This window comes from Lithobates pipiens, unplaced genomic scaffold (genome assembly GCF_037356315.1).
Source record: "Lithobates pipiens isolate NorthernLeopardFrog02 unplaced genomic scaffold, aLitPip1_a1.2 Scaffold_10, whole genome shotgun sequence".
Lineage (NCBI taxonomy): Eukaryota > Metazoa > Chordata > Amphibia > Anura > Ranidae > Lithobates > Lithobates pipiens.
Genome location: NW_027507686.1, coordinates 35,405,382 through 35,526,433, shown reverse-complemented (window position 1 = coordinate 35,526,433; position 121,052 = coordinate 35,405,382). Strand labels below are relative to the sequence as shown.

The window sequence follows — 121,052 nt, the reverse complement described above, 5'->3', positions numbered from 1 at the left end:
AGGAGCCGGAACATTCCATCATGTGCCTTCTACTAGAACCTTAATTATACACACATACATTTGGTATTTATCTCATCTAGAGCGTTGTGATGTGGATACCACTAGAGTAAAGGAGAATACATCACCTACTATGTGATACATCTCTGAATAATCCATTCCTCTTCATGTGTATCTACCACACCCTACAGACTTTCTTTTTCTTCTTCTTCTCTCCAAGGCTGATGCGCCTGTCTATTTGTCCAGACGCATTGGCTAAGGGAGTTCAGTAACACTGATCCTGTAGGCCGCATCCTGAGACAAATTTTCTAAAGTCCTGATAAAGAGGGAAAACCTTGAAACGTGTTACCCCCCCGTACACACGGTCGGACATTCTGCCAACCAAATCCGTCGGATTTTGTCCGTCGGATTGTGTCCAAAACTGTTGCATACACACGGTCGGACAAAGTTGTCGAAAAGTCAGATCTTTCAGAACGTGATGACGTAATTTCATTACGATGGGACTACGTTCAGGCTAGTAGCCAATAGCTTTGATGTAGGAATTTGATCTGAGCATGCGTGGCACTTTGTCCGATCGGAATTCTCTACACATGATCGGAGTATGTCCTATCGGCCCAGTTTGTCGGAAAATATTTCCAACAAGTTGGAAAATTTGGTCCGACGGATATTCCGACGGAAACAGTTCGATGCATACCACACACAGTCGGATTATCCGACAACGCGGTCCGATAGGCACACATTCCGACGGATTCTCCGACCGTGTGTACGGGGGCTTAGCCTACCTTGAGCATTTGCCCTTGCATGAGCATTATGAATTATTCATTTTTAATGAATATCTTGTAACCCATTTTAATGAATTCATAGTAATTTTGTATTTATCTACTTTGTCTATGAATAAATCATATCACTTTGATTCATGCGTTATATCACACGCCTTCCACCACCCTTTTATTTTTCACTTAGCTGAAAAACACTTCTATGCTCTCCTCTATGAATGGGTCCTTGACATATTTGCATACAATGCTGGTCCTGCATTGTGATTGATGACATCAGAGAGGCTGCAACCTGACAAATGGAGAGGAGGAGCAACTTCTGGGACCAGTCACATGGTGGGTAGGAAGCTTGCAGGAGCAAGGAATAAGTTAGGTATTTCTCCATATTCCTTATCATCTAAAGAAAATTAGCTATTAAAACCTTCCTCTGCAAGGGGAAAGCAACTAAATGTTGCCTGGAGTTAAACTTTAGCTGTGAGTTCAGGGTGTCATGGGCCCCACCTCCTCAGGGAGCATCATTACAGAACCCTGCTTTCTCTATGAAATGGTGCAGAGAGGGACACTGACACCATAGCTTCAGCCCCACTCTTTGCATTGAGGACTACCCAGCGCAAAGAAGAGAATCTTGTAACACTACATGACCCAAACTGAAGTCTTTTAAATACATAAGTAAAACAAAAAATGGGCCCTCTGCCTTCAAAGGAGTCTGTACAGAAGGAATATACAGGCTGTGCTTGCAGTGGTTTCTTTTGGAAAATGTTTGTAGGTGCAAACAATGGAATTCATAAAAAGTGTCGTATGTAGGCAGATAGCTGTAGGACAGGGGTGTCCAAACTTTTTTTCAAAGAGGGCCAGATTTGATGAAGTGAACATGCACGAGGGCCGACCATTTTGCCTGACATTCTTTGAACCATTAAAATTCGGTCTAAGTGTGTTCATTCGAACACTAATACAGGGCCCAACAAGAATTCTCTTGCCTTTGTGGCTGTGTGTGTTGAAGAGATGAGCCTGGGCGTGTTATTTGGATATACCGTCTTTATTGGCGAATAAGAGGGAAGTTTCAGGAAAAAAAACTTACAATTTTAAATAAAAACTGTGAAGCAAAATAAGGGTCAGTGCCCATCTGTGTGCCCACCATTGCGCGGAATGCAGCCCCCACCATTGCCAGGAATGCACCCACCATTGCCAGGAATGCAGCCAACATTAGCCAGGAATGCAGCCACCATTGCCAGGATTTCACTCACTATTGCCAGGAATGCAGCCACCATTAGCCAGGAATGTACCTACCATTGCCATCAGTGCAGCCTTGGAGGGGGCAGGACGAGCGGCAAAGAACAGCATAATCTCCTGTTTACACAGCGGCCTCTTTAAGAGAAAGTCCCACCTCCTTTGATGGACAGAACAGTCGTCCAATGGCGGAGACGGGACTTCCTATTACAGAGGCTGCCGTGTAAACAGGAAATACTCCTGTGTGCACGGCGCTCGTACAGCCTCCTATCTCCGATGCAGCCAAACTATATATCTTTTGTGGCCCCAGCGCTGGGAGATCGTTGGGGGCCACAAAAGATATATATGTTTAGATTACCAGGCAGGCCTTTCAAAACCGGACCGCGGGCCGGACTTTGGACATGCCTGCTGTAGGATATTCTGAACATATAGTATCGACATTAAATATTACATATACTATATATACATATTAACATTGCAGACACTCTTTATATTTCCATCGCGCTTCTGCATCCACCAAAATTTTCAGTGCTTACAACACCTGTCAGGAACAATTACATGAATTTGTCTCAGGATGCGGCCTACAGCATAATGCCACGTACATGCAATCGAATTTCTCATCGGAAAAAGATATGACGGCTTTTCCGACGGGATCCCTCTCAGGTTTGCCTTGCGTACACAGTCACGCAAAAGTTTTCTGATATTACGACCGTCAAGGACGCGGTGATGTACAACACTACGACAAACCGAGAAAATTAAGTTCAATGCTTTCGAGCATGCGTCAAATTGTTTCCGAGCACGCGTAGGAATTTTGCACGTCGGAATTGCCACAGACGATCACATTTTCGGATAGGAACGTTTCCCGACTGAAAAATTGAGAGCAGGCTCTCAATCTTTTGCTGGCTGGAATTCCGCCAGCAAAAGACCGATGGAACATACACACGGTCGCATTTTCCAACGAAAAACTTTCATCAGTCTTTTGCGGGCCAAAATTTTCGATTATGTGTACGCGGCATAAGTGTTACTGAGCTCCCTTAGCCAATGCACCTGAACAAACAGACAGGCGCATCAGCTGAGGAGTTTTGTTGTGGGGAGGGTGGAGCATGATGAGACTAGTTCCCAACTGGGTCCACCTCCATTGTGACTAACAGTCAACAACATTGGGCAAATTCCAATAGAGGCTGTGGAATTTTCCTGTAGATAGGATTTTTTTTTTAAACTACAGTTAAACTTATCAATAACAGCATTTCCAGGAGTCCTCCAGGACATCTCCCGAAGAGATAATTGACTTCACATTTGATAGGAAACACAAGCCAAAAAAATATGGTTAAAAGCCCCTCCCAGCTCCCTTGTCCTCAATGTTATAAAAGTAAGAAGTGGTACAAATATGCCCGAGGGGAAACAATGAAAAAATCCCACTTCAATCAATAAGAAACAAAACAAACACGGGTGAAAATGTAGCCAGCCTGCCGTAAGCCCTTGTACACACGGTCGGACATTCCAATGGACAATGTCCGATAGGACCGTGTTGTCGGATAATCCGACAGTTTGTGGGCTCCATCGGAACTGTTTCCGTCGGAGTATCCGACGGACCAAGTTTTCCAGCTGGGCTGTAAAATTTTCCGACAACATGATCCGATCGGACTTTGTCCGATCATGTGTAGAGAATTCCGATCGGACAAAGTGCTACGCATGCTCAGATCAAATTCCTAGACCAAAGCTATTGGCTACTAGCCTGAAAGTAGTCCCGTCCTAACGAAATAACGTCATCACGTTAAGTACGATCGGATTTTCAGACAACTTTGTCCGACTGTGTGTATGCAACAGTTTCGGACAAAATCTGATGGATTTGGTTGTCGGAATGTCCGACCGTGTGTACAAGGGCTTAGACTCCAGGACATATTGTTATTGGTTAGTCTAGCTGTAGTTATACCTGGTTGTCTTTCAGGACAGCTATCCGAGAGGCTAAGGAAGGGACAACAGTGTGTAGAACCTTTCTGGTCAGAGTCAAATCTTGGCTGGACAAGAATTGCACCCAGTAATGCTTCATGAAAGCATGGTTTGTGGATCACACCATTGCTCTGCAGATCTCTTCCCAAGTGGCTCCTGCCCTTTCTGCCCAAGAAGTAGCCACTGACCTTGTAGACCTTATGCGGTGGTCTTAAAAGGTGTTTTCTCCTGTGTTTATGTAAGTCAAAAGTATTGCCCCTCTAATCCACCTGGGAATGGAACTTTTAGGAGCTTTATTCCACTATTCGGGCCACTGAACAGAACAAGTAAATGACCAGATTTTCTAAAGTCCTTCGTTAATTCTAAATAGCTCAAATACACCTTCTGAAAGCTAGACAATTGAACTAATATCTTATTTTTTTTCCTGGAGAATTGCAGAAGGTTGGATGTATCACCCTCTTAGGACTATGAAAACTTGAAGTAATTTTAGATATATAGTATCAACAAAAAAAGGGTCCTTATAAAATAAAGCTGTAGATCCCCAACCCTCTGAGCTGAAGTGATAGCCAGCAGGAAAGTATGTTGAAAATACATAAGTAAGCAGTCCACACGGGGTTAAAAAAGCTCTTAGTGAGAGCATTCAAAACCAGCATGAAGTCCCATAGTGCAATCATTTTAGTGATTCTTGGGATACAGAGTTCTCTACCCATCGGGAATCTTTTGATAAGAGGATCCTCTGCCAACTTGAATGCAACATACATTGACAAGGCTGCCACCTGCACTTTAAGGGTGCTAAGAGATAACCGTTTATCAACTGGTTCCTGGAGGAAATCTAACACATCAGAAATAGAACATAGAAAATTTGAATGTACATTGGAATCTAGGCCAGCTAAGTATTAGCTGGCAGTATAAATTTAGCAGGCTTATGTTTTTTTAAAATTAATGTTTTTTTTATACGAACAAGCAAGTAATTTTTAATTGAATGTTTACACTCCTAACCTTTGTTAGTGGCCATTTGGTATGGCCACTCATTTAGTTTTGAGCTGGGAGGGTAATGTCTATATTATTAGTAAGTATTTTGGTTATGGGCATTTGCTCTACTCCAAAATGGCGGACCGGTGGAGGCAAACCAGGAGTTGTGAGCTGGGTGTCTCTAGTCGTGCCGAATATGTACTCGAGTATGTGGCTGTGAGATATGGCCATCCATTCAATTTGGAGTCTGGAGGTTAATTTCTACTCTTAGCTTCTATTTTGGGTTATGGGCATTAGCTCTATTCCAAAATGGCAGACCAGCGGAGGTGAACCAGGAGCTCAGAGGTGGGCGGTTCTAGTTGTGTCTAAAATGTACATAAGGCGGGGAGTCAGCACGCCGCCCGTGCCCCAGGAAGAAGTCATCTTTTGACGAAACGACGTAGGGTTGAGCAGCCTGCTGATGTCACCACTGTTCCTCGTCGGTCCCGGAAGTGACGGGCAGCTCGAATATATGATACACACTTTTGTATGTACGGCAATAATGTAAGAGCATGATTGACGCATATGTTTGATTAAAATAGTTTTTATGGAATTACGCTATGGGATCCCTTTTGTTTTTATCTGGTTAATGAGTACCTATCAATATGGCTGTGAGGAGGAGTTAGAACGGGAGTGTTTATGCTGCTTCAAGTGGAACATCGGGACATATTGTGCATAACTCTGTACAGAAACCCAGGTTGGGGGATAATCCACGTGCATGTTGGATCTCTGGAAAAAGAGATCTAGCTAGCTAGTAAGCGGCAGTGATTTTATTGGTGGAGGATCTTCCCTTGGTGTACCCTGCCACTTCTTTGATGGTGTTGTGTGTGGTGTCACTATTGAGGACTGAAGACTTACCTCTCTATTTTTGTTGTGGACTATTTATTTATTTATTCCATTTTAATTTATTTATCACACATTTTTTCTCTCACAGTGTGTTAATTCACAACTACAGCTATGTGATTGAGACTGTCATATATTTTTTTATTGCACGTTAAGATTAATATTTTGTAGTTGACCGTGTAGCATTTATATATTTGCATACGGGTATGTCGTTTTTCACATATTTTTTGTAAGATTCAGTGCAGCTTTGCTTTATTTATCTAGACTGTATTGTGTGTATCTCACAATAAAGCGGAGGTCCACCCTAAAGTGGACCTCCGCTCATCGGAACCCACCCCCCCTCCGGCGCCACAATTGGCACCTTTCAGGGGGGAGGGGGGTGCAGATACCTGTACAGTACAGGTATTCTGCACCCACTTCCGGGATAGCTCTCTGCGGAAAGGGGCGTAGATTACGCCCCTTTCCGCAAGTGCCCCGCTGCCTGCTGGGAAACACACAGATCCCAGAGGCAGCGGGGACCGTCCTTATTGCACAGCGCGACTCGCGCATGCGCAGTAGGGAACCGGGAAATGAAGCTGAAAGGCTCCATTTCCTGATTCCCATACCCAAGATGGCGGCGGCAGCACTCGAGACGATCTAGAGATCGGCTTTGGGTGCCGACATCGCGGGCGCGCTGGACAGGTAAGTGTCACTATTTTAAAAGTCATCAGCTGCAGTATTTGTAGCTGCTGGCTTTTAAAAAAAAAAAACGCGGAGTCCCGGTGGACTCCCGCTTTAAGTTGCAGCAGGATTTTTTTCTTTTTATTTATTTTTTTCAATTTAGTTCTTATCACTATCACAGTATATTATAAGGACTATTAGACAGCTCCGTTTTTACATGATTTTACAAGTAAAAAAAAATCATCCAAACTTTAGAATACATTTTCCTTGTGGTGAATTTATGGCTACCGAGGATAGTTTCATTTGCTTTATTAGAACACCCTACATTTCTAAGAATACACTTTTGAGCCTATAAATCACATGTGTCAAACCGAATCGGGCCTGCCAGGCCTTGTCATGTGACCCTCGCAACAGCTGCCGGCTGCTTCACCCTGCTTTCACACTCTGCTTCCCGCTGTCGCAGAACAGGTTGTCTTGGCGCTGCTTTTCTGTGCAGCTGAGCACATGTAGCGGTACATGCCAGCTCCGGTTGTTTTGGTGTGATCCTTTCCATCCAGCGCACTCTTGAACTCTGTACATTGCGCACCCCCCTGATCCCGCATTCTGTAGATAATGCACTTCTGAACCCTGCACACAACCAGACCTTTGAGGGCAACCATACTGCTGATTTGGCCTCTGCTGAATGAGTTTGACACCCCTGCTCTAAACTGTCTAATAGAGCCAGATGTTCTGGCAGAATCTAAGGACAGAGAGACATGAGAGTTGAAAATGAACTCCTCCACCAATGGGATAATTTGAGAATGGGGGAAAAGCATAACCTAGTTTGAAGTCCCACCTCCCAAAGTCTGCTAAAACATTGAGAGATCCTGTGATCTGTACCGCCAATAGAGAATTCACGTGCAATTTCCCCCTTGAGAGAAGCTCCTTATCTAAGGAGTGGGACCTTGTTACCCCCTTTACTTGTCGATATAAGAGTTTGTCTGATAGCACTTGCACATATTTTCCTTTGAAGGCAATCAATGCCTTTTCTACTGCTAATTGCTCTTTGAAATTGGAGGATTGGTCTACAAATGCTGGACCTCAAGTTCCCTGAGACTGTAAACTATCTCTATGGGCCCCCCATCCCCAGGTTCTGTCATCTAAGGTTATCCCGAATAAAGAAGTCTGAGCCCAGACAAGCCCCCTCATCAGGTTTAAAGGATTCTCCCACTAGATGGGATCCCAAGAAACCCCTGTCTAGTGGGGAGTCCTGACTCCAGTTCCTCCATTCTAACTAAAAATATTATACTGTACGATGATGCGGCTGGGCCCATAGCATACCTGGGGTGGAAGCTGCCATCAGGCCCAATGTTCTCATGAGTTGCCTGAGAAAGACTCGTAAGAGCTGCCTCATCTCTTTCACGGAGGAAATAACCCTTAACACTTTTGTAATCATTCTAAACTTGCCTGAGGGTTTCCTGACTAGAGAGGCATGAGAGTAAAACCTCAATGTCCTGGTCCCTTGGAACTTTCTTTTAGCTGAACAGTAATGTCTTTCAAAATGATCGGATGGAGGACCTACAAATTCTAGCCTTCTCTTGTATTCTGCAGTACAAATGGGCTGCTGGAGATCTTTTCTCACTGACTGTGGAAAAGGAGAGCCTTCCTCCCACCCCTGCCATCACTTAATTTTCATAAGAGGTTCAGGAGTATGGAACAAAATGCCTTCCTATCCTTTATTTATTTCAAAGGACCCTCTCATCTTTGTTCTTTGGCCATTATTGGCACCGGCCTCAGATGTTCTGTTGCGCACGAAAAGGCTTCTTTCCACAAAACCTCCTAAGTCTAGGTGGAAACTTCTTACCCTTTTCAGAAGAATGGGTTAGAACAGGCTCCAGGCCTGTAACAAAAAGTGAGTTTCCTATGAAAGGGATTCCAAAAAGCTAAATTTTGGAGATTATATCGCCATCTAATGTCTTAATCCAGAACAACCTTCTGGCCAAATTAAAAAGAGATGAAGCTACAGCAGTAAATCTACAGTGTAACTAAAGACATTTTTTTTAAATTTTAGTTTTGGATAGAATGGGGAAGGATAAGAACTGTCAGATTTTATTACTGTCTGTGTTGTTCCCTTTAGGGAGATTCACCCTTTTACCATTTTCATCTAAAGTAAAAGGAAATCCCAATCCCATTTTGGGTTGTCCCTAAGGATATGTATACAGTATTTTTTTCTAAAAAATAAAGAGAGAACATGGTTTCCACATCCTTGACATTAAAAGCTTTCATCCCATGCTTTAAGAATCTTTAAGGTGGTTGGAAACCTCTGACGTGAAATATGAACAAAGCATATCCCTCTATATAGTGTTCACTTGTCTCAATCCAGAGCACTAAGTGTGATTATTGTCTGCGGTCTCTTTTTCCTGTTATCTTTAGGAGTCACTTCTGAAATGTTTTCCTGACACCAAGAGGTAAGAAGGTGACAGAGGAGGGAACTCTAGCACACAGCCTGTGATTGACAGTTTTAGCTCTGTTCCAGTGTGCTGTTCGAAGGGAGCATGTCCATTCCTTTTAATCAGCTCTCACTGAGCTCTGCAGAGTAACTTAGGCTCCCTACCCGCTGCTTTCTGAAAGCTCAGATAAACGGTATAAACTCTAGACTATAAATGGCTGTAGAGAAGAGAAGATTTAAGATAAACAGGTACAACTTATATAGGATGATTTGTTTAATCTCTGGATATCACCTGATACCAGTACCTTCACTGGGTATATGTAAGGGTTTACCACCACTTTAAGTGATCGATGGACAGAAAAAGATGGCTGATGAGCCTCAATCTGTTCTGAGGTGTAAATAGCTTTAGGAAGCTTAGTCTCATCTACAGGAATCAAATACCTAGTTTCAAGGCGTCCGGATCTTCCTCCTCTACACCTGAACAATTTTCACTCTCTAAGGAAAGAGGTGAAGCCTTAAAGGTAGAGACCATATTTTATACACATAGAGCTCATTAATTATCTCATTATGGAGACTGATTCTGTACTTGCTAAATACATTTCTCTATACTAAGGCCGGCCGATATACGAACCGTTAATGGGCAGGCTTGGGTACAACCAGCCTGTCAGATCCTCTTGTGATTATAATCACGGTCTTCTGGTGGGAACAGCCTGACCCGCTCACCCCCGTCGGGAGAAGACAATGGCCCAGCCGGAGGGATTTCCCCATCAGCATTGTCTGTGTTGATGGGGAAAATCATGCAAATTTCTTTCCTGCAACCCACGCCCAACTTTGTACCAAAGCGTCTATCCCTTTGGCCCCTGCTTCCCTCTCTAGTGAGAAGTATACTAGAACTTGGGTGTTTGTTCTGCTGGCGAACAAATCCACCTCTGGGAGACCCCACTTCTGCACTATCAGCTGAAAGATTTCCCTGTTCAGGGACCATTCTGATTCGCACACTTGGTGTCGACTCAGAAAATCCGCCAGATGGTTGTCCACCCCTTTCAGATGGACTGCCGAGATCGAACCTACGTTTTTCTTGGCCCAATACAAGATCGTACTTGTTAGCCTGATTAAGGATGGGCATCTCGTTCCTCCTTGTTTGTTTAGATACGAGACTGCTACCACGCTGTCCGAGAGGACCTGTACGTGGTGGTCCTTCAAATCTCTGGCAAATGATTCCCAGATCGCCTGAAACTCTCTCCAATTAGCCGACCTTTGGGATTGTGCTTTCCCCCCAACATCCTGGGGCTATTCTTGACCCCAAATGGGCCCCCCAGCCCTAAGCACTGGCATCTGTAGTGATGCAGACAGACACTGGAGGAGAGCACCAAAGGCCTTGTACTAGGTTCTCCTCTTCTCCACCACCATAGAGACTTTCTGGTCTTTGAAGATAGGTGGATAGTCGAGTCTAGGGACTCTTGTCTTCCATCCCAACTGCTCAGGATGTTGGCCTGCAGGCACCTGAAGTGGGCCCTTGCTGAAGGAACCGTAGGAATGGTTGCCACTAACAGACCCAGTCCCCACATGGCTGAGCGGAGGGAAATTTCCTGATTGTTTTGAGAAAGATTGCAGTCTCCCTCACCCTTTCTGCTTTCTCTCTGTGAGGAAGATTTTTTGTGTCACTGAGTCTACCAGGAAGCCCAGATACTGTATGGCTTGTGTCGGTATCAGGTGCGATTTTTCTTTGTTTATTAACCACCCTTGTCTTTTTAGACAGGACATAGCTACCCTCAGGTCTCCCTGAAGTTGGAGTTTTGAGGGGGTGAAGAATAAAAGGACGTCCAAGTATGGTATGACCGCAATTCCTTTCAGCCTCAGGGGAGCCAATGCTTCCACCTGGACTTTTCTAAATACCCTGGGGGAGGATGATAGGCTGAATGGCAGGGCCCTGAACTGGAAGTGTGGGGTCTGCCTTCCCCACTGAATCACTATTCTCAAATATTTTTGAGAGTCCTCGTGAATGGGGACGTGCAGGTAGGCATCCCTCAGATCGAGGGAGGCCATGAAACAACCTGGTGGAAGGATTGACCTTACTGTAAAAATTGTCTCAATCCGGAATTTTTTGTATGTTACTCATTCGTTTAGTAACCTTGAATTCAAAATTAACCGGAATTTGCCTGACGGTTTTCTCACTACAAACACATGCGAGTAGAAACCGTGGTTTACTTCCTGTGTTGGCACTGGAACTAGAACCATCTGGTCTACCAAATCGCCAATTTGCGACAGCAAGGCTGTCACCTTCTGAGGATCTTTGGGAGGTTTGGTCACACACATCCTCGTACGCGGAGTGTGCTTGAATTGTATTTGATACCCCTCCCTGTTTATCCCTCAGGATAAAAGCATTCGGGGTAATTCTTTCCCACTGTGGGAGGCACTGCCCCAGTCTTCCCCCCACAGGAACCAAGTCACTGGGACTTAGTGGTTTTCTTAGAAGAGGAAAACAGATTGCCTTTCTGTTTTCCCCCCGTCCACTCTTTCTTAGGAGCTGACCCCTTAATGGTCTGTCCTTGCAACTGTCCCTATCTTTGGGGACGAAATCCAAGATTTCCTTCCTAGAGGTCCCGCTTTCTAAATGCCCTTGCAATTGTTCCAGCCAGACCTCTAGGTTGCGAGCCACTATTGTTGTAGCCATAGCAGGCTTTAAATTGGTCATGGTGACATGCCATGACCTTTTTAACAGCACCTCCATCCTTTTGTCCATGGGTTCCTTGAGGGCCCCCATGTCCTCAAAGGCGAGGTCTGTTTTTTTGCACTGGGAGAAAGCTGCGTCTACCTTGGCTACTTTCTTCTAGACGCAGGTGGGATCTTCACTGAAGGGAAATCTCTTCTTCATACTTTTAGGAAAAAATTGTTTTTTCTCTGGTTCCACCCAATCTTTTTTAATAGAGTCCACCAGTGTGCTGTGAACCGGAAAAACCCTGGCTGAATCCTCTTTCAGGGTTTGATACATCCAGTCATGTAGGGACAGAGAGACCTGCTCTTCCTTAATTTCGAGCGACTCATAACTAACCCCCAATAAGGCATCCACCTCCTCGAGAGAGAGCCTGTATCTGGGAGAGCTTGTCCCTTTAAACAGAATATCTCTGGATGATGCCGTCTCACTTAGGCTATCCAGAGAATCAAATTCCTCTTCCCCTGATTCGTCACCCTCCTCTGGGGTAGAAGCAGGGGGGACTGCGGCTGGTTTTGGGGTCTCAAGGTTCGGTAGCATTGTCTTGATGGACTGCATTTCTTTCTGTACCCCAGAAATCAGTTCCTTACAGGCCCCTGTAGCCTCTTTGTAGACCAATTTATCTATGCAGGGTTTACAGAGGGGCTTAACCCATCCTTCTTTAAATTTGTTCATACACGATGGACATTTCTTCTTCCCCCCTGACCTCTCTGGTTCCTTGGGCAGAGCCTAAGACAAGAGAAGGAGAGAAGAAAAAGGAAGGGAGACATAGACAAGCTAATATCAGCGTAACCTTAGCAAAATAGGATGCCTTCACCAAACACCTATGTGCACCCCACCAGCCACTAACAGGAATCGCAAGACACGCTAGTCTGGATCCTGTTAAATAGGGAGGGGGAGGGGACATAAAAAATGGACAATTTATAAATGCCTCTGCATCGATTAGTCCATCATCCCCCCAGCCCCGTAGCTACAAGACACCCCTGTGTTTGCCTACTTGAGCTTGTTCGGCACCATTGCCACAATCCGTGGCATCCATCCGTTTGGAATTTGCCTGACCGCCTGGAGGTCTTCCTGAGGTGCAGCACTGTCCCGTGGCTGGAGCTTTTTAAAAAAGCCACCCTGGTTCCGCCGTCCACACTCGCCGCGCGTCCGGAACTGGAAGTGGTTCGCTGGAAGTCCCCGTCCTCTTCCTGCGTTCCACAGGCCGTAACTCACTGCCTGTGCCCGCCCCCTGCGCCAAATCTGAAACAGGCTACCAAGGAGGAGGATGCCGGTTGACAGCTGCTCTCAGCCTGAACGGGGGACCCAGATGTCTGCCATCATGACCCCAGGTATGCAGACCTCCTTCCCCTTCTGTAGTGGAGGAAACACAAAGACTGAGGGAGAAGGGACTGGTGCCGCCCTATAAAGGTCTGATGATGTGTTTCCTGCCTCCGGAGGTGGAGCCTTATCTCTCTAGTGCTGTCCTGGACAGACGACTAGAGAAAAAGGACTTACCGCGTGTACCCAGCATTAGACAACGGTTATGCAGAAATAAAACTGTACACAGAAGGTCAATTCTTGAAAGTTGCTAAAAGTAGTCGTGTCTGCCTTTATGGAATTTCTGTGGCGCCAATTGCCTTACTCTATGCTGCCTCTGCAAACACAGCTGGAGATCGTTCTGATCATTGTTTTACAGACAAACCCGTTTGGGGCCCTTCCCAATTTACTAGCATGCAGCAACAGCCCTGAAGGGGGAGTCTACTGGCCACTGGGCGATCCCCCCGACCCTGGTACTTTTACACTCTATATCCTACAAGGTTGCATTACAAGTTGGGACTCTTCTTTTTATGTTGGGAGTCTTGGAGATGTCGTCCCTGCGCTCTCTGTTAGGTCTATACTTGCCCAAATTAGAACTTGTTGTTATGTATGTTCTCTGATGTGTTACCAGCATTCCTATGTAATTGTATCTTGCATTACTATTGTCTTGGTCTGTATAATGCAACTTATGGTTAAAGAAATAAAAAAAAAAAAAAAAAAAGTCTGTCCCCCCACCAAATGCATTGGCTTAATTTCAAACTCACCTTTCAACTTGCATTTATTGGATACCGAGCCCCCTTTCTACCTACCTTTCTAAGTTCACATGCAGAAACAACCTTAAAGTGACACTAAAGGATCGGTTTTTTTTCTAAATAACAAACATGTGTGGCTCTTCTGGGTTCCCTCCGCGGCTCCTCCCCACATCAGATAACCCACCTGGGAGAAGCGTTCTCCCAGGGGGTTACCTTGCGGGCGCACTCCCGAGTCCAGCATTCGGCATCCAGGGAGGCCGAATGCAGGACTTGGCTCTGCCCCCCAGCGCTCACGTTATTGCATTTGATTGATAGTAGCGGGAGTCAATGGCTGGGCTGCTGTCAATATATCCAATCAACAGTCGAGAACCCTGGGCAGAGAGACAGCCCATCCCCAGGGTTAAGTTTGAGGCATAGGATGCATTAAGGTGAAAAAATACAAACCTTTACAACCCCTTTAATGCTGTTCGTTTCTATATGCAGCAGCCCAGGCCCCCAATAAAGCCACAGCCACTTCATTTAATGGGAAGGGAATTCTTCTGACCTGCTCACGATAACACCCATCAACAACCAATGACCGATCGAGTCAGTCCAGCATGATTTCCAATCCCCAACTTTATGGAATACAGGAAAAGGTGTGAATGACAACTGAATGTAATAAGGTTCTTTATATAAATAAAAATTTACATTTTACAGACATAGAGAGAGGAAAAACAAAAAAATTTTAAGATACAAAAAAAAAAAAAAAAATAGAGAAATTGTTAAGTCCAAACGGGTGGCTTGCTGAACTTTTCAAACTCTTGCCAAGTGTCCTCCAAACTGGGCTTGATGATGAAATGCTCCAGACCAATGTTTCTCAACTCCAGTCCTCAAGTCCAAAACAGGTCATGTTTTAAGGATTTCCCTCAGATGAAACGGCTGTAGTAATTACTAAGGAAGTGAAACTGATCAAATCACCTGTGCACAATAATGGAAAGCCTGAAAACATGACCTGTTAGTAGGGTTGCCACCTCGTCCCTTTAAACCCAAACACATATGAATTACACAGGTTCTGAGGCTAATTTAATGCAGATAAGGCACCAAGCGAGTTTAATTACCACCTTAATTATCCTCGGAACCTGTCTAATTCATATGTGTTCGGGTTTAAAGGGATGAGGTGGCAACCCAACCTGTTGGGGGTACTTGAGGACTGGATTTGAAAAACATTACTCCAGACAATGCTGTCCCAAACTATTGATGGCCTAACTTCCCTGGGTGTAGTCTGCCAAAAGTGCACATCCAACACTGGATGATCAGAAAGTCCCCAGATATTCTTCCATAAAGTTACCTATAGGAACATAGGCTAAAGGATTCATTGGAACACAATGGGACTCTGGAGATAAGATGCAGATTCTGGATAGGTGACATCAGGCTGGGTGATCTGATAAGGTTTGGCTGCTTCTGTAGACCATTTTCTCACACCTTCTTAGGAACATTGGTGATGATAGGCTTTGGCCTTGTCTTAAAAATTATCTTTCTCTTAATAAGTGCGGTCACGGTGTATTTGGTCTCCCCAGCAGCGTGTTCAGTTTCCTCCTCGGAGATGTTGTTACTCTTCACTAGAACAGCAAATGGCTTCTCTAAACGTGCGACCTTCCCATAGAGAATGTGATGTCCAATAATGAGAAGGGGGACACCCTGGTGACAAAGTACACAAAGCCACAATTATTCCCCAAGATATGCAATCCAATCAGTGATTTAAATCAACCAATAATAACAAACTAGAGATGCACCGAATGGAAATTTTGGTGTCGAAACCAAAACTGAAGTTTTATGTATGTGTACAGTGCGGCACAGTGGTGTAGTGGGTAGCACTCTCACCTAGCAGTAAGAAGGGTTGCTGGTTCAAATCCCAACCACGACACTACCTGCCTGGAGTTTGCATGTTCTCCCTGTGCCTGCGTGGGTTTCCTCCGGGTACTCCGGTTTCCTCCCACAATCCAAAGACACGCAGGTAGGTTAATTGGCTTCTGTCCAAAATTGGCCCTAGTATATGAATGGGGACCTTGGATTGTGGGCGCATTGAGGGTAGGGACCAATGTGAGTGTGCAATGTACAGGGATAGGAACAATTGTAGACACTCACTCAGGTTGAACTGGATGGACTGGTGTCTTTATTCAACCTTACTAACTATATATATATATATATATATATATATAGTATTAGATTCAACTTTTTAATTAATAATATGAATTTATTGTCGGCCATTGTTGGCACCTTTAGCATAAGAAAAGCTCAAGAAAAATGCATCCCTTTAAATTCTATGTACGTCTTCATACTGGTCCGTTGCACTTCCGTTGTGGTGTTAAAAATCTTGCCTGCTGCTTTTTTTTTTTTGTTCCAAAATCTTTTATTGAAGTATACACGAGGTACAAAGAGTGCTAGTACCGACAAACAACTGAATAAAATACATTGGGTCAAGAACAGTGCTAACAAATGAAATTAGCAAATTAACACAACATGTACAACAACATGAAACGGATATCTGGCTGTAAATAAGCCATTTTGACTTGCCAAATATTATTTTAGCTGAAAAGCCTAGATTATTCAATACTTAATCGAATTCTAAAGCATTCATGGAGGACTTGGTATCATCCTCGGAAGGATTGGTTAGAATAACGGCTTTAGAAGGGGCCTACAGAAGGGTCAAGAAGGCATGGAAGTCAGTGACCACTTTGTCACGAGACGTAAGTGTAAGAGGCCCATAAGTGTTTCAGTTAGCAAGCTTTAGGGAACTAAAGGGATCAGGAAAAACCATGAAGGGGGATATGTTGATGAGATAATTGGGTATCGAAATCTCACGGTGGTGAGACTCCGGTTAACAATTGGTGACAGTCCGCTGAAGTGCGGAAGTGGTGCCAGCACGCCCAAGTTGCCCAGTATTTAGAGGGGGCATCCTTGGCTTGACAGATTAAATTTTCCATTTCAGCTACATTTGAGACTCTGTTAATCCAATTAGTGATGGAGGGCGGTGTAGTGGATTTCCATAATGCAGGAATACACATTTTAGCAGCGTTTAGCAAATGTAATGTGAGAGAGCGATGATATGTTTTCAATGGAAGTGTCGAGTGATGAAGGAGCATTTGGACAGGGGAGAAATCGATAGGGCGTGTAGTAATTTGGCAGATTAGGCGGTGTACCTCCCTCCAGAAAGGTTGCAGCCATGTACAGGACCACCAAATGTGTAGGAAGGATCCATCGCTATCTGCACATCTCCAGCAGACAGGGGATAAGTTGGGATTACGTTTGTGTAATTTGATAGGTGTGAGATACCACTTGGTAAGAATTTTAAAGCTATTTTCTTGAACCGAGACATTGGATGAACCCTTATGGATGTGATTATGCTTGCTGCTTTTTTGGTCATATTAAAATAAAAAAAATAAAAAAAATAAAAAAAATAAAAATGCACCTCCCTGTTGAAATGCTTTGAAAATGCAGCAAAAAACACGCATCAATAACACACCCGTCACCTTTTTAATGCAGTTTTTGAGTCACATGACCTGTGAAAATCATACCATAAGCACAGTAAAATTGCAACAAAATCACGTGCATTTTCAGACACCGAAATTTTGCATCTCTATAACAGATCTATAACATTAAAGTGTAACTCCACATTTGTTGAGGAAACCCCCCCCCCCCGGGTGATCTAAGTACATTGCAGTAATTTTAACAAACTTTGTTGTAGATTCCTACCTTTTGTTATTCTGAATAAATAGCTCTTTGTTTCTCTGTGCCCAGGTGAGGAGGTTTTGGAGTTATGAATCAGCTGCTGCACTTGCAGGGTTCTAGTGAGGAATGTTGCAGGGTCTGCATCCCTTTAGACATGTTTTACCTTTGGGAGTATCTCATCAAAAATGAAATTTTTGTTGCAGGGGGTGCCCAAAATCTGATTTGTATCTTAGTGCAGACTTCTGAGAAAATCAGTGAGCCAAATCACACAAGCAAGAAATTACATGGGGGGGGGGGGGGGGGGTGTGTTACGTACCCCAACTGTGTACAGAAGGTTTTCAGGTTGCCATATTGGATTCAATTTTACATGACAAAGATGACAGATCATATTCCATTGAGGCAGCTTTAGAGTTCACATATTGGTAAGGCAGTGGAGCTGTGATAGGTAGTTTCAGGGCGACACCTAGTGGCTTTACTGAGTATTACAATTGAACCATCATTTGAAGCCTCTTTTTTTCTTATGTGTAAATCAACTTCTCTCTGTAATGTGAAATTATTCTATGAAAGAACAACGACCAACACTTCATAAGTCAACACATATTCATGTTGTTTTTTTTTTTCACTTTAGTCTAGAACGGATAAAGGAATTTGTATTTTCCACTGATAACTGCAGTTTTTCTTTCTTCTATGCAAGCTGCCTCTAGAAACAAATGCAAACTATCCCTTGATAGTGCTAATGGCTGATCCCCTCTGTTCTCTGCTGGTTGCTGCTCTGTCTTAAGCCCCATACACGCTATCAGATTTTCTGCTAATTTTTTCCTTCATATTGACCAAAACCATATAATATGAGGTCAAACCTTAGGAGTTTCAATATGTATGCAATCAGGCAGGCCCTTGCAATATATGGTTTTGGTAAATCCGAAGACAAGAATCAGCAGAAAATCTGATAGTGTCTATGGGGCTTAAGACTGACCATATATTATACAATTTTCTTATTCAATTTCCTTTAGATTTACCGTCAACTATGTAGTGCAAGGGCCTGCCTGATTGCATACAAATTGAAAGTCTTTAGGTGTGACCTCCTATTATATGGTTTTGGTAAATCTAAAGGAAAATTGTATAATGTATGGCCAGTTACTCATTTGTCTCAGCTGTTCATCTGCAGAGCATAAAAGAAAATCGAGGAACTGCCCCTAGCAGCCAATCAAATTACAGCTGCTATTTTGGGCAAGTTTTCTTGCTAATAAAGAATATCAGACACCCTGCTGTAGAGCTTGTATGTTTAAAAGAGATGTTTTTTTTATTGTTTTGAGGAATCACACGTACCTAGGTGGATCCTACTACTGTCCCCCGGCGCCTCTAACACTGAGAACCGCCGATCACTCGGTTCTCACAGCTCCATGAGCAGAGGCCACAGGGCTGCGCCATTCCTTCACACAGCTCTGTGTGGGAATGAGCTAAAAGCACCGACATCCTTTGCGGCCGTCAGCTTGTAAGTTCTCAATGAACTACCACAGCGCTGTGGAGCTCTCTACGTAGTTCATTGATTCTTCCTGTCAGTAGATCTGCTTTCCTGTATGGGCACACAGATACACTGACATATCTGCAGGAGACCTGCATGGCACCAGAGATTTGCGGATCGCTGGTGCAATGCTTTACAGGCCACCCCCCCCCCCCCCCCAAAAAAAATATATAAATGCACATTTTTCTACCTGCAAAAAAATGTGCATTTTGTTTTTTATCTAAAAAAGTGATCTTATCCTAAACTTCATTGAGCAGCAAATTATATTACAAATGGGATCTTGCCCTTTAGGCCCCTTTCACACTGGGGCAGTGAGGGCGTAGGCGGTAAAGTGCCGCTATTTTTAGCAGCGATTTACCTTCGTTTTAGCGGCGGTATGCAGCCGCTAGCGGGACGGTTTTAACCCCCGCTAGCGGCCGAAAAGGGGTTAAAACTGCCCGCAAAGTGCCTCTTTGCCGGCGGTATAGCTGCGTTGCCCCATTGATTTCAATGGGTAGGAGCGGTTTAGGATTGGTAAATACACCACTCCGAACATGCGGCTAGCAGGACTTTTTTCACCTTCCTGCCAGCGCACCGCTCCAGTGTGAAAGCACTTTGGCTTTCACACTGGAGTGAAAGGGGCCGGTTTTTTCAGGTGCTACACAGGCGTTATCTTTAGCGCTTGAAAACCGCGTCAGTGTGAAAAGGGCCTTAAAGATAAAAATCCACGCAAAACTTTAATTCAGAGCTGGGTAGATACAGCACAACGTTCAGACCAGGGCTTGATATAGCTGCGGGGGGTCCAGGTGGAAGATGTGGAGTTTCTATGGTGGACAGAATTCCAGAGATTAAAGTAAAACTATAGGCAAAATGTTTTTCTTCATATTAGTATAACCCGTGACAATTTATTTTTTTGCCATCTGTGTCCTATTGAGGAGGGATTAGAACACCTGCCAGTTTTTATTGCTGTCTGACCCCCCCATTAGGGAGATTCTCCCTCTCCATTTGTCCCATTTACCATTATCATTGAAAGTAAAAGAAATTCCCAAATTTTGGGTTGTCACCAGAACACTGATAGAGGGGAATTCTTCCAGCGGGGACACTAGTTCTAGTGACACACTCTGGGATTCCCCCCGTTTAGGAGGGATTTATCTCACTTCTTGTTTGGTTATGGAACAGGAAAAAATCTCCCCAATTGGCCACAGATGGCAAAACAAAAATGGTAGGGACTATAACCCTCCCATACGCTAACCAAAATGAAAACAAGTTTTGTCTTTTGTTACACTTTAAAGGATAAGTTCACCTTTCATAACATGTTACACCCATATTCGATATGTAACAGGTTATGAATGCACTGACTTCTGTGACCGCTAGCAGGGGATCTCTCTCCCCCCGCTAGCTTTCAAAATTTTAAAAGATGCAGCTGTGTCACTCTTCCATTCACAGAGTGCTGTGAATGGAAAACTACAAGGTCCAGCAGCCTTTGCAGATGGCAGCTTGTAGTTTTCAATGCACTACCACAGCACTATGAGCGTTGTGGTAGTCCACTGAGTCTTCCTATCAGAATGTAATCGGCTTCCACATACGAAGTACAAGCCTATACACCAGTGATGGTGAAACTTGGCACCCCGGATGTTTTGGAACTACATTTCCCATGATGCTCAACTTCACAGCAGAGTGCATGAGAATCATGGGAAATGTGGTTCCAAAACATCTGGAGTGCCAAGGTTCGCCATCACTGCTATACACTGACAGATGTGCAGGAGACCTGCATGGCATCAGTGATCTGCTGATTGCTGGTGCAATTCTTTTACAGGCTCCTGCAAGAAAAAATAATAAATGCACATTTTACCTGCAAAGAAATGTGCATTTATTATTTTTTGTCAAAAGCTGAACTTATCCTTTAAAGTGTAACTAAAAAGGCAAAACTTTTTTTTACGGTTTGGAAAGAATGAAAAGGGATTAGAATTTCTCTTGTTTACCATTATTACTGAAAATAAATCCCAAATTTTAGGTTGTCCCCAGAATAGTATTAGAGGGGAAATCTTCCAATGGGGACACTAATTTGGGTGACCCGAAGGGCCCCCAAGGGATTCCCTCACTTTCAGTTTGGGACAGGAAGGGAAATCTCAATAGGACAAAAGATGGCAAAATAAAAGAATAAAATCTGTCAGGGTTATAACCCTCCACTCTATCCAAAATAATAAAAAAAAAATGTTGTCTTTAATATATTCCAAAACTGTTTTACGAGTTCAAAACTTCCTCCCAAGTGCCATCAGATGGAGTGGAGGTCAGGATGCGGTGGTCGGGGGTCAGGGTGTGGGGATTTGAGTTCAGGGTGTGGAGATCAGGGTGTGGTGGTCAGGGGACAGAGGTCGAGGTGCGGTGGTCGGGGGCAGAGTGTGGTGGTTGGGGGGTAGAGCTCAGGGTGCAGTGATCGGGGGGCAGAGCTCAGGGTGTGGTGGTCGGGGGGCAGAGCTCAGGGTGCAGTGGTCGGGAGGCAGAGCTCAGAGTACAGCGGTCGGGGTGTGGTGATTGGGGTTCAGAGGTCAGGGTGTGGTGGTCGGAGGCAGAAGTCAGGGTGCGGTGGTTGGGGGGCAGAGGTCAGGGTGCGGTGGCCAGGGGGTAGAGGTCAGGGTGCGGTGGCCAGGGGGTAGAGGTCAGGGTGCGGTGGCCAGGGGGTAGAGGTTGGAGGGCAGAGCTCAGAGTGCGGTGGTCGGGGTCACAGGTCAGAGATCGAGGGTCAAAGGTCGGGGTGTGGTTATCGGGGTTCAGAGGTCAGGGTGTGGTGGTTGGGGGGTGGAGGTCGGGGTCAGAGGTCAGGGTGTGGTGGTCTGGGGGCGGAGGCCGGGGTTCAGAGGTCAGGGTGTGGTGGTTGGGGGCAGAGGTCGGGGTTCAGAGGTCAGGGTGTGGTGGTTGGGGGGCGGAGGTCGGGGTTCAGAGGTCAGGGTGTGGTGGTTGGGGGCGGAGGTCGGGGTTGAGGTCAGGGTGTGGTGGTCAGGGGTCAGAGTGTGGTGGTTAGGGGAGAAGGTCGGGGGTCAGAGGTCAGGGTGTGGTGGTTGGGGCAGAGGTCAGGGTGTGGTGGTTGGGGGCCTGAGGTTGGGGGTCAGGGTGTGGTGGTTGGGGGGCGGAGGTCGAGGTTCAGGGTGTGGTGGTTGGGGGGTGAAGGTCAGGGTGTGGTGGTTGGGGGTGGAGGTTGGGGTTCAGAGGTCAGGGTGTGGTGGTCAGGGGTCAGAGGTTAGGGTGTGGTGGTTGGGGTCAGAGTGTGGTGGTTGGGGTCAGAGTGTGGTGGTTGGTGGGCGGAGGTCAGGGTGTGATGGTTGGGGGGCGGAGGTCGGGGTTCAGAGGTCAGGGTGTGGTGGTTGGGGGTCAGGGTGTGGTGGTTGGGGGCGGAGGTCAAGGTTCAGGGTGTGGCGGTTGGGGGGCGAAGGTCAGAGTGTGGTGGTTGGGGGTGGAGGTTGGGGTTCAGAGGTCAGGGTGTGGTGGTCAGAGGTTAGGGTGTGGTGGTTGGGGTCAGAGTGTGGTGGTTAGAGTGTGATGGTTGGGGGGCGGAAGTCGGGGTTCAGAGGTCAGGGTGTGGTGGTTGGGGGAGAAGGTCGGGGGTCAGAGGTCAGGGTGTGGTGGTTGGGGAGAAATTCGGGGGTCAGAGGTTAGGGTGTGGTGGTTGGGGGGCGGAGGTCAGGGTGTGGTGGTTGGGGGGCGGAGGTCGTGGTTCAGAGGTCAGGGTGTGGTGGTTGGGGAGAAGCTCGGGGGTCAGAGGTCAGGGTGTGGTGTTTGGGGAGAAGGTTGGGGGGCGGAGGTCAGGTCGCTCACCTCCTTGGTGAAGTGAAGGTCCCCCATCAGTTTCCCGGTCAGTCCATCTTGTCTCCGGGACTCGATCTCTCCCTGGAGCTCCATCAGCATCCACTCCCCCGGATCTCCGCCGTCTCTGGAGGAGAAGGACACAGATCACACACCGTCCCATCTACAATGACCTTCCCTGGACTCTCCTCCACTCCCCGCACCTCATTGGGACAACACAAACCCCACTATGAGTGGGACTTTAATGGCACTACCAATACACATATAAGCAAAAGAACCCCTAAGGGTTCTGGTGTTCTGATATATATCTCCTGGCCATCTAGAAGTGTCTGCCCCGTACTGCGCAGCGCAGTACGGAGCAGGAGATTTGGAAAATCCCCGAAGATGAACGGCGCCTGCCCTGTGAGTGGAGGTACAAGCCCCACCATCCAAGTGGACATAGGGCTGCACATATTAGAGAGTCGCTTGCCACGCTTCGGGCTCGGCCTCGCTGCACTCGGCTCTTTTTATTCTAACTATATGTCCACTTGGATGGTGGGGCTCGAACCTGGACAGACAGTGCAGGCGCCGTTCATCTTCGGCATGTGGTTGTCCTGTGCATGCGCAGTACACCGCGGACACTATCCAATGGGAGACATTATGTGATAGGACACTGGCAACTGTACTTTGTCCGGTTCACTTCCTTTGTCTGTATTTTGATGCATCCGTCTTTTTGTATATAACTATTTTTCTATGATGTAATAAAAATGTAATGTTATATATAGACTTTCTTTTGGTGATATGTATTGGTAGTGCCCCCACTCTCATAGGGGGGTTTCTATAGTGATTTTGGGATGGGGCACACCCAGTTTTCAACAATCCATATCGGATCTCTGTGTCATCAGCACCACATTGGGGTCCATTCTGTCTCTGTTCTGCCCTCACACACAGCGCCCCCTCCGGTCAGACTGCAATTCCTCTATCAGTGCGCTCTTATGTTGTGTTATAGGAGGAGATGTCACCCTCCCCCTCCCCTCATAGGACAGGCAGTGCCCGCTCCTCTCAGGCGGAGTGCTGTGACCGGAGAAAATCCCGGGCTCTGTCCATGTCCAGCTCTTCTCACCTGGACACCACAATCTGCACCATCCCGCCACCTCCGGATCCGAATCCACCGCCTCTCCACTCCGGGGGCGGGGCTTCTCATGACGTGTTTCCGCTTCCGGGTTCAGGGAGCCTCCACGTGAAAGAAGAGGAGCAACGTGAGAGCCGGTCAGTGTACAAGAGAGAGGGACGGGGGCTGGGTTGTGTATTACCGATCACCGAGAGCAACCGGACATGTCCAGAACTGAGATCAGCCTGCACATTGGTGTCATACATGTCCAGCCCTGAGATCAGGCTGCCTTGGTGTCACCTGTGTCCAGCACTGAGATCAGGCTGTCTTGGTGTCATACATGTCCAGCACTGAGATCAGGCTGCCTTGGTGTCATACGTGTCCAGCCCTGAGATCAGGCTGCCTTGGTGTCATCTGTGGCCAGCACTGAGATCAGGCTGCCTTGGTGTCATCTGTGGCCAGCACTGAGATCAGGCTGCCTTGGTGTCATACGTGTCCAGCCCTGAGATCAGGCTGCCTTGGTGTCATACGTGTCCAGCCCTGAGATCAGGCTGCCTTGGTGTCCTACGTGTCCAGCCCTGAGATCAGGCTGCCTTGGTGTCCTACGTGTCCAGCCCTGAGATCAGGCTGCCTTGGTGTCCTACGTGTCCAGCCCTGAGATCAGGCTGCCTTGGTGTCATACGTGTCCAGCCCTGAGATCAGGCTGCCTTGGTGTCGTACGTGTCCAGCCCTGAGATCAGGCTGCCTTGGTGTCATACGTGTCCAGCCCTGAGATCAGGCTGCCTTGGTGTCATACGTGTCCAGCCCTGAGATCAGGCTGCCTTGGTGTCATACGTGTCCAGCCCTGAGATCAGGCTGCCTTGGTGTCATACGTGTCCAGCCCTGAGATCAGGCTGCCTTGGTGTCATACGTGTCCAGCCCTGAGATCAGGCTGCCTTGGTGTCATACGTGTCCAGCCCTGAGATCAGGCTGCCTTGGTGTCATACGTGTCCATTCCTGAGATCAGGCTGCCTTGGTGTCATACGTGTCCATTCCTGAGATCAGGCTGCCTTGGTGTCATACGTGTCCAGCCCTGAGATCAGGCTGCCTTGGTGTCATACGTGTCCAGCCCTGAGATCAGGCTGCCTTGGTGTCATACGTGTCCAGCCCTGAGATCAGGCTGCCTTGGTGTCATACGTGTCCAGCCCTGAGATCAGGCTGCCTTGGTGTCATACGTGTCCAGCCCTGAGATCAGGCTGCCTTGGTGTCATACGTGTCCAGCCCTGAGATCAGGCTGCCTTGGTGTCATACGTGTCCAGCCCTGAGATCAGGCTGCCTTGGTGTCATACGTGTCCAGCCCTGAGATCAGGCTGCCTTGGTGTCATACGTGTCCAGCACTGAGATCAGCCTGCACATTGGTGTCATCTGTGGCCAGCACTGAGATCATGCTGCCTTGGTGTCACCTGTGTCCAGCACTGAGATCGGGCTGCCTTGGTGTCACCTGTGTCCAGCACTGAGATCAGGCTGCCTTGGTGTCACCTGTGTCCAGCACTGAGATCAGGCTGCCTTGGTGTCATACATGTCCAGCACTGAGATCAGGCTGCCTTGGTGTCATACGTGTCCAGCCCTGAGATCAGGCTGCCTTGGTGTCATACGTGTCCAGCACTGAGATCAGGCTGCCTTGGTGTCATACGTGTCCAGCCCTGAGATCAGGCTGCCTTGGTGTCATCTGTGGCCAGCACTGAGATCAGGCTGCCTTGGTGTCATCTGTGGCCAGCACTGAGATCAGGCTGCCTTGGTGTCATACGTGTCCAGCCCTGAGATCAGGCTGCCTTGGTGTCATACGTGTCCAGCCCTGAGATCAGGCTGCCTTGGTGTCCTACGTGTCCAGCCCTGAGATCAGGCTGCCTTGGTGTCATACGTGTCCAGCCCTGAGATCAGGCTGCCTTGGTGTCCTACGTGTCCAGCCCTGAGATCAGGCTGCCTTGGTGTCATACGTGTCCAGCCCTGAGATCAGGCTGCCTTGGTGTCATACGTGTCCAGCCCTGAGATCAGGCTGCCTTGGTGTCATACGTGTCCAGCCCTGAGATCAGGCTGCCTTGGTGTCATACGTGTCCAGCCTTGAGATCAGGCTGCCTTGGTGTCATACGTGTCCAGCCCTGAGATCAGGCTGCCTTGGTGTCATACGTGTCCAGCCCTGAGATCAGGCTGCCTTGGTGTCATACGTGTCCATTCCTGAGATCAGGCTGCCTTGGTGTCATACGTGTCCATTCCTGAGATCAGGCTGCCTTGGTGTCATACGTGTCCAGCCCTGAGATCAGGCTGCCTTGGTGTCATACGTGTCCAGCCCTGAGATCAGGCTGCCTTGGTGTCATACGTGTCCAGCCCTGAGATCAGGCTGCCTTGGTGTCATACGTGTCCAGCCCTGAGATCAGGCTGCCTTGGTGTCATACGTGTCCAGCCCTGAGATCAGGCTGCCTTGGTGTCATACGTGTCCAGCCCTGAGATCAGGCTGCCTTGGTGTCATACGTGTCCAGCCCTGAGATCAGGCTGCCTTGGTGTCATACGTGTCCAGCCCTGAGATCAGGCTGCCTTGGTGTCATACGTGTCCAGCACTGAGATCAGCCTGCACATTGGTGTCATCTGTGGCCAGCACTGAGATCATGCTGCCTTGGTGTCACCTGTGTCCAGCACTGAGATCGGGCTGCCTTGGTGTCACCTGTGTCCAGCACTGAGATCGGGCTGCCTTGGTGTCACCTGTGTCCAGCACTGAGATCGGGCTGCCTTGGTGTCACCTGTGTCCAGCACTGAGATCGGGCTGCACATTGGTGTCACCTGTGTCCAGCACTGAGATCGGGCTGCACATTGGTGTCATCTGTGTCCAGCACTGAGATCGGGCTGCACATTGGTGTCACCTGTGTCCAGCACTGAGATCGGGCTGCACATTGGTGTCATCTGTGTCCAGCACTGAGATCGGGCTGCACATTGGTGTCACCTGTGTCCAGCACTGAGATCGGGCTGCACATTGGTGTCACCTGTGTCCAGCACTGAGATCGGGCTGCACATTGGTGTCACCTGTGTCCAGCACTGAGATCGGGCTGCACATTGGTGTCACCTGTGTCCAGCACTGAGATCGGGCTGCACATTGGTGTCACCTGTGTCCAGCACTGAGATCGGGCTGCACATTGGTGTCACCTGTGTCCAGCACTGAGATCGGGCTGCACATTGGTGTCACCTGTGTCCAGCACTGAGATCGGGCTGCACATTGGTGTCACCTGTGTCCAGCACTGAGATCGGGCTGCACATTGGTGTCACCTGTGTCCAGCACTGAGATCGGGCTGCACATTGGTGTCACCTGTGTCCAGCACTGAGATCGGGCTGCACATTGGTGTCATACGTGTCCAGCACGGAGATCGGGCTGCACATTGGTGTCATACGTGTCCAGCACGGAGATCGGGCTGCACATTGGTGTCATACGTGTCCAGCACGGAGATCGGGCTGCACATTGGTGTCATACGTGTCCAGCACGGAGATCGGGCTGCACATTGGTGTCATACGTGTCCAGCACGGAGATCGGGCTGCACATTGGTGTCATACGTGTCCAGCACGGAGATCGGGCTGCACATTGGTGTCATACGTGTCCAGCACGGAGATCGGGCTGCACATTGGTGTCATACGTGTCCAGCACGGAGATCGGGCTGCACATTGGTGTCATACGTGTCCAGCACGGAGATCGGGCTGCACATTGGTGTCATACGTGTCCAGCACGGAGATCGGGCTGCACATTGGTGTCATACGTGTCCAGCACGGAGATCGGGCTGCACATTGGTGTCATACATGTCCAGCACGGAGATCGGGCTGCACATTGGTGTCATACATGTCCAGCACGGAGATCGGGCTGCACATTGGTGTCATACATGTCCAGCACGGAGATCGGGCTGCACATTGGTGTCATACATGTCCAGCATGGAGATCAGGCTGCCTTGGTGTAATACATGTCCAGCATGGAGATCAGGCTGCCTTGGTGTAATACATGTCCAGCACTGAGATCAGGCTGCAGGCAGAGGTACTTGGTGTGGGTTTAGATAATTAAAAAAAAGTTGATTTCTGGACCTGATTTGTGAAGCATTATGGCCACAAGTGCCTGACCATGTTACTGTTTGCAGCCAATCACCGTCCTCTCTCTCTGTGCTGAAACATGATGCTGATTGGATGCTGTGGACATCACTTTCAGCCATGACATCTTTGATATAGAGAAATATGGAAATGATGCTTCTATCAGGCAGATGATGTCACTCATTATGGTTGTAGAGAAGGGCGACGGAGGGCAGAGGAGGTGAAGGGGTACAGAGGAGTGGAGGTGTAGAGGAGGTGAAGGGGTGCCCTATCAAGAGAATATTTGAAAGTGAACCTTCTGACTGGTTGCTCTATACAACAACCCACATGCTGCATTCCCACTACGCCTTATACAGAGAGCCGACTGATTACAGATCACTAATCGTAATATTTGTTTGTTATTTAGGAATGGGGGAGTTCACGGTTCATCGCGTGCGGTTCTTCGACTATGTTCCATCCGGTGTGCGATGCATTTCATACTCCGAACAGACAGGTCGGCTGGCTGTGGCTCGCAATGACGGGTCTGTGGAAGTGTACAACTTTCCTGCCAACTACTACCAGGAAAAGGTATGGATTTACTAATTATATTTAACTCCTTCGTGCCGCCTCTTCCCAAATCTTTAAGAGGTTTTAAATGCCAGGATTGCTCTGATTGGCAGTCACAGCTGTCTTATGATCGGAAAGCTCCCCATTGTGAGCTATTTGGTACCCACTGGTTACTGTACTGGCAGTGCACTCTCAACACAGTAATGGGTAGTGTAGTTACATAGGTTGAAAAAAGTCCATCTAGTTCAACCAATAAAAGGGAGAAAAAAATCCTACAATCTTATATACCCACAATTGATCCAGAGGAAGGCCAAAAATACCCCAACAAAGCATGATTCAATTTTCTGCAGCAGGAGCATGGGGGGGGGGCATGCCCTCGATGATGTCGCATTTTTCGAAACATGTAGGGCAGCGGGTGTCTGAAGTGACCACACTATTGGAGATTGTATAAAAGTGGACTTCATCCCGGGAGCCATAGTTATAAATGATGACTTTTAACTGGATTGATGTAAGTGTTTAGCAGCTTGTTTTCAAAATAAAGCGTCTTATGGTTTTACACTATGTGGATCCTTTTCTCTCCCTTATTGGTCACGTTTGAGGATTACTAGAGATTTGCTTGGTCAGCCAGGACACCACCTTTTCTGGTCCAACCACTGATGGATGTGATCTGAGTTCTGGGTCATAACCAAATGCCTGTCTAGACTCTTATAATGTGGAGTCTAAGGATCTGGTAAGCATCCACCTTACTTATTATCACGGCGGAGGTGTACTTGGAGGAATTTCATCCAATCATCCACTTTCTTTGGACACTGTTTCAAGGACTCTTCTTATTGGCTCGTCATTATTCACATACTTTTTGAGCACCATATGGACTATTATATTATTTATTTAGCACATCGATTGTTTGTTTTATTTTTTGCTAGTTTTTTTTTTTTCCTTCCTCTGGATCAACTGTGGTTATAGGATTGTGTATATGGGATTTGTATTATATATATATATATATATATATATATATATATATATATATATATATATATATATATATATATATATATATATATATATATATATATATATATATATATATATATATATATATATATATATATATATATATACCGTATATACTCGAGTATAAGCCGAGATTTTCAGCCTCTTTTTTGTGGCTGAAAGTGCCCCCCTCGGCTTATACTCGAGTCATCGCCGTCTGCCTGCCCGATCAGCGTGTCGAGCAGACAGACGGCGGCCATTCTACAATTCAAAAGCCGCGCCTCCCTGTCTGTGATAGGCGGAACACTCAATTTCCCAGCAGTCAGTGGTCCGCCTATCACGGACATCCGCTCATCCTCATACTACGGACGAGGATGAGAGGATGTCCGTGATAGGCGGAACACAGACTGCTGGGAAATTGAGTGTTCCGCCTATCACAGACGGAGGAGCGGCTTTTGAACAGTGGAATGGCCGCCGAGGCGCCGACGCCGTCTGTCAGACGAGAAGAGCGGCGATCCTGGCATGGCAGAAGCACGCAGGCTCGGGACGCAGGCTCTGGACACACAAGGCTGCACACACAGGGATGGACGGACACGCACACAGGGATGGACGGACACGCACACAGGGATGGACGGACACGCACACAGGGATGGACGGACACGCACACAGGGATGGACGGACCCGCACACAGGGATGGACGGACCCGCACACAGGGATGGACGGACCCGCACACAGGGATGGACGGACCCGCACACAGGGATGGACGGACCCGCACACAGGGATGGACAGGGATGGACGGACACACAGGGATGGACGGACACACAGGGATGGACGGACACACAGGGATGGACGGTTTGTTTTCCATTTTATTGGTTGAACTAGATGGACTTGTGTCGTGTTGTTTTTTTTTTTTTTTTTTTTTTTATGGCATATGGCCAATAGACGCAGTTAAAGTGTATCTAAATCCAAAACCAAAAATTTAATATATTAGCTTCCCTTCATACCTGAGCTTTTTTGCACGTGACAATGCTCGGCAAGGGGAATCCCATTCTTTTCAATACAGACTGGTCACAGTGCTGGGGTCAGTCGTGTGAATCTCAGTAAAGTACATTAAAGCGACTGTAAAGGGAAATAAAACAAACATATCATACTTAGCTGCTCTGTGTAGTGGGTTTGCACAGAGCAACCCGATCCTCCTCTTCTTGGGTTCCCTTGCTGGCACTCCTGGTTCCCCCCTACTCCTGAGTGCCCCCACAGCAAGCCGCTTCCTATGGGGGCACTCATGCAGGCTCACTCCCAAGCCACGCTGTGTGTGTGTGTGTGTGTCCATGGACACACATAGTGTCGGAAAGTCCGACGTGTGTACAGGGCTTAAAGAGGAAGTAAACCCTGATGAGTTTACTTCCTCTTTCATTCCCTGCAAAGGCAAAGCATAATGGACTACTATGCATCGCATAGTAGTCCATTATGTGTCACTTACCTGACACAGGAGCCAGCGAAGTCATCGCTGTCCCCTGTAGTCCGTCACATCCATCTTCTTGGTGGGGTCTCGCAGCTCCGCCGCTGTCATTCGGCGAAGCCGCGATGACGTCACTCCCGCGCACGGGAGCCGACACTCGCGGCAGCTCCGTAGTTGAAAATGCCGCGCTCAGTGCGCCTGCGCGCCGCTGTCTACAGCGCATGCGCCGTAGACAGCGGTGCCTGTCTTCGGGCAAATATCTCCTAAACCGTATAGGTTTAGGAGAGATTTCTTGGACCTACAGGTAAGCCTTAATCTAGGCTTACCTGTAGGTCAAAGTGTGTTATAAGGGTTTACAACCATTTTAAGACTTCAATGGAAGCACCGGTAAAAATGCAACACAAGTTTTTTTTTTTTTGCATATGTTTTTGTGTCTGAACAGCAGTTCTCCTTTGCAATTTCCTGGGTGGGAGGAGAGCTTACATGGTACACAATTGTTTGAAAAACACAAAGGGAAAAAAAAAGCGTATATATGCAGGTAAAAATGGCAAAGTCTGTAGAAGTGTAAATGTAAAAGCAGGATTGCAGCTAACTAGTTGTTCGATGTGGTGGCTATTTTTCCACTTTAACTTCTCTTTGTGATACTTTGAAGAATACACTTCCTCTGCTAGGGCGGCTACACTTATTTTTCCACTGTATCTGTGGAGGTAATCGTGTTTTTTGCACAGGCTGAACTTTAAACATGCATGTTATTGTTCATCTCAATTACATGGTGGATTGATGTGATAGAAACATAGGGAGCAAAAGTGTGGTACTGGAGCTCGCCAATTACACTAGTGAATAGAGGAGCGGAAAACCTTCCACTTGGCCCACAACGTGTGACAGCGCTGTCCTCCTACCAAGTGTTCTCTGTGATTTCGAAATAAAATATAAATCACCAGTTCAGAGTGAAGTATTTATAGTGATGTCTTGGAGTTGGTAAAGAGGAGCTAGCACTCTAGTTTAAATTCATAGTGCTGGTATAACTGTAGGCATCTTATTTAAAGCGGTGTTTAAAAAAAAAAAAAAAAAAAAAAAAGTCAGCAGCTACAAATAAAAATCGGACACTTACCTGTCCCAGTGTCCACCGATGCAGGGGGTCCAAGCCCCGCTTGTCTCCCCCTCCGCTTGGTGGTGCCGGCATTTACAGGCATTGTAAAAAGAAAAATGTCATTTATGTGCATATAAAAAAAAAAAAAAAAAAACATTTTTTTTTTTTTTACTCACCTCTAAATGCCTGTTGCTCTTGACATCACTTCCCTCGGCGCAGGAAGAGAGATCAGCTCTGCCCCCTCCCTCTTGTCAATCATCTGCCACACGTCACAGGTCCCAGATGATTGCGCGGCCAATCACAGCGCTGCTCGCACATGCGCAGTGGGTGTTCGGATGTGCGAGAGGCGCCGCGCACACGCCGTGATTGGCCGCGCAATCATCTGGGACCTGTGACGTGTGCCAGATGATTGACAAGAGGGAGGGGGCAGAGCTGATCTCTCTTCCTGCACCGAGGGAAGTGACGTCAAGAGCTCAGGTGCTCGAAGATGGCAGACTACAAGGGGACCCCCTAGCAACAGGCATTTAGAGGTGTGTGTAAAAAAAAAAAAAAAACTTTTCTCCAAATGTTTTTTTTTTTATGCACATAAATTAAAAAAAATAATTATTAAAACATTTTTGGGTGGACCTCCACTTTAATGAAAGACCCCAGACACATCTTTAAAAACCATAATAAACCTTCATCGATACACTATGGAGCCAGGTCATTATTCTTTTATCGAGTGCTATTATGATCTTGGTGTTTGTCACATTTTTTATTCCTTGCTCTGCAGATCATTCCTGGTGATGAGAAGAGATCCACAGAGTCTATATGTTGGGCGTCCGGCGACCGACTCTTCTCTGCAGGTCTGAATGGAGAGATCATCGAATACGACCTGGAGAGACTGTGCGTGAAATATTCTGTGAATGGATTTGGAGGCCCCTTATGGAACATCGTACCGAGTCCTTGTGGATCTCAGCTTGCCGTAAGTCCTGGGACTTGACTTTCTTAGTACATACCCATAATCCTTTGCAGGGGTCGTATATTCCAGTAGAAGCCGCGATGCGCTGCTCCTTGAGTAGTGAAGATATTTTAAACAGGAGATTTTAACAAAATATTTGTATTTTGTCACCTTGCTCGTTCAGGGAATAGTGATCAGAGCCAGGATAAGGGGTGGGTAGGAGGGGCTGCTGCCCTGGATGTAATGGTTTATTGCCGCAATGGGGCCGAGTTTGGCATCTTTGCCATCTTCGGACACAGCTGATCACAGTTGCCCTTTACTGTGTCATGAGCTGTGTCCAATCACAGCTGATCACATGTAAACAAACTGTCGCAGCCTGAGGAGAGACAAAAACTGGGAAGCGTGACGGGACGTTTTTTTTTTTTTTTTTTTTCCTTTGTTTAGCACGACCGCGCAATTGTCATTCAAAGTGCCACAGCACTGGAAACTGGCCTTGGGGTGAAAATGCCTGGTATTAAAGTAGCTAAAGTATTTTTATTGGTATATAAGAGTACTGCTACTTTACGGTAGAAAATGAATGGGCTCAAATTGCACTGTAAAGAACTACATGAGATTTGAACAGGTAGGTGGTGCGATTCCTGTGTGAATCGCATGCGGTTTCAACCGCCCAAAAAAAAAAACAATCTTGCAAGCTACACTGTGACCATCTAGACGATAATTGGATTTAATTAACTACTTAAGGACCGCCTCCTGTACATATACGTCGGTACTTTGAAGAGGGATATCTCGGTAACGGCAGCAGCTGCTGCCACAACCGAGATATCCATCTTTACAGGAGGTGGTCCTGTTGACGATAATGGTGGTCTCCGCGGCGGGTTCGCTGCAAGATTATTATCGGTGACGGGTGAGGTGCCACCCCCCCCCCTCCCGCGCCATCCGCCGCTTACCGGAGCCGTCAGTAGCGGCGGAGGCGTTCGGGTCCTTCACACGGCTGGGTATAGAGATGAGTGAGGCTAAGATGGCCCCTACTCATCTCTATACCATAGGAGGGTGGAAGAGACGTCAAAACGTCACTTCAGCACATACCTCTTAAAGGTACATTTTTTTTTCAATGTAATTTTTTTCAAATTACCGTATTTGCCGGCGTATAAGGCGGCTGGGCAGATAAGACGACCCCCTAATCTTCCATTTTAAATGTTGGATTGTGGTATACTTGCCGTATAAGACGACCCCCTTCCGACCAGTCTGTCAGCCTGCTGGATGTGCGGTAATGCTGTATGTTCAGTAGCGCTTTGTGTAACAGTTAACACTGTCTCACACTATACCGCGCTAAGCCAATCACAGCGAGCGATGTATTCTATTAATGAATACAAAGCCTGCTCGGATTGGCAGGGGCTGTAACATCATCAGCCCGCGCCTCTGACTCTCAAAGCCAATCAGAGCAAGCTACCGTATGTAGCCTGCTCGGATTGGCAGAGGTGGTTACTCCAATCCGAGCAGGCTTTGTATTCTCTAATAGAATACATCGCTTGCCAGGATTGGCTCAGCGGTGTATACAGTATTACCGCACATTCAGTAAGCATCCAGAGGGATGCTATGCAGCGGGCGGCTTGCATACAAGACGGCTTTGCTTTAAAGCCGGCGTATAAGACGACCCCCACTTTTTGGCTGTTTGCTTTTAGTGTAAAAAGTCGTCTTATACGCCGGAAAATACGGTACTTTTTTAAAATATATATATATATATATTACAAGGGATGTTTACATTCCTTGTAATAGGAATAAAAGTGTTTCTTCCCCCCAGCGTGTGCTCTGACTGATGTCTCCCGCGCGCATGCACGGGAGTGATGTCACGCGACTCCAGCCAGTCACAGAGCCGGAGTCCGCGGCCCCAGAAGGAAGAGGAGCAAAGATGGACGCAGAGTAAATATATGATATTATTATAATATAATAAGTCCACAGGTGAAGACTAGGTGTTTAAATTAGTCCCGGCAATTGAATAGCATCCTTAGGACAAGTGAGGAGAATAAGTATGGGAGATGGCCACCACCAGCAATGAGAAGGCTTACCAAAATGATTGGACTCAAAGGGGCATATACCCGATGAGTGGTCAAGGCTTGTGGTGAAAACACACCAATGGATTAGAACATCCACGTCTACAACCTCTGGCTCGAGTGGGATATAATCGCACCTTCCTTCAAATGGTTCACAGCAACAATGACCCTATAGATGGGCATCTCTAAGTTTAAAGCCCAGACAAGATAGTTTCATGGTTTTGGATCAGTATTCTTCTGAGAGCCATCAGTGATCTGTTCTTCTTCTTGTTTCAGGTGGGATGCGAGGACGGCTCCGTGAAGCTGTTCACCATTACACCAGAGCACATTGTGTTTGAGAAGAGCTTGGATCGACAGAAAGGTGATCGACAGATGGATGTTCTTGTCATGATGGAGCTGGATTTAGACTGACTTGTGATCTAACATCTTTTATTTCTTCCCACAGAGCGTATTCTGTGCCTCGCTTGGCATCCTTCAGGTTCCCATATTGTTGCTGGTTCCATCAACGTAATTAAAGTGTTCAGCGTCTCATCAGGTGGGGAACCCAGGAGCCAATTCTCTTTTTGTTTGGTTTTTGGTTTTCTAATCTGGTCTATTAACATTCTATGGAATTGGTTGCTGTGGTCAGTGCTTCTTTCAGAGCTTCCTGGGGTCCATAATGGCTCCTTCACTCGTGTCAGCGGATAATGGATTTTCAAAACTTTCAACATACCTGTTCTGTCTGCTGCCTTGCATGTCCTAGCAGTTGACTCTTTTTTTTTTTTTTTTTTTTTTTTTTTTTAACCACTTGACCTACCCCCTTCATGACCAGGCCTTTTTTCACTGCGTTATTTTAACTGCAAGTTGCGCGGTCGTGCCACACTGTACACAAAATGTATGTCCTTTATTTCCCACAAATAGAGCTTTCTTTTGGTGGTATTTGATCACCCCTGCGGTTTTTATTGTTTGTGCTATAAACAAAAATAGACCCACAATTTAAAAAAAAAAAAAAAACAATATTTTTAATTTTTTGCTATAATGTGTATCCAATAATAAAAACACATTTTCATCACTTTAGGCCAATATGTATTCTTCTACATATTTTTGGTAAAAAAAAATTGCAAAAGTTATAGCTTCTACAAAATAGGGGATATTTTTATGGCATTTCTATTATTTTTATCTTTTTACTACTAATGACAGCGATCTGTTATTTTTAGGAACTGCGACATTGCGACGGACAAATCTGACACTTTTTTTTGGGACCAGTCATATTTATACAGTGATCAGAGCTAAAAAAAATAGCCACTGATTACTGTATAAATGTCACTGGCAGGGAAGGGGTTAACACTAGGGAGCGATCAGGGGGTTAAGCGTGTCCTAGGGAGGTGTTTCTAACTGTGGGGGGATGGGACTGGCAGGAAGCAGGGAGACATCCACTGTTCCTGATCACTAGGATCAGCAGATCTGTTTACTTTCCCTGACAGAACGAGGATCTGTCTGTATACGTTGACAGATCCTCCGTTCTGTCTCTCTCAGGGGCGATCGCGGGTGCCCAGCGGACATCGAGGCCGCCATCTGCTTGCATCAGCTCCTTCGTCACGTGGCATGTGCTTGCCTGCTAAGCCTATTTAAAGGGCCGCTGTACAGCTACAGCAATTTGCCCAGGAGAGCCAACCTGCCGCCGTATAATGACGGCAGCTGGACGGCTAGAGGTTAACTGACAATTGCACGGTCATGCAACGCTGTCCAAAAATTTATGTCATTTTTTTTCCCCCACAAATGGAGATTTCTTTTGGTGGTATTTGATCACCACTGAGTTTATTTTTTTATTTTTGCTATAAACAGCAATAAAACATTTTTTTTTTTTTTTTACTTTCTACGCTAAAACATCCCATAACAAATGTAAAAAAGTCAAATGTCTTCATTAATTTAGGTCAATATGTATTCTGCTACATATTTTTGGTAGTCTTGCCAACGTATTTTCTGTATGTTGCCAACAAGCTTTCTCCAGTACTAGCCGGAGTACACAGTTGGAAAATTTTGCCAAGATAATTTTTTAACATTAGTGCTAGTTCACACCAGACGCAGTTCCAGATTTTTTTTTTTTTCTGCAAAAAATGCATGCGCAGTGTTTTCCATGTATTCCAGTGGCTCTAGTTCATACCATCCAGTCAGTTTCCGGTCAGTTTCTGCACTGTAAACTGACTGCATGGTGTGAACTAGAGCCATTGAAATACATGGAAAACACTGTGCATGCATTTTTAGTGCAGAAAAAAAAAGCACACGTAACTGCATCTGGTTTGAACTGGCCCTAAAACCTAAGCCTTGCTGTGCCCCACCTGCCAAATCTTTGCCACCTGCTAGGATGACACATATACCGCCAGGGATACAAACCCTTTGGGATGCAGTGCTGTAGAAGTTTTTATAACCTTGTAATGCTTTTCGTCATTTGCACTCGCCATTCTGATGTTATCATATTCACATATCCGATGCTTGGCTTATCAGTGTAACATATATTTCGCAATATTTTGCCGCAGGTCACCTGCTGCAAGTTCTAAAGATGGACCGCCGTGGGCTGGTCGGCCGGAAACGAGAATGTATAGTCTGGGGTGTGTCTGTTCTGTCCTGCGGAGAAATTGTCAGCGTGGATTCTTCTGGGAAGCTCCAGTTCTGGAATTTAGAGATGGGGACACTTATCCGCTCATACACTGCCGCCACCAGTGATATCCTCTGCATAGCGGTGTCTCAGGTACATCCGCTGCTCCTTTTTTCCTTTTTTTTATTTATTTTTTTATATTGTCAGGCAAATGGTAAAATCATTCAGTGAACACAAATATCCTGAAGTTGTAGTAATTTGCACTCCTATCCAGAAGGCTTCTTACTAGAGGTCGACTGATATATATCGGCCGGTATTTGTCCATTTTTATGAAATCGACATCGGCCGATTATTGTGCAAACCGTGCCGATTCGCAGGTAACACTATACCCAGCCGCCTGCAGTACAGACCTGTGTCCCCGCTGCAGCAGCATGTAAAATTAATCTTCGATCCTTCACCCGCGCGGCCGGCCACTATAGAAGGGAAGGAGAAAGGTTCACTGACACTGTGCACCCCCCCCCCCCCCCCATCAGGTGCATGCAGGTAGATACCAGCATGTATGGATGGTAAGTCACAAAAATGGAGTGTGTGTTACTGTGCCCCCCTGCAGACTTTATTTAATCTCCTTTTAAAGGGAAACCTCGCTGAGGCTGACAAGCTGGCATTGAGAAAATGGATGACCCTCCTCCACGGCAACCTCTCGGTACCCCCCTCCTCCTCCACAGCCACCTCTCTGGTGCCGGTCCAGGCATGTGGGTGGATCTCAACTCCATTGTCGTGACCTTACCCGAGCCTGGACTGGTTCTGTGACTTCAGCAGATAGCGGGCTTCAGCTGAAAATGGGTCACAGGAGTGCAGAATGAACTGCACCCCTGTGATCCACAGGAGAATTACAGCCAAACAAGCTTTGACTGTACTTCTTCTTTAAGTGAATAACATTGATTATCTTGTTAAAATGGCATCTGAAAGTCATGGGACATATAATGAAGCAAGTAAACATGTTGTCCCTGACATTGATCTTTTGAAAGTAAAAAAGAAAAAGGGCATTGTAGTTTGCTGTGTATGGGGCTGTGTAGTTGCTGACTGGTTAGGGTGCCCATGATGACCTGTGTCCACAGCCAAAAGTGCCTACAATGGGCATGCAAGCTTTATAACTGAACCACGGAGCAATGGAAAAAAGTGGCTTGGTCTGATAATTCAGTGGGTGGTCATAAAGTTCTGGCTGATTGGTGTGGTTTTTTTCTCTATCATTTCAGAAAGAAGACAGTCTGGTGGTGGGCACTGCACAGGGGTCTGTTTTACAGTTCCAGCACTTGGCACTGCAGGCTGGGAAGGAGGAGAAGCAGTGGGTGGCCACCAAACCATTCCAGCAACACAGCCGTGACGTCCGGGCCGTGGCTCACAGCAGCACATCTCTGATTTCTGGAGGTAGAGAACTTTTTTTTTTTTTTTGTATTGTATTTTATAGGTATTTTGCTTTGTTCCTATTCTAAACAAGTCCTGTCATTTTTTTTTTCACAGGCTTGGATGGCAATATTGTCGCACGACCATTGCTGGAGAGGATAAAAGTAAAATCCTATGAGGCTGCACTGAGAAAAATCACCTTCCCACATGTGAGTCTCGTTCATTGTGTCTGCAGATATTTTTTGGGCCATTTTAAATGGAACTTTAGCTTTTTTTTTTTGTTGTTGTTGTGTCAGCTTATATGGTATATTAGGTCCCATTTACACCTGAAAGAAGCTTCAAAATGCTCAACTGCGACAATCCCCATGATTTTTCAAAGTGCAGTGTCGCTTGAAGCTTATACCTTTAAAACGGACAATAGCTAATTTTGAAATTCAAGCATTTTCAGCCCCAGTAGACTTCAATGTGTTTGCCTAAAAAGTGCACAAAACAAACATATTGCACATTTTCTTAATCTAATAACTAGCTTTCAAAAAAAGCTCCAGCCTTATGCTGCGTACACAGATCGGATTTTCCGACGGGAAATGTTGGTGGTAAGTCCGGCCGTGTGTATGCTCCATCGGACATTTGTTGTCGGACTTTTCGCCAACAAATGTTGGCTAGCATGCTCTCAGGTTTTCCAGCAACAAATGTGTGTTGTCGAACTTTCTGATCGTGTGTACACAAGTCCGTCGGACAAAAGTCCAAAGTACAAACATGCATGCTCAGAATCGAGGACAAGCCAGAATCGATCGGTCTTGTAAATCTAGCATTCAAAATGGAGATATCACATGACTATTGAACTTCCTTTCTATCAGCTCACCGTACGTCACCACCTTCCCACGTTTGGAATTGTTGGCCAACATTTGTGTGCCCGTGTGTATGCAAGACAAGTTGGAGCCAACAACCTTCGAACAAAGGTCCACGGTTTTGTTGTTGGAAAGTCTGACCACGTGTATGGGGCATTAGATGCAAAACCACCCGTACAAACACTCAGAAATTAAGAAAAAAAGCCTGTAAAACGACAGAAGCTACAGGCTTGTGAATCAGCAGGGTCAATGCTAATAAGCACACACCCTGCAATACAGGCACAAGCCTAAATGAGCATGGCTGGATTAGGTGGACTTCACTGGTAGGATCAAAAGGCATTTGTGGAACTATGCATGGGGACTAATGGAAAAATTTAAGAAGAAAGTAAATTTAGCGCTACACCACAAAGAAGATTTTAGCTGCTAGCAATAAAGAAAAATGACACAATCCTTAATCAAACATAAAAAACAAAATTGCAGCACTTCCAACAATAGAAAAAATAGTCCATAAAAAGTGCGGTGCTCCTTTAAATTTGCAAATAAGTGAAATGGCAACTCACCAGAAGCAGGTGCTGTCTCATTCAAGAGAACAGCCAACACGCGTTATGCAGTGCAATGCAGATGTACTTCCCAGTGTTTATCCATGTCTGGTATTAAATGTTTTCACCTCCTCAGAATCATGTGTGGTGTATCCAGCCATACAAAAGAAAAGTGTAGTAACTGATGGGATTTAATGCAATAGTGAGAGTGATCACCCGTGAAATTGACAGACGTTAATACAATTGTGCTCCACTTCTGCCTTCCCCGCATCCAATGCAAACTCACCAAAGGGAGTATATAGCCATACAGTATGCAGTATCTAGCCGCTTGCAACACCGAATGATACATCAAAACCACGCTTGCTGAGGATGTACATTGGTTGGGAAACGCATTGAGTGGAGATGTCCACGTGACGTCATGCTGCCACACTACTGCTTGCTGTGGCGGCAGTTTTAATGTATCATTTGGTGTTGCTAGAAGCCATTTGTCCCCTAAGGATATCTGAATGAGAGATCCAGAATAGAGGACACAGGGTTTTGTCTGAATCCATCTATCCATCCCTGTTGAGTGTGGCGGCTGCATACTGTATGGCTATATACTCCCTTTAGTGAGTTTGCATTACATGTAGGGAAGGCAGAGTGGAGCACGGTTGTATTAACGTCTGTCACTTTCATGGGTGATCACTCTCACTATTGCATTGAATCCCATCAATTACTACACTTTTCTTTTGTATGGCTGGATAGCACTACACATGATTACAAGGAGGTGACAACATTTGATACCAGACGTGGATAAACACTGGGAAGTACATCTGCATTGCACTGCATAAAGTGTGTTGGCTGTTCTCTGAAGGAGACAGCACCTGCTTCTGGTGAGTTGCCATTTCACTTATTTGCACATTTTAGAGGAGCACCGCACTTTTTATGGACTATTTTTTCTATTGTTGGAAGTGCTGCAATTTTGTTTTGTACAAGAGAAATCTTTGCAGATATAATAAGGAACTGCAGCAGAAAAATGTTAAGGGAGGCCATCGTTCTGATTTGAAACTGATATTCGTGTTTGGAAGATGATGGGGAGTAAAACCCACTTGACAGGTTTTTATCTCTTGCAGACTTTATGGCTGAGATCTCTGCGCTTAATTCCCTGGTCTGCACAGCTAGTGTGCCCATTATGAGCTTCATTTTCATTTTATATTAATTTTATCAACATTTAATTGTAGATCAGGATCTGACAGGACATGAAATTAATATTACATTTTTGTTCTGGGGTTTAAACACACTCGAAGATTATTCTTCCAGACATGACTTCAGCTAGACCAAATACAAATTTATGTTTGAAGAAAACAGTTGAAACTCTACGGAAGTGCATAATAATAAAGCATGTCTTTCCCTTCACAGCGCCATCTTGTGTCTTGCGCTCAGGCTTCCCGCTTGCTGCTCTTCCAGTTCCCCGATCATCTGGAGCTGTGGCGTCTGGGTCAGACCGATCAATCAGGTTTGGATCATTTGGATAAATTTAAATAAATGTGATAGGTGGAATGCAGAGATAACACAAAAAGTTATGGGCGTTAGGCAGTTAAAGTGGACTTGTACTTTGCCTGTTGTGTTCACTGGCCGGTGCCTCATTTATTCAAAGTCAAATATTCTGTACTTTCTGGTGTGGAAAGCTTGCAATTCCTTCTTGCCATGAGGCAGCCCTGGGTGCCTGAGCAGTAAATTACTGATCCTGAGCACGGTCTCATGGCAGTTGAGGAGTTAGTATAGGCAGTAGGAAGGTTGCGTAACTTTTTTTTTTTTTTTTCTTTTATCTAAATAAAAGTAATACAAGAAAATAAATTGTGCACTTTTATTGTGTTATTAGCGTATTTATCGGCGTAAAACGTGCACCCCAATTTTAAAGGGAAGTTTCAGGAAGAAAAACTTTTTTTTGTGAGCCCATCTGCCCCCTCAGTGCAGCTCACCATATCTCGGATGAAATCACCGCTCTCAGTCAGCAGTCACATACACAGTTCCGCCTCCGCCATCGACATTGGACCAGCTCTTGTGATAGACAGAACACTGGTCCAATGCTTTCAAGTTTTTGTGCTGTAAAAAAAAATGAGACAAAGCTAAATCATTTCAGAACTTTTTTCACCTTTTTTTAATGTGACCTATAAACTGTACAACTCAATTGAAAAACAAACTGAAATCTTTTAGGGGGGTGGGAGGTGAAAAAATAAAATGTGTTTGCACCCTCCTATATCTAGGGACGTAGCTGTGATCAGAATTAAGCAAATCACATTCAAACTCATTTTAAATAGGAGTCAGTACACACCCCCCATCGTTTAAAGTGCCACTGATTAACCTCAAAATAAAGTTTAGCTGTTCTAGTAGGTCTTTCCTGACACTTTCTTAGTCGCATCCTACAGTAAATGCCATGGTCCGCAGAGAGCTTCCAAAGCATCAAAGGGAAAAGGTAGTAGGAGAAGGGTACAAAATAATTTCCAAGGCATTAGATATACCATGGAACACAGTGAAGACAGTCGTCAAGTGGAGAAATTATGGCACAACTGGACATTACCAAGAACTGGACGTCCCTCCAAAATTGATGAAAATAGAAGAAGAAAACTTTAAAAGAGCTGCAGGAATATCTGGCAAGTACTGGCTGTGTGGTGACAACAATCTCCCGTATTCTTATGTCTGGGCTATAGGGTAGAGTGGCAAGACGGAAGCCTTTTCTTACCAAAAAAAAACATCCAAGCCCTGGCTAAAGTTTGCAAAAAACGCATCTGAAGTCTCCCAAAAGCATGTGGGGAAAATGTGTTATGGTCTGATGAAACCAAGGTTGAACTTTTTGATCATAATTCCAAAATATATGTTTGGTGCAAAAACAACACTGAACATCATCAAAAGCACACCATACCCACCGTGAAGCACGGTGGTGGCAGCATCATGCTTTGGGTCTGTTTTTCTTCAGCTGGAACAGGGGCCTTAGTGAAGATAGAGGGACTTCTGAACCGTTCCAAATACCAGTCAATATTGGCACAATACCTTCAAGCTTTTGCTACAAAACTGAACATGAAGAGGAACTTCATCTTTCAGCATGACAACGACCCAAAGCATACATCCAAATCGGCAAAAGAATGGCTTCAACAGAAGAAGATTAAAGTTTTGGAATGGCCCAGCCAGAGCCCAGACCAGAATCCAATTGAAAATCTGTGGGGTGATCTAAAGAGAGCTGTACCCAGGAGATGCCCTCGCAATCTGACAGATTTAGAGTGTTTTTGCAAAGAGTAGGCAAATATTGCCAATTCAATATTTGCCATGCTGATAGACTCGTACCCAAAAAGACTGAGTGCTGTAATAAAATCAAAAGGTGCTTCAACAAAGTATTAGTTTAAGGGTGATCACACTTATACAACCATATTTTATTTATTTATTTTTTACGTCTATCCACCAAAAAGATTTCAGTTTGTTGTTCAACTGAGTTATATACAGTTTATAGGTCACATTAAAGGTGGAAAAAGTTCTGAAATGATTTTTCTTTGTCTCATTTTTTTTTATTAAATCGCAGAAACCTGACATTTTAACAGGAGTGTGCAGACTTTTTATATCCACTGTATATTATACTTTTTTTTTTCTTTTTTTTTATTCTATTTTGTTTAGATTTACCATCAGCTATGTAGTGCAAGGGCCTGCCTGACTGCATACAAATTCAAAGTGTTTAGGTTTGACCTCCATAATTATATGATTTTGGTAACTCTAAAGGAAAATGGGGTAACGTACCGCTAGCCTTAGTGTCCTCCTTCTCAAAAAAGTGGCTTGTTTTCTGGTGTATTACTGAGATTTGAAATGTACAGATCTGAATGATCCTTGTGTTCAAGATTTATGAAATGAAACCTCATACCTCCTCTCCAGGTAATCTGTTATTTTTTTCTGATATAGGCAAAGAACAGGTTCACGTTAACCACCCCCTGCCTGCCGTATAGGTAAATGACGGCAGCAGCGAGGTGGCTCTCTTGTTCTCGGGCGTCGTCCTATGACGTCGTCCCGCTCTCGCCGCGCAGCAATCAGCGGCGCTCTGTATCCATGGGACGCAGTGCATCCCCAATTTTGGTAAAGAGCCAATGATGTGCCTCTTTACCCATGTAATCAGCTGTATCCAATCAGAGCTGATCACATGTAAACAAGAAAATGCTGGTTATTGAGGCTCCTCTCCTCACCCTGATTGTGAGGAGAGGAGATCCGATCAGCGGCATTTCCTTATGGGGGGGGGACCCACACAGATCAGTATCCTGATTATCTGTGCAGCCCCATCAGTGCCTCCTCATCAGTGTCATTTCATATGTGCCCATCAGTGCAGCCTTATTGGCACACATCAGTGAAGGAGAAACTTTTCCTGACAGAAACCAATAAAAACGTAATTTTATTTTAGATTTTTTGATTTTCGGTCAAAATTGCAAAACAATAAAAACCCAGTGGTCATTAAAGTCCACCACTGGGTCTCCAAAAAAAAAATTTAATTTGGGTACAGTGTCGCATGACCGTGCAATTGTCATTCAAGATGTGACAACGCTGAAAATTGGCTTGGGCAGAAAGGGGGTGAAAGTGGCCCAGACAATTAATAGTATTAATATTGTATTCAAGGCATTATTTTAACTGCTTCAATACCAGGCACTTTTATCCCCTTAATGCCCAGGCCAGTTTTCAGCTTTCAGTGCTCTGTCGCTTTGAATGACAATTGCACGGTCATGCAACACTACCCAAAATAAATTTTTATCCTCCATTTATTTTGCTGGTGGTATTTAATTACTGCCGCATTTACATTTTTTTTTTTTTTGATAAAAAAAAAATGAAAGACTGGAAATAAAAAAAAAATAAATAAAAAAAAATAAAGTTTTTCTGTCGGAAAAAAATTTCTAAATTTTTTTTCCTTCACTGATATGCGCTGGTGAGGCGACACTAATATGCAGCACTGATGGGTACGGATAGGCTGCGCTGATGGGCACTGAAAAGCAGCGCTGACTTGCATCACTGATGGGCACTGTTGGGGCTGCACTGATGATCATCTGTACAGGTCTCCCCTGTGAGGAAATGCCGCAGATTGTCTTTTCTCACACGCTTTCAGTGTGAGGCAAGGAGAGCCAATAACTGTCATTTCCTTGTTTTACACATGATCAGCTGTGATTGGACACAGATGATTACATGCGTAAAGAGTCATATGCTCTATACCGAGACCAGGGTTGTGCCGTGACACAGTGCGATCGCCACGGTGAGACTGGGGCGATGTTATATGACGTTGTCCCAGAACAGAGCACCCCACCCACCATCATTTGTCTATGCGGCGGGTGGGAGGTAAATAAAGTGCTCTAAAAGTTGAATACTTCATAATATAGTTTTTCTATTCTGTGCCCATTAGGTAAAGACGGTGATATCCTTCCTGTGAAACATGAACAGGAGCTCCTGCTACAGCTGAAGAGAAAGGTAAGTGATCTCATTAAGGGGCTGTTCTATGTGTCCCGTTCACCCCACATGTGTCCCGTTCACCCCACATGCGTCCCGTTCACACCACAATGACCAAATGGAGTCGTTGCATGCAGAGATGTATACAAGACTGCAAACCATTTCCATTGCCTTTTTGTTCCCAGTGACAACGCATGATTGGATAGTGAAAGGAGGAGAAGCAGACTGGTGAGCTCATCTCTGTCACTTTGCTTTCTCCTCCTGTCAGCATGTCACTACTTAGCACTTGACCACTGCAGCTCAACTAATTGGCTATCTGTGCTGCTTCTCCCTCTCTGTCAGGGACTTTAAGAAGCCGATACCAAGTTAAATTCAGACACTGCTTAACATAAAAAAAAATAATAATACATTCATTGATGTATTAATGAATGCAGAACTGCATTCATTTTGTGTATTTGTTGTCTGTCTGGAGGTCAGCTATAAGGGGTAAGTTTTGAGGGGTGTGATCTTCAGACAACTTCTTAATGTGTACAGTTTCTCTGTTGGCGAACCTCTTCTTTTATATTTTACTTTTTTATTTTTTATTTTTTTATGTATTGGTTAAAACTGGGTGAAGATGATGGACTAACCCATTATATTCTATCTCTGTTTAGGGATCTGAGAGTATACGATGTAGCTGTATCTCCCGCTGCGGGTCATGGCTGTCCTACACCACTGCCTCTCGTCTCTTCCTCCATCGGCTCCACTACGACAATAATAATTTCAGTATCAGTAAGGTGAGACATGTATGTAAAATAGACGTATAGTACTATATCATCAGGGAACAAAATTTCCCCTTGAAATTGGACTTCAAGGCACCTCGACTCGTATAGCAACATCTTTTTTGTTAATGACGCATAAAAAGCACCAACTGTTACATGATTGACAGTATAGAAGAGACCTCCTTTCACCTTCTGGGTGAAGGAGATCTCTTCTCTTCTATACTGTCAATCATGTTACAGTCGGTACTTTTTCAGTTTCTTATTGCTATGTACATTCCATGTTACCATTTTTAACCTCTTGCTTACCGGTCACTTAAACCCCCTCCTGCCCAGACCAATTTTCAGCTTTCAGCACTGTCACAATTTGACAATTGCGCGGTCATACAACACTGTACCCAAATCTAATTTTTATCATTTTTTTTCACACAAATAGAGCTTTCTTTTGGTGGTATTTAATCACAGCTGGGTTTTTTATTTTTTACTAAGCAAACAGAAAAACATGGAACATTTAAAAAATAAAAATAAATGTGCTGATGAGGCTGCACTGGTGGGCACTGATAGTCTTCACTGGTGGGCACTGATAGTCTTCACTGGTGGGCACTGATAGTCTGCACTGATGAGAACAGATAAGTTGGCACTGATGGGTGCCACTGAAGGCACTGGTGGGTGGCACTGGTGGGTGGACATGGGTGGCCCTGGTGGGCACTGGTGGGTGACACAGGTGAGCACAGATGAGCTGGCGGGAGCTCTTCTTGATCAGGACCGATGCCCCTCTGAGAGCTGCCGGTGATCGGCATTTTATTTTTTCTCTCTCGCACTGTCAACGCGAGGAGAAAAAATATCTGATTATCGGCTCTGTTTACATCATGATCAGCTGTCATTGGCTGACAGCTGATCACGTGGTAAGGGATTGGGATCGACCCCTTATTCCAATCGCGCACACGCCCTGAAGGGGGCGCGCAGGCTGCTTGGGCATGGGAGGACGTCTATTGATGTACTCCCGGAAAAGTATGTCCACGCTGTAGCCATCATTTGGCTATAGCACGGATCTGAAGAAGTTAATTATGTGTCATTAACAAATGATTTTTCTACTTTATTTTATGATTGTTATGTGAGTCTAAGTGCCTTAAGTCCCATACACACTATCAGATTGTCTGCTGAGTTTTTCCTTCAGATTTACCAAAACCATGTAGTAGAAGGGCCTGCCTGATTGCATACACATTGAAACTCCTAAGGTTTGACCTCATATGATATGGTTTTGGTAAATCTGAAGGAAAAACTCAGCAGACAATCTGATAGTGTGTACGGGGCTTTAAAAGGCCAATTCCAAGGGGAAATCCCTTGGTCTGATCCAGCCATAAATATTGCAACAGTCACATCATTACCTATCTGTAGGCCTGCGAAATGAAAATGTGTTGCTCTGGCTGACGAGTCTTATTCCATCTGTCATTTTTTTGTTGCTAAAGACAGAAATGTTGTTTTAGACATTTTTAGGGGGTCTATTTTTGTGCTGTAATAACTTTTACTTTTCATTTGGAGTAAAATCAAACAAGGATATCGGCATCACATATATATATATATATATATATATATATATATATATATATATATATATATATATATATATATATAATTTTTTTTTTTTTTTTTTTTTTTAGCCCATCTCCAGCATAAAATGTTATCTTTGTACACACTGGTGTGTTCATCTAACCACCTTTTGATACAGTTGGATATCTGCCAAGCCATTACATTTTTTTAATTAATTTTTTTATCTCCCATATACAGGTTCCAAAGTTCGCCCAACCACCAAGCGCAGCTCTGCATCTTAAATTTTCTCCTGACTCCAAACAGCTGTATGTAGGAGCAGAAAGAGGATGTGTTCATATTATGGACCTGTCCAAAGGCACCTGCCAGCACCGTCACACTCTACAACCACCATCAGGTAATGTGGCTGTGAAATGCTAATGAGATTGTGAGAGAAGACATCATACTTCTTTAAAGCCTAGGTTCATCCAAAATCAACAACTGCAAAATCAGCACAAGGTTCTGATTCTTCTGTTAGTAAAAATATTTCCCTGTCTGTCCCACTCTCTTGTAATCTTCTGGTGCGCTGTGGGTTAAGGGACAAGTATGGCCAGCCCTTTTTTGACCATACTTCTATGGATCACAGGAGTGCAGTTCATTCTGCACTCCTGTAATGCGTTTTTAGCCGATGGCTAAAGCCCACTGTTGGCTGATGTCACTCAGCTGGTCCAGGCTTGGGAAAGATCCTGACCATGGGGTTGGGATCAGCCCAGAAGCTTGGACTGGCAACTGTCTCAAGCTCTCAGCTGCTCCCGCCCCCTCCACAGCCCAGTGCTCCAGCGAGCCCTGAAGGGGAGAGCGGAGAGCTGCTGCCTGACAGTCACTGCTCTCTGCTCAGAGCAGAGGGGGAGAACTGAGCGATCAACTGTGTTTGATCACTCAGTTCTCACTATACAGATGACAGATGGAAAGGATTAATGCTGCATCTACCTAGGTCTTTTTTAAGAATCCCGAACTTCACTTTTAATATATTATAGGGGTTGTCACCCTTAGTTGTGTTAATTCACACCCTTTATGCTTAGCTGCTCCATTCATAGAAGCAGTATAAGAGCTTCTATGAATGGAACATGATCGGAGAATGGAGGATGGGCGGATGACTGATAGCAGGACAGAAGAAGCACAAGGGACACATCCTACTGACTGTAAGTTATGTCCCCTGTGCTGATTTTTGTGTTTTATGATTTTTTTGCTGCACTTTGGCTTTAAATAGAGTTGTCCATCCTATGGCTGTACATAGTTGAATTAATATAAATAACTTATTGTGGTCAAGGGGTAGTTATTGGGACTATATTAGGGGCTAATTATTGGTATTGTGGGCTATTGTAGAAGCTCACAGAGTTGGTACTTTTATTTGACAAACTTGTATTAGACTTGGTTATTTTTTTTTTGTAATTTCCCTTTGAGTAAAGTAACCTTAATCTGACATTTTCATTGGTAATGTTCGTTAATGTTGTTGATAGTTATTGTGTCTGTAGTAAGGTTAGTGAGATGGCTGGCTGTTAAGTTTGTACAAAGAGGACTCCCAGGTAGCTTAGCTCTGAGGAAGGGTGTGCGCCCCAAAACATGTTAGCTGTATACCCCATGATGTGAATAGGCCACGTGTGTCCACACTGTCCAGCATTGTGTGTTTTTTTTTTTTTGTTTTTGGTCTACAATTTTTTTGCCATCTTGTGAGTATCCATTTATTTTTTTATTTTTTTATTGAATAAATGTTTTGTGGTAATGCACTAGGTGCGTGCGCCTTCCATTTTTATCTTGTTTCTGTTTTAGTATTTTAGGCTACAAAATTAGTGTTTAATTTAGTAGACAAAATTAACACTGATGTTGAGATGGTTCTACAGGCGCAAGAACTGTATGTTGAGATTCTTCTACAGCCAGCAGAACTAGATGTTGAGCTGGTTCTACAGGCTGGTGAGCTAGATATCGAGATGGTTCTGTAGAAGGGAGAACGTGATATTAAGTTTGTACTAAAAATATTATAAATAGCCACTAAGATGGTATTGTAAATTAAAGTTTTAGATAGCAATGCATTTATCAGACAATTGCTGTATTCACAGCTTCTTCACATCCTGTTCACCTTCTGACTGCCAGCTCGGATGGATCCCTACTAGCGGTAGCATCTTCTAATTCTCAGGTTGACATCTATAATGTGAAAGACCTAAAGGTAAGTGTGGATGGAAGTTAAAATTAGTATTTCGATTTTACGTAAGTATTAGAAATTAGGTTGTTCCTAATACATTCCTTCTTTTCTGCAGTATATGTGCTCTGTTCCCCAGTACAACTCTCCCACAACTGCAATAAGTATCCACCCATCCACCAATAACCTAGTGATCGCCTATGCAGACCAGCAGGTAGGTTTTTTCCTGGAAAAAAAAATTATATATATATAAATTATACTGGACAATGAATTGAACACTAAGATCACCATTTGCTGATCAAACATCAGTGAACTTGGACCAGGTGGCATTTGTTTGCTATGCCTTGCCTATTATTATGCCTGTATCAGTTTATTAAAAAAGCACAGGTATTGGGATTGCTTTACTAAGCCAGGAGCGTGCAAAATCAGGTGCAACTCTGCAGAGAAACCAATCGGTATCCAGGTGCCGAGAGCCCACATATTTGTGTACCAGATTACAAATACAACTGTGCAGGAACGCGCGCTCCCGACACAGTAACCGCCAGCTACCAGAATTCTCCCGATCGCTGCTTTCCAATCATGTGACAGCCAATCATAGCGGTCACATGATCGTACACCCCGCCCTGCCTCCTGGCATTTTAAACCCCTTAAAGGGCACACGAGACACCAGCACCAAGGGGTTAACTGATCTAAGCTGAAGTTTAGAAGCTGATTGGCTACCATGAACTGCTGCACCAGATTTTGAACTCTCCATTTTTTAGTAAATCTCCCACATTGTATCTATAGTTTTTTTTTCACCTGTCACTTTTTTTTTTTTCTTCAAAGGTGCTTGAGTTCAGTATTTCTCAAAATAAGTACACAGACTGGGGCAGGAATGTCCTCCAACATGGTCTCCATCGCGATTGGCTGGAACGGGACACGCCTATCATGGGAATCGCATTTAACCCCTCAAGATCAAAGGACATCCTTATGCATGATAATTATATGCTTTGCGTCATTGACAAGTCTCTAGTAAGTGCATTTCAGAATAGTCTTTAAACAGGCTTTGTTTATGTGAAATGGAGCAAGAAAACAGTTTGGCGTCTCTTGTTCAGACTTTTGGGGGAGATTTACCAAAACTGGAGAGTGCGGAATCTGGTGCAGCTGTGCATGGTAGCCAATCGGCTTATAACTTCAGCTTGTTCAATTAAGCTGATTGGTTTTAATACAGAGCTGCACTAGATTTAGCACTCTCTGATTTTAGCAAATCAACCCCTTTGGCTAATATTTGCCTTTAAGCAATCTAGAAAATGAAAGTTATTACTACTGCAGATGAAATCACTCCACTTGCCCTGTCTATCTGTAAAATGACTTGAATTCAAAAAGTGAAGCTATGCCGTGTCATAGGGAACAGTGAGAAGCGCTTATTGTGGCCAAGTAGTACCCCGAAAATGTACCTTTTTGTCTTGAATTACTTCTTAAAGAGATATTAAAGTGTTGTTTTTTTTTTTTTTTTTTTTTAAATAACAAACATGTCATACTTACCTGCTCTGAGCAATAGTTTTGAACAGAGCAGTGTGGATCCTCCTCTTTTAGGGTCCCATGCCCATGCTTCTGGCCCCTCCCTCCTACTAGGTGCCGCCACAGCAAGCAGTTTGCTGTGGGGACACCCAAGCAGGCACGCTCTCGACCCCGCGGCTCTGTGTTCATTTACACGCAGAGCCGTGACTCGGGCCCCGCCCCCTCCACCTCCTGATTGGGCTCTCCGGGGACCCCCCAATGAGCCAGACAATGTCATTACTTTCCCTAAATGACAGTGCCTCTTTAATCAAAACCTGTATTGTAAAAAAAAAAACTGAATCAGAGAGCTACATACACCACCAGAGGATGGTACAGTGGGTGCATAAGGTAATACAGTGCCATGTCCTAATCATAGAACAATATAGGTTTAGAGTGGAAAAATGGACTTAATAGGCACCACTCATAAAAAAATAATAATAATTTTATTTATAACAATTTATGCATAAGTTTTAAAATGACATATAAAAGCAATACTGTAGCACTCTACAGTGTAGAATGTGATATCTCCCATGGTAGCTGTTGGTGTCACAGATACCGATCCAAGACAAATGTGATATGAGACACGGCAGGAGATCTACAGTAGTAAGTAACAATGGAACAAGCTCTACATGTTTTGTGGAAACCGCTTCTTCAGGAGATTATATACAATTTCTAGAAAGAGACATTAAGTGAGTATAGTATACATATATGAGGATTCAAAGTTTTATGAACAATATAGCATGACTGTGTCTGAGAACCAGCAGACCAAGGGGGGTGCATGCATAATGAGCTGTGGGCAGAATGCGGGGACATGCCTGATACCAATAAGTATAAGCCAGGAGAACACAATAAACTTAAAGCGGAATTCCGCCCAAAAATGGAACTTCCACTTTAAGGGAAGGTGACCCCCTGACATGCCACATTTGGCATGTCATTTGCTTGAGGGGAGCGGAAATTGTCTAAAAAGAGGGTTCCAGTTCCCACTTCCTCCCGGGGCTCTGCGGGGCTGGAAGTTAGTTCACCTCTTCCCCCCTCCCTCTTGGCAATCATCTGGGACATGTCACGATTGCCCGGCTAATCACAGCACGCCACGCATGCCCGGCTGTGAAGCCACAGCTGGGTGGCCACAGTGACAATGGCGGCGCCGCAGAGAGAAGGGGGAGATGAGCGGGGCTTCATTCCCCCGCAACGCTGGACCCTGGGACAGGTAAGTGTCCGATTATTAAAAGTCAGCAGCTGTCGTGTTAGTAGCTGCTGACAATTTTTTTTTCTTTTTTTTAAGTGGAACTCCGCTTTAAACACCATAGACTTGTTAATAGTAGAGATAGTATAAGAGAATCAGGAAGTGAAGCATTGCGGCTTCACTGCGCGGTTCCCTACTGCGCTAGTTGCGCTGCGCGTCATCACTGGTCCCCGTTGTGTCCTGGGAACTGTGTGTAAGGGGGGGATGACGGCATCTGTGGCTAGCTATTCCCGGAAGTGGGTACAGATACCTGGATTATACAGGTATCTGCACCTCCCCCGAAGGGGGGGGGGGATCCGATGAGTGGAAGTTCCACTTTAGGGTGGAAATATGCTTTAAGTAGATGAAGAGCATATGTATAGGCTCTACTTAAGGCGATAGGCAAGGACTTGCCATCTATAAGTGATTATAAACAAACGTAATTATGTAAGGAATTAAAAATATAAATTCCAGTTATGTGTTTGTGTCATAACCTATAATATGTACTGTACCTATAATAATATGTACTGGAATTTTATATTTTTATGTGCATCCTTTATAGTGATACCACTTATTGTCTTCTGGTTTTTGTTCTTTTCACAGCCTCTTCCAGATGATAAGACCGTTCTGGTCAACCAGAGGATCCTGAAGCAGCTCTCGGTGAATGCGCGGATGAGCCATGCACATGCTTTTAAAATAACCAGAAAATATCAGGTAGGACCTCCTTTAATTTGCACTGATGCCGTGCATGCATTTAGCGTCTCAGCACAGCAGCTCACACTGGTGAGAAGTAATACACATTGGGCTTTAGCATTCGGATCTCTAAGGGTATGGAGCTAAAAGGCAAATAACTACCAATACAGAGCTCATAGGAAAACTCAGCTCTGCGAGCCAGCAATGGAACTCATGTTTAGTCAACTGCTGCTAAAACCTTTTGGTTGTGCTTCAGCTTAGACATCATGCCAGCAAGTTAAAAAATTGCAGGTAGAAGCACAGAAAAAAAAATGGTTATTTGCAGCAATTTTCCTTTACCATTGTAAGTCGTCATAATAAACGTTGTAAATTCATAAAACATTGTTGGTGTTCATATACATGATGTTTTTATACAAATATGGGATTTTAGCAGATGGAAATACATAAGTGTAAAATTCAAAGCGATCCACAAATATCTTGACATCCTATAACTCTACGCATTTCGTGGATTGGTCTCCACTTCCTCAGGAGTAGATGCAAAAAATGTATAGTTCAGTCGTAGACCTTGAGGACAAATGGAAGGCAGACCAAGTTATAATGAGGAGAATTCATAGCTTGTGTGTATAGATGAAAGCCGTGTGCTCTGTCCTCTTGACCTCCACCGAACTCCCCCAACACCCCCCCCCCCCACCCCAAACACTGCCCTCCTTCACATGTAGGGTTGCCACCTCATCCCTTTACAACCAAGGGGGAGGGGGGATTCAGGTAGAGTGGAGAAGGGTTAGAAATCTTTTTAAAGTGGCTGTAAAAAAAAAAAAAAAAAAATGAACAGCACAGTGCTTCTTCTGTGTAATTTGGTCCCTTCTATCACTTAAAGTGGAGTTCCACCCTAAAGTGGAACGTCTGCTCATCGGAACCCCCCCCTCCGGTGCCACAATTGGCACCTTTCAAGGGGGAGGCGGGTACAGATAGCTGTATAATACAGGTATCTGCACCCACTTCCGGGCATAGATAGCCACAGAATCCGTGGGTATTTACGCCATTTATTACGGGGCCCCCCGCTGTCTGCTGGGAAACACGTGGATCCCAGAGACAGCAGGGACTGTCCTTATTGCGCAAGCGCTGGAGGGGTAAGTGTCCATATTTTAAAACCCAGCAGCTGCAGTATTTGTAGTGCTGACTTTTATAATAATAAAAAAAAAAAAAAGTCGGAACTCCCGCTTTAACATACCTGGCTGATCCTGCCTGGCTGTACTCTCCCCTCTGTAAACTGACCATGGTTTATCATGGCTGCCCTGACACCGAGGTCAGTTTATGTGCCTCCGTCATTCGCAGCTCTCCCGTGTCCTCCTCTCCCCCCTCCCTGCCTGTCATCTCATGACAGTGCCGCCCCTTCCCTCCTGCTGATAAAATATGTTGCTGTAGAACTTATTTCAGAGGTCATCAAGGGATTCTCAGCCAATCCCACTGTACTGCTCAGATTGGGAGAGGAGAGCAACGGGCAGTCACGTGAGCGCTGAAATAAGTTATACAGCAATATATTTTTTATATAGAACATACACTGGGGCACATAACCTCATGGAACAAAGGGGGATCTATAAAGTACACAGTTTTTTGTTTTTGTTTTTTATATAGAACATATACTGGGGCACATAACAACATCATGGAATAAAGGGGAATCTATAAAGTACACAAAGTGGCTTTACAAGCACTTTAGTCTTGGATAGCTGTAAAAAGAGACCTCTTCTTAAAGCACTTGTTGTGTCTGTTTAGTGGCACTGTGAGTTGTCGTGGAAGAGGAGATAAATGCACTGCTTTTGGGTGAAGAGGTGGTCACATGTGCCATACTGCTTCAATCGGTGGTGTCACATTCTCTACACCGGTGCTTGTCATCTCCTATGAGCGTTCATACGCAGATGGTATATACCTACTGACAATGATTATTTCCTAGTGTCACCCCATCTGTGGTTTTATAGAACCTAATGTTAAAGTGGTGCTCAGCTCCGCCCCTTCCCTCCTGTCAGTCATCTGGGACACGTGTCAGGTCCCAGATGACTGCGCATGCGCAGTGCGTGCCCGGCTGTGGCTTCACAGCCCACAGTTAGAATGCCGGTGCCGCTGAGCTGGGGGGACAAGCAGAGCTTCGTTCCCCCCGCATAGCTGGACCCTGGGAAAGGTAAGTGTCTGATTTATTAAAAGTCAGCAGCTGCAGTATTTGTTTAATTTTTTTAATTTTTTAGGGGAACTCCTCTTGAAAGACAAATTTCCTTTGGTCTTTTTTATGATATATGTATGTTTTAAGATGTTTTTGGGATAAAAAAAAAAAATGTATACTTACACTTTTGTATGCCAAGGCTTTGTGTGGTACCATGAAGGTCCACAGTAGCCTCAGTCCACATTTCCCTCCACACTGTCTCACAAAAATGATAAAAATGTAGTTTGGGTACAGCGTTGCATGACCGCGCAATTGGCATTCAAAGTGCAACAACGCTGAAAGCTGGAAATTGGCCTGGGCAGGAAGGGGGTGAAAGTGCCCGGTAGGCAAGTGGTGTAACCTCTTTTCCTCCAGACATAAAGAGTGCCCCCTTGTCCTCTGTGATGACCTGAAAGTGAAGAACTCAACACCAAATTCAGTATGTGTTACTGTGTCGTCAAGGGTTTTAAAGTGGACCTTCATAAATTTTTTTCAACTCTCCATCTATTAAATCTTCTGCCCTTGTTGTTGTTTTAACTTTAAATAGTAGAACATTTTTTTCTACCAGTAAATGCCTTCTACAGCCCACTTCCTGTTTCTCCCCTGGTCATTAGCCTAGGCTTATCACATAATGCACAGCTCTCTCTCACTCTTGTGAGAGTTTGCCAGGAAGGGGGGGGGGGGGGGAGATGAGTCATAAGAGGGCCAATGAGAGCTGCAGAGCTGGAGGTGTGCCTCCAGTAAATCCAGGAAGTGAACAGGCAGCAGCTTCAGCTGCCCACAGTTAAAATGGCTGCAGCCAGACTCGTAAGTAAGAATCAAGTACAGAATCACAGTATATATAAAATAATATAGTTGGAGGGAAGCTTCAGAATGGCAAAGATGTTTTTATTAAAAATTATGTGAGCACTAAAGTTCCTCCAGTCTCTCCTGATATTTTTTTTATTTTGTTGCCGGTCTCTGGACTCGTTCCATTATAACTTTTATCTTATTTTTTTTCACCAGCACTGCACACCACATTCTGAATCATTTTTAGTAAATGTGATTACTGCCTATTTCTAATATACAGAAATTAAAATCCCAATCTAATCCTTTCCCCTTTTTCCTTCTTTCTCGGTGACGCTCCGCCCTCCTTGTGAATTGTTGGACTCCTTGCAGCCATTGCTGTTCATGGACTTGTTGGATAACGGCGAGTTGGTTCTGGTGGAAAGAACGCTCAGTGACATTCAGGCACAGCTGCCACCTCCCATGAAACAGAAGAAATTTGGAACATAATAATTTTTTTTTTTTCTACAAATCTATATATTTTTTGTCTTCATGGTTTATTATCACTGCAGTTAAGCTGCGTCACTTTGACTGTGGTGCATAGTTCCTATCATGACACTTGTGGTTTAAAAGGCTTTATGTGGACCTCGCCTGTCTAGAGAAGAAAACGCTGACGTGGGATGGACAGTGAACTGAACAGAGCTTGTTTGTTTTTGTTTTTTTATAAAATGACAAATCCAATTTATAGTGGATCCAACTATAAGGAAATGACTGTTTGTTACTTTTCAAGTGTTCTTATTCTTTTAAAGCTGAATTTAGGCACACGGCTAAATACACAGTTGAAATACGTAGATGTGTGAACTGATTTATCTGCAAAAAGATTTTAAATTCTGTTCAGCCAGTCATGTGATCCAAATCCAGACAGCATAACCAGGTCTGTGACCTCCAGTACAGCTAATCACCTGCTGATTGGACGGTGAAGGAGAAGTAGCAGGCTCATGAAGTCCTCACTGTGCCAGACCCCTCCTATAAGAATGTTCACCATATTACATTATATACATAAGGCAAAGCAGTAGAGACTTGGTTAGTTTAGCTTGTGATCCTCTCCTTCCTGGCCTTGTTGGACACAAAGGATCACAGGAAGTCTATATTAGGAGTGGGCTCCCTCCAGGTATGCCTGCCCTTAAAGAGGAAGTAAACCCTTACAAACGACTTTGACCTACAGGTAAGCCTAGATTAAGGCTTACCTGTAGGTCCAAGAAATATCTCCTAAACCTATATGGTTTAGGAGATATTTGCCCGAAAACGGGCACCGCTGTCTACGGCGCATGCGCCGTAGACAGCGGCGCGCAGGCGCACTAAACGCGGCAGTTCCAAGAATGGAGCTGCCGCATTTGTCGACTCCCGTGCGCATGCGCGGGAGTGACGTCATCGCGGCTTCGCCGCTGTCATTCGGCGGAGCTGCGAGACGCCACAAGCAAGATGGATGCGGCGGACTACAGGGGACAGCGGCGACTTCGCTGGCTCCTGTGTCAGGAAAGTGACACATAATGGGCTACTATGCGATGCATAGTAGTCCATTATGCTTTACCTTTGCAGGGAAAAAAAGAGGAAGTAAACTCATCAGGGTTTACTTCCTCTTTAATCTATTGATTCTTATATGTGATCCAATGTTGGAGACTCTCAAAATTATAGTCAGGACTTGGGTGCCGTGATGTGGCCTCTGCAGCTTATGCATGTGTTTGCAAATGTGTAAACCCCTTGTTTTTAACGTGAAATGTTAGACAAGGTCAATTTGGTTTGTTGCAGGCTGGCTGGTAAGTGAGCTGGGAATTTTTGTTTGTTTTTTTTTGAAAACACATTATAATACACAATTGTTTGGTAAAATAATATAGATTATGTTAAAGCGGAGTTCCACCCAAAAAATGGAACTTCCGTTTTAAGTGCAGGTAATCCCCCTGACATGCCACATTTGGCATGTCATTTTTTTGGGGGGAGGGAAGCGGGTACCCTCTTTTTAGAGGGATCCAGCTCCCACTTCCTTCTGGGGCACCGCAGCCCCGGAATCATGTTCACCTGTCCCCATCCTTTTCAGCAATCATCTGGGACATGTCACAGGTCCCAGATGATTGCCCATCCAGTCACAGTGCACATCGCCGCTCACCCATGCGCAGTGCGTGCCTGGATGTGGACCCACAGCCGGGCCCCCACATTGACAATGCAGTTATACCTTATGCTTTGCACCCCCAGCAGCAGATGCTCTCCTTGTCTTTCCAACATTATAGGTTGTGGGCAGGACCTCGGTGTCCTCACTTACAATGCATGACTGCTGGTTCTGTGTTGTACTCGATGATGTCAGTGACCAATGGAGCGCTGAAGAAAAGCAGCTTTGAGGACCGGTCACAGACAGGAGAAAGCCTGTGGTGGTGCCCGATCTGAGAAGTAAAACTGATTTAAACACGACCCCATTCACACCTAGCAGTTTGCAGACATGCATTTTTTTGCATGTTTTCACGCATTGGGCAGCCCATTGCCTATGCTCAAAAAAAAGAAAAAAAAACACATCAAAGTAGCTCATGTAACTTTTTGCTACATTGAGCTTTGTGTGTTTTTAACTGTCCGATTTGCTGCGTGCTATTGTGAGCAGAAAAACGCATGTCGGCCTGCATTTGGGGCCTCATTAACAACAACACAACATTTGTAAGCTTGTGCACAAAAAATTTGCGCACATTTACAAAACACGCAGGTGTGAATGGAGCCTTAGAGAGCGTACATTAACGACTTGATATCTGCGCTATAGCCGAAAGACGGCTACAGCATTGATCTCAAATGCCGGGAGGGCGTCCATAAATGTCCTCCCGTTCTCGTGTTGCCCACGCAGCGTGCTCTGTGATCACCGAGTTCTTTGGACTTGGCTGATCACAGAGCAGGGTAAAGGGCCAATTACAGCTGATCACAGAAGTAAACAGAAGGCGGTTACTGGCTTTATTCTATTTTCACGCTGTCAGCATGAAGAAAAGAATAAAGCTGGTAACCGGCTTCTGTTAGAGGGACATCGGTCCTCTAAGTGCCAACCAGTACTGCTAATCAGTGTCCTCCAGTGCTGCTAATCTGTGCCATCTATCAGTGCCCACCAGTGTTGCTAATCTGTGCCACCTATCAGTGCCCACCAGTCAGTGGCGCCTGGTGAAGTTTTAGGATGGGGGGGGGGCGCCATACCCCACTTTTCCTTTTTGACCCCTCCCACTTGGTGAAAATGGGAGTGTGTTCAGCGAAATAGTGGGCATGGCTCTAAGGTGGTGTGGTTAGTGTCTGAGATGAACGAGGGACCGAGGAAAAGAGGGATGGAGGGACAGCAGGCCCAGATCCTACACAACAATAGCAATATGTGTATTCTAGTAAGTTTAACAATCAGCAGATAAAGATATTTCAAACACCCGGTGTTAGCACTTCAATCATCCCGGCGCCATGATTGTTATGGTGTCAGGATGATTGAAGCGCTTGATTTCTATTCTAACATTGTAATATAAAATTAAATCATTCAACTCACCATAATGCAGAATCAGTGGGAGCCCTGAGCGTGTCACTAGCCATGTTGCCTGCCACCAGATGCCATCAGGTGTTCTCAGCAGAGTCCGTCCTTACATCAGGTGCCCCCAGCAGAGTCCTTCCTTACATGCAGCATGTGTCACCACCAAATTGCAGTAGCATGTGTCACCACCAAATTGCAGTAGCATGTGTCACCACCAAATTGCAGTAGCATGTGTCACCCCCATATTGCAGCAGCATGTGTCACCACCAATTGCAGCAGCATATGTCCCACCAAATTGCAGCAGCATGTGTCACCATCCATTGCAGCAGAATGCGTCCCACCAAGTTGCAGCAGCATGCATCCCATCAAATTGTAGCAGCATGCGTCACCGCCAAATTGCAGCAGCATGCGTCACTGCCCAATTGCAGCAGCATGCATCCCACCAAGTTGCAGCATGCGTCCACGCCAAATTGCAGCAACGTGTGCCACCACCAAATTGCAGAAGCATGCATCCCACCAAATTGCAGCAGCATGTGTCAGCATCAATTGCAGCAGCATGCTTCCCACCAAGTTGCAGCAGTATGCGTCCCACCAAGTTGCAGCAGCATGCGTCCCACCAAGTTGCAGCAGCATGCGTCCCACCAAGTTGCAGCAGCCTCACATCAACCCCCCTTACTTACCTTACAGCGATGTCTTCTGTAGAGAGGTCCATCCTCTGATACTTCCTGGTTCCTCTCTCCTGGGTGCAATTGGAGAGAGAAAACTGGAAGTGACATCATCTCAGATGTCAATCAAACCGCCTGCCCGTCGTAATATATACTACGAGCGGGCAGAAGCTACTCGGCGCTTCAGAAAGCGACGCAAGGTGGGCTAAACGCCCGCAAATGAAACGCCATGTCTGCAATCTCGTGATTGCATAGACGTGGCACTTCCCATAGGTGCACTGTGTCCGGCGCCCAAACACAGTTAACTTAAGGACCTTTAAAAAAAAAAAAAAATTATAATTTTTTATTTATGTCTTACGGGGGGGGGGGGGGTGCCCCTGCCACCAGTGCTGCCTCATCAATGCCCATCAGTGAAGGAGAAAAAATACCTGTTTGCAAAACCTTCTAATAAAATATGAAAAACATTTTGGGTTTTTTCCAAAATTTTCATATTTTTTTTTTTTTTATTTATCAAAAATGCAGTGGTGATTAATTACCACCGCAAGAAAGCACTATTTGTGTGAAAAAAGATGATAAAAATTTTATTTGGGTACAGTGTTGCATGACTGTGCAATTGTCATCCAAATTGTGAGACCACTGAAAGCTGGAAATTGGCCTTGGCAGGAGGGTATAAGTACCTAGTAAGTAAGTGGTTAATTGAAATCCTGCACAGCATGCGTAGCCCCGTCTATCTTCCCCCATCCATCGACCAGTTTACCAGAAGAAGGGAAAGGATTCCAGGGAGGGGTAATGACAGAGGAGGGATGGGATTGGGCTGTTATGAACACGTAATCCATGGCTGGTGGGATCAGTTCAGTCCTGGGGAAAGAAAATACTGTTTGTATGTGATCTTATTTTTACATTTAGTTTACTCTATAACACCAAAGCCGGATCATTGCGCTGCTCCAGTGCTGTTCCACGTTTGACACTTCTAGGAGTGTCGGATTTCCATGTCCCCCATCGTGCAGTGGAGGAAAGGAGGGTGAGTTGTTAGGACAAATGTTATAATACTCATCATTAAATATTATAAAATATCATAATACTCAGGGCTCAAGTCCTGCGGGAACTCACGGGAACAGAGTTCCTGTACTTTTTCCACAACAGGAACTCAGTTCCCATTAGCAGCCATGTCCTGCAAGACTTTGAAGTATGCGAGCTGTATGGCAGGTGCTACACCAGCAGCTGCCGACACAGCTCGCAATAGTAAGTCCTGCACACCTGATCATTCAGGCATTGCCAGTAGGGGGCCCCATGACAGCTTCCGCTTCGATCTACCTGTCAATCACAGCTAGCTGACGGGTAGATCAGGTCCCTGTTGCTAAGAGATTGTATTTAGTCAGACCTCTCGTGATGCGCTCCTCCCCGCCGGCCCCTCCTGATTTTCTGTCTCCTCATCCTCCCCCCTTGTCCTGCATACTTGCTCTGTGTGTCCCGCTGAATCTCCTCCTCCTCTATCTTCAGTGCCATATGATGATAGAACCCAGAGGAGGAGCACAGCTATTCTGCTCACAGGACATGCAGGGAGAGGGGTGAGCTGAGGGAGGAACATCAGTTTGGGGGTGGTAAACTGAGCACAATACCTGGCAAAGTTTAATGCCAGGAGGGAAGTTTATGTGGAAACAGCTTAGGATGGAATAGCAGCGAGTGTGTGTTGGAGCCCTGCAGAGTTTGCAGCCCCCCAAGCTAACATACATCTCCTAAGCAGGAACACATCACTATCTCCCCAAGCATTCTGTCCAGATAATGCGCAGTTCATTTATAACCTTTCCGTTTAACCCTGTGTTATCCAAACTCTGTTCAATGAAAAGTGTAAACTCACCACATAATTACTCTATATACAAAATAAAATTCCCCAATAAAGATCAGAACATGATGTTCACATTTGCATGGAAGCACAATTGAATGAATGCTGATGATGAGAATTACCGTATTTATGTTTATTGAGAATTGTTTTTTTTAAATGTACTAACAGTTAAGCTTCATACACACAATGCAAAAATTGGTAGATGGAAATACCACTTTTGAAGCGTTTGTGCATATGAGCGTATCATTTTTATTTTTTTTGGTAGGGGGAGTGGATCTTGGGTGGGAGTTCCCACACTTTTTTCCCCAGGACTTGACCCCTGATAATACTCATCATGTTATAATATTCATCACATTGCATCATAATACTAAGAGCTTTGTTTTTCTCAGAGAATAGGTACCAGGTACAACCCCCTTCCAAATCACCCCCTATCTACGCCCCCTACCCACCTCTGAACACCGTCCCTTGGTTCCACCATACAGCACAAAGAATCACTTTTATGGTGCCAAGTACTGTATTTATTGGCGTATAACACGCACCCTAAGTTTAGGAGGGAAGTTTAAAGGAAAAAAAACTTACATTTAAATGCCCATCAATGCAGCCTTGTCAGTCATTTGCAGCCTTACATGTCATTAGCAGCCTTCCATTGCAGCCTTCCCAGTCATTTGCAGCCTTCCATTGCAGCCTTGTCAGTTTCTTTTGCAGGCTTTCCGTTTAAAAATGGCGCCGCTGAGATACAGAGCGGATGTCCTGTGTATCTCGGCAGCGCTCGGTAGCTCTCGGCCATTCTCGTCTATTTTCGGCCGCACTCAGCCATTCTCGGCTATTTTCGGCGGCTTTCGCTCAAAAATAGCCGAGAGCGGCCGGAAATAGCTGAAAGCTGCCGAGACCGGCAGAAAAGGCAGAAGAGCTCGCAATTGGCGGGTGATCGGCGTATAACACGCACCCACAATTTTCCCCTGATTTTAAGGGGAAAAAAGTGCATGCGTGTTATACGCCGATAAATACGGTAGTTCGTATGGAACTTGCTAAAGAAAGGCAGTAATATCATTCCCCTGCAGCCAGCAACAATAGAACCCCCCTCTTCCCCCCCGGAAAAATAGATTCTCCCAGCAACAACAGACCCTCCCCCTCTGCAACAATAGATCTCGGCAACAATAGATCCCTCCCAGCAACTACAGACCCCCAGCAACAATGGACCCCCCCACAACAAAATACCCCCCAGCATCAATAGACCCTCCCTGCAGCAATGAACCGCCCCCCCAACAACAAATACCCCCCAGTGAGAGTAGGCCTCCACCAGCAACAAACGATGTCCCAGTAGTCAGTATCAATAGACCCTCTAGCAGCAAGCAACAATAGACTCCTAGTACAAACAAATGGCCACTGCCCCCACCTATAACAGGTCTTTGCAGCAAGGAGCACATGGAAGGGCAATGCATGTCAAACCACCAGCCTGACCATTGCCAAGCAAGGCAGCCTGACCAGTGCCCAGCAATGCAGCCTGATTCGTGCCCAGCAATGCAGCCTGATTCGTTCCCAGCAATGCAGCCTGATTCGTTCCCAGCAATGCAGCCTGACCTGTGTCTGGATATGGGATTTGAATATCCCAGCGCGCCCATCCTCCTCTCCCTCTGTCCTCCTCCAGCAGCCACTGTAACAAAGTCCCGGCTCCTATAATTCACCTCACACGGATTCAGTTTGCCATTGGATTAGTGTTCCACCTATCACTAGAGCCAGGACTTGTTACAGCAGCCGCTGGAGACGAGGACCGAGGGAGAGGAGGACGGACACGGGCGCCCTCTCATTCCCGCACACCCACACTGCCTGCCTCAGCTCCCATGCTCGAGGCCAGTCCTGCAGGACTCGGCTGCTAATGGGAACGGCGTTCCTGCTGTGAAAAAAGTACAGGAACTTCATTCCCATGCATTCCCGCAGGACTCGAGCCCTGACAGCACCCCAGTATTATCTGCACTCCTAACTCTAAATATTGAGAGCCTCCATAATAGGAGCACATGCATTATAATGAATAGGCAGACAGCAGGTGAGCTTGGAGGGAGCCCACCCCTCCATAAAGACACCCAGCATACTAGCACAATGGCAGCAAAGGTGTCTATTGTGTTCCCTCACTAGTACTCCAACAGTACAAACAAATGGCTACTGCCCCCACCTTGTGCTATATGCTGTGTTAAACAACTTTGAACTTAGAATAGAATTTTTTTAATGAGTACTTCTGTGCTTTAATCCTGTTTTATGTATTTTTACAGTTTTCAGTGTTCCACATTAGCAGCAGTACTCTAAGCCCTTGTACACACGGTTGGACATTCCGACCACATACATACCGTGTTGCATACACATGGTCAGACAAAGTTGTCAGAAAATCCAATCGTTCGGAATGTGACGACGTTCATTCATTGCGACGGGACTACGTTCAGGCTAGTAGCCAATAGCTTTGGTCTCGTAATTTGATCTGAGCATGCGTGGCACTTTGTCCGATCAGAATTCTCTACAAACGATCGGACAAAGTCCGATCAGATCATGATGTCGGAAAATTTTATATCCAGCTCTCAAACTTTGTTGGTCGGACATTCTGATGGAAAAAGTCAGATGGAGCCCACACAGGGTCGGATTATCTGACAACACGGTCCGATCGGACCTTTTCCGTCAGAATGTCCGACCGTGTGTACAAGGGCTAAAACACTGAATTGTGAATAATAGGAAGACGTCAGTATTGGGCATCACTAAATCTTGGCTCCTTCATTCACCCTCACCTCGGGGATATCTATGTTCTGTTAGTTATATTCTCCCCAGGACCTGTGGCATCATTGTGAGGTTTGGGCCCCTACAGGGACATACTCGTACCTCCTGCATCAGCTTGGGGCTAAAAAACAGATTTTTTTTGGAGTGGTGAAATCCCCCTCCAGAGCCTCTAGAACAGAAACAGGGAGCTTTGGGAGATCAGCCCTCTGTAGATATTCCCGAATAGCTGTTTTCCTAGCTGCAACTGGAATGGCTTTCCCTACTCAATATAACTGCTGATAGAAAGAGCAGAATTCCCTAGCTATGTCTTTGGTTTTGTATAGCAGTTTGTCTGAGGCAGATTTAACTTTAGCTATAAATGAGGCTGATTTTTGTTGTATAGAGCGAGACAAAATTTGGCTAGGCTTATTCTCCCATTCATCAAACTTTTGGGAAATGAAGCGACGCCTTGAATTATACTCCTCATAAAAAAGAGCTTCTCTCTTCTTTGTAAGGCTGCTTTCACACTGGGGCGGGAGCAGCTTTACCGTCATTTTAGCGGCGGTGTGCGGGCGCTAGCGGGGTGGTTTTAACCCCCGCTAGCGGCCGAAAAGGGGTTAAACCCGCCCGCAAAGCGCCGCTGCAGCGGCGCTTTGCCGGCGGTATTGCCGCGCTGTCCCATTGATTTCAATGGGTAGTAGCGGTATAGGAGCGGTGAATACACCGCTCCTTCACCGCTGCAAAGATGCGGCTAGCAGGACTTTTTTCACCGTCCTGCCAGCGCATCGCTCCAGTGTGAAAGCCCTCCGGCTTTCACACTGGAGTTAAAGGGGCCGGTTTTTTTCAGGCGTTACACAGGCGCGATTTTTAGCGCTGTAACGCCTGAATACCGCCCCAGTGTGAAAGCAGCCTTAGGGAATGAAAAATTAAAGGGGAGCTGGAAATTTGTGATTTTTCTCAAGTTTTTTTCCGATGTCTTTAATGAGCTGAGACTGCAGGCTTATTCTCTCCCTCTTTTTCCTTGTGCCCAGCTCAATAAGTTTGACCCTAACATGGGCCTTATGAGCCTCCCATAGAGTCCCTGGTGTTATCTCCAGAGAGACGTTGTCACAGAAATAAAGGGAGAGACCCAAACCAATCTCTTTTAATTCTATTTCCTCAGTTAAAAGCGAGTTATTAAGCTTCCAGTTTGTGGATTTCATGGGCAAAGATGGGACATGTAATGACAGGCTAATCGGAGCATGGTCAGAAATTGTTGAAATTTCAATACCAGATCTCACCATAAGTTCTTAATAAAGATGTTGTAGAAAAAATTCTATCTGCAAATGTGAATTATATAAGTGAGAAAAGTGTGTAAAATCTTTTTCACTTGGGTGCATGATCCTCCATGCATTCATAAGTTGGGGGTCATGCAACTGTTTGAGTGTATGCAAGACGTTTATAAGGAATGCATGATCTACCTTGGGAGGTATCTAAGACAGGTTCTAGGGAAACATTCAGGTCTCCCCCCATAATAACACATCCCCGGGCAAAATCCTTTAGTTTAGTCAGGGTGGCTGCTATTAAATCAGCTTGCCCCTGATTCGGAGCATACAAGTTGGCAAGAGTGCATGGCAAATTACCCAGGCTGCCCCTTATGAACAAAAATCTCGCCAATTGATCTGCTAGACATTCTTCTACAAGAAAGGAGGAACCCCTTCGGAAACCGATAGCCACACCTTTTGCCTTTGAGACATCCGAAAGGCTATAGTGCCATGTGGGGTAGTGATGGGCATGCAATCTGACCGTGGTGGTATGAGTAAGATGGGTTTCTTGCAGGAAGACAATGTCTCCCTGCATACGTTTAAGTTCTCTATAGAGTGTGTGCTTCTTACTTGCAGCATGTAGCCCTCTCACATTGAGCGAAATCAACTTACCATCGGTTTCGTCTGGAAATCCTGTGCTGTTCGTGAACACTGCAAGGCTGGTAGGTTGGCTAGGGGGAGAAAGAGGGAAGGGGATGGAGAAGAAAGAAAAAGACTAGAGAGATAAATCAGGTGAAGAGAAGAGAGAAAGAACGGAATAAAACAACATTTAACACAACAGTGAATCTCTGTTAGGCACGCAAATCCTTGCAGTGCAATTCACGGGGCAGTGCGAGACCGGCCCCCGCAGTGCGGGTCCCCCAAACGGGTTGCCCGAACCACCGAACCGGGTAGCCCGCCACCCCCACTGGGGGCGAGGACATCGCCACTGAGTCCAAACTGTGCACGTCCGAATCCGGCTCACGCCATCCGCGTGACCTGGCACCGGCACACTGCTAGGATAATGTGTCTAAACCATAATGCAATCATTTATCACAACAACCACTGTAGAACTTACTAGAATAAGCAAACTATAGAACTTTTACTCAACCTAGTGTAAACTGACCGCTACAACAAAACAAGAACTAACTCCCAATAACAGGAAGGAATATTTTGGCAAAGCCCTGCATTAATTGAATCCCCACAGTACCGTTCAAGTTGTAACATGGTGACCCTAAAATGCATGGTCAGTCTGCTCCAGAGGTGGATGCTAGAGTAGTTGAACGACGTTTACCAGAGACTTTCTGCCAGTGAACTTCCAACACATTAGGCAGCACCTTGCCAGCCTGGAAGCTCCGGTGGTTCAATGCTCAAATCCATGCAGAATGTGGGTAAATCTTTTGGAAAGCGTAAGATGGCTGTCTTCCCATCCCTGTTCGCTTTGAGAGCTGATGGGAACCCCCATCTGTAATTAATAGATGCTTGGCGCAGCTTCTCCGTAAGGGGTTTTTAATGCTCTACGTCGTTCCAGGGTCTCTCTAGCCAGGTCTGGGAAGAAGGACAAAGTGACGTGGCTGCCTCTCTCTCTCTCTCTCTCTCTCCTCATAAGTTCCTTTTCCTCAAAATAGTGCACCTGACAAATAACATCTCTGGGTGTTTCAGAGGACATGTTACATGGGCGAAGGGTCCGGTGGACCCTATCGAGCTTTAGAGGGTGGTCAGCCGGATTACCCAAGAGGCTGTTAAAAATGCTGGGGATGGAAGCTGCCAGGTCTTCCTCTCTTGTTGCCTCCGGTAGGCCTCTAATGCGGATGTTATTCCTCATGTTTCGGTTTTCTTGATCCTCAATTTTATAGAGCGCCATCCTATGAGCGATAGATTGCGGGTGGCGATTTGCAGATCTCTGATGGCTGCCGCGTGTCTGTCGAGACGTTGCTCCGTCTCCTCTACTCGCTCCAGTACCTGAGATAGGTCCGCCCGGACCGCCGAGATCTCCTTTTTAATTACCTTCTCCAGGCTCAACAGAATCAAGGCCAGGTCTGTTTTTGTGGGAAGTCCACTCACCAGCTCTGCCACTCTCGAATGTCTACTCAGGCTTCTCTCTCCGTCCGAATCACCTAAGGAAACTGGAGACTGATGTCTGGTCTCCGGACTATGTCGAGGTGGAGCCTGTACTCGTCCCACGTGGCGAGCGGCCTAGGCCGTCTGACTCCGGCAAGTCTTCAGTCTCCGTGGCTAAATAACATTTGATGAAGCTTGCTGGAGTGCTCTTTTTCAGGTGAGCCTTGCCTACTCTCTTCCCCATGCTTGCCATCGGGGTCGGGATGTGATAGATTAGCGCTGAGATCGGGATTAATAGGTGCTGACGCCGGAGCCCACACGAGATGCATCCTCACACTCTCATGTCCAAGCCACGCCCCCCCACAATACACATTTTTAGACACACAATTAAACCCTTGATTGCCCTAGGTGTTAACCCCTTCCCAGCCTGGGTCATTAGTACAGTCACCGTGTATATTTTAAGCATGATCCCCGTATTAGTGTCACTGGAGATGTCAGTGGCAGTTAGGGTCAGACTGCACGCCACACTATCATAGTCCCACTATATTTCACTAATAGCCGCCATTACTTGTAAAAAAAAAAAAAAAAAAATCCCAGTACATCCTTTGTGGATGCTATAACTTTCACGCAAATCTATTTATTGTGTTTTTTATTTTTTGTTTACCAAAGACATGTAGCAGAATATACAGTATTGTGACCTAAATTTATGAAAAATTTGATTTTTTTTTTATTGAATATGTTTTATAGCAGAAATTTTAAAATATTTTAAAAATCTTTGGTCTTTTTTCATTTATATAATATAAACCCAGTGGTGATTAGGTTTGGGCTTGGGCGTGTTCGGGATCCCACTTGCCGGATCCCGCCAGGAAGCTGACACTGCACACCGCTAATCACAGGCAGTAAGACATTTCCTGGTCCCCAGCTGCACAGATCGAGAATTGTCTCAGTGCCTGTGATAAGCGGTGTGCAGTGCTGGCTTCCTTGTGGGATTGGGCAGGTGGACCCTGAACACGCCAAAACCCATCTCTAGTGGTGAACAAATAACCACCAAAAGAAAGCTCTATTTGTTTGAATAAAATTCTTTAAATTTAATTTGGGTACAGTGTTGCATGATTACGGGATTGTCAGTTAAATTAGCACGGTGCGAATAGCAAAAAATGACCTGGTCATAAAGGGGGCAAAATCTTCCGGGGCTTAAGTGGATAAAGAGGGTGTCAAAAATGTTTTTTTTTTGTAGGCCGTTTTCTTTTGTTCTACTATCCTTCTTTACAAAATGGAATATTCCCAGCTCAGCCTCCAAGGCCATCATTCATACACCATCACACAAAGTGTTCTTTATTCAGCTTTGTACATCATAACACAGTCCAGCAATCAGCCACAAACCAAATTCCTAAGACAGTAGAAATGTGTCATTGTACAGAACTAGAATGAACATTCCCATGTGACATTCAATATAGATTTTATTGCACAAATATACATAATATTATTTTATTTTTTTTTTGTTGTGGGGTTTGTATGTGAAAGTCATATCACAAAGATTATTGCACATTTTTGCTCCTATAAATGGTGCTTCTTTCTGTCCAATATTTATAGTGATGCTAGATGAGAGCAGGAAATCGAATGGTTCCAGGTTGCCACAAATTAGGACCTGCTGAGTAAGATCGGGGCACAATGACCATCCAGCTTCGGAAATAGCAGGAGATTGTACACAAAGACACCCACCCGACCTCAATGAAAGAAACATAATGAGTAGGAATACTATATCTTCCCTGCCTAGAAGTAGTACTCATCCTTTGTCCATTCGTACAGTGTGTTCCTGTAAAATATTTATTCTAAATTCTACTTAATGCTGGCAGATTATATGAATGCATTGATTTATTGGTTGTCAAGCCTCAGCAGAAGTGAAGTGGTAGCAGTAGTCATAATTCTTAGGCCGTGGTGGAATTGGTGGAGGTTGTTCTGGGATTTGAATATTCTCCAAGTCCAATAACCTGAGTTTCAGTTCAGTATTGAGCAGTAGGTCTAGATCGGTGCGGCACCGTTCACTGGGCATTTCTTTCCCCAACAGAGCATAAAGCCCATCCAGCCACAGACAGAACTATAAAAAGACAAGAAACAATTGGGTCATCTTTCATTTAGCTATATGGAGGCCCTCCCACCCTCGCACTTCTCCCCTAGAGTCCCAAATCTTGTCAGGACCCCCACTCCTATAGAGGTCCATCTCCACCCTACTTCTCCCCTGCAAAGGTCCCCCTCAGTCAATGCTGTAAGCCTTCCTTTAAAAGTTCACCCCAATCACCCCCCTCAGCTTCACATTTCCCTTACAAAAGTCTGCCTCTGCCATTACCCCACTCTGCCTCAACAGAGTGAGTGTCCCCCTCAGTCAATGCCCCAGGCTTCCCTACAGCAGTCCATCCCTGTCCCTGCTTCACATCTTCCTTACAGAGGTCCAACTCCATCCCTCACACCTCTTGTCATTGCCCTACCCTTATAGGGATCTCCCTCCATCTCCACCCCACTTCTGCTCTACCAAGGTCCACCTCAGTCACTTTCCCTACAACAGCCCACCCCTGTCCCTGCTTCACATTTCCCTTACAAAGGACTGTCTGCCTCTATTCTTGCCCACTCCTCCCACCCCTTGCCTACTGAGCTCTGCCTCAAAGGAGGACACGTAAGATGGGGAGACTAACCCCTGTGGAGGTGCCATGAGGACAGAAGCTCCACAGAGGCTGGGTCTCTGTCCCCACCTCTCATCTCCCCTAAAGAAGTCAGCCTCCATCTTTGTTTTGGATCTCCCATACTGGGAACAGCCTCCATTCCCACCTTCCTCTACAGAGGTCAGGCGCTATCCCTCCCAAACATTTCCAGTACAGAGTATAGTCTCTGTCCCCACCCTACATCTCCCAAATAGAGCTTCTCCCAAACCCCCCCCACTTTGTCAAACCTATTTCCCCCGTACACAACATTTGTTCATTCTTACATCATTAGATGAGGGAGCAATGAAATTCAAACAACTGTCCACTTCATAGCAGATGGAGAAGGCTTGATCCATGAGATCCTACAAGACAAGACAAAGTTTACACAATGCAGTACCTTCAGTTGAACTCTTCTTACTCATAATGGTTTCTGCTAAGAAAAAAGCAAAACTGCATCTACCGGGAAATCTACCCACTGCCTCTACCAACACCTCCACAACTCCTTCAGCAGTATACCATTTATTTTATTTTCACTCTAACGTCATTGGCTACATACTTTTTAATGACAAAATACCAAGTATGACAGAGGTACATCTAGCCTTTTCATGAGATCAGCAATGATGGACTACATATTTCTCTCTTGATGCCTTTTCCTTAAAGCTGAACTCCAGGATAATAAATCCATTCGACATGCGTAATCTTCTTAAATCTCGGTGTGCTTTGTGCATTTCTTCCAGATCTATGCAGTAATCCAGTGTGAAACTCTCTGTAATAAGGACCAGTCACTGCTGCTCTCTCCATTTATACATGGTGACTGGTCTTGTCTCCGCCCACTCCTGTAGTTTTCTGTTGGCAACCTGTCGTAGATGGAGCCTGCTGAGCCCTTCCCACAGCTCTACTCTTTCCACAGGCTATGTACAGCACATTGATGATATCACTGCTTCTTTCACAAGTAATATCTGGGTTTGCAAAGGCATTTGGAGCATACAAAATGAATATACAGCGATCAGCCATAACATTACTGGTGAAAAGTAAAGTGAAAAATGTTGATTAGCTCATTACAATGGCACCTGAAAATCAGTGGAATATAGAAGGTAGCATGTTGTCCCTGAAGCTGATGTGTTGAAAGCAGAAAAGGGGCAAGTGTAAGGATTTGAGTGACTTTGACAAGGGCAAATGGTAATGGCTGGTTCAGGGGTCTCTAAACTTTCTAAACAAAGGCCCCGTTTACTGTCCTTAAGACCTTTTGGGGGCCAGACTGTGGCTATTGGGAGTAGAAAATGTCCCGTCAGTGGGAAATAATGCCTCATTGTTGATGTCACTGGCAGGGACTGTGACCCATTGTTGGGGTCACTAGCAGGGACTATGCCCCATTGTTGGGGTCACTGGCAGGAACTGTGCCCCATTGTTGGGGTCACTGGCAGGAACTGTGCCCCATTGTTGGGGTAATTGAGAGGAATTGTGCCTCATTGTTGGGGCCATTGGCAGCAACTGTGCCCCATTGTTGGTATCAGTGGATGAAATAGTGCCCCAAGAGCCAAATAAAAGCAAGCAGAGGGCCACATATGGCCCTGGGCCGCAGTTTGGAGACCACTGGACTAGATGACTGGGTCAGAGCAACTCTAAAACTGCAGTGCTTAGGGATGTTCATGCTCTGCAGTGGTCAGGATTGACCAAAAGTGGTCCAAGGAAGAAGAACCAGCAGCTAAGTCTCATTGATGCACGTGGGGAGCGACAGCGATCCAATAGAAGAGCTACTGTAGCTCCAACTGCTGAAAAAGTTAATGCTGGTTCTTATTAGAAAGGTGTCAGAACACAGTGCATTGCAGTTTTGTGTGCAGCAGACTGGTTAGGCTACTCATACTGACCCATGCCCACAGCTACAAGCGCCGACAATGGGCAAGTAAACATCAGAACTGGGCCACAGAGCAATGAAGGTGGCCTGGTATGATGAATTCAAGAATAGTTTGAGGAAACAATGAATTTGAGGTATTGACTTGGGCTACAAATTCTCCAGATCTCAATCCAAACGAGCATCTGTGGGATATGCTGAAAAAACAAGTCTGATCCATGGATCTCCCTCCTCACAACTTATTCCAATTTCAGGAATTCAGAATTCCGGGAGTTACCTCTATTAGGCTTCTTTCACACTGATAAGTTTTCGCTGCGTTTTTAGCTTACTTAAAACACAAGAAAAACACAATAAAATATTTCCCTTTAAATCCTATGGGATTCTTCACACCACTGTGCTTCGGGTGCAGTGTGTTTTGAAAAGTCATACATGCTGCATTACAAAAACACAGCTCCCCATTGAAATGAATGAAAAATGCATAAAAAAAGCTCTGTGGTTGCGTTTTGGTGCATTTTCTGAGTCACACATCCACGTTTCATGGGTGTATGCTGGGAGTCAGGCATCGGAAACGCATCAAAACGGCATTTGTCTTTTTAGTGCATTTTGTTATGTCAACAGTGTAAAAACACCCCTACTTACATGTGACAGGTTTGTTGTACACCTGAAGGTTACACTATGAAACCCCTCACTGCCCATTCACAGAAGCCTTTGTATTTGGTGTTCACAGAATATAAAAGAATGGGCAGAAGGGAGGGGTGAACATAGCAGTTCCAGCAACTTTGCTCTTGAAGGAATTGAGACCACAGTGAGCAAAGTTGGGAATTTATTTTCCTGGAGCATAATAAACCTGTCAAATGTGAATAATAGACAGGTCTACAAGGCAGCAGGCACCTCGTGAGACTTAGGTATGTGTGCAGTTTTTACAAAGTAGCTGAATTCCTGGAATTCAGCTTTAAAGGATCTGCTACAGACGGCTTGGTGTCAATTACCACATTATACCTTCAATGGTCTAGTGGTGTCCATCCCTCGATGGGTTATGGTGGTTGGTCATAATGTTATGGCTGTACAGTGTTTATCCACTGTGGAAATTCAGGAATATAATTGAAAGTTTGACTGGTGTTGAGCTTTAATGATAGCATTTAGAGACATAATTGGATTTTATTTAGCTGTGGATGGGCTGGCTTAATATATATAATCATTATTTTAGGTGAGTATTAAAAAAAGTATTAAAGACCATTTGTTCTCCTTTGATCCAATTGGCTGCAGCGTGTCCCAGGGAGGTTTATTTTTCGGATCTCATTGGCTACCGCACTTCCCAGCAAGATTTATTCCTAGAATCTCATTGGCTGCAGTGCATCCTAGGGAGGTTTAATCTTGGAATCTCATTGGCTGCAGTGCATCCAGGGAGGTTTAATCTTTGGATCTCTTTGGCTACAGTACATCCAGGGAGGTTAATCTTGGAATCTCTTTGGCTGCTGTACATCCAGGGAGGTTAATCTTGGGATCTCGATGGCTGCAGTGTATCTCAGCAACATTTATTCCTGGAATCTGATTGGCTGCAGTGTATCCCAGGGAGGTTTATTCTTGAAATCTTATCGTCTGCAGTGCATCCCAGGGAAGTTTAATCTTAGGATCTCATTGGCGGCAGTGTACCCAGGCAAGGTTCTTTCCTGAAACAAGCATGGCAGCATACTTCCCAGTAATCTCCACCTCCTCTTATCCCACAGGACTGGCTACACTATTGCCTGCATTCTTTTTCCTGCTCACAGGTTCTGACATGGCATGCCACCCAGGTTCTCCCCTTCTCCTAGTCAACATACCCATTACACAGCCTCAATATGTTGTTTCATGTGGAGCATCCTGTTTTGGTGGTCTTTTGGGGTCCAGCACATGATTCCCTCAAAAAGGTGTGGCATGCTAGTTAGGTGCTTTTAACTTTAAGGCTGTTTCTGTGCTTGTGGCCCTTCTGTGAAACATTAGGGAAATTTGTTGTTTCTTCTGATTAAGCTGCAAATTTCACCTCCTTTATGCTGGGCTAGGAGGAAGCCTGCTGTTCTGCGAAGGCCTTCCCTAAGATGGCTGCATGTCTGTGGCATGACCTCACTTCCAAGAGGTGCAGCAGGAAGTGCTAGTGTCAGGGATCCAGCCAGTGGAGGGGACGCTTGCAAAGCAGTCTTACGTGCCAAGCCAGGGGCTGAGCAGGCCAGTGGGGTATAGCTTGAAGAGTATCTGTGAGTGCCAAGCTAGGGACCCAGCAGGGTTGCGGGGTGACGCTTGAGGAAGATAATAAGTGAGAAGGTTGGAAGAGCTCATGGGATCCAGTGGCAGCGGATCAGCAAGTCTAGTGAGAGAGACTAGGAGCTAAGTTGAGTGAAGATCTACAAGAGGAGATTGTATAAGAAGTAAAGGAGTTCATTACAACTTGTGTTATAAACTGTTAAAAGACTGTTGCCATAGGAGACAGTGATTCTACTCATGCAGATGTGGTGTCTAGCTGGATGCCTTTCCCTGCATGGCTGTCTACCTATAGAAGTCTCGGAGTCAGCCAAATTAACATCGCAACTGCTAAAGGGTGTCCTGGCCCTAACCCTCTCTCCCACAGTTCTGTTCAAGAGAAAATAAATCTCTTTGCATTCAAGAAGTGTCTGGCACCCATGAATCTACCTTGAATTACACCCACCATGCCTCGTAAACCTACACTACATAGAAGGATGTTAGCTGTCCCTTGCTCTGGAGGTCACCCATTAGGCCCAGGGGCCCGGGACCTTGCTACACATAGATAACAATACAAATAGACCACCATATATTTACAGAGGTTTGTGGTTGATGACAGTTTTTGGCTGGCCAGGGCCCACATAATTAGCGCTCATCCAGAAGTTGCAAGCTGTCTCAAAACTACTTGCACAGAAGGTCATCCTCAAGCTAAAGGGGCACAGTTATCGTGGTCATGGTTTCCATTACCAGTCATTCCATTTACCATCAGGGTGGTCCTCAAAGAGGCCAATGTTGAGCATGTGGAAAACTGGCGCTGTTACAGTAATTGCCAAGCATGCCTTGCAGAAACTTCCTGTGACTAGGTCAAGGTTTAAAGTGTTACTAAACCCAGGACCCGGCATTCACTATATCTGGTCTCTCACAGTACACAAAACATGGAGATGCAATTATTTTAGTATTTATAAAATGCTAAATACCTTTTCTCATCAGCAGTATATAGCAATCTTGTGACTTCTATCAGTGTCCTGCCAAGCACTGGTTAAAGCTTGTAGGAGGAGTTTTAATTCTACTCTTACTGTATGAGGCTGCAGGACTCCTGTCTGGACAGTGCTGATTGGCCCTGTGTCCATCACATGCACCCTTTCCAGGTAAAAAAAAAAAAAAAAAAACTCTCTAGCAATGCACACCAAACTGAGCATGTGCACAGTGCCCCCAAGGCTTTGTTTTATCAGGAGATGGATTGGGTACTGCGAAAGAAGGGGAGGATCAAAGTAGACAGGATCAAACAGCCTTTTTACACACTGCAGAGGATTAACCCCTTAGGTTCCACAGTGAGTGAGAACAAGCATGCTTTACTGCATATACAGACTGATTTCACAGATTCACTGATTGCCTTGGTTTTACAGACTACCCAGGAGTACATTCAGGGTCTGCTTGCTAACCAAGTGCCAACGACAGCAGATCCCATTCCTTCTTCCAACCTCCCATCTCTGCAACACAACTGAAGTGTTTTGGATTCCTCAGAGGAAAAATAATAAGAATTGTCGGCCGAGGGCTTTGTCTCCACACTTGTGCAGCCCTCACAGAAGACATCGAATGGGAATTCTACAACCAGCAAAAACTGTTCCACCAGAAATCATCTGCAGTGGAGGCAACTTGTGCATCATATGGTACCTTCTTGTCCCATTATCAGGGAAAACTGGCATCTCTGACAATGGTGCAACTCAGGGGAGTTCTCCAGTACTTCTTAATACTGTGAAATGTCTAATAAATGTTTTCTGTATCACCCTCCCTGGTTTTCATTGCTATATCCTGTCATGCTTGTGTCAGGAAAACTGAAAAATTGTATACCTAACTCTCTGTAATTTTCTTTTCCTGGCACATAAGTATGAGAGCATACAAGTCCCACCATTGTTCACAGTTTGTATTGTGACTAGAATGCAGACATCTGGTTGGGGCTTACACTAGTAGGGTAGTCGGTCCTATGGTGTGAGGAGGTGGGGCTTACCCTCAAGTATACTGCCATGCTTTGGTGCCAGGAAAGGAAAATTACCGATTGGTAAGTATCAAATTCCCCAGTTAACTTAGAATTGCTCTCTGTCAGTGACCATACTAGATTCAACAGAATCATCAATCACCTCCTGGGCTGGTGCTCCTATGACAGAAAATGTAATAAAAATGATCTACAGCAGAGCAGTGTAGAAATAAAATGGCAAAATGCTGAACAGATTTATCAATGTCAGTATGAAAACTAACCATACATTTCATAGATCCAGAGGACCCACCTTATTCTGCTTCCCTGAACCTTTCTCCTTTATGTGAGGACAATCCTTTCCCGTCAGAATAAATTTTATATCTGCAACTGCAACTAAAAAGAAAAAAAAAAAAACATCCGTTACCTCTTCAGTATACAACCCAGCCTCCCCTTCCCACCCACCTCAATAATCGGTCACCTCTTCAGTATACAGCCCCCCCTTCCCACCCACCCCAATAATCGGTCACCTCTTCAGTATACAGCCCCCCCTTCCCACCCACCCCAATAATCGGTCACCTCTTCAGTATACAGCCCCCCCTTCCCACCCGCTACAATAATCTGTCACCTCTTCAGTATACAGCCCCCCGTTCCCACCGGCTACAATAATCTGTCACCTCTTCAGTATACAGCCCCCCCTTCCCACCCGCTACAATAATCTGTCACCTCTTCAGTATACAGCCCCCCCTTCCCACCCGCTACAATAATCTGTCACCTCTTCAGTATACAGCCCCCCCTTCCCACCCGCTACAATAATCTGTCACCTCTTCAGTATACAGCCCCCCCTTCCCACCCGCTACCATAATCTGTCACCTCTTCAGTATACAGCCCCCCCTTCCCACCCACTACAACAATCTGTCACCTCTTTAGTATACAACGCCCCCCTTCCCACCCGCTACAATAATCTGTCACCTCTTCAGTATACAGCCACCCCTTCCCACCCGCTACAATAATCTGTCACCTCTTCAGTATACAGTCACCCCCCCTTCCCACTCGCTACAACAATCTGTCACCTCTTCAGTATACAGTCACCCCCCCTTCCCACCCGCTACAACAATCTGTCATCTCAGTATACAGCCACCCTTCCCACACGCTACAATAATCTGTCACCTCAGTATACAGCCACCCTTCCCACACGCTACAATAATCTGTCACCTCAGTATACAGCCACCCTTCCCACACGCTACAATAATCTGTCACCTCAGTATACAGCCACCCTTCCCACACGCTACAATAATCTGTCACCTCAGTATACAGCCTCCCCTTTCCACCCACCCCAATAATCTGTCACCTCTTCAGTATACAACCCCTCCTTCCCACCCGCTACAATAATCTGTCACCTCTTCAGTATACAGCCCCCTTTGCACCCACTATAACAATCTGTCACCTCCTCAGTATACAGCCACCCCCCTTCCCACTCGCTACAATAATCTGTCACCTCCTCAGTATACAGCCCCCCACATACCACAATAATCTGTCACCTCAGTATACAATCCCCCCCACATACCCCAATAATCTGTCACCTCCTCAGTATACAACACCCCCTTCCCACCCGCAACAATAATCTGTCACCTCCTCCGTATACAATACCCCCATACACTCCAATAATCTGTCACCTCTTAAGTATACAGCCCTTCCCACCCGCAACAATAATCTGTCACCTCCTCAGTACACAATCTCCTCACACGCCCCAATAATCTGTCACTTCCTCAGTATACCCCCACCCGCAATAATAATCTGTCACCTCCCCAGTATACAGTGTCCCACACACACACACCAATAATCTGTCACCTCCCTATAGTATACATTCCCCCAACACACCCCAAAAATCTGTCACCTCCTCAGTATACAGTCCCCAACAAACCAAAAATGTGTCCCCTCCTCAGTGTACAGTCCACCCACACACACACCTCGATAATTTGTCACCTCCTCAGTATACAGTCCCCCCACATACCCCAAAATGTGTCACCTCCTCAGTTTACAGTCCCCCCCACACACCCCAATAATCTGTCCCTTCCTCAGTATACAATCCCCCCACATCTCACCTCTTGATACATTTCCTCTAGGATTGATGTCTGTATATCCAGGGGCCTGGGCAATCCTGTCATGCCATGTGCCTGCTGGATGGCAGGTTGTGCACATAGATGTGAGTGTGCATTTGGAGTCTATTCCTGCCACTGGGCATGCATACAGGCCAAGGGGGGTATTTAAACTTCTTCCTTTATCATGGCTGGTGCTGACAAATTTTATCAGCTACCTACTTTGTCTGAATATTGTTCTTAGCCTTGCTCTATACTGAATCTGCTCATATCTTTTGTCCCCATTGCTTATTGACTATTCCTGCTATTCTGATTATTACTGTCTGCTTCAATCTCTGCCTGATCCCTGATGGCTCTATCCTTGATTGGGTAACACTGGTGATGTGATATCACCTTGCAGCAAAGTAGCTTGGGGGCCACTAAGGTTGCCAGCCTATCATTCCTCGATAACCAAAATTTCACTTAGACCCCATGTCTCGAGTGAGCCCATGTCACCCATCATACCTATTATAGTAGAAATAGACTCACTTTTTGATGCAAGCATTTCAATTGGAGGGTTATCGATGTTGTCCTCAAGGTCTCCGTAATGCAGCACTTTGTGGTTTGGGGACAGGCGGCAGAACCAGAGTTTATCTAGAATAAGGGAAAGATTTGCTAATCCAGGAGGATTACACATCTTCACAATGAATAAATCAATGGGGAATAAGACAGACGTCATAAACTGCTACCAGTACTTTATCACCCCAGACACTGTGCAAACATTGGAATTATTGTGACATTAAAAGATTGGCACCAAGCTATCCATATCCTTAGGGACTCAACAAAGAATACTTTGTGTGGATGAGGTGAAGTATCTTGTTTTGTTCTAGGGGTTACTTTAGTATATGGTTTATAGTTAGTATGAAGAGTTGACTTTTCTAGTATTGTATAGAGTAGGGAATGTTTAAAGAGTATGTTACCCCAATATTTCATATTCCTGATATGTGCCTGTTTGTAGCATATACTTGTAATAAAAAAGTTATCCTGTTCTCTTTTGTATTGTTTCTTTTGTGTGAAATACCTGGTTATCGTGCCACCACTACCTATGCTTTCCTATTTTAAACTGACCAGGCTGGGCAAATAAGCACAACTTTCACCCAGCGTGGCCAGTTTTCTGGCTGTGCTGGGATTCCAATGGCCAAGACTTGTGCTGACACACCTCTCTGCACAGCTTTTTGCTTGAAAGATCAGTGTATTTATTTTTTATTTATTTATTTCAGGTACTTATATAGCGCCAATTTATGCAGCGCTTTACATATGCATTGTACATTTACATCAGTCCCTACCCTCGAGGAGCTTACAACCTAAGGTCATGTTTTTTTTTTTAAATCTATACACAAATATTTTGTCTTCGATTTCTATTTTAAACTGAATAAGTTGTTTTACAAGGTGAGGGTTCATGTATATTTTAAAACTACAGTCAGGTGTGTCATTAAGGAGATTTCCCCTCACTTTTATAGTTTCATAGTTTCATAGTTAGTAAGGTTAAATAAAGACCAGTCCATCCAGTTCAACCTGAGTGAATGTCTACAATTGTCCCTATTCCTGTACATTGCACACTCACATCACATGTCCCTACCCTCAAGGAGCCCACAATCCAAGGTCCCCATTCATATACTAGGGCCAATTATGGACAGAAGCCAGTTAACTTTGGATTGTGGGAGGAAACCAGAGTAGCCGGAGGAAACCCATGCAGGCACAGGGAGAACATGCAAACTCCAGGCAGGTAGTGTCGTGGTTGGGATTTGAACCAGTGACCCTTCTTGCTGCTAGGTGAGAGTGCTAACCACTATACCACTGTGTCTTCTGTAGAAGGGACACAGCTAAAAGTAAGAGGAAATCTCTCCAAAGTGAGGGAAATTACCTATTTGACAGTTGTCGCCGATGGAACATTTCCTCTCTCTTCCTGGTACAATGACAACTGTCACATTTTGGATTTCCTTTCTTAGTGATCCAATCCTGAGATCTAGTCAAATCATTTTTGGGCCGCAACTGCTTCTTGCCTGCATCATTGTAAAATGATGGAGGGGCGGGAACCCTATTATTCTGGGAAGACATCATATTCCTGAGAACGGGGCGTGCTCCGGCGCAATATTTCACCTGCCGTGTCCACCGGACACAGCGGGTGACTGATCACTATACCAGCCCACTGCCAGTGTCATGTGATCGCTGTGACCAATCACTGCAGACCACATGACAGCTGTAAACAATGAATGGTTTCCTTTCATGCCATTCATTGTATACAATTGTGTTGCTTGCTGTGATTGGCCACAGTGATCACATTTGTACCATGTGATTAGCTGTGGCCAATCACAGCTAATCACAATAATACACAGTGACTACAGTTTCATTCAGTAAAAATGTTTGCTTATAGCAGTGAAATTCACTGTATTTCTCTGGTCACAGTATGTAGAAAAAAAAAAAAAAAAAAAAGAAAAGAAAACATATTTAAACAAAATTGAAAACAAAATATTTTTTTAAATTTTATTTTTGTACATACTGTCACCAGTCAGTGTCCCTGGTCACCACCACAACCGTTATAGGATCTACTTTCCAAAAAGGGGTAATTTGGGGGGGTATTTGTATTGTTCTGGCCTTTTTGGGTTTCAAGAAATAAAATAGGTTGTCAGTACATCGGGATTAATCAATTTTCAGATATATACCATAGTTTGTGAACTCTATAATTTTCCTACAGACTAAATAATATAACCCAAATATAAACTGATTTGGGTTATTTTCACCAAAGAAGTGTAGCAGAATACAATTTGGCCTAAATTTATGAAGAAAGATTATTTGCAAAAAAAAAAAAAAAACAGTGGTGATTAAATTCCACCAAAAGAAAGCTCTATTTGTGTGAAAAGTTTGAAAAGGTCTATCTAATTTTTAGATTTAGAAATGTCATATGGGTACAGTGTTGCATGACTGCACAATTATCATTCAAAGTGTGACAGTGCTGAAACATAAAAATAGGCCTGGGCAGGAAGGGGTTAAAAGCGCCTGGTATTGAAGTGGTTAATAGATCAAACTGGAGTTTAGTAAGCCCCAAGCTCTGGCAGTGTCACTTGTGCCAACATTTACCCTGTCTCCGTCGACTGCTGACCTTCCTGAACTTGGTGCCCTCACACAAGAAGTGGAGCCTCTGCTGTCTGATCAGGTTCAGGAGTTCTGGTTGAAGCTGCTCTCTTAATTCCCTAAATAAAAGACAAAAGTTAAGATTTATCATTCTGCCGCTCGCTGCTATTGTTTTCTGTCTGGTTCACAAGCTTCTGCAAAGCATTTGGAGAGGTCTCAGCAAGCTTCCAGCATGGCGGTTTTAGTGTTAAAGGAAAACACAGATGCAATATGGCAGTGATGGCGAACCTTGGCACCCCAGATGTTTTGGAACTACATTTCCCATGATGCTCACCTACTCTACATAGTACATGAGCGTCATGGGAAATGTAGTTCCAAAACATCTGGGGTGCCAAGGTTCGCCATCACTGCAATATGGGAATGAAGTGGCGACTGTCATTATCAACAAGCAGCTAGCAGGCTTTAACAAACTTCAAGTAGTACTAGACAGTCAGCATCTTTAATGTTCACCTAAATATGGGTGGTCCTGAATGTTGCAGGGAGCAGTGCTGTTTATACCATTACGTATCTGTGACACCTATGTTCTCAGTGTTTCAGATTGACTGACGCTGGGCTTCATTTAAAGCGGAGGTCCACCCTAAAATGGACCTTCCGCTCATCGGATTCCTCCCCCCCTCCGGCGCCACAATTGGCACCTTTCAGGGGGGAGGGGGGTGCAGTTACCTGGATAATCCAGGTAACTGCACCCACTTCCGGGCTAGCTCTCTGCAGAAAGGGGCGTACATTACGCCCCTTTCCGCGCGTGTCCCCGCCCCCTTCCGCAAGTGCCCCGCTGCCTGCTGGGAAACACACAGATCCCAGAGGCAGCGGGGACCGTCCTCATTGCGCAGCGCGGCTCGCGCATGCGCAGTAGGGAACCGGGAAATGAAGCCGAAAGGCTCCATTTCCTGATTCCCATACCCAAGATGGCGGCGGCAGCACTCGAGTGTCGATCTAGAGATCGGCTTCGGGTGCCGACATCGCGGGCGCGCTGGACAGGTAAGTGTCACTATTTTAAAAGTCAGCAGCTGCAGTATTTGTAGCTGCTGACTTTAAAAATAAAAAAAAAACGCGGAGTCCCGGCGGACTCCCGCTTTAACCCAGAAGATAAAAAATGACTGCAGGAAACAGCTCCAGATTTTGGCTCTGTGCACACGAGCTTAAAAAAAAAATGCTAGTGCTCTTGGCAGAAACAAAAACACAAATTTTGAGTGTTTTTTTTGTACTAGGGTTTAGGAACCTTTTGTGTTTTTCTTTTTCGTGCCAGAAAAAAAAAAAAACACAAAACAGAAAGGGGTTTTCTTTCTGCCTCTAAACGCTGAGCTTAAAAACGCCTCTAGACTACTTAATGTGCATGGACACATAGGATAACATTAGCTGCTTCTACAGGCAAAATGCTTAACTCCTCTAGGAGCAGGAGCATTTTTTACATAGTACGTGATCCGTGTGCTCAGGCAGGGGGCGCACATGCTGTCACGGTACATGGCGATCACTATGTCCTGGCCGATGATTGACCGCCGATACCTGGTGATCGGCTCTGAGCTTCCCCGAACACAGCTCTCTGAATGTGAATAACACAGAGCTGTTTTCAGTGACAGGGGATCTTATTGTTTGTTCATTTCCTGTTAAGTCCCGCTGATTGCCGCCATTTCTAGTATAACAGTTTTTTTTAAAATTACAATATATATCACATAGTTTGTAGACGTTGTAACTTTCACACAAACCAATCAATATACACTTATTGGGATTTTTTTGGTTTGTTTTTTGTTTTACCAAAGACATGTAGCAGAATACATTTTAGCCAAAATTTATCAAGAGATTAGATTTTTAGTTTTTATTGTAATTTGTTTTGTTTATATAACAAAAAAAAAACCCAGAGGTGCTCAAATACCACCAAAAGATAGCTCTATTTGCGTGAAAAAAAATAGGATTTTTTGTACTCACTGTAAAATCCTTTTCTCTGTAATTCACCAACTGACACAGGTTCTTATATTCAGCTTCTCTCTTCAGACCATTGGGACATCCCCAAGCAGTGCCAAAATGAGGGATGGGAAAACAGCATAAAACTTCATCCACCATGGCATGTGGGAGCTAGTACAAACTTTACCCACAAAAAAACGACAGTGTGTGGATAAACCACCACAAAAAACCAGGGTGCTCCTCAACGGAGAAGCACTACCGAGAGGACCACCGGGCTGCAAACTCCCGAAGGCGACCCCCCACTTGAGTCATGGGTGGGGGCAAACCTTCATGGGGTAGCACCTTTGTTCGAAGGCTTGTTAGGCTTGCGGTTCCAGGGACGTTTCTGTCCTTCGGTGGTCATCCTGTCGGGCTGGGGACGTTTACCCGAAGCTCCGGACGGATGAAAAAGTCGTTTGTGAGCGGAAAAAGAGGGCCCTTGCCTACGGCGTGGCTCCTTAGCCTTCCTGGCCTGTGGGAGTAGTGTACTCTTACCACCTGTGGCATTCTTAATAATGTCATCCAAAGAGGCCCCAAAGAGCCGGTTGCCAAGGAAGGTAAGATCCGTCAGGGCTTTTTTGGATGTCTGGTCAGCAGACCAGCATTTCAACCAGGCGCCTTAGCACCACTGCTGACACTGAAGCCCTGGATAACAGGGGGAGAGTATCCAGGGCCGCGTCACAAACATACTTAAGGCCTTGCACTAGTTGGTCTGCTAGTTCCACGCAGACGGGGCAAGCCTGCTGTTCTCCCAATTTGCGGTGCAACAGTTTTGCCCACTCAGTGTCTGCGACACAAGTGCGGATGCCAGTTCTGGTCGCATGGTTGACCCCGCAACCGTAAACAAGGAACGAGCCACTGCCTCGGCCTTCCTGTCCGTGTGATCCTTAAATGCAGGAGTGCCCTCTACCGGGATTGTGATTACTTTGTTTAACCTGGATACTGGGGAATCCAGGACCAGAGGAGGCTTTCCTCAAAAGGGTAACACACCGCCATGTACTTGGGGATCAAAAAGGTCTGTTGCGGGCGACTCCATTCCTTGTAAATTAACTTGTCAAAATAAGTCAGATACGGGAACACCTTAGGTGAATGGACTGGCTTAGGGGACCTAAAAGGGACTGCTACATCAGGGATCAGGGAGGGATCTGAGTCTGCGTCAGAGCCCTACCCAGAGGACAGGGGGCCAGGGGCCTCTTTTTAGCACCTTTGCCCCATGCACTGCCTCCATATTGGCAATGAACGAATTGAGGACCGCAGACAAGGTGTCCAAAGGCACTGCTCATTCCGCAGGTGAACCGGTTGCAATTGCCTGGATTTTGGGGGAAGAAACACCAGTTTCTGAAGCCCTGCTGACCCTACCCTGTCTGCCACCCGAAGGGGACTTAGGACAGTGACAGTCCCATCCTCCTTACTGCTGTCGACTGAGGGGCTCTTTCCCGCAGGACTCACCACCCTGAAAGGTTCTGCGCTATCCAACAGGTAGTGCCTGTGGTCTCTGTTGGCTCCCAGGTGCAGAGGAATCAGCTCTGTGTCAGTGGAAGCTGCTGCTAATGGCGCTGAAACCGCTCTGCAATGTGCTTAGGCTCAAAGGAAATGGCCGCCCAGCGTCCAGAATAAGGACATAAAACACAGGGAAAATGGCCGCCGATGCCCAGGAGAGCATGCTTCCCCTTGCCCACACCTAAAATGGCTGCTGATGCTGAAACCATGAGGGACAGAACTGAAACAAATGGCAGTGATCAGTGCTGCAAGGGACACAGGCACCTCCAGGGTCATGAGAAACAGGACTCAGGGCACAGCCAGCCAGCGCAGCCACCCCCACAGGTGAGAGTCCCCCCCGGGGAGGGAAGATAGGGACAGGGAGAGAAGAGAGGGAGGTGAGGGACCCCCGAATCGACCTCCCAGGGAATGCCCAGCTGCTCAGCCCCATCGAGGCAGGGAGAGCTGTGCTTACCAGTCCTGGCCTCGGCCTTACCAGTCCAGTGGCTGCTGGCCTCGGCACACTGTGGCGCAGACATCAGTAGTCCGGTTATATGTGCGCCACGGAGCATAAAAGCTCACCAACCACCTCTGGAGCTAAGGTTTCATCCTTGCCGGCCTAGTGCGGAGCTGCGACCTGCACACGCTCGATGGCCAGGCTGGGGAGACTACAAGGATAAGGGTATCCAGCCTGTCACCCAGCCGGCTGTTGATAGCAGATCACAGGATCTATCATGTTGCGCAAAAAGCCAAGCTTCTGCTGAAAAAAAGACGGACCAATGGGCCCGTCAGTGTTCCTATGTCCTTCTTCTTCACTAGGCAAAATAAAACTGAGGCTGCAGTAGCTTGCTGAGGGGTTGTTACCTAAGGGACCGCCCTTGGGCAGAACTAGAAGGTTCTAGTTTTATCATCACGTGTTAACATGTAATGCCTAGTCCTCTCCTGAAGGTGGCATAACAACCCAATGGTCTAAAGAGAGAAGCTGTGTCAGTCGGTGAATATAAGAGAAAATTAAATTGCGTTTGGGTACAGCATTTCATGACCGCGCAATTAACAATTAAAATAGTGCAGTGCTGAATAGCAAAATTTGGACTGGTTATGAAGGGAGTAAAACCTTTCCAGAGCTGAAGTGGTTAAGATAGTGTGCATGGAGCCTAAGGTGAATTCTGGATCAATGTTTAACCTCCTCAAACTAGAGCCGAATAGTACCTGAATGGTGCTGTTTAAAGCTTGCTGTACACACTTGTCTTTTACAAGCTGAACCCTTATAAATAAACAGACATCTCCTTATCTATGACCTACAGACTTCATTCTGACTCATCAATACACCACCAATCTCTGTAGGAAGTGTCATAAATTAAAACTATATGTGTAATGTTTGAGCACAGGCTTAAACTGAACCTGACCTGAAGTTTGTGCTGCACCACGCGCGTTCCTGTGTTGGTCTTCAAATATTGCATACCAGACCCTGGGAGTTCAGGAGGAAAGAGTAAAAGAAACCTTTCCTGAGAGTAATGTGGGGCCGATCTGGCTGACCTCCTTTTCAAAACCCTCTTTGTTTGGCTATTCAGCTAAACCACTGGATCTGGAACACTAAGTATGGAGGTTAGGAAAGGTGGAAGTTCTCATCTGCATGTTTGTTCCAAATCAACAATTCAGAATATTGAAGTGAGAGAGTCAGTGTGACAGCCAGGAAACTGGTACTTTCAGAATAAGAAGAAGCAATAGCAGCATCCCTGTTTCTCTTAGTAAAGGTTTACTATAAGTCCACCCACTCCTCCAGGTACAGAGTTCCACCTCTTATTCAGTTGTATAATGCCAGTGCTTCTACAGCCCAAAAGGGTTCTAGCATGTAACGTTGTATGACAGGGGCAGGGCTTCATGTCAGTTTGGATAGAAGTAGAAGCACCAGATTCAGTCTGGGTCTAGAATCCAAGGGCCCCCATCAGGAATCAGTTTAAATACTAAAATAAGTACTTTGAAGGAAACCTATGCTTGAGAGAAACATGAAGGGCTACAATGATAGACCCCGTCTCCTGAAAATTGTCACTGCCGAACACTCGAAATTCTTCTTGAATCACTGACTTGGAACAATATGCAAATAATAAGCTCCAGGCCAGAAATCATCAAAGTCAGGGGAGCAGGCATGACTGACAGGCAATTAGCATTTTCAGAAGGAAATTACTAATGGCAATCTTCCTGTTCCTCTTGGCACAGGTTTTCTGTCAGTCACCACAAGGTGCCCACACTTTAGTCAGGCTCACTTTAAGTTGGCTTTGTGGTGCATTTCTCACATCACAGGTGGGGAAAGTACTTCATCTTGGATCAGCCTCTCCTCCTGACGTCTGCGAAGAATCTCACTGTAATTCAGGGATGAAATCTTTGTCCTGAAAACTTCCAACGTAGTTGGTGCGAGGGCAAGAGTGCGAGAAATCTGCTCCTTCACCACATGCATCACCTGGGCAAATAAGAACAACAAGCTCACAAAATTGAAAGATTAAAATTAGACTTAAAGACATGACAAGCTCATAACATGGAGACAGAAACCTTCTCAAAGTCCTCCTGGGTGGCTCTCATCTCCTTCCATGTCTTATTCAGCACCTGAATGCAGACAGAGAATAGTTCCTGCATAAAGTGGTCTTGTGCATAGAAGAGAGCTTGAAAGCCTTGGCCTGTCTCTGAAGCTGGAATATCACAAAAATATAATTAAGTTTTACAGATACCATTCTGAAGCCTGATGACCTGGAACAGGATACCAGCCACATGCCATACTCAACACCTAACACATTCCACAAATAAAGCAAAAATAAGTTTGAACTTACTTAAAAATCTATTTCTTAAAATGCATTATTGGTTAAAATGCATTATTGGACACAGAAAAAACATTCAGGAACACTGGGTTATCCTGCTGCCATGAGATTGGACACTAGCAAAAAAAAAAGCTAAGGCCAGCTAAGGAGAACCCCTCACGTTCCCAGCATGCTTCAGCTTTGTTAGCCCCTCAAAATAATTCAACACATGGCCATTAATGTTGTAGCACCCTGCTCCTAATGAGCACACACTATTGTTTTTTTAGATTTAAGTTGTCTAAAGCTGCAGTTTGGCTCAGACTAATTATTTCAAAGTTCTGGTTTCTGTACCAGTTCAGCTGGGTTGTGCTAGTTTCCATTTGGCCGAGGGTGTCGCTGTCACCACCGGTAAGTATTGGAAATGCAACAGGCTGAATGCATTGAATACCGCTTTTACTCGGAAATAGCCCAGTGGGAGTGGTTCACCCGCTGTGCATTCTGGGTGGGGGTACTTAAGGTACTGACGCCATTTTTGAGGGGTCTCTTTTCCAGGGTTCGTTATCCCGACCTCATGGCCAGTGTGTGCTGCCTGTTTCTGTGTCTCGGGGCCGGCTGGCCCGAGGCTTTGTAACTGAAAGGGTGGGCCCAAAAGTCTTGGGGCCTACCGATCCAGGGGTGGTCCTTTGCGGTCTTGCCTGCAGGGAGAAGCCAAGCGACTGGAGGATCCAGGGGAGGACTTTTTCAGGAGAGGACCGAGCAACAAGGCTGGTATCTCTGGAAGAGCCTGGAGACCCAGTTGGAGGACGCATCCCGGGTCACCTACCACACAGTATCGCCGAAGGAAACTGGTACTGTGTGTGACAACTCTTTAATTTTTTTCAACAAGTTTCTGGTTTTGCTTTCCTGTGGCAGAGGATTGCACAACGATTTCATTTAAATTGACAAGTCTGTGGCATAGACTTTGAGCATCTCACCAGCTGCTAGGTCAGTGAGAGAGGCCTATCCGGTGATTGCTAGATCCAGCCTGTGGAAGCTGTTTGTCCTCTGGATCAAGGAAATAACCTCAACCCGCAATCAGAAGGTACCTGAACTCCCCTTAACCCTCTATCCCTCTATTGCAAAACTTTATGTTTATCTCAAATAAATCTTTGGAAAAAGGACTAAGTGTCGGAGCTAACATTCTTTAATTCACTTTACAACGGGACCCCTAAGACGGACACAGCGACCAGGTGAGGTAACAGGAAAGCCCAATAAAAACCAGCAGCTCCTTCGGGGGGTCAGTACTACAAGGTCTGAACCGCAGGCAACAAAAATAGGATATTTTTTGTCATACTTACCTGTAAAATCCTTTTCTTTGAGTACATCATGGCACACAGAATCAGGCTAATATTCATTACCTGCTGGGTTATACTCCATCTCCGGGTGAATGGACACTGGTAGACCAAAGGTCTTTAGACAGGAAGTGATCCCCTATTATAACCCCTCCCATACAGGAAGTACTTCAGTTTTGTAGCAAGCACTGAATCCTCAAAAAAAAAAAAAGAGGGGAGGGAACTCTGTGTCCCATGATGTACTCAAAGAAAAGGATTTTCCAGGTAAGTATGGCAAAAAAAATCCTGTTTTCTTTTTCATACATCATGGGGCACAGAGTTAGGCTAATATTCAATACCTGCTGGGACATCCCAGAGCAATAGCCTTGAGGGGAGGGAGACACCCTGCCAAACAATAGTCATCAAACCTTATACGGCAGCCCGCAATACACTGCAGCCGAAAGCCGAATCCTCGGCTGCTCGAACATCCACTTGATAAAATTTTGTGAACGTATAAACTGAAGGCCAGGTAGCAGCCTTACAAATCTGAGCCACAGATACCTGACGGCGAAAAGCCCACAAGGTTCCTACACCCCTGGTAGAATGAGCTCTCACTCTAAAGGGAGGAGCTTTACGTTTCAGACCATAGGCCTGAATGACCAATTGACGGACCCAATTGGCAATGGAAGCTTTGGAAGTGGTCTGCCCCTTCTTGGGTCATTTTGATAAAACAAAAAAGGATTCTGATCCTAGGATCTCCGCAGATATTGACAAATAAACCTTGACTGCCAGGACAACATCCAAAGAATGCAGTTGTCTCTTTTCTGCCGAACAAGGCTGAGAGAAAAAAGAAGGCAAAATAATGTCCTAATTTAAATGAAAGGCCCACACCACTTTTGGCAAAAAGGATGGAACAGGTCATAACACGACCCTGTCGTAGTGGAGGATTAAGTTCAGTTCCCTGCACGAAAGGGCTGCCAACTTTGACACCCTTCTAGCTGAGGTAATGGCCATCAGGAAGGCAAGTTTGTGTGACAGCAAGTCTAATGGAATTTCCTTGATAGGCTCAAATGGATGTTTCTGTAACACAGACAGCACCAAGTTCAATTCCCAAGGACACATAGGTGACCTAATGGGGGGAAGCAAGCGAGTTGCCCCCTGCATAAAGGTTTGGAACCAGTGAATGGGTGGCTAAAAGGCTTTGGAAGAATACTGATAGGGCCAAAACTTGACCTCTGGTTGTACTCAAAGTCAATTTGATTTCTACAGCTGACTGTAGAAAAGAGAGATTTCTCCCAATCACGTATTTCCGAGGATGCCATTTTTTGTCTTCACACCAAGCAAGTCTTCCAGACCTTATGATAGATCTTCCTAGTGACAGCTTTTCTAGCAATCACTAGGCTAGACATCATTGGTCCCGAGATACCATGGTTCTTTAACACCCTGGCTTCAATAGCCATGCTGTCAAATTTAGAAACTGTAAATTGGGTTGGAATATAGGATCTTAAAACAGTAGATTGGGGCGCCGTGGAAGCGTACATGGCCCTGTCTATTGTCAGTCTCACAGTCTCTGGGAACCAGGTCCTTCTGAGCCAGGCTGGTGCCACCAGAATTTCTGGAACTCCCTCTCTCCAAATCCTGTGCAACAAATGTGGAAGGAGAGGGATCGGAGGGAAAGCATAAACCAGGGAGTACTGGCTCCATCGAACTACCAGAGCATCTGCTCCAATTGCCAGAGGATCTCTTGTTCGGGACAAACTGCTGTAGCTTGTTGTTGAACCTGGATGCCAGTAGGTCGACCTCTGGCCATCCCCAATGTTGGTAAAATTCCTGGAACACCCCTGGGTGTAGGGACCATTCCCCCGGGCAGATTTGCTGGCGGCTGAGATAATCTGCCTTCCAGTTCTCTACTCCCGGGATATGGACTGCCGATAGAATCGGCATATGTCCCTCTGCCCAGACTAGTATGTGGTTCACCTCCTTCAGAGCTGAATGACTCATGGTACCACCTTGGTGGTTTATATAGGCCACTGCAGTGGCATTGTCAGACTGAACCCTGATAGGACAGTCCTGAAGCTCTGTCGTCCAGGAGTGTAGGGCCAGACGTACTGTCCGTAATTTCAGGACGTTGATGGGCAGGATATGCTCTGTCCCTGACCATTTCCCCAGAGCTGTGAGCCCTTCTAGGGTCACTCCCCAGCCTGGGAGACTAGCATCTGTAGTCGGTACTCTCCAAGTTACCGGGAGGAAGGATTTTCCCTTTCGCAGGTTCTGATCCTGCAACCACCAGTTTAGGCTTAAGCGTGCCCGAGGAGATAAGCACATTGGATAATCTAGGGCTTGTCCTCTTCTGTTCCAAGCCAACAAGATGTCTTGTTGTAAAGGCCTTGAATGGAACTGGGCATAGGGCACTGCCGCGAAAGAGGATACCATCCTCCCTAGAAGACTCATACAGAGCCGAATGGAGGGTTGTCTGGTGCCCCTTATGTGACGCACCTGATCCTTCAGGGCACAGATCCTTGCAAGTGGCAAGAATACTCTTGCTTGGACCGTATCTAGGATCAGACCTAAATACTTTAGACTTTGAGCTGGTTTCAAGGCTGACTTTTCGGTATTAATGATCCAGCGTAAGCTTTTCAAATACCACACTGTGCATATTATGCTCTTTTATAGAGCCTGTGATGAGTAATCTCTGAGCAGGAGGTCGTCCAGATACCCGAGTACCAGGATCCGTTGGGTCCTTAAAAGACACAGTACTGGTGTTAGGACCTTTGTGAACACCTGGGGCACTGTAGCAAGCCCAAAGGGTAGAGTCACAAACTGAAAATGACGTTCCTCTACTGCAAAAGGTAGGAACCTCTGATGAGGCTAAAAGATAGGTACGTGTAAATACGCGTCTTTTATATCAATGAAGGCTAGAAAGTCTCCCCTCTGAAGTGAGGCTACTTCTGAGTGGACAGACTCTATCCGAAAGGACTGTATCAGTAGATACTGGTTCAGGGATCTTAGGTCCAAAATGGGCCTTGTGTCCCTGTTTGGTTTTTGAAAAGAAAAAGAGGTTTGAGTAAAACCCTGTGCCCCTTTCGGCTACAGGAACCTCTACATTCACTCCTTGATGAACTAGATGATGTAGTGCCTGAAGCAATAAGTTTCTTTTTGGAGGATCTAAGGGAATGCTGGATCTTAAAAACCTCTGAGGGGGATCCCCCCCGCTATTCCAGCTTGTAACTGTTGTGGGATATAATTGAGGTGACCAACTCGTCCTGAATTATTGTTCTCCAGACAAAGTGCAGCAGCCATCCCCCCACTCGATGAAGTGGGGGCGTCCCCTCAAAAGGAGGGCTTGGTTTAGAAGAATTTTGGACCCAGGGCTTTTTTTGGCCCTGGACTTACGGCTTGCCCATGGCCCTAGCACCCTGTTTACAGCGGAACTGCCTTGGCACGGAGACATTTGAGGAAGCAGTTCCTGAGGTTTTAAACAAGGGACGTCTGGTGCTTTTCTTCACTGGAAGTAGAGAACTCTTCTCTCCAGAAATCTTTTGGATATATTTGTCCAAATGATCACCAAATAAACGTTTCCCTTGAAAAGGGAAACCTGCCAATAACTTTTTACAAGGAAGCTCGGCTGCCCAGTTCTTAAGCCACAAAAGTCTGCGCATATGTACAGACAAGAGAGCCAAACGAGAAACCTGCTGTTTTGAATCCTTTAAGGCGTCAACAGCAAAACACAGCGCTCGAGGAATATCTGTCTTACTTTCAGGCAGATCATCCTCCTGGTTAGGCATATCAGGCCTTTTGACCTGATCCTCTATCCTGTGAATAGTTCAATCGATAAAACGTATTTAAAGTGCTTGTGCGTGAAATCAATTATGCTGTCATTGGCAGGCTCCTATATCCCTTTGTGCTGCAGATGATGCATTGGTGCAATCCGGTGACCCCCTAGTAATGCGTGTTCACCTTAGAGCGCGTGACTCAGCAATTCCGCTTAGTCTAAACATGCGTATTAACCACCTTAGCGTTCTATGCCAATTGCAGGTACACACTGCAGTATCTCAAGGGTATATGAGAGAAAAACTCGATGGTGTGATATTGTTTTAAAATTTTTATTTAAACAACTGAAATACAATCCCCAAATGGGGTACTCACATGTGCAAGGTGCGTCAGTGCACCACTCTATATATAATGTATATATACCAAAATGGTAAAGGTATGGTATGTGTCACATGCCAGGCAGATAGACAACCTCTCGTTCTGTTCTGGCCACTCCCCAACGCATGTCGATACGGGGTGGCATATCTTCCTCAGGAAAAAGTCTGATGGAGCCCACACACGATCGGATTTTCCGATAACACGATCCGATAACACATTTTCTATTGGAAAGTCCAACCTTGTGTACAGGGCATTTGTAAGCTTGAGTTAGCTGCCCAGGCAAGGAAGGGTTAAGCTATGGATCTGCTGGTTTCCCAGGCTTTTTGGGTTCTGCCTCTCCCTTACATATAAATAGGGGGAAGGCTGGGCTTGACAGGAGTATGGGGCCGCATGGGAAGCAAGGAGGTCCAGACCACAGGAGAAGATATAGCCCAGATTAACGTCCGTCCTCCACTAATGGACTCTGGCAGACTTGGACTTACACCTCTACAGGTATGCCTGAGCAGGCACAGCTTAGTTAGTAAGTAGGACCGAGATTGTATTGTAATCTGTAATGTTCAGAAGCGTTCAGTAAAGTCTTTTGAACTGTCCAAATGCCTGGTCTGAGTCATTGAAAGGGGTGTATGGCAGAACATGGCATATCAGATGAACAGGGCCTGTAAACCACACACGGGGTACAGGATTATGGTCATCATAAATGTTTAACTCAGCAGGAGAGTTGGAGCAAGAGAGTAGTTGCCACGGGTAACCCTAGCCCAAAAGCAATTGGGACCAAAGCCGTACGGAGACCCAAAGTACCTAGCGGCATGGGACAAGAGAGCTGAACGAGTAATAAGTACCCCATTCTGTCACTAGGAGTGAGTGGCATAGTTACGCTGGACTAGTGGAGAGGGTAGGGGCTCAACCCACCTAAATGCAACATACATTCATCTCTAAGCCGGGGTTCCGACCCTAGCGTTGACTTTCATGTCAATGCGACCACACCTAGTTCCAGGCACTGATGAGAGTGTACATGAGAAGGGGAGGAGAGGAACTCCAGACTGGTGTCTGGTCCTATAGAGAAGGCAAAGCAGGACCCCCTGCAAATTTTAGAGGATTGCAAGCTGGCCAGCTTCCTTGGCTGTGTGAAAGATCATCCAGAAACTTGCCAAATGACCCCAGTGGCTCTGCAGCAAGTGAAGTAAACTTGATAAAAAATTGTCCTGATAGAAGTAAAAAATCAGTAGCTCTTGTAAGAGAAGAGAGAAGATGTCTGTTCCCCTAGCAAAGAACTGAGACATGATGGGAGTGGGCAGGGTTATACTGGGCTGTCCTTTAAGCTTTTGTTACCAATGTCCAATCTCTTAAACTCCAAAAGGCAGCCACGTAATCCAATGGTCCTGAATACTCTTCCTGCATCCTATAATGTACAACGAAGAAAGCTGCTTGTTATAATAACTGTATTAAACATGTGCGCTTCAAGTGTCTAATAACTGGGCTTTATATACTATGTCTCTTCGTTAATCACTGGAAGATTCTGCCACCATGAAAGGCTACATCCTCTCTACTGCGAGTACCTGGATCATAATCTGTGCAATCAGCTGCTCAAAGCACATTTGAGTATCAGCTCTTCCTCCTTCATTCCTGTTATGTAGAGACAGGATAACTATCACTATTACTGCTACAGGATTCAAGAGTTTACAGTTTAGGAAAATATGATCCACCAATCTGATCTGACCTATTCTGGGGCCTTCCATTGAATGTGCAGATCCCCGGGATATACAGGATTCTCTTCATACCTATGTTGCAGCTCTCTCTCCATTGTCCACATACCACTACACTGTTCCCTTAGGCTACATTTAAATATGCGGCTAAATTGCAGTGTCTCTGAAAACTGTACTGCTTTTGCATCCTTTTGCAGAAGCATTTAACCTGCTTGATCCCTGTAATTTCCACATCAATACACAGCAACTGCATGTTATGCAAGAGTTTACAGCATGCCATTATTTGCTTGAATAGTTTGTGTTCGGCAGGTGCCATCGTTTGACGTGACAGGATTGATAATTTTCCCCCCAGGCGTGAAGCAAAGCATTGTGACTGCGGCATGTGATCACACCTGTCTGCTACCTTTGCAGCTTAAGGGAGAGCAGTTGGGGGAGGAGGTCTTAATAACATGGCTTGACCGTGTGTTTTTAACCAATCACAAATTTAAACAAGCCCTTGTGCTTACCGGTGTCACCATCCTTACACCCAGTGCACCTATCATAGCTCTCACCCCACTGTATCCACAGTAGCAGCCCTCTACACCATCTGGGGAAGCTTTAATTCCACGACTCCCTCCACTTTCTACAATATAGCCTGGTCATGCCTGTATGTGTTCACACTGCTCTCCACCCTAAACCTTTGCCACAATACTGCCTGCTGCATTCAATGAGGTCCATATTCTACTCACTCAAGTTTTGTGCAGTACCTTAACCTGAAACTTTATATGGCTGCTGTTTTGTCACCATTTTTTGTGTTCCTGTGTTTCTCTGGCATCCATTCCCTACAACATTGTCCTTTCTACTTTATTTTGTCTAAGAACACTGTCCTGATTCCGATTCACAACAAATCCCATTTTCCCTCATCTCTCTTCCCTTCATTTTTGATCAGCTCCTGTTCTGTCATTTCTCTCTTTTCTTTCCAACACCTGTGATCAGCTCTGCATTGCCCCCCCAAAGCTCTATGGTCAACTTCTCCTCAACTCCTGCTATGATCAGTTGCTCTACCTCCTCAATTCTCCCCAATCCTCAATCATTTGCAATTGTTCCTCCTTTACCCACAATTCCCCCGATGATCAGCTGTCATCCTGCTTTTAACTACCACTGTCCACTTTTAGCTCCTGCTCTGCTTTTTTCTCATTGGTCTATGATCAGATGATCAGCTACCAACATATTCCAAGTTAACTGAGATTCCTCAACAATCAGCCTCCACTCGGTTCACCCCATAATCAATTTCTGTGAGATGGTACAACTGACTAAGCCCCTGTACACACGGTCAGAGATTCTGCCAACCAAATCCGTCGGATTTTGTCCGTCGGATCTAGTCCGATGGATTGTGTCCGAAACTGTTGCATACACACAGTCGGACTAAGTTGTCGAAAAATCCGATCTTTCAGAACGTGATGACGTAATTTCGTTACGATGGGACTACATTCAGGCTAGTAGCCAATAGCTTTAATGTAGGAATTTGATCTGAGCATGCGTGGCACTTGGTCCGATCAAAATTCGCTACACATCATCGGAGTATGTCCGATCGAACCAGTTGGTCGGGAAATATTTCCAACATGTTGGAAAATTGGGTTCGACGGATATTCGGACGGAATCAGTCCGATGCATACCACACACAGTCGGATTATCTGACGACACGGTCCGATAGGACACATTCCGACGGATTCTCCAACCGTGTGTACAAGGGCTAAGAATATCTCCAGCTAAATATTGCTTGATTGGACAGGCAGTGTACACCAACAGTCCGCAAAGAGGTAAAAGCCTATAAGCCTAAATGAACTTGTTCAGTAAAGAATAACTAAACACTCTCAAGGAACATGAACTATTTTAATCCTTATGCTGCTAGCCTTAGTACAGTAAACAGATAGTAGGGTACAGTATATTCTATTTACCTATTTTAACTTTTTTTATTAATTTCTTCAGATGCTTCTGGTTTTTGGTCTAGGCCAAAATGATGTCATACATCCCAGGAGTTTTCATGGGAGGAAGGATTTTCTCAGATAAGCACACCCTCCTGCCTGAATGCTTGAATTAAAGGCAGATGGAAATAAATACTACATACATCATCTGCCTTCACTCAAGATGGCTGTGGCTAGAAATGTTAGGGAAACTATTTCTCAGCAAACGAAAGCATGGAGACATGGATGGATGGGTGAGTTTGCGTTGAATATTCAAAAATGAATTCAATACGTTTTCAGTTTGTGGTGCTCAGATACAGTTAAATTCTGCTTTAAGGGGTGAACTTATTCTTTGGAGGTACAGATTTAAGGGGTACATGTTTGATTTTAGACATTTGTCTACTCCAGAGGAAGATGTCATACAAAGTCTTTCCTAAAGAGAAACACTGGAGACTAAAAGACTAAAGACACAGAGCTATGAGGAAGATCTTGGCTACCTGTTTCTCTAACCCTCAAGATGTCACACAGGACGAGAGTCAGATGAATGCTGCTCCGAGCGAAGGGGCACACATGTTTATCCTCGCGGCTGCTGTTTTCAAGGACAAACTGTGGACGGAAAAGAAGTTTAGGTGAGATGTTCTGCATGCGACTTTACTGATGGCACTCATCCTATATGGCCAATCACTCACCCGGTTGTAAGCGCTGGGAAAGCGTGTTGAGAAATACGCCATATTTTCCAGAGCCAATAGTCCCGGTGGTGTGAGAGCAAGGTCCTGCCATGGGCTTCCATTGTTCTAAACAAGATTCAAGAAAGCTAAAATGATTTCAGATTATTATAACATCTAAGAAATGGATCAGAAACTCATCCTATCTGTGTCAAATTTCAAACAGAAATACCTGTTATGGATGGATTCTGGTTCTGTCAACTGTGGACAATCCATTATTGTTGTGGTTCAGTTTGAAATGTTTTTGTTTTAAGTTTATAAGTTTTGAAACTGATATTTTATATCACTTTAATATGAAATCTTTGTTTTACAAAAATACATTTAGTATACAGGGAAGAATTCCCTGCTTTCCACAGGTACACACCTGTCATACAAATATACACCTGAGACTCCCTTTCCTGTGCTAAGCATTCTCCAGTACACACCTGTCATATAAATATACACCAAAGACCCCTATCCTGTGCTAGGCATTCTCCTGAGACCCCCAACCTCTGCACTAGGCATCCTCCAGGACACATTTGTGATAAATATACACCTAAGACCCCACACCCTGTGCTAGGCATCTTCCGGTAGACTCCCGTCATATAAATATACACCTGAGGCCCCACACCCTGTGCTAGGCATTCTTCGATACACACCTGTCATATGTACACCTGAGGCCCCCTACCTTGTGCTAGGTATCCTTCGGTACAAGTCTATCATATAAAGAAAACAAAACCCCACTTCCACTCTGTGCTAGGTGTCCTGGGTATAGGAGAACATGTGATATGCCCTTTGCCTTCCCACAATGCACACTTGGGCATACTACAGTGATGAAACACCGACCAACCTAATTATTGTCAGTAATTGCTGGTGATTAATGATAAATTTAGAAAGTTTCCCTCAATCGGAAATGTAAGAACTTACTGTGAAACCAAGCTTGTGGAATTCCCTGGCACAAACTGAATGTCGTCTGTCCACAGTCATGCGACCTTCTTCATCCCCCTCATTTGGAAAAGCTGTGAGTCGAAGGTTCTGGAGTTGTTGACGCTGCTCCTGCAAAATTGAAATTAAGACATTTCAATATACACTAATGAAGTGGAGGGAATAAAGATGTCTGAGAATTGCATAAAGACGACTGGGAATTGCATAAAGCTAGCTGGGAATTATTGGAAGATGGATGGATTCACTGGAACAGAGCTGGGACTGTGGGGAGACATTGGCAACTACTGGAAGAGCGATGGATCCACTGGAAGAAAGCTGGGACTGCTAACAGAGTGTGGGAACTGCTCAAAGAAAGCTGGGAAATGATAAAAGAATGTGTAGAACTGCTGGGATCTGCAGGAAGGTAGATTGATTTGCTGCAAGGGAGCTGAAACTGCTAGAAGGCAGCTAGCTGCTGAGAGAAGACAACTGGAAACTTATGGAAGGTACATAGATGCGCTGGGACTGGGACTGCTGAAGGACAGCTAGGAAAAGCAGGAATAGTACTAGGAACGGCTTCAAGACACCTAGGAAATGCAGGAATACAGCTGGAAACTGCATGAAGACAGCTGGGAACTGTTTGAGGACAGCTTGGAAATTGGTTGGATCCACTTCAAGAGAACTGAGGCCGCTGGAGGAGAGAGTTGGAAACATCTGGGAGACATATAGATCCATAGGAAGAGAGCTGTGGCTGCTTGAGGAGTGAAAGAACGTTTTGAGCGGAGCTGGGAAATGATAAAAGAAAACTAAGTTGAAAGAGAGTCAGGATTTGCAGAGAGACCGAGGAACAGCTGGAAGAGAGCTGGGATCTGCTGCAAGGTAGTTGGATTCACTGCAAGAGAGCTGGGGCTACTGGAATACAGCTAGGAACTGATGAATGACAACTGGAAACTTCAAGAAGGTACATGAATTTTTTGCAAGAGAGTTGGGGCTGCAGGAAGACAGCAGAGAACTTCTGGAAGATAGATGGATGCACTGGAAGAAAGCTGGGACTGCTGGAAGACAGTTAAAAAAACTGATGGAAGACAACTGCTTATGTTTTACTTGGATAGCTAATATTAGGGCTATATGAGTCATTTGAGACATCAAACAAAGCACACAAGTACATCATCCCAGGGTCCTAATGTCTGGGGTCATTCTGTTCCCTGCGGGTTTCTTACAGCATCATTGGGGTCCATTGGAGTCTTCATCCGATCTTCTAACAGGCCTAGGCTTAGACATTGCAAGACATAAAGGTAATGGCTCATTTCATCTCCCAGGACAGTCCAGCCATGAATAATGTGCTGCAGAGAGAGAATATTACAGATTACTGAAATGTTTTGGGATCCTGTACAAGAGAAATCAATATAACGCTCACCTTATGGATAAACTGCCTCATATTCTTTTTCCACAGAAAGTCTAGCATGTCCTGGAAGAGGAGACAGTTGGGTCACTTGTAATATGCAGCTAGTAAATAGCAGCTGCCATTCCTGCTGTCCGTAATTACTACACACATATATAAGGGGAATGCACCACACACATTTTATCCAGGCTTCTCAGACACTTACCATCAACTATGTGCTGTCCTACAGCTCACTCTATTCCCAGACACTCAGCCATCATCCATGTGTGCTCTGTTACAGCTCAATCTCTATTCCCAGACACTCAGTCATTACCCATGTGTTCTCTTATCGCTCACTCTCTATTCCCAGACACTCAGCCACCATCCATGTGTTCTCTTATCGCTCACTCTCTATTCCCAGACACTCAGCCACCATCCATGTGTGATCTCTTAGTGCTCCGTCTCTATTTCTCAGACACTCGGCCATCATCCATGTGTGCTCTCTTATGGCTCAATCTCTATTACCAAATACTAAGCATCATCCATGTGCTCTCTTAGCACTCACTCTCTTTTCCCAGACACTCAGCCATCATCCATGCACTCTTTTACTGTTCACTCTCTATTTCCCAAACACCTAACTATCATCAATTTGCTTTCTTACTGATCATCACATTCTATTACCAGACACTCAGCCATCATCCATGTGCTCTCCTACTACTCACTCTATATTCCAAGACACTCAGCCATCACCCATGGGTGCTCTTACCGCTCGCTCCCTATTCCCAGCTTTCTGGAGCAAAGCCACAAGCAGAGCCATCACCTTAATTTGCAGGGGCTGATTAGGCCTGCAAGAAATGGACAATTAGAGATCCAACTCAAACCATATCACAAATTTACCCAAACCAAAACAGTAACAATAACATACTACAAGCTGAAAGTGGAAGTCTCTCTCTCTCATCATTGGCAGACACAGCCATTCAATTGTCAATCACAGTCTGTGAACCAATGAAGAGAGAACGGGGGTTTGACTGAGCCACATTCCATGTGTGAATGGACACAGAGCATGGGCTTGGAAAAGAGCCTGCTTGAGTGCCCCCATGCTCTATCACTCCATGCAGTGTCAGTACGTTCATTCCATGCAGTATCGTCCACATTTCAGTCTGACTTACAGCTGCAGTAAAGTAAGAAGTCGATCCAAAGTAACTTCTTGTTTGACCATTGCTCCAAGCTTGATGTTACTCTGCAGCACATTCTCCAGGATGACCAGTGCCAGCTGTGTAATCTCCACCATCATCAGATTCATGTTCACAAATGTCACCACCTGGACACAAAGAACCAAATGTCAGCTGAGAGCAAAGTCTAGAGTCTGGTTATGTATAGAGTGTAGTGAATCGCTCATAAATGTCATGTAGGTTATATGTGTCTACAGATAAAGGGCTCATATCAAATAGCGTTTATGTGATTTTAGATCTATTTTAATTCTACTCCCCTCAATCAGTATTATGCCTCGTACACACGATCGGACTTTCCATCAACAAAACTGTTGAAAAAAGGTTGTTGGCTCCAACTTGTCTTGCATACACACGGTCACACAAATGCTGGCCAACAATTACGAATGTGGGAACGTGGTGACGTACAAGACGTACGACAAGCCGAGAAAAAGGAAGTTCAATATATGCTTGATTTCGAGCATGCATGAACTTTTGATGCGTCGGACTTGTGTGGATATTCCGACAACAAAGTTTTGTTGGCGGAAAATTTGAGAACCTCCTAGCCAACATTTGTTGGCGGAAAGTCCGACAAAAAATGTTCAATGGAGCATACAGACAGTCGGACTTTCAGCCAACAAGCTCACATCCAACATTTGTTGTCGGAAAATCCGATTATGTGTACGGGGCTTTAGACTGGCCTTTAAAATCTGAATCTGATTGGTGGTTGTGGGAAAATCAGGTCATAGTAGGAACACATTGATTGGCAAATCCCAACGCTTGTAGACCACAGCAGTTTTAACCAGCACCATGGAAAGTCACAAATCAAAGATGTTCATGATTTGGATCACCTGTATGGCTGCTCTTGGACAATCTTCGGGCCACAGTCCACCATTACCATCTTCGCAGTCTGGCCACACATCTGAGTGTTGTGTCTTATCAATTAAAACCTCTGCCCAATGACTGGCATGAAGGGTTTTTTGTACTCATCCTTAAAATGTTTTTCCTGGCGCCAACATGGCAGCATACTATCACGTGTATGCTGCCATGGATTGGTTCCATGAAAGGAAAATTATAGTAAGTATTTGGTACAATTTTTCATTTTCCTAGTGCCAACATGGCAGAATACATGTGGTACATGTGGCAGTATGCTGACATGGATTGGTTCCAGGAAAGGAAAATTATGGTAAGTATTTGATACAATTTTCAGTTTTCTTGGACTCCATTGAGGGACACGAGAAGTCTTTAACTTTTGGGTTATATTACCTTCTATATATGGACTGGACCCTGGTAAAATGTAGGCCAGCCCAGGATACAGCCTCCTGCTACCAGCCTGCTTCAGTTCTGTAGCAAAGCAGTACCTAGGGTACAATCATAAATACAGAGTGGTGTGTCCCTCCGTAGACTCAAAGAAGAGGATTGTACAGTGAGTACAAATCCACAACATCCAAAAGAAGTCCAACTGAGGTGCGTGCCACACAGCAAACAAGCGCTAACAGACCCAAGAAAACAACCAACAGAATCCTGGGGACTGCCTGCAGCTCAAAGAACCTCCTGTAGTCTCTTAAAGCTGGCATAGATAGAAGAACATGTGAGCAGCACCCAGGTGGTAGCCATGGGCAGAACATATGAATCATGTGACCTAAAGTTGGGTATGGTAATGGTTTATGGTATACATGAAGGTTTTAAATGATGTACCTATATGCTTAGCTTTTTATTTATTTATTTATTTTTGTGGTTTCTGGTAAATCGTATATTTAGAAGTTAATACAATTATATTTTGTCATCATTCTCATTTGTATACAAATCTTATTTTTTTTAAATAACTATTTAACACAAAATGGTTCAATATTTCAGTGTGCATACAATGTTTGCCAGTCTTTCTAAATAGAGATCTCAGCATTAAATATAACAGTACCTACTAGTACAGAAGCAGAAGAGATTGAGAGGCTATCTCTCCTCCTAATCATTCAGCTGTGTGTACCCTATGACCCCCTCAGGGCTGTTCACAGCACAGCGGTAAAATATTTCTGAACCCTAGAGTACCAAATTGTCTTTTGTCATATGCTGGCTGCAAAGGGCAAAATATGAAATGTAAATGCAGTTCCCCATATTTAAATTATTTCCAGTTGTTTGTACACACCTTGTGAATGAAACTTGTGCTGAACGTCTCCCAAGACACAAATCCGTGTTCCATCAGCTCGGCGATGGCTTTCAGTGTGTGGCACATCACATCCCCCCTGTGAAGAGAAGAAGATGAAGTTGTAGCCGGGAGACATGTCACTGCCACATGCTTCCCACTACACATTTTTTTAATTTGATTTAAATTATATTTCTTTATATTTATACACTGCCGTTCTTTAACCAGCTTTCAGTATTTTCAAAACACATGTAGCCAGTTAAGCTGCTTTTAAAATATAATTTCTATTTTCCTGCAAACCATAAAACTGGGTGCTCAAGGAGCCTGCATCTAGAACATTTGTATCATTGGGTCTGAAGACCCCCATAGAAAAACCCAAAAAGGAGTCCTTTGTATCACCCTGATAGTAAATTCCTGAAGATTTTATTGGATGACCATCAAAAAGCGGCCACTCCTTTGAGGGCTCTTCCCTTTTCTTCTATCCGAATGTCATCTGTATAAAGGAGAGCGGTATGAAGGAGCACAAATAGGAGAGAAAGCAGAAAAGACACGACTGCCATTATAACTGGCAAAACGTAACAACCAGGGTGGAGATCTATGTTCCCAGAAAGAAAACGATTGTGGTTTCTGGTAAATTTTAACACAAAACTGAGTGCATAGGGATCCTGCGGAATAAGAGGAATCAATGTTCCCAGGGCATAGTCTTTGTTCTCAGGTTCTCAAGTCAACAGAAAAACTCAATGGAACACGAACCAATATAAATGGCCGAAATCCATTTCTACAAAACTACGTTTTCAGACAACATCTGGCAACATGGAATATGACTGAACTGGAAAATGACCTTTAGGCTGTGTTCACACTGCAGCACGGAGCGTCCCTGTTCATCGTTTCAGGTCAGATTTCAGTCTGAATTTCAGAAGACGCACAGAAACCAGCATCTAAATCACAATAGCGTGAACCCAGCCTTAAAAAAAATGCTAGAAATTGGTTCAAGAGGAGAAGGGCACAAGCAGAGACCCACCATTTTTTCCTTACAGCACCAACAGGACAACATTCTGATTCCCAAAGAACGAGAGTTCTGTAATGGGAAACTACAAGGACAATTTCTTGTAATAACATGCACACTAAACGTTCAATCCAGTAAACGTTAAAAGATGCAACTCATCCTCATTCCACTTGAATTGCATCAACCACATATAAAGATTTGCATTGCAGGTGGAAGGTTTTTGGCCTATAATTTGATGACTATTCAAGAATAGCCCTTTTCCTTCAGTAAATGAGCTATATCACCTATACTGATAAATGTGAGAACAGGACCCCATGAGAGGAGTGCAACATGTCAGAACATTGACAATAGGCTGGCCCAGTAAGACACCATTGTAATAATTGTTGCTGTCCTCAGTTTGTTTTTCACAAGCTTTTATGGCAGGAGGACCAACATCAGAAACGTGTACAGCTATGGGTGCTCAACCCGTGGCCCTCCAGCTGTTGTGGAACTACACGTCCCATGAGATATTGCAAGGCTGATGGTTACAAGCATTACACCCAAAGGCAGAGGCATGATGGGACTTGTAGTTCAGCAACAGCTGGAGGGAAACATGTTAAGCACCCATTATAGACAATATTTAACTGCCTCCACTGAATAACCTGAATGTCCACCTTATCCATGTGCCCTGGTTCAACATCAAAGGGACCTTACTGCTTTGATAGATAGCCACCATCTCCATAACATTTTAACTGGTTAGAGATATGGAGAAAAATATTCAAAAATTGGGTTCACTGTCTCACTATCTATCTAGGTCAACTGCCTCTTGGCTCAGAAAGTCAACAATACAACTGATCATATACTAGGAAGTGTAGTGCAGAGATTAGTGCACAGATTTCTAAGGAATCCAAAATTTCCCTCATGACATCCATTTCCTATATTAGTCAGCAATTATGAACATTTTAATGACCTACAACCAATCATTCCCTTTTCCATAAGGAGTATTCTCTAGCATAGTAACATCCCCTCAATAATATATATTTTGATCTTCTACTTTCTTTCCACCACAGGCCCAAAGAATGAGTGAAGGCACCAAGGATAGCAACTATGAATAATGCACTGATAGGGTATAATGGCAATGGAGTGTTTATTTATTGACTCTTACTCTTTTTGCTCTTCCACCGTCCTGGCCAGAATACGCAGTCCATCACGGCTGATGAATTCCTGGGCAAATGTGACATCAGCGGAAAAGGCAGCCAATTTCTTCAAAGACTCTGATCTCACATCTTGATTCTGACTCTGAACACCATTACACAGGCTGCTGGCCTCCTTGTCCTTTATATCCAAAGGGGAAAAAATGAAGAATGAAAAGACTTCTGGAGTACAGCAAGCCATTTCACAGGAACCACCAAACATTTCTGTCACAGCACGGACACCTATTTTATTTAAGTGTAATAGGTCAAAGAGAGTGCCAAATGAAAAATCATTGGGAGTCCAAAATCTTTATTGTCCAAATTGTTATAACAAGCAGGCGAAAAGGCATCTAACATGTTTCAGAGGCCACACAATCCCTCTTCCTCAGGGGTAGGATTATAGTTCATGAAGGGGGTATTGTGGCCGCTGAAATGCACTGGCTTTCTTTTGACCTGCTTGTTGTAACCAGTTGTCCGGGCCAAGGTTATCAGCTGCTTGGCATGGCTCCAGTGTTTAAAGTTCAAGGTCAAGGTTTAGAGTTCACGTCTCTCATTGTATAGTCCTACTAAACAAAAAAAAAATGCTACTGCATTTTGATCTGGAAACGGGTCAAGTGGTTGACTGCTTCCATCCAAAGAAAATCTGGATTGTGTGCCAGAGTGTTGAGGGAATAATCTCAACAAGTAAAATACATCTCTAATACTCCACCAGCACACTGGTTTCAAGGCACCCAGGTATTTCTCAATTAGACTGAGTGAGTTTAGCTTCACTACCCTGGAATTAGCATGTGACCCTGAAAAAGGTACAGCTTCTTCCATCTGAGCCTTCTCACTTAAGTATTTTGTTTTGGTGGAGACTTCTCAGGCAATCTGCCACACAAAACCTTCATCAGTCACCAACAAACTGAATCAGTTGACCCAAGGCCACCTATAAAAGTTGGCCACATCATGGCAGAAATTGTCCCCAATATGGCACACATCTGTTCCATTATTACCTGTATAGTTTAGCCCTTAAGGAAACACCTGACTCCCTTATGGTTTCCATTTTCTGACATAGGCCTAGGGGGTTAGGGTTGGAGTTAGGGTGAGGGTCAAGGTCGGCTTAACCCTAACCCCATGAGGCAACTGAGGAACTCACCGGGGATGTGGTCAGTTTCAGGATGCTTCCATTCTTTATTTCCATTCTGTTCTAGAAAAAAAAAGGAAAAGAAAATTAGATCAATCTAGAACACTGCAGTGCGTCTATCTGATCAGCTTCATTATGTGTCATTATGTGATTTCTAAAGATGGACAGTCAGTGCTCAGTATAAAGGACATAAGACTCTTCATGTACCACATTTTAACATGCAACTAGGAAAAGCTGAGGTAAGATTTACAAAACCATTCCTAAATCAAGGATCACCCCCAATCAGAAGTACTCACCAGCTCGGTGATATATGCCTGATGTCCATCCACATACTGCAGGGCATATTGCTCAGAATTATTGATATTCCACCTGAAGACCATACAGAGAGTCAATAGCTTTCTACATCCCATAACAAAACTCCACTCTAGCAAAAGGAGATCCCTCTTTATTTCCTGCTTCAAACAGAACTTTTTTTTTCAATCTGAATGGAAATTTTCTCAGTCTCATTGGAAGAGATTTTCCATAGAGATGCTGTCTTTGTGTCTATAAGAGGAGACTTCTCATCTCTTCCTGTTCTGAAGTTTCCCCTGGACAGGAAGTGATGGGAAATATCACTTATGGGTACACAGGCTACAATACAATCTCGGCAGAGGATCGAACTCTTTCTCATTGTAGCAGAAAATGTGTAATTTCAGCTTCCATTTATAGAATTCCAGTTTATTTCTGTCTAAGGATCAGTCCAATATAGTAATCGGATGGTAACAAAGAGTTTACATAGGCTTTGACAATAAATTTTTCAGTATATTTGGCGTCATGTCTCACCGTATACACTTGTGAATTTTTTTCTCTTGGAGGCTGACAACACTAAACCAAAGCTGTCAGCCTGCCACATGCCAGTTGCCATTGGACCGCCTGTCAGGTATCAGCAAAAAAGTCAGCTGTATAACAATGAGCATGGTAGTGAATTATTAGTATGTGTTCTGAGGATTGCCTTATTACACTGGTTTGTCTGCCGATCCACCAGTCTGTATGATACTTGTTATAAGAGATTTTCTCTATAAATCCCATATAATAATAATCATCATCATAATATCACATCATCTACAAGGTCCTAAATACGGCTCATAGCACCATTGTGACACTTACGCGTCGCACACATCCTTCAAGACAGCAGACAGAGGTTTGCTCTGAAATAGAAAAGCAATGTGTTAGAGTGCCCCCTGTTTGTCACAAACCATGTGTGTTGAAGCCAGAGGATGAAGATCTCCTCCAATACTGTCCTTTACCCAGCTTATACCTGATTTAGCTCAATCAGCTGGGGGTACGCTCCCATCATCTGAACGGCAATCTTCACAATATTTTTGAGGGGCTCCATGTCACCCAGGTATGTCTAAAGAGAGGACATCACAAAGTTCATTCTAAATGACTGTATACCGCATTATAATTTATCTGAAACATCCGACAGACAGGAAAGCATTTTGTTGTGTTCAGCAAAAGTGGAGCAATAGGCTGCTCTGCAATGCTACCTACCTGGCTGCAGCTTTGTCACATTATGAACCCACCCCAACAACACATACCAAGCAGAACTGGTTTTAAGAAAAACTGCATTCAATGATGACCATGATTTACAAGCATGACTTTCCGAAACATTTCTATAGTTAGCAGATAGCTTCAAGTAAAGTGTGACTGAGCTTGATCCCATGGTGCACCTAAACATGCAGGTGGTAAGTTCCTTTACATGTTCAGGAGAAACTCAAGCTAAACTTATCCGTTATGAACTGTATATTATCCATGCCTAGAGGATTCCTTGTTCTATCTTTAGCAGCCTCATAGCAGATCTCCAATCTTTCCAAAAACTCAATCCAGGGTTAACGTTGGGGAACAGAGACAGGATCAGTCTACAACCCAAACAGACAGATCATGGAAGATTCCCATAGTGTGCCAATCACCATACAAGCTTAAAGACTCCAAACCAATTAATGAAGAAACAGCTCCAGGAATTCCCAAAGAAAAGCAACCCCAACACCCAAAAGAGACCCCTCAATACAGAAAAAAGATTCAAATCTCAACACCCTGTAAAATAACAGATCTAATGATCTCTAGATTTTTGTTCCCTAGAACTGTGAATGCCATTGGTGACATCTCTGTGTGTATCAGATACTACGTACCCCACAGGACACGGGACAAGTTTGAAAATAAGAAGAAAGGCTGCACATCCAGAGGTTCCAGTTGGCTTTATTAATCACTGTAATGACATCAGGGACACCAGAAAACAGTCACATAGATGCGTTTTGTAATGATTAACCACTTCAGCCCCGGAAGAATTTACCCCCCTTCCTGACCAGGGCACTTTTTGCAATTCAGCACTGCGTCGCTTTAACTAACAACTGCGCGAGTGTACGACGTTGTACCCAAACAAAATTTGCCATCCTTTTTTTCCCACAAATAGAGCTTTCTTTTAGTGGTATTTGATCGCCTCTGGGGTTTTTATTTTTTGTGCTATAAACAAAAAAAAAAGCTACAATTTTGAAAAAAAAAACGTAGTATTTTTTACTTTTTGCTATAATAAATATCTCCCCAAATAAATATAAAAAAAAATGTTTTCCTCAGTTTAGGCCGATATGTATTCTTCTACATATTTTTGGTAAAAGAAAAATCACAATAAGCGTATATTGATTGGTTTGCGCAAGAGTTATAGCATCTACAAAATAGATTTATAGCCGTCGGCCACGAGCATCGGCATGCCCACTGTGCAGCGGGTGCGCACGCCTGCTATCTGGACCACGTGAGCCAACGTATAGTTACATGGTTAAGCACATGATGTATGTATGAAACACATCTACGTGACTGTTTGCTGGTGTCCCTGGTGTCATTACGGTGATTCAATAAAGGCAATTGGAACCTCTGGATATGCAACCTTTCTTCTTATTTTCAAGCATTTCCATGGAGGCGGGCCGGGGCTGGCACTCCTGGTCAGGTTCCATTAAGGCTTATCACATACACCTAGAGCAGCGGGTTCTTTTTCCTCTACAGTAAATATGTATAACGTTACATATCATATACTATACTGACTGCTATGTCAAAGGGGACATGGGACAGATATACACATATAATGTCACATATCATACACTATACTGACAGCTATGTCACAAAGGACACAGCATGGGTATACACGTATAATGTCACACATCGTATCCTATACTGACTGCTATGTCATATGGGACATGGGGACAGATATACACGTATAATGTCACATATCATATACTATACTGACCGCTATGTCATACAGGACCTGGGAAGGGTATACACCTGTAATGTCAAATATTCTGTACTCAACTGACCTCTATGTCATACAGGACATGGGATGGGTTTACACATATAATATCACATATCATACACTATACTGACCCTGATCGCTATGTCATACAGGATATTGGAGGGCTATAGATATATAATGTCACATATATACTATACTGACCATTATGTCATACAAAACATGGGACAGATATACATGTATATTGTCACATATAATATACTATACTGACCGCTATGTCATACAGGACCTGGGAGGGGTATACACATATAATGTCACATATTATGTACTATACTGACCTCTATGTCATACAGGACCTGGGAGGGGTATACACATATAATGTCACATATTATGTACTATACTGCCTGCTACGTTATACAGGATGCAGGACTGGTATAAACATATAATATTATCTTTGGTGAATAAGATGTTAGTTGCTGGACTTGTTCCTCTCCGGGCTTACTCTACATTGTCGCAGCTCTTGGTAACTCCTGTTGTGCACTGTGTGTTCCTATTCTTTACAACTGAAATACATTTATGAAAACTGTTTCACCTACCAAAGGATTTCTAATTCTGTCTGGTCTCATGAGCCAGGAATGCCTGACGCACAATATAATCCAGGTCCTTGACCTTCAATATAGCATTTGCATAAACTGATTAAGAACACATCCCCAGCCTGATACCGCAGCCCACCAACAATGTCATCACTCTGCTCTCTCCTCCTGTCCACAAATGAGAACTGAGGCTGGGCCGGGTTGCCTCCCTTTGCTGCCCCTGCCGGGAATTACAGGCTGATACTAACGTTCAGGGACACACAATTTCTATGATGAGATATTGTTTATTAAAGAAGTGTAGGAATTGTTTTGTATCTCTTATAATGTATCTGTGGAAAAGAAGCAATCCTGCATTAATATGATATGATTCTTCTATGGGGGCCCATGTCTGCGGACACAAGAGGCCCATTTTTAAGAAGATGAGATCACTTCCAAGAAACAGAGGAGCTGACAGAGAAAAATATTCTGGTTGCTGTAAAAAACTGTTGTAAAGTGAGCAGGCAACATTTTCTACACCTATAGAACACAACAACACAGGATTACATTGCTGACCTCCCTCCAGGTGACCCCACAAACCTCTCTGATCAGGAAACACACAGCGTAGTCACTCCCAGCGTCCCGGAGGAATCATGAAGAAGGATCAGGATTACCTGGCAGGGAAGGTGGGGAGGAGGAGGTGGAGGCTCACAGACGGGTTGGGACAAGTCTGCATTCCATTGCTCTAGAGAAGAGTCACGCCTTTCCACTAGGAGTCCTGTAGACAGCATACTTCTTCCTGAACCGAAAGAGCTTGCAAACTACAGATCCCTCTCACATGGTCTATGTTCCCTTATCCCACCCAAACCTGAAATAAAAATGTAATTAATGTCCAATAGAAGCATTAGAGTTATTCACAAATTATAAGTTCTTATGACATGAATGAGCCCGGCTGCTTCTTCTTCTTTCACTGAATTTGCATCTGTAGCTACAGTGTAGACTAGGGGTGTCAGTGTGTTCCCCTGGCAATGACTACCTTGTACTGGGGCCAGGTTACATGACTGTATGCTCTGTCCTAACTGATACATGTAGGGGTAGCATACAACAAAAGGAACCCAGCACTGGCCATGACTACCTTGTACTGGAATGAGGTCAACTGACTGTATCTTCTGTACTGACACCTGCAGGGAGCAGCATACAATGGAAGGAATCCAGCACTGACCATGACGGCCTTGTACAAGGATAAGGTCACCTATGCTCTGTACTAACCACACCTGTAGGAGGCAAAATACAATGGAAGGAGTCCTGCATTGGCCATGACTGCCTTGTACTGGGGTGAGGTCAACTAACTGTATGTTGTGTGTTGTGTACTGTTAAAGCGGTTGTATCGTTTTTTTTTTTTTTTTTTTACTTTTACCTACAGGTAAGCCTATAATAAGGCTTACCTGTAGCTAAAATTAATATCTCCTAAACCTGTACAGTTTAGGAGATATTTACGTTTAATGCAGCCGCTGACATCATGCGGCGCATGCGCGTTTAAGGCCCCTTTCACACGGGCGGATAGAATTGTGCTTTTAGCTGCGGATTTTATAGTTTTCTAAAAGCACACAATGCTTTCCTATGGCCCCATTCACACACTGTGTTTAGCTGCAATTTAGTTATATGCGGTTTGGGGCAGATAGAAAAATTAGAATTGACTGCGTCCAGGAGCGATTTAGCGCAGCTATCTGCACATAACCGCAGGTAATCGCAGTGTACTATTTCACCTGCGGATAGCAGCGTGAGAAAAAAAGAGATATAGATGGAAATAGATGGTTTGAAATGCAGAGGACCGAAATGCATCATGGGTAGATTCAAGGGACCCCAAAAAAAATCAATAAATAAAAAAAGGGTTGCCATGGGAATTACTACCGCAGCTAAACGCAACCGCATATAATCGCACTGTAGAAATGCAGCTGATCGCAGTGCCTGGAGTCTTGAATTTCACAAAAACAAATTATATGCTTTTAACTGCGGCAGAACAGCCGTCCGTGTGAAAGGGCCCTAAGACCCGGCTGAAGGTCCGGCAGAACTGCCAGACTTTGCCGGGAAAAAGACTTCGGCCACTCACAGCGCCAGAGCCATGATAGCCGAAAGACACGCCGAGGCAACCTGTCAGCTCCCTCGGCGTGGATCGGGCGAGATACCGGCGCCTTGTTCTAAGGTGAATATTTCAAAATGAGCTAGTATGCACTGCATACTAGCTCATTATGCCTTTGCCTTGCAGTTTTTTTTTTTGTTAAAAAAAAAAAAAAACTGCAAAGTGCGGATTTACTCCCGCTTTAACGGACACCTGTGGAGGCAACATACAAGGGAAGGAATAGAGAACGGGCCATGGCTGAAAGACTCAAACTACAGTGCCTTCAAAAAGTATTCATACCACTTGAAATATTTCCTAACTTTGTCATGTTACAACCAAAAACGTAAATGTATTTTATTTTTTTATTGTGATTTTTTTAAAATTAATGGGGCAGTGCGGCTATACCGCCGGCATAGCGCTGCTTTTAACCCTTTCTCGGCTGCTAGCGGGGGGGGGTAAAACTGCCCTGCTAGCGGCCAAATAGTGCCACGAAATTGACAATAAAGTGCCTCTAAAAAGTAGCAGCTTTTTACCGCTGACGCACCCACCGCCCCAGTGTGAAAGGGGCCTTAGTGTACAAACAGCATCATAAAGGCCAAGGAACACACCAGACAGGTTGGGGATAAAGTTGTGGAGAAGTTTAAAGCAGGGTTAGGTTAAAAAAAAAATATCCCAAGCTTTGAACATCCCACGGAGGACTGTTCAATCCATCATCCAAAAATGGAAAAAGTATGACACAACCGCAAACCTAGCAAGACATGGCCGTCCACTTAAACTGTCTGGATGGGGAAGGAGAGCATTCATCAGAGAAGCAGCCAAGAGGTCCCTGGTAACTCTGGAGGAGCTGCAGAGATCCACAGTTCAGGTGGGAGAATCTGTCCACAGGACAACTATTGTCCTGTCATGCACTCCACACATTTGGCCTTTATGGAAGAGTGGCAAGAAAAAAGCCATTGTTGAAAGAAAGCCATAAAAAGTCCTGTTTGCAGTTTGAGAGGAGCCATGTGGGAGACACAACAAACAAGTGGAAAAAGGTTCTCTGGTCAGATGAGACCAAAATTAAACTTTTTGGCCTAAAAGCAAAATGCTACGTGTGGCAGTAAACTAACACTGCACATCAACCTGAACACACCATCCCCACCGTAAAACATGCTGGTGGCAGCAGCATCATGTTGTGAGGATGCTTTTTTTCAGCAGGGACAGGGAAGCTGGTCAGACTAGATGGATGGAGTCAAATACAGGGGCACTCTTAGAAGAAAACCTATTAGAGTCTGCAAAAGACTTGAGACTGAGGTGGAGGTTCACCTTCACCAATGATCCTAAACATACAGCCAGAGCTACAACGGGATGGTTTAGAGCAGTGATGGTGAATCTTGGCACTCCAGATGTTTTGGAACTACATTTCCCATGATGCTCAACTACACTGCAGAGTGCATGAGCATCATTGGAAATGTAGTTCCAAAACATCTGGGGTGCCAAAGTTCACCATCGCTGGTTTAGATCAAAGCATATCCATGTGTAATGCTGGCCATACACTATGCGCAAAATCAGCCAAAATTCTGTCATTTGGCCAGTTCGTTCGTCTTTTGGGCAGTTAATGGGCACATAATCGATAATCATTGGGATGTTTTTGAGCCGAAAAAACGAAGGACAAGTTTGGAATTTTCTGTCAAAAGAAGGATAAATTGAAAGGTTAATGTGTTTGCCGTCCAAACTGTTTGCACTAGGTATATGTAAAAAAACAAAAAACAAACAAAAAATTGATTCATTTATGTCCACTGAACGATATTCTTTTGTTTGCTCTCACAGCCGAATGTTCGTTTTTCGAAAATGGGTTCGGCCAGCATAAGACCACATACACACTATTCGATTTTCTGCAGATTTTTGTCTTCAGGTTTACCAAAACCATGTAGTACAAGGGCCTGCCTGATTGCATACAAATTGAAACTCTTAAGGTTTGCCCTCATATTATATGCTTTTGGTAAATCTGAAGACACAAATCTGCAGAAAATCTAGTAGTGTGTATGGGGTCTGGCCCAGTCAAAGTCTGGACCTAAATCCAATTGAGAATCTGTGGCAAGACTTGAAAACTGCTGTTCACAGACACTCTCCATCCAATCTGACAGAGCCTGAGCTATTTTGCAAAGAAGAATGGACAAAAAATTCACTCTCTAGATGTGAAAAGCTGGTAGAGACATCCCCAAAAAGACTTGCAGCTGTAATTGCAGAGAAATGTGGTTCTACAAAGTATTGACTCAGGGGGGCTGCATACAAATGCACATCACACTTTTCACATATTTATAAAAAAAAAAAATTGAAAACCATTTATTATTTTCCTTCCACTTCACAATTATATGCCGCTTTGTGTTGCTCTATCTCATAAAATATATTTTTGTTTGTTGTGACATGCCAAAATTTGGAAAATTTCAAGGGGTATGAATATTTTTTTCAAGGCACTGTATTACCATGAATGCCTTGTACTGGAATAAGGTTACCTGACTCTATGTTCTGTACTGATACCTGTAGAGGGCAGCATAAAAAGGAAGGAATTCAGCACTAGCCATGACTGCCTTGTCAAACAGAGAGAGAACACACCGCCCCAGGCTAACCACGGGTGCGAACAGGTACCAGGTGCACACCTCAGCTCACCACCGTCCACAGCAAATAGAAGACCAAACGAAATGGTAGCACACTGGAATCCTAAATTGCTTGATGAATACTTTATTGTCAAAGCCAGACAAATGACAGCAATTTGTCTGGCTTTGATAATAAAGTATTCATCAAGCAATTTAAGATTCCAGTGTGCTTCCACTTCGTTTGGTCTTCTTCATGACTGCCTTGTAGTGGGATGAGGTCACCTGACTGTATGGTTTGTACTGCTGACACGCATAGGGGGCAGCATAAAATGGAAGAAATCCAGCACTGACTATGACTGCCTTGTACTAGGCCAAGGGCAAGGTTACTTGACTGTATGTTCTGTACTGCTAACTGACACCTGTAGGGGCAGCATACACTGGACGGAGCCCAGCTCTGTAACCAGTAGGGAAGGTCGATAGCCTTTGCTGTCTCCATATGACTATAACAATGACCATGATGTTCTATCTGATTTCAGCCATTTGTCTCCAGAGAGGAATTCTGGGACCACAAACCAACTTCCATCTCCGTGACAGATCTATTGGAGGAATTCTACACACTGGAAAACATGTACCAATTCCAAATTCTGGGGGTCAACTTCAAATTTAAAGCAGAACTCTGGAAGAGAATATAAGATACAAGTAGACTTGGTGTTGGAATGGCACTGGAAAAACTGGGCCTGAATGGACAGAGGGATGATCTTCTTCCTGTGTAGCAGTTCATTGGATCTATGCGACACGATTGCAAATATATAAATGTAGATTTCCAGAAAGTCCTTATCCTGGCTTTACTAAATATGTGTGTGCATATCACATGTCCAGACACTTTACTGGCTGCATGCTTGTTCTGCATCAGTACCTCACTTGGTGCTGCACCTTCAACACCAAGAATGGCAATCACTTCTTGATTTCCTTTAGGAGGGACCCCGTCTTCGTAATCGATTTATAATCTTTATCTTGAGAGGGTCAGAATTTTTTTTTTAATTTGGATGTCCGCAGCTGACTGAACATAGACTGACTGCAATAGGAGGAGGAGCGTCCATGCTCTATTAACCACTCCAGCTTCCGGGAAAGGTTTACCCCCCTTCATGACCTTTAGACCATTTTTTGCAATACAGCTCTGCATTATTTTAACTGACAGTTTCACAGAAGGGCGATGCTGTACCTAACCAAAATGTATGTCCTTCTTTTCCACAAATAGAGCTTTCTTTTGGTGGCATTTTATCACCACTGCGGTTTTTATTTTTTGCGCTATAAACAAAAAAGATTGACAATTTTGAACGAAAAAAAAAAAATTTTTACTTTCGGTTATAAAACATGTCCAATAAAAAAAATTAAAAATCAAACTTCTTCAGAAATTTAGGCCAATATGTATTGTGCTACATATTTTTTCGTAAAAAAAAATCCCAATAAGAGCAAAAGTTATAGTGCCTACAAACTATGGGATTTATTTTTATTTTTTTTACTAGTAATGGCGGTGATCAGTCACTTATAGCAGGACTGTGATATTGCGACGGACAGTCAGGACACTAACTGACACTTTTTGGGGACCAGTAACACCAATACAGTGATCAGTGCTAAAAACATGCACTCTCACTGAACTAATTACACTGGCAAGCAAGGGGTTAACAACGGGCGCGATCAAGGGGTTAAATGTGTACCTGACATGTGCTTTACTACTGTGGGGGAGGAGTGCATACTACGAGAAGGCATGGATCTGTGGCACTGCTTAGCAGAGACACAGGATCCATGTCTTCTGTAGTGACAGAACAGCGATCAGCCTTGTTTACCTAGTACATTATTTCAGTGTAGTGAAGCATTGGTGGGCGCCGGCAGACATCGTGTCTGCCGTATCCACCAACCTGCTCTTGCTGTGATTAGCGGGCTGCTGGCGGCATGCACGCACCCCAAACCCGGAACTTCTGGATAACGTAGTGGGTACGTGATCCAGCGCAGGAGAGCCACCTTTCCCACGGTATACAGTCAGCAAGCGCTTAATAGACAAGTGCGCCTATGTATAACCACTTCCCCCAGATGAACGTACCCATACTTCCTCAGGTTTCAGTGGTTCTGCCAGAGTCATGACCCTGGTATCTTTTTTTTTTTTTTGCAGAAAATTCAGTTTATTGTTATTATATGAAAAGTATTACAACATAAGCAGCCTACTGGGCATACCCAGGCTTAAAGTGTAAGGCCTCATTCACACGAGGTGGATCCGCTTGCATGGAGTCCACCTCTCTCCGCTGGCTCAGCGGGAGATCTCTCTGTTGATCTCCGCTGACCTGGCGGATGACAGGTCCCTCTCTGCTCACTGAGCGGGGAGGGGCTTGTCGAGCGCCGCTGGATTCTATGGAGAGATCGGATGAAAACGGACAGCATGTCCTTTTTCATCAGATCTCACCCGATCCGATAGCGATGGATCCCGACGTAGGGCCATCAGTCTGCTTTTGGCGGATCGGATGTCAGCGGACATGTCACCGCTGACATACGTCGCTCCACAGACCAGCATGGAGCGCCCGTTCAAGTCCGCCGTCAAAACTGACAGGCGGACCTGAACGGTCCGACAGTGTGAAAGGGGCCTAAGGGTTTTTTATTTTTTTTTATTTAAAATAACAAACATGTCATACTTACCTCCACTGTGCAGCTTGTTTTGCACAGAGTGGCCCCCAAACCTGCTCTTCTGGGGTCAGCCGAATGTATGACTCAGTCCCACCCCTGCGTCATTGGATTTGAATGACAGCAGTGGGAGCCAATGGCTGCGCTGTTATCAATCTATCCAATCAGGACACAAGACACCGGCCAGAGCTGGTGTGCTCGTTCCCATTGTGCAAATTTTGGGGGGTTAGGTAAGTATAAGGGGGGCTCGGGGGCGCTGCTGCATTGAAAAATGTTTTTCACCTTAATGCATAGAATGCATCAAGGTTAAAAAACAGCAAAGATTTACAGCCCCTTTAAGGTCACAAGGACCAACTATACAAAAAAACAAAACAAACAAAACAAACAACTATCATCCCTCTCCACCCCCTTGTGCAACATACCCTTCCCCAAACATTAGGATAAAGACATTTCCACCTACTGCCAACATTTCATTGAAAGCAAACCTCAACCAAACACCTCCATTATTTATCTGTTGTAATTGCTAAACAATAACTTCCTTAATTCCCACCCTCCTCAGATGCCAGATAATACTTCAGCTGACAGTAGATGAATCAGCCAGCCACCCCTGCCAAACCTCATCAAATTTGCATTGACAACTCCAAGCTTGCCTTGTAGAAAGGTAATGATTTGTTAACTATACTTTTCCAAAACGCAAGCGACGGTGCCCTTTAAGGTTTTCTTCCAACATAAAACAATTGCTTTCCGTACATAGAATAATGTGATAGATAAAAATGTCTTTTGTGCCCTCCTTGGTACCAATCCCTCCACCAAAACCAAAAGACATACTGGGATAGTCAAGGGGACTGGCACCAACAAGAGTTCCTGTAGCGTATGTATGACCTCTGACCAAAAACGTTTTATTGCTATACAGTTCCTAAAAAATGACATCAAAATCCGCCAGTGAGGCTGTATATATACAACATTCTTGCCAAAGTGGAGCTATATATAGAGGCCAACCAATCAAGGCTGTTGTATAATAAATTCTGTGGACTATTTTGAACTGCATGAGACATTCTTTAACTGATACGAGGGCCCTATGCGGGACCTTCCATATATCGTCCCAGTCCTCTCCCTGAAAATTTGGGATGTACTGCATCCAAACCTCTCTACACTTGGCTAGAGCCTTCATCGTACAGTGAACAATTCTTTATACATTTTTGACATAAGCTTAAAGGGGTTGTAAAGGTAATTTTTTTATTTTCTACATAGGTTCCTTTAAGCTAGTGCATTGTTGGTTCACTTATCTTTTCCTTCGATTTCCCTTCTAAATGTTTTTTTTCTTTGTTTTCTTTGTCTGAATTTCTCACTTCCTGTTCCTCCCCAGTAAGCTGTTCAGTAAGCTGTTCTGGCTGACTAACCACCAGCTCGGATGATGGTGAGAAGTTTACTGAGGAGAAACAGGAAGTGAGAAATTCAGACAAAGCAAAAAAACATTTAGAAGGGAAATCAAAGGAAAAGGTAAGTGAACCAACAATGCACTAGCTTAAAGGAACCTATGTAGCAAATAAAAAATTTACCTTTACAACCCCTTTAACCAGGGAATCAGCATGCAAAAGAAATTCCAATGCAGATGACTGAAGCTCCAGGGCATCAGAGCCAAACTGAGACATAAAGGAATGCTTCAGTTGCAGATACCTAAATAAGTACCAGTTTGGCAACTGATACCTGGCCTTGAGTCGATCAAAAGTACTCAGCCCCCCCCCACCCCCCTTCTACCACATCCTGCAACCTCTTGATTCCAAATCCCGCCCAAATGATCGGATCAGCATTTCACTAAAATGCTATCGTTTTGGATTAAACCACAGCGGAGTTGGAGAACATTTTGATTGCTTGTCATCTGAAAGTCATTTGCACCACATCCCTTTATATTAGTAACAACAAAGGCATATAGATTGGGACTTTTAAGGTGCAAGACACACAACGAAATATATATAAAATTATTTTATTTTATAAAAGTTAAAATCAACTAAATATAATCCATTCAAATACAAAACAGTTATAAAATGTGCATGATGACAAAATTCTCTACTCACCACTGATTAGTAGCTTCCTCGGGAGATTTACATTTGT

The 121,052-nt window shown here is 44.8% G+C and overlaps 3 protein-coding genes across 3 annotated transcripts; 1 reads left to right on the top strand and 2 right to left on the bottom strand.

The window, feature by feature from the left end:
* Window positions 1–14,305: 14,305 nt before the first annotated feature.
* CHTF8 (chromosome transmission fidelity factor 8) lies at window positions 14,306–23,875 on the bottom strand. The gene is made up of 3 exons (XM_077454139.1): window positions 23,769–23,875; window positions 22,679–22,793; window positions 14,306–15,333 (listed from the first exon to the last, which is right to left on the bottom strand). The coding sequence occupies exons 1-3, from the start codon at window positions 23,789–23,791 to the stop codon at window positions 15,112–15,114; spliced, it is 360 nt and encodes a 119-aa protein (XP_077310265.1). The 5' UTR covers window positions 23,792–23,875; the 3' UTR covers window positions 14,306–15,111.
* Window positions 23,780–57,479, top strand: UTP4 (UTP4 small subunit processome component). The gene is made up of 17 exons (XM_077454125.1): window positions 23,780–23,914; window positions 28,258–28,418; window positions 32,709–32,900; window positions 35,204–35,288; window positions 35,373–35,462; window positions 37,444–37,655; window positions 38,759–38,930; window positions 39,024–39,115; window positions 41,692–41,788; window positions 45,692–45,756; window positions 46,389–46,511; window positions 48,282–48,438; window positions 50,138–50,244; window positions 50,336–50,431; window positions 51,043–51,228; window positions 53,582–53,692; window positions 57,024–57,479. Exons 2-17 carry the CDS (start codon window positions 28,260–28,262, stop codon window positions 57,138–57,140), a joined length of 2,061 nt encoding a protein of 686 aa, XP_077310251.1. The 5' UTR covers window positions 23,780–23,914; window positions 28,258–28,259; the 3' UTR covers window positions 57,141–57,479.
* A 12,716-nt stretch (window positions 57,480–70,195) lies between these two features.
* On the bottom strand, window positions 70,196–112,455 carry ELMO3 (engulfment and cell motility 3). Its single transcript, XM_077454082.1, has 21 exons — window positions 112,173–112,455; window positions 109,027–109,119; window positions 108,876–108,916; window positions 108,026–108,098; window positions 107,742–107,792; window positions 106,576–106,745; window positions 104,429–104,525; window positions 102,247–102,398; window positions 101,844–101,922; window positions 101,114–101,164; window positions 100,917–101,039; window positions 99,700–99,828; window positions 98,758–98,862; window positions 98,566–98,674; window positions 88,722–88,858; window positions 88,469–88,632; window positions 82,704–82,816; window positions 80,115–80,219; window positions 77,801–77,883; window positions 71,734–71,811; window positions 70,196–70,851 (listed from the first exon to the last, which is right to left on the bottom strand). The coding sequence occupies exons 2-21, from the start codon at window positions 109,102–109,104 to the stop codon at window positions 70,639–70,641; spliced, it is 2,151 nt and encodes a 716-aa protein (XP_077310208.1). The 5' UTR covers window positions 109,105–109,119; window positions 112,173–112,455; the 3' UTR covers window positions 70,196–70,638.
* Between the last annotated feature and the right edge of the window lie 8,597 nt (window positions 112,456–121,052).

What these genes read in the sequence shown, in the direction of transcription:
- CHTF8 (XM_077454139.1), bottom strand. Translation starts at nt 23,791, where the DNA reads ATGGTGCAGATTGTGGTGTCCAG. An exon ending in GTGCAGATTGTGGTGTCCAG is followed by an intron (nt 22,794 to 23,768) that starts GTGAGAAGAGCT and finishes CTTCTCCTCCAG; the next exon opens with AGACGGCGGAGATCCGGGGG. An exon ending in ACCTTCACTTCACCAAGGAG is followed by an intron (nt 15,334 to 22,678) that starts GTGAGCGACCTG and finishes CTTTGTCACCAG; the next exon opens with GGTGTCCCCCTTCTCATTAT.
- UTP4 (XM_077454125.1), top strand. Translation starts at nt 28,260, where the DNA reads ATGGGGGAGTTCACGGTTCATCGCGTGCGGTTCTTCGACTATGTTCCA. An exon ending in CTTGTGGATCTCAGCTTGCC is followed by an intron (nt 32,901 to 35,203) that starts GTAAGTCCTGGG and finishes TTCTTGTTTCAG; the next exon opens with GTGGGATGCGAGGACGGCTC. An exon ending in AGTGTTCAGCGTCTCATCAG is followed by an intron (nt 35,463 to 37,443) that starts GTGGGGAACCCA and finishes ATTTTGCCGCAG; the next exon opens with GTCACCTGCTGCAAGTTCTA.
- ELMO3 (XM_077454082.1), bottom strand. Translation starts at nt 109,104, where the DNA reads ATGGAGCCCCTCAAAAATATTGTGAAGATTGCCGTTCAGATGATGGGA. An exon ending in CTTCTTACTTTACTGCAGCT is followed by an intron (nt 101,923 to 102,246) that starts GTAAGTCAGACT and finishes CATTTCTTGCAG; the next exon opens with GCCTAATCAGCCCCTGCAAA. An exon ending in TCCACAAGCTTGGTTTCACA is followed by an intron (nt 98,863 to 99,699) that starts GTAAGTTCTTAC and finishes AATCTTGTTTAG; the next exon opens with AACAATGGAAGCCCATGGCA.